Below are 138910 nucleotides of genomic sequence, written 5' to 3'. Positions count from 1 at the left end.
ACAAATTTTGTTGGCGAAAGATATTCATAGGTCTAACAAGGATAAGAAACACCCGCCTTTAGAAACAGAGGCTTATGTCTCTCCAAGGATAAACACACCCTGGATTGACTCATGCTGGCATAATCCCCTTGTGCAATTTGTATATTGGCATTAGATATGTGTGTGAGGCAAAAAGACAAATATTTGGTTAATGAAACAACACAGGGATAATAAAAAATAATTAGACAGCTTTACCTCTCAGAACAATGCAGCAGGTGAGCTGCTGCTCTTCCCCTCAGACAGGCATATCCCTGCAAGCAGAGCTTCCTGATGTTTGTTTTATTTGCAGCAAAATAACCTGTTTATTTTGTTAAATGCTCTCAGAGTAAAAATAATTAATAAATAATTAAATGAATCAAGTCCAGTAGTGCACAGTCTGGTGAGGGAGGGGGCATATACTGTGGTGGAAAAAGCAGGCTCATATTCCACAAGAGAGCTTTGTCAAGTGTATTGCATAAGGAGATTACAGGCCTGAGTCTGAAACAGGCTGAAGGTTTTAGTTGTGTTTGTCATTAGCACGCTGTGAACTGCAGCACAACAGCCCCTCTTTCATCTGGGTGAGAAAAGGCTCCAGGTCCATCATTATGATTCTGGAGCTGGGACTCCACATGGCTATTAGCTTCATTCCCCAGAGCCCTTTCTTGGTGTTTAAATAAAGGAGAGGAGCTGGGCGGGTTAATCATCTGCTGCCATTCTTCCCGTGCGGGATCCGTTTGATGTGATCCCTCTGGGAGGGCCCCGGGCCCAGGCTCTGCTCTGCAGCCCCGCTGAGCCTTGTCCTGTGCTCCTCGGCTTTGCCAACCGAGTTATGTTGATTAGCAAAATGAGAACAAACTCCTCCCACCCCCGTGCCCTGTGCCTGTTGGCAGCTCTGAATCAATGCCAGTTTTTCTGGTGAAAGGAAAAAAACCCCAACTTCTCCTGATGCAGCCACTTCTGTGGGGAGATTTTACCACCAGCTCTTGTCCTGCTCTGTGGGAGGCCTCCTTTCCAGTTCTGCAACCCTTCCTCCGCAGCTGTGTGTGCAGTGCCTCACAAGTGGGCTGACCACAGCCATTTCTCAAGCACCACATTATGTCTCTCATTACATACCTAGCAGGAATGCTGTCCTGGGTTCATCAGGGTCTGCTGGATAATCCACATCCCTGCCCATGGGAGGAGCAGCACCACAAAGACCACTAGATCAAATATCCACATTCTTCCCAAGATCCACCTGCACGTTTGATGTAGCTGTATCCCTCTGCTGTGCATGATGGCACCTGGGAGGATCTATTGCCATCTTCCACCTGTGAAACATCCAGGAAATATCTTTTTGTGAAGCATTCTGGTGCATGTCTTGTAGGTCTCAGTTATGTAGTGGTCCCTGGGGAGAGCTTGCATGCACTGACAGCTCTGTTTTGGAAGAGCTGCAAGAACTCTGCCATAGAGAAAATGGAAGGAGCTGAGTTCTATAGGTTTCTAAACATGGAGACACTGTAAAAGAGGCTGGGCCAAATGATATGAGTGGAGGGACTGCCCTGATGCATCTGATGCATTGCCTGTGGCATTCCTTCATTGGAGATGGAATTCTGTGTGCAACTGCCTGTGTGTTCTGCTGTTCCTCCTGGCCTCACAGCCTGATCCTGCTCTACTGAGTCAGGCTCTTGGAAACCAGGCCTGTGAAAAGCCTGCAGACAGTCTAAAGAGAGCTTACAACATTCCGAAGAATATTTAGAAACGTAAACCTGTCTGCTGCAAAAAAAAAAAAAAAAAAGGCTCAGCAGGAAGTCCTTAGAGTATGATAATAGAAAGGACATTTCATGCAACTATCAATCATTCTCACTCTTGATGAGTTGAGAATTAATCTGCAGAAGGAAAAACAAACACAGATCTTTTGTTCCTTCCAATTCAAAGTCCTTTGAAATCAGTGTCTTCCCAGCCAGTAAGTTTTGGATTAAGTTCTTGTTCCACCCTCCTTTCCCCTATCCCTACAGTACCATGAAAATTCAGGCTGTTTCTCTTTACTTCCTTCCTCTTCATAAAATGTCTAATAATCAGCCATCTGGTGTCCAAGATGCCTTGAGTATTAGGGCATTTCCTTTATCCAGGGGAGGCTTGTGAGAAGGAAGATAAATGTGTCCATGACCCATCCCTGCTGTGTGCTGATTAGAGTCTGGCAGTTTTTCTTTGTTCACAGTGATTACAGTAGTGCTAAGTTGTTTAGGGGAGAAACATATTTAAAGGGAAAATCTTGGTTCCTGATCTACTAGATTTCATGACATTACTTAATTATGCTTTATGAGAATTCTGTAGAACCGTATAATACTGGTAATATATGTTAAAGACAGAGCGGGATTTTGAAGGGAAGATGCAAAATGAGATTTATAGAAAACACTATGGATCCTAAAGAACTGCAGTTTGGATTCATTCTCATTTTAATTCTGTCTCACATTGGCACCCTATTTTTCAGAACTAGCTAAAAAACTTAACCCCTTCCTTTCATTTTGTATTGCAGAGACCACAGCTGCAAGACAAGCTGTGCTCAGAGCTCTGTTCAAGTCAGTGTCTGTCCCTGGGAACAAGAGTTCTGTGTGCCATGCTGTGTAGAACTGGGTCAGGTCTCAAAGTAGCCAATGGCTTGAAATTCAGGTTTAGGAGGAAAATACTGAAGGGCACAGAGAAGCTGTGACTGAGCTTCCACTGGACAATTGCAGTTTTTTAAAACAAAGCCTGGAGGGACAGGGCAAGTCAGACTACAATGAAAACAAAAGCAGCAGGAAGAATCTGCAGTCTTAGCTCTGAAGTTAAAGAGAAAAACCTACTCCCTATTATTCTGTGACAATTTGTAGGCCAAATTCATGACATAAAGGAGGTTTGTGTCTTGATTTGTGAGCCCTTGAGAGCTGCAAATTCTTGCTGCTTTGACTGTGGTGGTGTGAAGAGATGCCAGCAAGGTTCTGTTTGTATTCACAGAATGATGCTCCCATTCCATTAGGGTGTGGACAGTCACTAGACATTTGTACCAAGAGTCTTCACTTGATGGTATGTTTAAATAGAGAACGGTTTTGGTCCTGCTGGAGTTTGTCAGGTGAAAGAGACATAAAAAGAGATGTCCTTAAAATACCTTTAGGCTGTTTCTGTACACCTTGGTTCTCAGCAAATAAATATTTCTGACTTACTTTTTTCTGTTGAAAGTCACCTCACCTTTAAGGGCATTTACTGCCCTAATCCCTGCTTGAACTCTGTGTACAGTTCAGGCTGTGGATTATGGCACCCATACAATACATAAGCTATTTAGTGCACCCATTAATTAACCAGCTAATAGCACGCATAGCTTGAGTGTGAGGAGTATGGTAGCCCAAACTTGCTGTGCAGGACTGTGCAAATCTTCCTCTAAATGGGGGCTCAGAGCTTCATGCATATGCTTATCTTCTCACAGAGGAGATAGATGCTGCCCAAACTACCCACCAAGAACAAACATACAAGCAGATAAACCTTTTTCTGATGATGCCAGAGAAAACAGTGAGCCACATACTTGCAGTTTACTCAAACACAGTGAAAGTCTTTGTCAAATCAAATGGGCATAAGTTTTACGTTAACTGTTGACTTGGGTTTCTCATTTTGAAAGGAGAAACTGTCAGTAACTGCCAGCTTGCTGGGGCTCTGCTGCCCCAGTTCTGCACGAGTGCACACCCTGATCTTGTTGAGAGTGTCTGAGGAGAGAATGGTCTTGGCTGGTTCTTGTGAATTTGAATTCAGTCTCCTGATTTTCTGCTCACTCTTCTTCCTCAGTTTCCATCACAGTCATTGACTTTCTCAATAGCACCATCTCTGGAAATAGTTTGCACCGGAAGCAAGATAAGAGAACTTGAATGCTGGCAGGAGCTGAGCCAAAGTTTTGAAAATTCTGGCTCTTACCCCACAGCACCAAATAGGAAACCTTCTGCATTCATGGTGGACAAATGGGCAGGAAAGAACAAAGTAAACCCTTACCACTTTCCCTCATACTTGAGTTTAGTTTTCTCTGATCCAGGAGCTTGTATGTTTTACCCCTGCTCTGAGTGCAGAATGGGAGAATTCAGCAGCTAAGGGAAAGGCAGCTGTCCCTGGCTGCTGCTTCTGCCATGCAAAGGGTGCAGGTCCCAGTGGTTCTGAGGGGGAATATGGCCTGACAAGACCACAGTGTTTGATCATAGTGAGGACAGAAGGCTCAGTGCAGGAAAGTGGTTGTATTCAGAATGTTGCATAAGCACAGAGTTAGTTTGACGTCCATATCCATACTTCAGTGCGTGATTTCAGAAACCATTTCAAGGCAGGGAATGATGACCCTGTGGTTGAGACACTGAGACTGGACCAGTCTGGTTCAGTTCCTGGCTCTTTCAGAAAGTATAGCCATGGGCAAATCATCCCATCTGTCTGCCTCCCCCCTGAACCAGAGATGAGAATGTTTCCTCTGTCTGACATGTCTATTTAAACCTTGGAGAGCACTGAGGAATTAAACTCAGAAGATGAAAGGGGTCGATGTGATCCGCATCTGTGCTTCCCAGAACCCTTTTCAAAAGGTCAGATTTTGCCCATTACAGTGGGCAAAATAAAACATGAATCCATGGGTTTAGTGGGGTTACTCCACATATTCACTGAGCTTAGTGAAGTCAGAACTCAGAATACTGCACTTTAATGCTTCATTGTGGTGTTCCTTTGATGAGACTGTGGTCAGGGCATTTGATAGAATGCTTCTAGCTCCCATCCATCCATGAACCCCCATTGCAAACTCCTCCAAATTCAAGAGCCTTGTTCAATTGTATTGCCTGTCTTTTACCAAAACATGAAACAAAGCATCTCTCCTCAAACCATAAACACTGTAATTTACCCCCAGAAATTCACATTTAAGATAGAAAATCAGAAATATCAAACCCACAAGCATCCAAGTATTTTCATGAAGGATAATCAGGATTTTAAGAGTTGCTAATAATTGTATGTAGGTGTTCAAGCTATGAAAGAACCCATGTGGTCCTTTTCCATTCTGCATTTCTGTTAACAAGTGAGACATCTGTAGAATTTTAGCAGTTGTTGGTCCTAGATGTCATGCTGATCACCTGTGCTGTGAGGCTGGGCATTTTAGCTCAGCCAATGCTCCCTGTAGTCCCTCCACATCCTGACGCCTCTGGCACCCTTCAAACCGGGACAGTTCCGCCATCCCCAGTTGTCAGAGGGATTTGCCCAGCTGGGCTCGTCAGCCCCGGGGCTGCAGGTGCCCTTGTGCTCACATCTCCCCTCTGCCACAGGGCAGAGCTGTTGGGAGCCCCCGGTGGGGTTTGCCTCTGCCCTCTGCAAAGAATTCCAGCCCAAAGGTGGGTGCCAGCCCCGAGCCTCCCAGCCCAGCAGGACAGTGCATTTGGCAGCGCTAATGCTCAGTGTGCTCCCAGGATTGCATCATTCAGTGCTGCCAGCTCCCTCTCCTCACACAATGTGGTTCAGATATTGGCTGCACAGGAGGTCAGCTTGTGCTAGGAGAACAAACTGCTGCTTGGCTTGGTGCAGCAGTGGGGAGGGCTGGCAATAGCCTCTGACAGGAGACATTTTGCCTTGTTAAGTGTTGTTACTGTGATGTGGTCAAAGCATTTTGACCCAGCTTTAGTGGGCCAGGCTTAATGTACTTCTTTTTCCACACAGTGATGTGTAAAGGGACTAATCCAGATTGGCTTGTGATTGCTTTAGTCATTCCACAGACAGCTCCCAGTCCAAACCAGTGACTGTCCTGGGGCATGAGGTGTGCAGGTAGGGGTGGGCTGTGCTCTCAGCACGGAGCTGGGGCACACAGAGTTCTGCTCCACATGCTGTGCTGGCTGCCTGTAGGAAAGTACTGGGTACAGCAAGGCAGCTTGTGTGACTCCCTAATAAACTATTTATTTATTTCAAACAAATGTCATAGAAGGGTAAAGGTATTAGTGATAATTAAATCCCTGCCTGATTGGGGAAAATAATCTTACGATGGAGGTGCCAAGTGGTAGTGTGAACTCATTGCTGATTAGACACCACAGAAAGGTTCTCAGCAACGTCTTTCCCGTTAAAAATGCATTGTTTGGAGTTTGTTACCTCAGTCAGGTTATCCAGGCTCTTGCAGTCAGCACAATCTGACATTCCCAATCACAGTAGCTTTGCTCCCAGAGAATCAATTGGGAATTACAGAGGGGAAGGCAAAGTAAAGCTCTGCATTAGCAGCTGAGCTGAGAAAAGAACACAGAGGGTTGCATTTGGGCAAGTGAAAAATCCCCACATGGACTGCAGTGTGCTGGGTGTGCCAGGGTCTTTTGTGCCTTCCAGAATATTCCCAAGGGTCCCAAGTGTACATGGGGTTTTTTCCTAAATGGATGGAGTTAGAATGACACAGCCTTGCCTCCCTGGGGGCACTAGAAAAGCAACCAAGAAGTGCCTAATTAAGGCATAATTTATTTTTCTCTTCTGCAGCAGCTATTGCTATTCAGTTAGACAGATAAAGCAGCACATTAGGAAGGCACATAAACTGTGCTGCCAGGGAAACCTGACTTTGGTTCTTGTTTCCTTTCTTCCTTTAATCCCACATACGGTATCCCTGCTGAGAGCAGACTGGCAGGAGCTTGTGAATAATGGAGAGGGGTAATACTGAGCAAAGTCATCCCAATGCACATCTGCTGCACACACTGTTTCTGTTTAACCCTTTCTTTTTAACAGGTGCTTCTAAGGTATATGGATGTATAGAAATTGAAAATATACCACAAGAAGAAATGGTAAGACTACTAGGAGAGGTAGAAATAGTAAACACTTGCTAGGTTTGGATTTTTTCCCCCAGGGCATCATTTTCTAGAATGAAGTGGTCACCCTAGACAGCCCCAGCAAGATGCAAGGCAGGGTTAGTACGTGGTGCAGCAGACTGGAACAAGGGTGGGCCCCTCAGAGACCAGTGCAGCTCAGGTGCCTCTTCCTGCACGTTAAAGAAGAAAATCTGCCATGTAGAAAGCTGAAGAAAAGAGGGCTCTGAGGAGAGGCTGTGCTGCCAAAGGCTGGGTTTGGAGGCAGCATGCTGTGGAGAGGACAGCAGAGGAGAGGAAGGCAGAGCTGGCTGCCTCCTCCTTGTGTGCCACATGTAGCTCTGGGCACATCTCACAGGTGATCCTTTGATCTCCTTGTATCTGGGGCTGATAGAACTTACCTAACTGTCTCTTTCACAAGGTTTTGGAGAAGGTTGGTTATTTTATTAGAGGTAATTTATCATGATGACTGCTATGTAGAGTACTTTTTGGAGGCAAGCCCTTGTAGGCAAGCCCTAAACTTGCCTTTAGACACGAGTGCTGTTCAAAGTCCTGCAGGACCTGGGAAAGGCAGGGAGGAAAGTGTCTGCCTGAATCTGTGGCAGAACTGAAAAGTGGACTGCAGCTGTTTTATCTGGGAAATGCTCTGTAAGTGTGGAATGATATAAGAAATTGTTGACCCTGAAAATCAGGAAACAGGCTGGACTGGCTCATCCCTCACGTGACTGGACACTCCCTTCTGATTATTACCTGGGGCTGTGATAGCAAAGAACAGGAATGCAGTCAAGGTGTCACAGAAGGCTCTGACCTGGGCTCTCCAGATGTGTGCTGGATGGTCTCAACACCTCCCTGCTGCTCTTGAGAGCTGCAAAAACTGAGATGAAAGGCAGAGTATCGTGCTACAACTCCAGCAGAAGCTTATCTGCACACAGGAACAGTGCTTGTAGGTCAGCTCTTCATACCAGTTTTGTGATTGAAAGTATTTGGCAAAGAGGAAAAAACCAAGTGATTATACACGTTAAATCCTCCTGACCTGGGCTGTGGAAGATGTGTTTAGGTTGGTAACTTCTAATGCCCTCACCGTGGAAGTGAGACTTGCAAATTGGGGCTGAAAGTCCCAAGGGCAGTACAGATTCCCAACCACTTGTGGAAGCAGTTGTGATCACTGTACTTTCCCTCACACACAGAGCAACCTCAGAGAGCTTATACATAAAGATAGGAGAAACAAAAAGCCGCTGGCAGAAAGAGACAACAAAAGCCTTCAGGAGACACTCTCTTATCTGCAGTTTGCACTCAAATAACCCCAAATGGCTGCTTATCTGTAGCAACAATGGAGTTCTTACCGATTTAAAAGTGGGAAAAATAAACCCCAACAACCCAGCCCTGGAGGGCTTTTCGAGTTACTCAGAAAACTGTTCTGCAGTGATGTCAGGAAGAGAGCAATGATGAGGTCATAGAGAAAATGCAGTGCTTTTCTGTCACTGGGAATGAAGGATCGTCTTTGCTAAACTAAGGTGAAAATCTGAAATATTGACATGTTTGGGTTGTGCAGGGCTGAGATCTCAGCACTTGGAAATCACAGTAAAATGGTCACAAATATTGGCACAGAATGGGGCTGTTTGAAGGTGCTGGGATAAAGGAGTGTGAACACTGCTGTAACAGGAGTTTCAGAAGGCTTGCCAGCTCGCACTGAAGGCTGCAGACAAGGAGCACTGATGTTACAGTAGTGCTTATTTCCTGTTCCCTGAGGAACATCCAGTGCCTCAAAGTCTTGCAAAAGCTCCCAGCTGACTTTGTCTAAACCAATGCTGCTTCTGCCCAAACCAAGGCGTGGTTTTTATGCCATTCTTCCCCAGTTATGTGCAGAGCGTGCTCCCGTGAGCCAGGGAGGGACACAGACTCACTGAATTTATCAAAAGCCAAAGGATATGGTCTCAGCATTTTATGTCACTTTTAGTGACATCCCCTGTGCCTTGAAGTGACACAAGAGGGAGAAAACAGCTGCCCAGGAACATTGTGCAATTCTGCATTTTCTCCCAGTCCGGGAAATTACTTAAGTAAGAAACGGAGCCGGTTGGGCCAATGTGTTTATTGCTACTTGTTTTGGCGTGCAGCCAGTACCCAGATGAAGCCGCTCCCCCGGGGCTGTAAATCCCTGCTCTCCTCCTGGCCCGGGTTCCGCAGCGGCGGCAGCGATGCCAGATGGTGCTGAGGTAACCGAGGGGGGCTGCCCCGGCAGGCTCGGGGTGCCCGTCCCACCCTGGGGCTGCCCCGGCAGGCTCTGTGTCCCTGTCACACACTGGGGGCTGCCCGGCGCTCTCGGGGCGCTGCGGGGACCCTGGGCTGTCCCTTGTCTGTCCCTTGTCTGTCCCTTGTCTGTCCCTTGTCCCCTCGCAGCCCGGGCTGCAGCCGCACCTGCCCGGCGCTCTGGTGCCCTCTGCAGCCGCTGGGCCGGGGCTCCTGCGGGAGCTGCGGAGCAATGAAAATCGGTAATCCTGCCGGAGACAGCTGTTTTCGTTAGATTAATTTTCGGTAGATTAACTTCACACGCTGGTGCTCCCCCGGCCCGAGCCGCCTGTCAAAGCGAGGGAGGGAATCGTGCAGCCACGGACGTGATTCCTGTAAAGCAGCCTGGAGACACATCCTTCTGCCCAGATAAGGGACTTGCATGCTTTGATGGACATCAATCAAGAGCAGTCCTGCAGAATAACAGCAGCATGACCGCGCTGAGAGCCTGTGCTCCCTGTCCTCTTGCCCCATCTGTGCAGAGGCTGTTTCATGCACGAGGAACACTTACAGTGGGGACAAATGCAAGCTGCTCCCCTCACAGAGTCCTGCTTACACAAGCCTCTTGCATCTCCTGTGGGCCTATCATTTATGAGCCTAAATATTGTGCTCTTCATTGTGCTATGCATTTATTCATGGCTTTGCCGTGGGAGCCTCAGTTGTGGTCTGCCTCCCCACTGTTTGAATCACTAAGGAATATAGTTAGGGACAGATCCAGAATAAGAAAATTATTATTGCCCCAAAACATTTAAAACCCATCCTTGTGTGTGTTATAAAATAGCAGAGGTGTGTATAATTTCTTAACAGACTCACTGCATAAATCTTTGTCAAATCTACTTTCTCTCACAGCCTGTGAGAGTGTATGGTTTCTGGTTGTGGGCAAGATGAAATGAAATACATTCCTAGTGATTGAGAGCAACCTGAAGGGAACGGTGCCTATCCTTCCACCTACCCAGTCCACCCCTACGGAGAGCTGAACTGGGGAGGTGAATGTGGGGAGTGACCTCAGACCATCTCAACTACACAGTAACAATGCCATTGAGATACTGTTTCAGGTGGCTGTTTTGTGGAATTGGGTCTTACCGCTGGAGTCTTGTGCAGTAACATAGTCTCTGTTGGAGAACTTTCGTTTCAGGTCTTTCCCTTCCTTGTTTTCCTGTCGTTGAAGTTGTTATTTTTATTTTAAATGTAGTTCTTCTAAAATCATTGCTAATGTCCTGCATTGCAGTATCCTACTTTCCTCAAAGGTTCAGTTGCCAGTAGGAGTTGACTTTGATGTTGGTGGTGCAGCTTTGTCTGGAGCCCCTGTTGTGTAGGTCCCAGCATCTCTGTTCTGGAAAAGGAGCTCGTGGGGGTGGCTGCTGCTAAAGCCCAGGTGTTGTCGGAGGAAGAGGATGTTGGATCTCTTGGGCCCAGCTCTGCTCTTTGAAGTCACTTCAGGCTGGTGGCCAGCTGTCAGGGCTCTGCAGCAGTCTGTCTGTCTGTAGCAGGCAGATTCAGCAGCCACAATGCACACTTGTCCTGTGCCCCCAGGCACTCCTGGCATCCCCCCTTTCCTGTGGAGCCACAGCTTTGTGGGGACCCTGCAGCCAAACCCCCTCTGTGCCAGTGCTGGGGAATCCTGATGGGGAGATTCTTCCTGCAGTGCTCTGAGCACTGCTTGAACAGTGCCTCTGCTGAGCCTCAGGCTGAGCAGGACGCTCCTGCTTCTGCCAGAGCATGGAAACAGCTCCTCCGGGTGCCTGCTGGGTGTGGGGGATGTGGAGCCACCCCCTGGGCTGGACAAGGTCTGTGCTGAGTTCAGCCCCGACAGTGCTGGGGACAGCTCAGGGCTGGGAGGGGAGCACAGCAGCCAGCAAGGAGCCAGGCATTTTACTGCAAACTGAAACTTCAGGGCAGTTTTGCAATGCAAGAACACTGACCCTGCTTAGCCATGAGGAGATTTCGTGCCCTGTAATCCCACATTGATCTGGATTACTTTTTTATTTAAAGAAACTGACCTCCAGTAGACACAGCAAGTCTCTCTGGCCCAGCAAGCAAGTCCTGAGCACAGGAACAGAAACAAAAGTTCTAAGTAATAAAAAATATGGTGGAGACCACTCTTGTGCCTCAATAAAAAGGCCAAGGAGAGAAGTGTCTTCCATAGGTCTTGACATTTTATTATTTGACTAGTTTAGCTAGTCTTGTTAATTCTTTTTCTGAATTAATAAATTCATAGTTACCAAATACTCAGCACATTTGCTGAGAAAGAGGGCATCATTAAAATGCTGCCTTCTCTTTCTAGCAGGCATCCTCATTGCTTTTGGAGAACCTCCATAATGGAGTTTTAACCAAGCAAAGTTGTGCTTGCATCTCTGGTGTGACACTCCATGTGTGACTCTGGGTAAGGTACCTAGCTCCTCTGTGTTTCAAACATATTCCAGAACTTCTCCATCTCCCAAAGGTGTTCTGGTGTCCAAGCAGGTGATGCTCAGGTGTGTAATGAGTGAGGGTCATGACATGCAGGAGTAAATGGGAGGTGGGAATGTCCAAGGCACAGTTGTTCTGAAGCTGGAAGCCTCTGAAGTGGTGACGGGCAGCTTTATTGTGTTTGGGACAGTTTCAGAAAGCAATTCTTCATTACTTGCTTGAAAGCAGTTTTTGCACTCTTCCTTAAGCCAGGAATCAGTCTGGTCTTCCCAGAAGTGATGAGAATAAGCAGGTTTAGCTGGACCTGTGCTGACACTCCCCAGGGAAAGGACAGTGCAGTGCAGCCCCACAGAGAGCTGCAGGACTGTTCCCAGGCCCAGGGGAGCAGGGCTGCAGATGTCACGTCAGCAGCTCCAGCAGAGGAAGGCCAGTGCTGATGGATGCCAGGGTGCAGCCACTGCTGTCACGCTCTGCTGACTCACACCAGTGGATCAAGACAGGCCTGGAAAGCCGAGCTAATTTGTCACTTCCTTCCTCTTCCTCTCCCAGGGCAGCAGGTCACAGGGGCCCCTCTGACCTTTGGCCTCTGAAGGGATGAGAGACTGAAGAGCTGACAGAGGTGTGTGTTCAAGGGAAGAAAGCATCAAAGGCTTACATTTGTTTGCTTTTCTGGCACTCCTTGTGTTTCATGCATTGGCTCTTTTCTAATTAAAGCAGGAGGAACAAAAGAAGTCCGAGGTTTGTCTCCCAGCCTTGGCAGAACTCCTTCATGCTCGGTGCTGCTGTTTGCAGCGAACACTGATGAGAGCACAGCACCGTGATGAGACAAATTCCCACCCAGTTCATTTTCTGTCTCTAACGCTGACAAATTCGACCTGCAGCAGGAAGCAAGGCACCGATATGACTCAGAGTGGAGGTGCTGCAGGAATCTCCCCTCCGAACCCGGGCCAAGCTGCGAATCCCCCTGCAGACAGTCCCGTGGGGGTCATTGCAGGCTGGAGGAGCCGCTTTGCTCCTGCTCTTTGCAGGGCACGGGGAGCCAGCGGTGAGCACCGCGGCCGCCTGCCCGGAGCCGGGAGCCACCGGGACCGGGATCGGGATCGGGGCGCGTGCTCAGGTGCGCAGAGCCGCGCGTGCCCAGGTGCGCAGAGCCGCGCATGCCCAGGTGCGCAGAACTGCGCGTGCCCAGGTGCGCAGAACTGCGCGTGCCCAGGTGCGCAGAACGCGCATCAGGTGCGCAGACCGCGCGTGCCCAGGTGCGCAGAGCCGCGCATACCAGGTGCGCAGAACCGCGCGTGCCCAGGTGGCAGAGCCGCGCATCCAGGTGTGCAGAACTGCGCATACTCAGGTCGAGAGCGATACATGCGCCGCGCGTGCCCAGGTGCGCAGAGCCGCGCATACTCAGGTGTGCAGAACCGCGCGTGCCCAGGTGCGCAGAGCCGCGCGTGCCCAGGTGCGCAGAACTGCGCGTGCCCAGGTGCGCAGAGCCGCGCGTGCCCAGGTGCGCAGAACCGCGCATACTCAGGTGCGCAGAACCGCGCGTGCCCAGGTGCGCAGAACCGCGCATGCCCAGGTGCGCAGAGCCGCGCATGCTCAGGTGCGCAGAACCGCGCATGCCCAGGTGCGCAGAACTGCGCATACTCAGGTGCGCAGAACTGCGCGTGCCCAGGTGCGCAGAGCCGCGCATGCCCAGGTGCGCAGAACTGCGCATGCCCAGGTGCGCAGAACTGCGCATACTCAGGTGCGCAGAGCCGCGCGTGCCCAGGTGCGCAGAACCGCGCATGCCCAGGTGCGCAGAACCGCGCGTGCCCAGGTGCGCAGAACTGCGCCTGCCCAGGTGCGCAGAACCGCGCGTGGCCGGCAGAGGGCGCCGCACACCCGGCAGGTCCCGCACGGTCCCGGAGCCCTTGCCGGGATTTGGGGCCGGTGAAGGATTTGGGATTTGAGGAAGGGGTTTGGATTTCCTCCCCCTGCTGCCCTCCCAGGCCTTTCTCTCCAGGCACGAGGGTACAGCAACAAGCCAGACCAATTCCAGCTTTCCAGGAGGAAAGAACAGAACTAATTAGAGATCTTGTTCTCAAACATTTTTCTAGAAATACAACAGAATTTTCTTGCTCAAGGCTTCTCTTGCCTTGAGAAGGGATTCAGCTCAGATCACTTTGCTCTGGAAATTGAACATTTAAGAGCATTGGTACTTGGTGTGAGACCACAAGACCAGAGTTTGAAAGGGCAGAGAAAATGGAGGCAGCAGCAGAACAGCATCTGTGCTGAATGAGGGCAAGCCTCTGGAGCAGGCCCTGCACACTGACCGTCAGGAGCTGCGTTTACATTTGGCATTTGTTTGGAAAGCGTGATAGGCCTGTGCCAAAGGGACTTTCTGACCACATCAGGGAGGAAAACCAGATTCTGAGGTTGGCCACAGTTTTCTTTAGAATCCCTTTCTGTGCCTCATTTTACTTCTAAGTGAGTGATTATGTTTTCTGCTCCCACCTTTGTCTCTTTTCTGTTTAACTTAGGAGTTGTTTGGATTAGAGAGACTTCTTTATTAAAGGCTTGGATGCTACTGTAGTGCACGAATGAAGATAATTCAAACATTTCCATGTTCCCATAAATACTCCAAATGTTATTACCCTTACATTTCTCCATAAGTGCTACTGAGTTATGTTTTGTTTAAAGTGTGATTTAAGATAATTGGTGAGTCAGAATACTGGTTTGTTTCTGAATAATAAGTAGTTAATAATATCTGCTGTTGAAGCCAAGAACTATTATAGATTCCAGAAAAGAATATGCTAAAAAAAATCCTCAACATCATATTTCTTCTGAATTACTAGATGGAAGTGATACTGAAAAGAGGAAACCCTTCTCACCACAGCACAGTGCACAGAATAATGTCTTCCCAGGCAATGCATGAGGATCCCTGTTCAGGGGGGTTTCCTTGGGCAAAGAGCTCCACAGAAAAGTGTCATTTCAGAAGTTCTCCATGCACACAGATGGACATCTTGGGGTCCAGCAGAAGCTGCAACACTTGTGTTGGCCACATGCCACCCTGGCAGCTCTTCACCAAACACAAAGCTGTGAGCAGGTCAGTCCACTTCCAGCTGCTCTAGTGTCTCATGATGCAGGGGACGCAATCAATAAACCTGGGGATGCCAAGGGGCCTTTGCACCTTCCCCCAGGAGGTGAATGCCCTCCCAGTCACTGCCTGCCCAGTGCAGTGTTGTCACTGTGCAGGCACCGAGCTTTTCCCAGGCTCCAGAGTGACCCCTGGCAGGGAGTTACACCGTGTGTGAGTTACACACAGGCACACCTGGATGGAGGCACTCACCCCCACATCGACCCACAGAGATGTACATGTGTGTATCTCAAACTTCCCCGGCTTTATTGCAAGCCTCTGCTATGAATATGCTTTATTAGAGCCCGGTCAGTTGTTGCAGATGATTGCCATGGTGGAATCTGTTTAATTAGATTTTTATTTGTAATGCTGTGCTGGAGTAGAGTCAGGAGAGGATTCTCTAGGCAGCAGATCAAATTCATCTATGAGAGCACTGAGGTCAGAGAAATGGCAAAGTGCAGCCAGATTTGGTGCTGATTTATACAGTCCCAGAGGCAGCATGCCACCCCTAGTTCCTGTCTGTTCTCAGAGCCTGCCAGCTGGAGGTGCTTCACCTGAGGATCAGAGCTATCTGAACTTCTGGCATCAGCGTGAAGGAAAGCACGTGGCAGGTTCACACCTGCCTTGGAGGCCGGGCGGCCTTGGGGCTGTGGCACAGACCTGCTGGAAGGCAGGGAGGGGCTTGCTCAGCTGCTCCTTTTCCTCCCGTGCCAGTGAGCTCACAGAAACCAGCACAGCTCTCTGGACTGGGCAGCAGCAAAGCCCCGTCCCAGTCTTGTGACATGCCACATCAGGACCAAAGTTCTGCCCAAACTCTTCTCACTGCTCTTATCTGCAATGGACCTTGGAATTTTTTTTTGGTTTTTTCCTTTCCTCTGATGCAATTAAGATGAAGCAATATTTTAAGTCTTTCTTCTGGGCTTGTTCCTTCTGCAGTGACCACAAGGAGCTGGTCATAATAAATATCATCAAACACCCTAATAGCTTGTGGGCAGTTGCCCCAGGTTTGAATTACACTGTTAGTAATGCATACTGATAGATTTTTCCCCATCTAATTTCAGTTGAAGTTTTCCATCCTGGAATTTATTCTGGTACAAGAGTTTTACTACGATTGCTGTTATATCAGGAAGCAGATTGAGATAGTCTTCCCAAAGAAGTGCTTGCCTTTTGAAGCAGGAGGGGAGAGGAGCACCTGAAGAAGTGGGCAGAACTCTCCAATTAAATGGGAGAAGTTCCTCCCGTTAGTGTGCAGGGGGCAGCAGGAGTTTGTGTAGGCTGAGAAGTGAACTCAGAGGGGGAGAGGGATTATGATTTCTGTCAGGGAACCCCAGCATAGCAACTCTTATTAGAGCCCATAAATAAATATTTTTCTCCTCGATGCAACAAAGCACTCAGCCAGCTGTAATAGAAGTGAGCATTCAGGAGCTTCTAATCTCATGTTAGAAATAAATCATATCTGCCTCAGAACTTCTGTCTGGATTAGCTGGTTACACAAGGCATAACCTTGCTGATAACTACCAGTGTTATCATGACTTATCTGAAGTTTACTCTGGCTTTCTTTTGGTTCTAGTACATCAATAATTAGGGCTGTTCTGATCCAGCTCATTGCAGTGGGATTTGGGTGTGGAGCAATGTTTATAAAACAAACTCGTCCTTGTGCAGAAGCCAGCATCCCACAGAAACCCTCTGCCTGCCTTACTCAGGTGGTTCTGATCTGAAATAATTACTTGGATAAACAGTTTCTGCCTGACACCTCTACCAGATTTCCCATGGGATCTTACATAACCCCTGTCCTTTATGAGACTATTGTAATATATAAGGAAAAGGTCACAGGATTCATCCACCCTGTTTCTAAAGAGCTCCAATGGAAGTCCTCATCCAGCACTGAAACAACAAACCCCACACAATACTTAGCACTGTTATTCACTCATGATTCAACTAAAATGCCATATGTGAATGTGGAAAATAGAGCTTTCAGAGCACTCCAGAGCAAACTGGAGCTTCAGCCAGCTGGAAGTTTCTCCATGGTGTTGTCCTTTGCTTGTTCCCTTTCCCCCAACAGTGGTTACTGAACGCAGCTGGGAGGCGCCGTGTGCCTCACCCTGCTGAGGGCCCAGCTCTGTGCTGTGCTCACAGCTGGGGATGCTGGGGATCAGGCCTCACCTTGTGGTGTCCCACCATGGCAGGAGGAGGCTTGTAAACGTGGTACATGATTACAAATAGCCGCACTAATGAGGAAAGCTTGTGTACTTGGTCTAACGCTATCATTTGTGTCCTGGGAGAAAGGTTAGAGCAAACAGAGGAACTCCTGCAGGCAGAAGCAGCTTTCAGAGGTGGTGAAAGGCAGAGCTGGGATGTTGTTTTCTTCCTCCACTTGCATAAATCAGAGCTTTTGGTGAACACAACCTGAGGGGTCCTTTCAGTAAGGCTCTCCTGCAAGACCCCCCTATTGCTGTTCCAAGGCTGGAACTGTGATCTTGCAGAAACAGGCTCATGGCAAGGCTAGCTTTTAGCTCAGCTCATGAAGGAGGTTAAATAGGCAGATTTGCAGCTCACACATGCCTATAACACTGTCATGGCTTTAGAGAGCTCTGTAAGCACCTGTCTGGGAGCACAAACCAGGCCTCACCAGCTCAGCCTGGAACGCTGCAGCCAGACAGTGCTGATAAATCAGTCACCACATGAGACACCAAAAAACTTTTATACAAGTTTTTAATACAAAATTCAACAAAAATATATATAATCAGGCATTTTATGCAATGCATACATTCTTTATATCTGCAGGTACAGATAAATAACAGAAGGCAAAACCAAGTATTTTGCTTATCTTTGGCCATTAACCAATAATCACCCCCAAACAGATATTATAGGGTTAAAGGATAATAAACTGAGTCTGCAAATGTCTCTCATTACAGACACAGTATCAGGCAAAAATACAGTAGTCAGATTTTCAGAAATGTAAGGAAATAGTTCTCTAACACTGCCCAATACTGAAATTTCACCTGGTTTGCTGCTATGGAGCATAAGGCCTTCAGCTGACTCAGGCATGGTCCTGGGTTACATCAGATACACTGCACCCCTATTAACCTCCTGCCCTTCCCCACACACTGCTCTCTACAAAGCTGTATCTCTCACAAATAAACCAGCACAAAGCCTCACCTGGGGGCAGCTTTCTGCACCCCAACCAACGTACAGAAGGAAGCTTAACTGCTGTGTAAGTCAATAGTTTTCCTACCTCAGTGTGCCAGAACAGCTGTCCTTCCACTTACAGCTCAGATGCATCATGGCTCTACCAAAGCAATATATACATGAGACACACGAAAAATCATACAAGCAATTTTTAAAGGTACACTGATAACATGTAGCAGCTTATGTCTATATATGTACATGTTTTCACAGTTACATTTTAGAAAATTGAGAACATCAGAATACTTCTACTGTGTTGTCTATAAATAGTAAAAAAAATTACCTGTCAGGCATTTTGATAAAATAGTATTTAGGTTATCACTTTAAATAGCTCTTGAAAACCTGTAGAGTTTTAAGCTTAAAGGCTGTACAGTTTGAGGATTCTGTAAAGTGTTTGTAGCCAGTTTCAGCAGCTGGGCCACCTCCCAGTTGTTGGTTTCATTTGCTTGTTTTCTTCTCAAATAACTCAGATCTGGTAACAAAGGAACTCCACCACTTTGGCCGGGATAGGCAAGTTCTTGACCTGGCTGGTGGGCATCACCCTGCGGATGGCCATGCGACACAGGTGCTGCAGGCTGGACACCTGGCTCGGGGTCGCCCAGAAGAACAGGCTGCCATCCTGGGTCCTGCACAAAACCACAACAGCCTCCAGGTTATCCCACAGGAACCAGCTCAGCCTGCTACCAACACACACACACACATCACTAGGTAGGGGACTTGCTGGTGCTCAGTTCCAGCTGCTCCAGGATCCTGATTTACTCCAGTTCCTATTGTAAGCTGCAGCAGCACAATAAGCAACTTGTCTGTGCAAAGGGAACAGATCTCCCAGCAGCTACTGCTGTGCCACCTAACACACAACAACTGCCCTCAGCTATCTGATGGGCTTCTTCCAATCCTCATGTTCTGGGTCTCTCGTATATTTATTTTTAAAGATAAGAAATGAGTTTATCAGCTGATTGATTTTACTGCTATTCCAGGCATGTTTAAACAAACAGTACCAGTCAGAAGCACCAGGCTGCAAGTCACAACTGAAGATTTTCAGAACACTGAGCCACTGTTTTCAATCTCTTGTGTTACCTTCATATTTTAGAAAGGAAAAGAAGTCTGTACTTGCCCTGCAGCCAGAACACTGCCATCAGTAGAGAAAGTACAGCAGAGTCCATTGTTCAGAGGTGCAACTTGTACAGGGTACTCTTCATCAATTCTCCAGAACCTCACCATTCTGAGGGGGAAGGACAACACAGGGAGTTATCAGAGCGGGTTTTTAACTGTGCTAGGTGTTTTCTGTGCCAGTGCTGAGGGGCTCCCGTGGCAGGGCGGAAGGCAGGGGAGCAGCAGCCCCGTGCTACACTCACTTGTCATCGGCCAGGCTGGCCACGTGCAGCCCGTCGTGGCTGAAGCACACCGAGCGCACCCAGCGGTCGTTGGCGCCGCCCGCGAAGATGGGCGTGGGCGGGGGGAACAGGTGCCTGCGGACAGACGGACAGACACACGCTCAGGGACAGGACAGCAGAGCTCAGCACTCACAAACAAACAGCGCTGGATCGCTTCGCTGCGGATTCAGTGGGGACTGAACTGCCGCGTGCTCTTCAGTGTAATTCAAACTCTCAAATACCAGTGCTGTAAATTCACTCTCAGATGGAAGAGCAACCTCTAGCCTCTGCCACTTTACCACTTCCATCAGCCACTGCTCATTTCCAAGCCCACTCTGGGAGATAGTTCCCAGATCTGAGCGCTTTACTTACCCAAATTCCCTAAGGATCACTCCAATATGTGGATCCCAGAGATAGACTCGAGTATCGTAAGATGCAGTAGCCAGTAACGCTCCGTCAGGAGAGAACTCACAAGCTACAACATCATTGTGATGGCCTTCCAGTTTCCGTAGCATGGAGTATTTATCCATATCCCAGAGGAAAACCTGCAATTAAATCAGCTGATGTTATAGCTCTGCTCAGAGAGGCAGTGAAGCATTTAATTTGTTTTTTTAAGTAGAGCTAGTCTTATTTAGGATTACACTAAAATCAGGTATTATGAATTACTACAATTAAGAAATATGCTCAGTGTCATATTCAGATTAAAATCAAGGTTTTTTAAAAAATAATTAAAGCAGACATGCAAGTTCTAACTCAAATTTGTTAAATGTTATTAACAAAATAAGCCAAAATATAAGATAAAGGCAACACAGTTTAACCATGTAGCTTACTGAAATTCATATATTACAAAACTATTTTATTAAAATATTCAGAAATAAATAGGGTTAAACTCTACAGTCCCCTCTTTTCAGTAACTACCAAAATTTTAAGAAATATACAGACAGAAAATGTAAGGTTAACATATTGTTACTCCAGTGGCATCCCTTTGAGTTTAAGATCACTTGTTTACAATTGCTTGGATCACCAACGTCAGCCTAGGAAGAGAAACAGATACTGCAAGCAAAAAGAATTTTCACAGCCAAAAGTTATGTCTGTGGCAAAACAACAGGGAAGTCTAACCACATTATTAGAAAGAATTTAGTCATTTAAAATCAAGTCAACAGTAACAAACAACATTAATATTACAATTTACCCAACTAATTGCACAGTGTATTGTAAAAATTCATGAAATATTACAGTATTTTACATGCAGCTGTATATTAGATATTATCAAAACAAGGACTGTGCAGAATGACTTAATAGGAACTATCCATGCACTGCAGCATGGTTTTACAGGAATATAAGTCTTTAGCAAAGGCTATTATGTCCCTCAAAGAGCTCACTAGCGGCCTTGATTTTACCCTTGACAGTTTTACTGCACAGGTTAAATTCTGACTACTTGGACAAATTTATGTTTGACCAAAACAAACTCAGCCTTAGTGCCTCCCATACCGCCTAACTCTGAACCATTTTACAATCAGTTATAAACACTAATAGTTCACTAATTTTTCCAAGGAGACCCCAACGTTCTATGAAACTGGAAACTAAGTTTGAGGAGTCAGCGTGTTTCACTGCTGTGAAAATTATTAAAAAAAAAAAACAACAACAAAAAAAAAAGCAAGCAAGCAAGCAGACAGTGGACATGGAGCAGCACCTGCGTACGTACAGGACCCCTTGCAGCCGAGGGCAAGGTTACTTCGTCCTACGGTACAGACGGTACAGCTCGCCGGGCTGGCGGCCAGAGCTGCCACTCTCTGCCCGCCAACACCACTGTGCTCCTCAGAGTGGTGCCAGCTTAACTCAATCACACCAATATTGCTGCCACCACCTGTGACAGGGAAAGCAAGAAGCTTATGGAAAACACACAGCCTCCAGACAGCAATGTACACATCCCCCTCTGCTCCACTAGAGCCAAACCCCAGAGCTCGGCTGTGCTCACCGCTGTGGACAATGCCTCTGAGCACTCCCACAGGAGTGATGGCCAGTGCCCCAGCTGGGCCTCTGAGGCTGCACCACACTGCCTACAGAGCCCCTGGAACCAGGCTGAACTCCCTTTCTGGTCTGCCCTAACTCTTCAGTGCCAGGAGGAGCTTATGGCATACATGCACTACCTGCACTGCTTTCAGTTCTCTAGCAGGGCATTAGGATGGAAGCAAAACCAGTGTGCTCCTCTTCCCTCTAACTCTCAGGTACTACTGCCATTGGTAGGAGAGAAATGTTTTTGTTCAGCAGGAGATGCCCTGACTGGCTACAACTTTGGGAAGTCTTTCTCATTGAGCACGAAATAGAAGGACAAAATCAAAACCGAAATAGTTTTATGCATTAATCTAAGTATCTTTTAACACTGGCAGCTTTAGTGGTCTTTGTTTTATGCCATGACCCTGTGCAGACCTATTTCTCCACACTTACAGCCTCCTCAACTAAAAGCAGTGCAAGTTCCATTCACAAATCAGGGTCTCAATGCACCATTTGCCAGTTTAATTTCATGCACTTTCACATCATCATCAAACATTAGAAGTTCATGACACCGAGCACAAGCTTAATGTTACTTAGATTTAAAATGATTATGCACACAATTCAGGAGAATGAAGGAACAAGAAACTCTGACACATACTGCTTTACTAGCTCCAACAGAACAGAGGATGGAGGAGTCTGGAGAGAATGCACAGCCATACACCCAGTTCGGATGGCCTCTCAGCACCTTCATCATGTTTCCTAAACAGAAAGGCATTGCTGTAAGGATTGGTTTATTACAAAACTCAGATGGGAAATCTTTTACAAGTTAGTTATTTCTTTGCAAAATTTTGTATTATTTTCCCAAACTTCTTGCAGAGTCATTCTACACAGAAATAAAACCCCTGGGATGCAGCCTTTACTTCCATGTCCCTATTCAGAAAGGTCACGTCATGCACTCTTAGCCAAAACCCTCTTCTGCCTCCAGGCTTCAGACAGATAAGGAATTCCAAGGGGCTGCAGAGCGAGTGACTAAAGAATTCCAAGTGCACAGTGAGTGACTAACCGAACACGAAGTTTTTAAGCAATCCTGACTAAACTGAGTCTAGAGCAATAAAAGAGGTGAGTACATGGGTGCTTCTCTCAGGTACTGGAGCAGATAAAGTCCAGACATTACCATCATCTTTCAGGTCCCACACTCGCAGGGTTTTGTCTCTGGATGCAGACACAAGAATCAGGCTGCCATCAGGGGCAAAGGTTAAATCTCTGACAACTTCTGTGTGGTCCATCAGGTTAAGGAGGAGTTTTCCTGTTACATGAGAACACCACAATTTAACATGAAGGACTATTGCACTTAAATAAAATGCTTTATGGATACAAGTACTGAATATAAAATTACTGCATGTAAAGACAATTTTCTTTGTAGAAATGCTCCCTACAATGAGCAGCACATGGATCCTTTCACTCTCCTGTATCAAGAGGTAACTCCTGGAAAAGCTACAAAATGTATATACTAGAACCTCAGAAATAAGACTTGTCTTGTGATGGACATACCTGTTCCAAGCTTCAATTTACAAGGACAGATTACTCAACAGTCATTATTTTTCTTAACTGTGTTTTCTCCAACCGAACAGCTGTGCTACCAGCAAAACTGAAAGTCCCTAAGTTCAGATTCAGTCTTTTTAAGTCATTCATTTTCTTTTTTAAAAAAATAAAGGTCCTTATCAATATAAACCAGCAATTTCATGCTTTTAAAGTTTGGCAAAACTAGGAAGACTATTGAGTAAAGAACCAATGTATGTATGCACACATTTAATTATTTTGCATCTTCCATCTCTCACATCTCAAAGCATGACGTGCCTCTCTTGTTCCTTTGGCAGTTTCTTGTTACTTCTAGTTGCAGGAGCTCATGCTTTTAAAATATTTTTAATTTGTATTGCAGGTTCAGTTCCCAGTTACAATTCTATAACCGACTCCTGGTGTGTGCCAACAATATTATCACTGCAAGAAGCGTGAGCTGGCACCTGAGCGTGACACGGAGCGCCTGGACAAGGCTCTGAGGGACACGGCGGCAGGGCTGGGGTGTCCTGGGGCAGGCCAGGAGCCGCGCTGGGCGCTCCCCGCGTGTCCCTGAGCTCAGCATGCCCGCTGTGCCCTCAGCTCCTCCGCACTCACCCGTGTACACATCCCAGATCTTGATGCGGCCGTTGTTGAGGCCGGTGGCGAGGAGCAGCTGGTCCTGCCCGAACTTGAAGCGGTGCCACTCGATGTTGACGCAGCGGCTCTGCTTCTCGGGCACCGAGGAGCCGAAGGCCAGGCTCCACACGATGTCCCCGCAGTCGATGACGTGCTCGCAGGGCTTGTTCTTCTGGCTGCCCTCGCCGCTGTGCCGCGGCAGCCGCGTGCCGGCCGCGTTCGCGCCATTCTTGGTGCCGTGCAGCAGGCTGAAACACAGCACAAAGCACGCTGCAGCACGAGGTGCAGCCAAAAACTAACCTTGCTTCTAATGAAACCTGGGAGGCGTCATGATGTACATCTCAAAGCGCAGAACGGTGCATCTTTACTTTAAAATTATAAAAGTGGCTTTTTCTGGTAACTGAGAAAAACAACCAGCACCTGGAAACCTTCCAACACAAAATAATACTAATACTGTGTATACAGTTTTACCTCCATGGAGAGCAAGATACTAACTTAACCTACTGCAAAACCGAACAGTTCTGAACAATTTACAGAAAAACAAGCCACAAAATTTCTAGGATTTTCTGCTAAAGAGTTACTGAGTGTCCAGCACATGGAAAACAATTAACCACCCTCAAAAGGGGGAAAAAAATGGGTCAGAGAAATGTAACCAGCTACAAAACGGCAGTGGCCAGCTACCAACTTCACTAACATGCAACCTGCATGTGTCAATAAAATGTGTGTTTTGGAACTCCACTTGCATTCGAACAAGGATGATAAGGAAAGAGGTCTGCCTTTAAGTAAATTCCTAAAAGGTAAAGCCAAACAGCGTTGTGATAGGAAGTGTAAAGGGCCAGATCTCCCTATGTCTCTAAATTCCCTTTTCATTTGAACTTCCCCTTATTTTAGAGTGTGTGAATCGATTAACAAGTCACTCCTCCACAGGCTTTGTGAGGTTGCAATAGTTTTTCCTCTTGCTGGCCACATAGGAAGAGACAGAACAGCTGTTATTTTAAGGAATTCATTCCTCCCCAAGGTGTCAAAGCCTAGAAGACCAATACATGCGTTTTAATCGATCTGAAGCCATCTCCTGTTTTCCAGGTGCACCGAAAGCCATAGCGGTTTGTCTTACAAGTTGTTGAGGCACTGTGCCCAGGGGACCAGCTTCACTATGCGATGTCCCTGTGACCACGCCAGGTACGAGCCATCGGGAGCGAACGCGACCGTCCAGTTCTCCCTGCCGCACTTCTTGTCAAAGGGAGACGTGGGGGCCAGGAGCTCTCCTACCGTGCGCGACCGAGCTGGGGGGACAGAGGAGATCCGTGAGGGGAGAGCCGCGAGGGGAGAGCCGCGAGGGGAGAGCCGTGAGGGGAGAGCCGCGAGGGGAGAGCCGCGAGGGGAGAGCCGCGAGGGGAGAGCCGTGAGGGGAGAGCCGCGAGGGGAGAGCCGCGAGGGGAGAGCCGTGAGGGGAGAGCCGTGAGGGGAGAGCCGCGAGGGGAGAGCCGTGCCGCGCCTTGCACCGGCTGCACGGGCACCCGCGCGTCACCCCGCTTTGTTTCACGGCGATTACCGCCATCGGGAGGGGGCCGGTGTCACCGAATAACCCAGCAGGGCTGAGCCCCCGCAGGGAGACACGCGGCGCTGACCGAGCTGGGCGCGATGCCGCAGCCGGTACGGTACGGGCGATGCCGCCAGGCCCGCGCATCGGGCCCGCGAGGACGGGCCGGCGGCCGGGAACGGCTCCGTGTGCCGGGAACGGCTCCGTGTGCCGGCAAGGGCTCCGTTGCCGGGATCCCGCCCGTTCCCCGCGGGCAGCCCCGAGCGCGCTGCCGTGCTGCGGGATGGGCTGAGCGCCCGCCCGCCCCGCCCGAGCCTGGGCCCAGCCTGAGCCCGGCCGCGCTGCCCCTGCCCGTTCCCCCTCTCACCGATGAGCTTCTCGTTGACACTCGGAGGAAAGCTGGCCATGGACGGGCGGCCTGAGGAGCTGCGGGGCTGCCACGGAGCGGGACGGGCGGGCGCGGGCTGGGCAAGATGGCGGCGGCGGGCGGCGGGGCGGGGCGGGGAGCGGAGCGCTGGCGGGGCCGGGCCGGGCTGCGGGGGAGCGGCTCTGCCCGCCCTACCCTGCTCGGTCCTGCTCTGCTCGGTCCTGCTCTGCTCTGCCCGCCCTGCCCGGCTCGGTCCTGCTCTGCTCTGCCCTGCCCGGCCTCTCGGACCCTGCCCTGCCCACCCGCAGCCGTTCGCGCTCCTGCCCCGCTCCGCTGCCCGTCTCGGCCGTGCCGCTGTGCCCGGTTCGCAGCCCAGCCCCGTCCTCCCGCTGTGCGCCTCCCTGGTTCAGGGGCTGGAGGAGTCTCCTGCTCTGTAATGTTACTTTCTATATGAGTGTAGTTCAGCGTTCCAATCCAGCAGCGTCTGGTTTGTGATAAAATTTCGCTGTTAATGAAGTTGTTCACAAGGAACTTGGGGAAAGAAACCCCGAGAGCCTCTTGCTCTCTGTGATTTTGTATAACATCTCTATACATCCCTCTCTCCTTCCATTACCTCTTTTCTCCTTTTGCATATCTAAATTCTGCCCCTCTTCTCAACGAAATGACTCTTCCTTGCTCTGCCTATGGACTCCAGAGAAGCATGCAGCAGGACAATTAACTGCAGATAATAACTGTGATTTCATTCCAAAGCAGTGGCCTCACTGGCAGGCACGTTGCAATAGCCATGGGATCAGCTATTCAGCTGTAGCAAGAGCCAGGAATTACCCCAGCGTGAGCTGGGCCAGCAAAGCGTTTTTTTTTAAATTGTGCAGTGATACAATGTCAAAGAAAGGAGCAGGGAGAAGTTCGGCATGTTCTTGGTGATGTGAGCCCCAGCATGGATTAGTGCTGGTTTGTATAAATTCCCCTAGCACATCCTAGCACTTATTTGAAACAGCACAATCCTGTTCCTGCTCTGTCCGTTCCCCACTGCCAGCTGAGGGAAGAGCCCTGAGCAGCTCTGCAGCTGATCCCTGGACAACTCCTTGGAGCAAGGCAGACTTGAAGCCAGTGAATATTGTGAAATGCTGCTTGGAATTGCTCATGGGTTGTGGATGTTTGAGCCAGGCCAGCCCAGAGCTGAGCTGACTCACGTAAGGATTCTCTGGAGGGTTTGAGCTTCGCTCAGAGCCAGCACACGCTGCTGACCCTGGGGGCTCTTACAGCCAGCAAACTGCAGCTTTGGCTTACTCAGCTTCACTGGGGTGTTACCACCCTGCTGCCTTTCTCACTTCTTTTTCTCCAGTCCACATTTTGTGCATTATGGACACAAAGGCAGAAAGGGATATGTAAAACCCCAGGGGTTTGCAAGCGTGTTAGGAATTGTTTGTTGTCACAGGCTGTCCTGGGGACCTTGGTAGCACCTTCTCTGTTTGGGCAGGGCTGGAAGGGCTTGTCCTTGTGTCTGAAGCCAGAGAGGGAGGGGTGAAAAGCTGTGCTCTGTCTGCAAGCTGCCAACTCATCTGCTCTGCTCAGTAAAATGTATCTGTCCGAAATGCAGTCTAAACTTGAGGAGACAAAGAAACCACACTTTCCTTCCTGGGGACTTGCTGTGTTTATTTTCCTGGCAAGTGGCATATGCAGGGTGATTTTTCAGTTCTTCCTGGGTGAGGTGTGGCTGTGGGACCCAGGCTGTCACACACTGCCAGGGCCTGCAGCGGGTGGCTCAGGCTGATTTATGGCTTTTCCATTATCTTCCTTTAGGGATGCAGCTGCCAAGCCTCCACAGGGCTGCTCAGCTGGGAAGGTCACAAGCTTGGTGCCATCTTTCTCCATCAAGTCTTTGCTCACTGCAATAAGCTTTCACAAGTGAAGGGACTTTTGTCCTTTTTGCCTGTCCTGGAAATACCTTCAGGGTTCCAGGCTATGGAGCTTTCCCCAGGCTGCTGAGCACCAGGATCTGCTGGTTTCACACTCCTGTATTCTGACATGGTGAATTCAGTTCTACACGTTTTCTTTGCGCTGTCTTGTCTTTTTCAGGCCCACAAGTGATGTTCCTTCTCCTCACAGCTGTCATTCTATAAAGCACTCCTGGCAAATTAGTAACAGGTCCAGTCACACTTAAATCCAAGGTAGCTCATCTGTGCAATAGTGCTTGCCATTAAAAATTATGCTATTTTTAGTCTACACTGTTAATTATTCACAAGCTCCTGTTTGAGAACCTCTTGGGGATGGAGGAAGTTCAGCCTCAGGCCATGGAGGCAGAAGAGAAGGTGAAAGGAAAACACAGAATGGAAGAAAGAAGGAGATGGCAAAGAAGGTTGAGAAGGAAAAGGGCTCGCAATGAAGTGAATGGTGAGCAGCAGAGGACTGAGACAGGAAAGTGCTGCCAGGAGCTGGACTTCAATGATCCTTGTGGGTTCCTTCCAGTTCAGGACATTCTGGGGTTCTGTGATCCTAGTCCAAGTGACAGCTGCCCCCAAGCTGAAGGGTTAAAATCTCAACATGCAAGTAAAGCAGCAGCCCAGCCCTGCAAGGAGCTGTTAGAGTGCATGGGACCTTGCACACGAGGCTTTGCCAGCTCTTGGTCTGTAAATACATTTTCAAAACTCTCAGCAGGTTCTGCCCTGAGTGTCTCCTGCCCCCCTTGTGCAGCAGTGCCCTGAGGTGCTGGCACCAAGCTGTTGCTCCATTTCCCCTCCGTGCTGTTCTGTGCCTGCTGACTGTGAGCAGTGTTGGCACCACCGTGGCCCTGGAGAGTTTGCAGTCTAAACAGACAAGGCAAACATCAGCTGGGAGGAGGAACACGGGGATGAGGCCACTTTCTCAGGGTCATCATGGAGCAGTCAGGAGCATAACTGTGTGATTTTCCCACAGGCACCAGATAAGGCTGCCTCCCTTCCTGGAATTCTGGGCTGTCATTTCTCTCTCCCCTTTTGTCCATTGCTCTGTGATCTCTTTACCATTGCTTCTTGTGAAGAATTTTAGGTGATTCTAAATTGATGTACATCTGGTACTTAAGGGTTAATTTCAAAGGTCTGCTGGAAGAGTGTGCAGTGGAAAAGTTGCACAGATGGAATATCAGACCATGGGAATTTTTTCTCTGTTTTTTTTGGTCTCGTTGGGATTTTACAATTTTTGGAGCACATCTTTGGATATAATAAATAGAGCAGATGGCTCAGTGTATGTGGGGAATTCAGTGCTTCCACGACGAGTAGCTGCACTGAAATAACAGAGACAGAAGTTTGGGGTTATTCCTTTTAGATTCAAACCATCCCTTCTCTGTAAGCCAGCCACGGGTGCCTTGTAAGGGAGCTGCTTGCAGAAATATCTGTGCTAAATTTACCCTCTGAGGGTACAAGAGGTCTTATCCCAGATGGCTGAAGTGACACTGAGAGTTTTGAGCTGTCCTAAAGAAGGGCAGGGGCAAAGGAAGCTCTGCAAGTGCTGAGGAGCCGGGTGCTCAGTTCTCCTGGGCCCATCAGGCATTGGCCAGAACAGACTGGGACTGGGAAGCTGGTGTAAGACCAGAGGAATTCAAAGCAGTCACATAACAAGTTAGAAAAAGGGCTGTGTCCTGGCCAGCTCTGAGTGTACAGATCACAAGGCAGCAGAGAATGTTCTGAATTGTTCCAAACCCAAATGCTTTTGTGTTAATATGAAATATTTACCTTTTTTTAAAATATCTGACCCAAGGCAGAACTCTACAGTGGTTGCTGCTAACCGGGGGTGCAAGCAGTAATAAACTGCTGAACATGTTCACAATGGAAGGGAAAGATTATTTTTGGCTGTTGGTTTTTTTGGTTTTTTTTTTTAATGCTTTGGCATTGAACTATCAGGATTGCGCAAACAGAAGGAAAATCAATGGCATGGAGGGTGTAAATGTCAATAAATCATCTATAAAGTCAATTTATAGGAAAGCAGGTTGTGTTTAATAGGAAGAACAAGTGGGATAGACTCCCTACATTCTGTAGAGCAGCTCAATCAAATAGCCAGGACAGAAGTCAGCTTGTTGGGAATTGCAGGGCTGTGTGTGACAGCCTCTGCCTGGAAACAGCCGAGGCTGCATTCCTGCTGCGGGCAGTTGGGAAAGAGCAGGTTGCTTATAGATAAAGAGTGTTTGCTCACAGATCAAACAGCTCGAGGTGGGCCTGAGCTGGTGTTGAACTGAGCTTGAAAATATTTGGGTGGCTTGTGTCCAGCCCTGTTGCTACAGGGAACACAGGCAGAGGGCTACAGAAGAGGTACAGAATCTGAGAGAAATGGACATTCTTTGAAAGTGGAGGTTGGACAAGCGATTTTCTCCTAGTCCCCATTTGTGGGCTGTAAAAATGCTGTAAATAGGAGTAAGAGGAGAGAACACAGACCCTTCCCTTCTGTGGTACCCTGAGAAGGGTGGCTGTGCTTGCCCGTGTGTGCAGGTAAGGCTGGCTGGTGTCACCCTTGCACAGACACACAGGAGGGAGCTGCCAGCAGAGCTGCCCGTGCTGTACCTTTCAGTGATACCTTTCAGTGATGCCTCTCAGGTCTGGCTGAGCCCAGCTCGCTGTTCCTCACACTGCTGTGCAGTGCTGCTCTGCTCACAGCTCTCTGGGGCTGCCAGAACCTCTGGGAAGAGGCACAGTTAAACTCATACTGCAAATGGAGCCGTGACCATGTGCATGTGCCTTAAGAGAGCACAGCCCATTCCACAGGGTAAAGGAATAAGCCACAGCCCCACAGATCCCACTGTCTGGCTGCCCCACACCACAGCACAGGCTTTGTTTCTTTATGTGTGTTCCTGAGCAGCCCTGCCTGCAGAGGCTGTGCCTGTGGAATTCACCTCCTGCATTACCTTTCTCTGCTCTGCTCAGCCAGCCAGGGTCACTCCAGTCAGCCTGAGAGCTCTTAAGGGAAGGCCCTGCCCTCTGCATTAACGTAATTGCAGGTTATTTGTGAGATTCCTTCCATGGCTTACTTCCTGAAGGTCTGGCACAGAAATCCGGTTTTGTAATTTGAGCTCTAACGAGTGGCTGGATGTGATTATGGGCTCCATTATCCCAGCAGCCTCTGTAGCATGGAAAGTAAAAGCTCAGTGTTGCCACTAGCACTGAAAATGCAGCAGTTGGCAGCTAATAATTGCCTTGTGCAAGCAGTCTGTGGGCAGTGTGTACACAGGTAGGACCCAGGTTCTCTGGGGCTGTTTGTAAACGTTTCCCAAAAGAAGCTGACGAGGTTTCTGGTTACACTCTCATTGTATCTCTCCTGAAGGCACAGATTGCACACAAAATGTGTAACAAGTAAGATTAATAGGCTCCCCATTAAAGCAAAGCAGGATTTTGGGGGCACAATGAACCTTTCTGCCAGGTGTCATAAATGGGGGATGAGCTGGACCTATGGACACAGGGATCAGCTGCAGAATGAGGAGCTCATGGCTGGCTGAGCACTGGGAATGCTCTGGGAATGCTCTGGTCACTGGGAAAAGGCTACTGAGAGCTAAAGACATGGGCAGAGAGCACGTTCCTGCCAGGCCTGACGTGTAAGGCAATCTGCTCCCACATGGCTCAATCCAGGCCCTTTTTTGGGCTGCATTTGAAAGCTGTGCGGCCATGACTCTGTCAAAAAAATGGTGAAATTTTCTTTTTTTAATTTGAGATCCATATATGGAAGTAAAAGATGAATTGACCACTTGAATCTTGCCAGTCTAACACAAGAAAATATTTTAAATGCAATTCCATTGCACGATTTAGCTGGAGGAAGCTCGTGTGCTACACAGGTGTAACCTTTTCCTTTCCTTCCTTACTGAGCCTGGAAGTGTTGCCCTCTTGCCTTTCTTTCTGTTGGAGCTGGCTTTTCCTGTCATACTGCATACTCTGAGAGAGCTTGGCATTTTTCCCTGCCCTCTGCAGCTCTGGAATGCTTTCTTGCTGTTTCTTAATGCCTGTTATGACTGCAAGTAAGGCAGAGGTGGTGCCTTTGTTTCACTGCTGCTTTTGAGTCACACGCTGATATTTGGGGAATCCGTGGACCTGCAGCACTGCAAAATCACACCCACAATGAGCAACGAGTCCAAACATGCAGAGCAGGTTAATGAGCCCTTACAGGGTCAGGGTCAGGGGCAAGGACAGTTATTAAATGGCCAGCAGTGTGAGTCTTCAACATTGTCATTGCCCATGTGGCCAGAGAATTAAAAATATAAATACAAGGACTGGATCTGTGTGTGGATACCAGCTGGGAGCTCACCAGGACAGTGCAAATGTAACCATGGTGTTCACACGAGCTGCATGGCCCTGGGGTAGGATTTATCCCCAGTTTCCAGCTCCTTTTATCAGCAGCTCAAGGACACCATCACCAAGGCCTCTGTGCTGCTCAGCATTATGTGGAAGCCCAGCAAAGCTGCACATGTTTTATCCAAAGGATATTGCCATGTACCATCCATCCAAACCTCTGGATATCTACTGCAAGTAAGCTCTTTTAAGGTTTTATTTTAGAAAAGCTTGTGTGGGCTTAAGCAGTAGTTGCAATTAAACAGGGCAGCATCAGCTAATGGCATGAGTCATGGGGAGGAAACTGAGCAGCAGTTGGGGAAAACTCTTCAGTAACAAAGAGTCTTTATATTCATAAATTCATACAGGCTGACACAAGGCTTACACAGAGGTTGTTTAAGAAGCAGAAAATTCAATTCTGGTCTTGACATTTTCCCAATTCTTAAAGACTTACCTTTCCATCAGACAATTCCTTTCCCTCATCAGTCCCTCCCCTGAGTACTTCAGGAGACAGAGCAGGAGGGAAGGCAATCTCTGATGGCCAGGCTGCTCTGGTGGCTCTTCTCCCAGTGCACTGCACCCGTGTTTAAGGTAAGTTAAAATGAAGTCCAGGTGTCCCATGTGTGAACCTGCAGGTCTTTGCTAAGCACTGACTGCAGCTGTGCCAGCAAATCCCATTTCTGCCCCAGCCCCTCGGTCAGGGTGAACTGGCAGGAGCAGTGCTGTGGTGCCACCAACAAAGGCCATGCCTGATGGGTGTGCTGATGGTACTGAACCCAAATCCTGGCTCCCAGACTGTGATTATGGTCTAAAATCAGCTGATCTGACTGAGAAATCATGCCTCTGAACTGAATGGGACTTGCACAGGTTTTTACGCCGTGCCAGGGGGACAAGTGTCAGGCCCAGTCCCATATTGTACAAACTGAGACTGGTTTTAATTCCAGGGGTCCCCAGGTGATGGGCGTTCCCTGGGGCTCCTTGGGTGGGTCTGCTTGGGGCTGAGCAGCCTTGGGAGCTGATCTCCAGGCACTGGAAGGCTTTCTGGAGACACGTTTAATGTGATTTTAGGAGAGTTCTGCGTTGCTTGCAGTGATACCACTGTAGGATGCAGAGGGGACAGGGGCTAAGAACAAGCTGAAAGCTCCTCTTGCTGACCCTGTGGTGTGATAAACAAGAAAGGAAACGAAATGTCAGGCAGAGGAAGTGATAACCTCGAATTATCCTTTGGGGCAATGTTCTAATCTAGGCTGAACTGATTAGTCATCCAGAACAATTAAAACACTGCTTTACAATATTTAAGTAACTTAACCTCTGCAATGACTGTCGTATGTGGGGATGGCATTACTCACTAGGGAAGGGAAAAGTAGATACACAAAATGATCTCATTCTGCTGAAGTCTTTAGAACATGAACACATACACTGGGAGTGATTGTGATCAAACAAACTTCAACTGGGACTCGACAAAGAGCTTGTTTATAGCTCCCAGGCAAATGGGCAGACACTGACGGGGCTGTGTTCCTTTGCCGTGCAGGCATCAGCCTCCATTTCAGAAAAGATACTGTTCCATTAAGTGCAATTAGAATATCTGAGCTCTTAGATTGTGTCTTTTATCAGATCAAGTACCAGGGATTAAACTCCTGGTGTTTTGCATCCAAATGAGATTTCTACTGGAACAGAAATATTTGCTTTTAGAATTGATTGTGTGAAACATCGTGCTACAATTTGAATGATCCCTTGATGACTGGACTTTCTGGGACAGAAGTTTCAATGTGAGTGTTTTTTACAGAATCCCTAAATAGTCAGATCATTTGCTGACACTGCTCTTGTTTAACAGATCCTGTCGCGGTCAGGAAGGAACTGGGAAGCAGAGAGCACAAAGGAAAACCCGTGGTTTTCTCTTAAAAAAAGGTTTCTTCACCTTTTGCTGCGTATTCACGGGTGCGGGGTGAGTCCGTGCCACAGCTCACGGCAGAGCAGGAGCTCACAGTCGGCAGGCAGCCCGGACCCGAGGCATTTCAGCGGCCTCTAATGCCCTCTGATGGACGAACGGCGGGGAGCTCCCTCCGGGCTGTCCGGGGGCTGCAGCTCCGCTCGGGACCTGCTCGGGACCTGCCCGGGTTCCGCTCGGGACCTGCTCGGGACCTGCTCGGGTTCCGCTCGGGACCTGCCCCGGGCTCCGCTCGGGACCTGCCCGGGTTCCGCTCGGGACCTGCCCCGGGTTCCGCCTTAAACCCGCGGGGTTCGAGGGCTTTGGAGCTAGGAAGGTTAAATCACCTCTGACTAAAACCTGGCAGATCCTTTCCTTCCTCCCTTACTCAGGTTGGTTTGTTTGGCTTCTCTCAAGAACAGGAAATATTTTTGGATGGCAGATTTGGCCCGGTTCCCCCCCAGTAATACCCCGTCCATCAGGAATGGTATCAAACCTGTGCTTTACAGAGGGATGCTTCCAGAATGGAGCTTTCTGGACCAAAGCAGACAAATAGAAATTGAAAAGTATCATTCTTCATGTTTGAGCCACTGCTGCAGTGTTTGGAAAATGCCAGTGAAAATGAGAAACTGGGATGGGAGGAATGGAGAGAAAAAAATCAAAGGATGAAACAGCCTTCAGGAAGTCAGAAGGAAAAAAGGTTAATAAATAATTTGAGTTAAAACACAAAATAAGGAAAGCGGAAGACGTGAGAAAGGAAAAATTCTATATTCTCTGGCAAGAAGCCAAGTGTCACCTCCAAGAGGCAGTTCAGGTGTAATGCCAGAGAGGCTCAGATCTCCTGGGTACAGTGTGGGTGACGTTCAATAAATTAACTGAATCTGAAAGGGTAAATGCACCAGAAAGGAAGGAAATGCTGCAGAGCTTCTGCCTTTGAAGGGGACTTTATTGACTGACGGTATCTGTGACACAGGATCAGCACCTTCACTCCCAGCGAGGACAAAGGGTGACCTGAGAGCTCCCTGAGGTTTTCCTGCAGGCCTGGCCAGGTCATTTCCCATGTATGCCTCGATCTTCTCCTCTGCCTCCTCACCCTCTAGCTCAGGCAAAAAGCAGAAGTGCCAGAATACCTCCAAGGAAGTGATTCAAGGGGCGTTTTTGGCTGGATTGAAAACATCCGTGACTGGAAATTTCACAAGGGGGACTCTTCCCACGTGGATAAATTTCCAACTCACACTTTATGGCTTGGCTGCTCAGGCTCTAAACCTCTGCTGAGGGGGAATAGAGACATGGCAGGGACTTCCCTGTGCCAAGAGACTCCTACCACTAGTGCCACTCTGACAGCCACTCTGGGAGAGGCTTAGTGAGGAAAAGCCATTGGCATTCACAGCAGAACCTGACAACACTCTGTGGATGCCTTAGGCTGCAATTCCTTATTTTAGTTCACATGGAAGCTTAAGCAAGTGCATAAAAAAGCTCTTGCTAAAGTGTCCTTAAAAATCCACAAGCGGGAGTTTGTGAGGAGCTGCAGAAGAAACGGTGCCACCCCTCAGAGTTCTCAGGAGCTGGGGAACTTGGAAAGGCTCATTCTCCAACAATTCCCAGCTGGCAGTCACAGACTATCCTGTCTCTGCCTGGGGAGGGCACAATCAGGGGGGCTCTGGCACAAAAATCAATAGAAGAGCTGTTGTGGGGCTTTGGGGACAGCAGAACGGGTCTCCAGTACTGGCTGGAATTTTTCATGGAGTTTGGGGGAACACTATGAGAATTTCCGACATTGCCATTCTACCCCTGTGTCTAAAATCTGGAAATACTGCAGCAAATCTTGTTTGCTTTTAGATTTACTATGGGAAAAGCACTGCCAGAAGCAGGAAGAAGCACTGTTTGTTTTGTTTGGTACGTTTTGAAGGGAAGAAATAGCCTGCCCTTTTCTACCTCAGTCAGGAATTCCCAGGGTGCTTCTCTCTTATCTAATCATATCACCCTGATTTCTTTCTGGCATTTAGGGACGTGTTTTTCATAACCATATCAGTCAGCTGAAGCCCTTCCCTGCCCCTACACGAATTATTATTGTTTAGATTTTGGCAGAACGCAGAGATCCCTGTGAAGATTTGGCTGGATTGCCTTCAGTGGGGATAATCCCAGCCTGGCTGCTGTGGGACACTGAGGGCTCAAATCAGAGACAGCTGGAAAAGGAGACGTCACCAGGAGGGCCCAGTGGGGTCGGCTCTGCCCCAGCAGGGAGAGCCAGCCCTCGGCTTTAATGTGAATTAATAAACCTTGCTGGGCAAGGGCTCTGCTCCACTGAACCCTTGGGGTTTTGTGTTCATCTCTGCACCTTCAGTGTTGCTGTTTTGTGTTCTCTGCCTTTGCACTACTCCCTGGGACAAAGCCTTATTCTTCAACCAATTAATTGGGCTTTTTTTTTCCCCTTAAATATTTGCAATTGATTTTTGTCTTTTTATAAAACATCTGCCCTTCAAAAATTTGCTGTCACCCAGATTCCTGGATTTGATGCTGGAATGCAATGGAACTGCTTGTCCTGTAAATCCGAATTACAGGATTTTTATTGCTCATTATTTACAGGGAAAGTTAACTCAGGATACATTTGATATTGCTGTTGCTGGTAATAATTCCTGTGTGCTCTGATAACAGCAAGAGTCTCTGAGTCACATCAAGGCCCTGACTGAGTGGGGGGGACAGAAATTTCGTTTGATTCTCCAGTCCTTCTGCCAATTTTAAATCCACTGTTCCAGAGCCCTCACCTCAAGCTGTGTCTTTATTTATATCATCAGAATTTCAACGTGACTCTGGTATGAAAATACATTATTTTGTGTTTCTGTCTACACAGAAGGAAAACAAATTAACATTCCCAAGAAGGAAAGTGGAAGTGGATGTTTATTTGTGTGCATCCTCCTTTTCTGAGTCACCGAGTAAAGAGTTGGCTGGGGCTGGTGTGACCAGGCTCGGATCTGAAGTTAGTGCCAGAGTGAAGACTCGGAATGTAACAGAATAAGTGAATTTATGGAAATACCCGTGTTTATGTTGGAGGGTAAGATACAGCTGTGCATCCCAGAGCCAGCGAACCTGCGGGGGATGTGTCACGCACAGCGCTCGGAGATGGCCCCGCAGGGGGAACACGGCCCCAGCCGAGGCGCGGTGTGCAGGGAGCGGCCACGGTCCGGCAGGGGCGCGCACACGCGGAGGGCCGCGGGGAGGGATGGCTACCCTGTGTCCCGAGGGCGGGGTGTGTCCGTCCCGAAGGGCGGTGTGTCCGTTGTGCCCGTTCCCCAGGGCTGTGTGTCCGTCCCGGTCCCCCGTGCCCCGCCATGGCTCCTCCGGTCCCGCCCACGGCGGCCCCGCCCCTCCAGGCCCCGCCCCGACCGACCCCGCCCTCATCGGGCCCCGCCCCGCTCCCGCCCAGCCCCTCCCCTGCGCAGGCGCAGCGCAGGCGCAGGAGCGCGCGAGCGCGGGCGGGGGCGGCGCGCAGGCGCAGTGAGGGGCTCGGTGTGCCCCTGGCGCGGCGGGCGCGGCGGCGGGGGCGGCGCGCGCTCCCGCTTCCGGTGAGGTGTCATGGCGGGCCCCGCGCGCTGAGGGCCCGCGACACCGGCACCGCCCGCGCGCACCCGCCGCTCCCCGGGCGGGCGGCGGCGGCGGGACATGGCGGCGCACAAGCCCGTGGAGTGGGTGCAGGCCGTGGTGAACCGCTTCGACGAGCAGGTAGCGGGGGCGGCGGCGCGTCCCCCTCCCCGGGCCGCGGGGAGGGCCGGGGGCGCGCGGCGGGGGAGCGGCCCCGCTCCCCGGGATGGGGCGGCCGTGGCAGCGCCGCTCCTGCCGCCCCCCGCCCGTGCCGGGGCCGAGGCCCGGGGCCCCGGCGCCCTTTGTGCCGGGCGGGCCCGGGGCGGGGCCGCGCTGCCCTCGCAGCCCCTCAGAGCCCGGCGCTCCCGCCGCTCGGGGTCCCGCCGCTGCCGGGCCGGCCGCTCCAGGTGCGGCGCATCCGTCCTTGTGCCGGCAGCGGCCGTGAGGAGGGGCCTGGCTCCCCTCGCCGCTGCTCCCCCGCCTCTCCCGGAGTGTCCCTGCTCTCCGTGGACAGTGCTGTGAAATTCGCGTCCTGGCTTTGCATCATCTGCCTCTCCCGAGGGGAGCCGGCCTCAGAGCGGGGTTAGGAGCGCTGGAGGCGCTGCCCGTGCCCCCGGTGCAGGGCGATGTCGGTGTGCAGCCCCAGCCCCTGAGGCGTCACGAGGGGGTTCCGGCCCCTGGTTTCCATGCAGGGATGGGTATTTGCATCTGCTTACAAAAGTCAGCGCTAGTAGTTCCGAGAAGGATTTTCTGAATGGAAGGAAGAGGGATTTGTTGGCCTTAGACTTTATATTTCTCTGATCCACCAGCAGGAACTGCTTACCGGGATTAGGTGGGTGACTCCCCGTGGGGCTAAGCTCGGAGCTTACACTCCTTCCCTGCTCCCAAGGTGCTTTCCTGACTGAGATAGCTCCCCTGAGGCTCAGTGATCAGTTCCTGTGGTGTTTGTCTCATTTTGCCACACTGCGAGTGCAGCCCTTGTGTCACAGTAGTCCCAGCTCTGTGAGACCCTGCTTGCTGTAAATCCATCAAAAACGTGGAGCTGTTCCTCCAGACTGAGCCTTGTTCTGTGCTGCATCTGTCCCTCAGTGCTGCTGGGCTTCAGCACCCTGCAGAAAGATGCAAGAAAAACAAGCTGTTTCTTTTCACATTTATATGAACTTTATTTTGAAGAGGAAAATATCAAACTTTATCTTTTGACATTATAATGAGGCAAATTTTTGCAATATATTATAGACACATTTGCATAGTTACCTTATTCTCCTCCTTGAGTCATAGATCATTTTTTCCATAAGCTTAGAAAACATAGGATTGATTATGTTCTCAATAATGCAAGAAAATATTTCTTGATGTACTGGTGTTTAAAGGAGCTGGGCTTTCTCCTCTTCTTTGTTGTGTATATTGTGGAATTGGGCTTGCCAGCATCTATTAGGAGTTACAAACTTAGAACAGAATTTTTCTGTACTTTTTGTGGCATGGTTATGGATAATGTAGGGGAGGAGTCCTCTCTGGGTAGTAAGAAAGCTGAGATGCTGCAATAGTGGAGTTACAGTGATAATATGCATCAAGTGCATCGTTGTCAGTCACAGTTGTGGTGTCTTATCAAAATACACTGAATATATGCAGATTATTTCAGTGGTTCATGCAGCTGTGAGGGTTTGCATCCTGTGTGTGCCTGAATGCAGGACCTGTGGGTTCAGCACCAGGAGCAGCTTGGCATGCCAGAGTGGGTTTGAGTGAGGAGGGGGAGAGGGGCAGCTCAGCTCCGTTGTGTTTTGGTTTTCCTGCCCAGGAGAAGACAAACTTTTCCAGGGTTTCTTCCTTCCTTTGCAAAGAAGGAAAGTGTAACCATCTTTCCTCCCAATTTACAGATGTAGACAGGCTTTTCATTCATTTGCTGAGTGCTTGAATTCATTTTAGGAAAGATGAAGCAGCAAGCTGAGAGGATGCTAATCGGTATTGAAAACAAGGGAAATCAGGGCAAACCAGTCTGCTCTGGTCTGCTCTTGTTTATTGTTAAAAATGCTGCTTTAACCAAAATGTGCTTTTGTGTGTACAATTCTGTGGGCCTGCAGTGACTGGCAGGCAGAGTTTTGTGAATTAACCAGTGCCTGGCTCACAGAAAAAATCCTGGAGCTCCTGCCAGTCCTGCCCTGTGCTCCCCTGAGCCCTCACCTGCTGCAGGTCAGACCTGTGGGACCAGACCACGCTGCCAGAGAGCGTGGGGAGACTCTCAGCAGGGCCTGCCCTTAGTACTAGTTACTGCATTTTTCAAAACTTGGGGTGAACAGGATAAAATTAGACTGCAGTAGCACAAAGAGCCTGGAAATTCATGGAATTCCCTGTGATTTCAGACATAGTCAGAGCTTTGGGAAATAAAATTGTCTCTGTTTTTCCTATGGAAATACTCACTTCCAGTTGTATGTTTTGTGTTTTCCTAGTGCTTGAAGTGTGTTACAATGTGAAATCACAGGAAGGCTGGCACTGCACTGGAGTAGTTGTGGGCATAGTTGGAGGAGTCTGACTGCCCAAACCATTTATATCTAGATTGGTTTAAAACTATCAGATGTAATAAAAACTATTAATCCTTTATAAACTTGTGGCCATGTAAGTGGTTGTTGTGGTGGGGTGCCCATCCCTGGAAGTGTTCAAGGAATGACTGGATGTGGCACTCAGTGCTCTGGGCTGTGCCAAGGTGGGGATCAGTCACAGGTTGGACTCAGCCATCTCAGAGGTCTCTTCCACCATTAATGATCTGTGCTTCTGTGATTCTGATATGCTTTAAAGAAAGAAGACTTCTGTTATGTGGGTTTTGGTTTAGGCTTCCCATTTGCAGTTCATGAGGTGTGATGGCTGTCAGTTAAGTGCATAAAAACTGGAAGTCAGTAGTAATGTTCCATTCTCCCTTTAATTAAAAGGTATTGAATTAAAGCAAATATTCCCTCCTCCTGTTGATTTTTCTGCACAGTGTTTGAAATCTGTGCAGAATCAGAGACCTGCAAAGCAGTGGTTGCAGGTACCAGCTGTGGTTTTCCTCGTGGCTTGTTAGGGCATCCCTGGTAGTAATGGGGTGTGCTGTGAGGTGTTTGCTGTGCCCCCAGGGCTGTCCTGTGCTGGGAGGTGAGGCTGGGCTGGGCTCAGCTGCTGGCTGTGGGGCAGAACGGCCCAGGGGCTGGGGCTGAGCCAGGCTGGAGCCCTGCCTGCAGCACAAGGTGTGCTGGTCCATCTTCCTGGAGCAGAACCTGCTGTGGCTCTGGTGTGATGGCTCTCAGGGTGTGTGCAGGGATCTGCACTGAGGTGCTGCTCTGCCCAGGGGCAGCAGGGAGATGCCCAGTGCCACAGGTGTGCCCTGGCTGCACTGAGGTGCTGCTCTGCCCAGGGGCAGCAGGGAGATGCCCAGTGCCACAGGTGTGCCCTGGCTGCATGGGGAGCTGCTCTGCCCAGGGGCAGCAGGGAGATGCCCAGTGCCACAGGTGTGCCCTGGCTGCATGGGGAGCTGCTCAAAGTGTCCAGGTGAGCCACGGCCCTTCCTCACCTGGCACAGTGTTTGTGTTGGCAGGATGGGGAAATACAGGATTGGTCACAGCACCGACTTCCAGTTCACTTTCTGACAATGCTTTATCTTTAGAGCATCGTATTTAGAAACTTGTGAAAGTTTTGAAGCTTGAGAAGGCTGGGCTGTGAGGCTCTTTTCAGGGATAGTGCCCCTTTAGCAGGTGTGTGTTCATAGAGGGAGGAAGGTGCCTGTTGATTTAGAGAGATTTGTGTCTGGTTGTGACAGTGCTGGTACTGAGGAGGGCTGCTGCTGTGGGGATTTTCTGTCACCAGTACGTGTGTGTGTTATGTTCTGCTGAAAAGTTCCAAGAGATTGTTTGGAAGGGTGAACTGAGGTGGATTTTGGGTCTGTTAAGGATAGCAGTAGGGATTTTTTCCTAGATATTGTGTGTTTCTCCAGACTATTAAGTACCAACTAACTAGAGTTGATTTAACTTTGTGTTCATTAATTACAAGTGATAAAGCAAAATCCATGGCTCAGTGTCGTTTTTCTCAACAGCCTGAGTGCACAACTTAGAGACACTCAGGCCTGTCAGTGATCGTGGTTCCAAACCAACGTCCATCTTCATATAACAAAAGATTGGACCTTCTTGCATCAGACTAGAGAATCAAAAGTCAATGAAAGTAAAATTTCAGCTTTCTCCCACCCCCAATGTTTAGATTAATGGATATTTGTAGAGAAACAAAATAGATTCTCTCTAGTTGCTCAGCGCTGTTGCTGCATTCTGTGAGGGGAAATAAAATGTTCCAGCATGTCAGAGTGCACAAAGAAAAGAGCTGAGAAATAAAAAACCCCAAAATAACAGTGCTAATATTTCCTTTTTGTATAGTTTCCTTTTTTAAATGATAGTATAAAAAGCAGTTTTACTTCTAGGTGACCTTGTTGTAGTGGCTGTTGTGGCAGGAAGCTCCAGAAGCGTGTAATGTGATGTTTCTCTGGCATGGGAGCACACAGAACTAGATCTATGACACAGTTTCTTTGAGAAGCTCTTCTCAAGTGTTTTAGCACTCAGTGGTATTGAGCTTTGCTGCTGCTGTCAGCACAGAGACTTGAAAATTCAAATAAAAAGTACTAGCAAACTAGTGAAATTTTAAATTAAATGTATCTATCATCCTCCAATGACTTCCAGAAATGTATTGTAGAAATAACATCTGACAGTGAAAACAAAGCTTGAGTCATAAATGCTGTTTATTCTGCTTTTGCAGGGGTAAGGGAGCACACTGGAGCGCCTCACGCTGCTGTGAAGGCTGCAGCCCAAGCTGCCCGTGGGCATCAGCTGGGCTGCCCATGGGTGTTTGCTGTGGGTGCCTGCAGGCAGAGTCTCAGCCCTCACCTTGGAGGTGCCCATTTGGGGCTGCTGCTCCAGGCTCTTTGGTCTGATCTGGAGTGCCAGGAGCATCTTTCTCCTTCATTGACAGTCAGCCATTCTCTTAGGAAAGACCCAGCCCATGTCCATAGGGCTCCTAGTCCATGGTACAGAAGAACTGAGCTTGAAGCCACACCGAAGCTCAGCACATACAGAGAGGGAGTCACCCATGGCATCAGAGCAGGACGGTGTGCCAGGGCCCGGTTCCCTCCCAGGGGAGGCTGGCTCAGGCACGCTGCATTCACAGCTGCTGGACAAAGGTGCTCCAGGCTGGGGCTCTGCAGTGCCATTCATCTTGCACTTTCATTCTGGGCACCTGGACCTTCCCCAGCAGAAGGTGGTGCCAGGGGGCAGTGGGGAGGGTGCCCTTCCAGAGCCCCTGGCCTGGCAGGGGCCTCCCTAGGCACTTTGCAGCTGTAAAGCTGATTGTAATTCCTTGGAATCCTTCTTTTACCTACTCTTAAATTCTCTCTCTCTCCGATAATCTTTTCTAATGCACAAATATTACACATGGCCTTTCCATTGAGCTATTGCTGTCTTTCAGAATATACCTTTGTTCACAATTCTGGTCCAAATTGGTTAAAACTTTTAGTGGCAATTCAAGCTCCTATGGATAGGGAATTCCAAGGTCACACTTTCAAATACAAATGGCATAAATGTTCCTATATTAGTTTGCTTTTAAAAAAATATAAATCCTGAGTATAGGGATTGTTTTTGAAGAGTGGCGGCTGGGAGCAGGCAGGGGGAGTGGGTGTGTGCCTGGGAAGTGACTTGTGTGTGACCCCTGAAGAATTTGGGTAGAGAGGAAACAAAGTACCCAGTGTTCACACAGCAGCAGGAACATCTCAGGCCGTGCGGTGGCTCTGAATCTTCTCTTTCTGGGCAAAGATGGATTTCAGGTCTAGCTGTTAGCACTGGCTGTTGGGCAGGGACAGGTAACGTGTGGCTCACAGGTGCTGCCATTCAGCACCGGGCTGTTTGTGGGGGACCCCAGAGGTCCCACGGCCATGGGGGCTGCGGGGCCAGCGCTGGCTCCTCCTTGGCCAGTCCTGCCCTGGGACAGAGCAGGGCACCCGCATGGAGCAGCTGCTGCCTTCCAGCTCACCTGCTCTGGGACCTGCTGGGGTTTCCCTCCCCTCAGGCCCCAAGATGCATTTTCTTCTCGGAAGGTTTTTGGTCTTTATTAAGCCCATTTTTAAAATAAAGACTCTTTTCTTATAATTCTGTCTTATATTTTTCTGCTCCTTTTGATTGCTTTGACATCCAGGTTGTAGAAAATTTATCACAAAATATTCTCAGTTTCAGTTGAGAAAAAGGAACAGGTGAGCTTAAGTGTTTTGTTTTATAGATAACAAATGGAAAGATGAATGTAGAGAAGATGAAATAATGTGTTTGCTGTTATCTCTTGTTGAATGTTTTTCAAGGTGGCTTCTGGTGTGTCACAAGTTTTTAACCCATCTTTAAAGCTGTCAATTTCAGTGTGAAAAAGCTCATAGCAGTTCTCTCTTGTAGCTTCCAATCAAGGCTTGCCAGCAGAATACCCACACCAAAGTCAGCACGGAGCACAACAAGGAATGTCTCATCAACATTTCCAAGTACAAGTTTTCCCTGGTCATCAGTGGTCTCACCAATATATTAAAAAATGTTAATAACATGGTAAGTTTTCTAATTTTGCATTGTTTGGTGATTTTTTTAAAAATAGTTCTTTATTTCTGTTGTAAAATCTGCAGAGAATTACTTGAAATTTAGTCAGATTGTAGCTTGCCTTTTACACATACTTATTTTCTGTTCTGGAGTTCACCAGCAGCATCCATCAGAGCCATGTGCCACAGAAAGGGCATTGGGATTGTGGGGCAGGGAAGGGATTTAAAACTTGAGCTATTTGAATTTTCCAGGCTGCTTAGGTCTTTCACTGTGTGTCTGTGTATATATAAAATAGCTGTATTTTTTAACAACCAGATGAGTTTCAGTCAGAACCTTTGCCATGAGAAAAGTTTAGTTCATTGAGTTCTGGATCAGTGTAATTTGGGATCATTTGGAATCTCCCCAGACAGGCAACAGAACTGGCCAGGCTCTGGCAGTACTTTCGTTATGATTTTAGAGACATTATTTGGAGTGAGCCCTTGGCTGTCAGTTGTACAGGGATGTGCATCTGCTGGAACTGCAGAGGACTGATAAAATGAGAAAATAGGTTGCCCTGCTGCTAGGGATTTTAGGCTGCTTAAAGCTACCTGTAATCCCTTTGGAGAGAGAATTTATTTTAATTAAACTCTACAGGCATGAGGGAGCATGTTGATGTGCAAGGGGATTGGCTGATAAATGAGAAAACTGTACAGTTTAAAGAAGTTTCTCTATGTGATACACAGAGTTTGAGAGGAAAGACCTAGCTGAAAGTGTCAATTAAAAGGTTTGCCCTGAGGAGCAAGTCTGAGTGTTTGTCACATGTGGTGGTGTGAGCTTCTGTGGGAATCAGCAATAACTGGGGAGGGTTTCTGTGGCTGGAACAGACCAGGCCAAGAGACACTCAGTCATAGCACTCAGAAAGAGTGTCAGCTGAAACCTGGGCTGAGGTGAGCCATCCCTGCCCTGGGGTAAGGTAAACTTCTCTGGGTGCTCTGACAGGTGCTCTGTCTGTGGTTTTGGTTGAGTCTTTCCTGCTTTATTTTGCTGTTTGAATGTTGCTGGAGGCAGTGGCTGTTGTTGGCACAGGGCTGGTGCAGGCTGGAGCACCCCAGGGAGCCCTGCCTGTGTCTGCAGTGGGGCATCCTGTGCAGAGCTGCCAAGGAGCCAGCACTGATGGATACCTGAACAGCTTCTGGAAGGTGCCCCCACACTTGTGAGCAGCCAGTGGGCCTGGGGGCGGTGAGGGGCTGCAGGGCACCTCCACTCTTCCTTTGCAGGGGCTGTTGGTTCCTTATTGCTTTTGGCATTGCAGACTGGACAAAGATATTTCTTTAGTGATAAGGTTTTACTTCCTATTTTAATTTGACTTTTGCTGGCTTTATGTCTAAACTCCAAACCAGAGCAATAATGGAGCCATAATTTACTGTGCCACTTTGCTGCTTGCTTTTTATTACATCACAAGTCAAAGATCTGTGTCTCAGATGAATCCATTCTTCTTCTAGAGAATATTTGGAGAAACTGCTGAAAAGAATTTATATCTATCTCAGCTGATTATCTTGGATACACTGGAAAAATGTCTGGCAGGGGTGAGTAGGCTTGCTTAAGTAATTCTAACTTGGAATCCAATGGGTTGGAGAATACAGGTCAAATGCTTGTGTATCTGTTATTACTGGTACTAAAAACTCATCAGATTTAGAGCAAAATAGGATTAATGCAATTTAAAAACACTAAAACTTCCTATAAATGCAAGTAGTTGATGTAACTGATGCATTAACGATTTGGAGGGTGCTTTACATTGCCTAAAATTAATGGTCTTTTTTCCTGTTAAAAGTAACAGAGGATTCAGCGCAAGTTTTTCATTTTGTGCTACTTAGTTCTCTGCATACAGGGCTGAGATTTTTTTTAATGTCTTAAAACTTTCATTTGTTGAAGTAATTTTCCATGTGCTTTTATACAGAGCAGAACCTTTGCTGCCACGACTCTAGAGATGATTTCTGCAGGTGTTTCCTAGATTACATTAGTTAACCATGTCCAAATCTCCGCTGGGAGTGCAGGCCTGAGCTTTCCAGTCAGAGCTGCTGCGAGGCAGTTTGCTGGTCCCTTTGGGAGGAGAGTGCTGCTGCTTGTACAGCTTACTGTGCCGAGCCAAACTTCCCTGAGAGTGAAAATTGCAGTGGTTTATTCTTTTAACAAGAACAGATTTTATTTTTAAGCTGTATTTGGTTTCCAGCTTTTACAGCTGAGGAAAGCACCCCTTTTTGGCACTTTTTGTCTTTGATGTGTTGAGTCAAAAGAACACTTTGAGTCAAAGAACCAGAATTTTATCTTCAGAATTTGGTTATTTTTAAATATTTCTACTATGCATAATATTTGAAACAGTGGTTTTCCTTATAGATCATCATATTTAAATAGCCTAAAATTGTGCTGAATCTTTCTTGCTCTGTCACTTGAAATGAGAGCAGTTTGAGGCAGAATATGTTAAATCAGAGTGAGCCAAAGCTCTGTACAAAGCATGTTGTGTTCTGTGGTATCTTCAGATGGATTTCTTGCTCAATGTTTCATCAAGTTCTCATGGCAACAGGACGCAGGTCAACTAAGTGGGAGTCTCTGAAACTTCCCAATTCCCTATGGAAAACTCATTGGTAGAATTTTAGAAAGCTTTAGTGCTGACCCTTCTGTTAAAACTTGCTCTTAGTAGAGCAAAGTTTCACTTTGAATTCTTCTGTAAATAGTTTCCTTATGTCTCACACTGTGCAAACTGGCAAAAATTAGATTTTTCTTTTGCAGGGAAATTAAGCCATTTTTGACTCATATAGAGCAATTCCCAGAAGGAACGAGGGAGAAGCACCTCTTTTTGGTTCATTTTTAATATAAAATACTCACTGTTAAAATATGGCCAGCAAGCACTTACCCCAAGGGAAGTGAGGGTGGGCTTTGCTCTTTAGCCCTCAGGGGGAGCCGAGGCAGGCAGTGCTGTCCTGATCCTCACCCAGAGCAGCAGGGCACGTCAGTCAGGGCAAAGCATGGATTGCTGCAGAACCTGGTTTGATGTTTGCCTGGGGCCCGGTGGGATCCATCAGCCTGGTGCTCAGTGGGATCCATCAGCCTGGGGCCCAGTGGGATCCATCAGCCTGGTGTTCAATGGGATCCATCAGCCTGGGGCTGCTCAGTGGGATCCATCAGCCTGGGGCCCAGTGGGATCCATCAGCCTGGGGCCCAGTGGGATCCATCAGCCTGGTGTTCAATGGGATCCATCAGCCTGGGGCCCAGTGGGATCCATCAGCCTGGTGTTCAATGGGATCCATCAGCCTGGTGTTCAATGGGATCCATCAGCCTGGGGCCCAGTGGGATCCATCAGCCTGGGGCTCAGTGGGATCCATCAGCCTGGGGCTCAGTGGGATCCATCAGCCTGGTGTTCAATGGGATCCATCAGCCTGGGGCCCAGTGGGATCCATCAGCCTGGGGCTGCTCAGTGGGATCCATCAGCCTGGGGCTCAGTGGGATCCATCAGCCTGGTGTTCAATGGGATCCATCAGCCTGGTGTTCAATGGGATCCATCAGCCTGGGGCCCAGTGGGATCCATCAGCCTGGTGTTCAATGGGATCCATCAGCCTGGGGCCCAGTGGGATCCATCAGCCTGGGGCCCAGTGGGATCCATCAGCCTGGTGTTCAATGGGATCCATCAGCCTGGTGCTGCTCAATGGGATCCATCAGCCTGGTGTTCAATGGGATCCATCAGCCTGGGGCTGCTCAGTGGGATCCATCAGCCTGGGGCCCAGTGGGATCCATCAGCCTGGGGCCCAGTGGGATCCATCAGCCTGGTGCTCAGTGGGATCCATCAGCCTGGTGTTCAATGGGATCCATCAGCCTGGTGTCCTAGGCTGGAGCTGTGGGGGGGTCTGGCTGTGCTGGGGCAGGAGCCTCTCTGTGCAGGTTGGAGGTGGATCCAGGCTTTGCCTCCCGAGCAGAGCTCAGGGGCCGCTGTCTGTCCGCAGCAACCGAAGGACACCATGCGCCTGGACGAGACCATGCTGGTGAAGCAGCTGCTGCCCGAGATCTGCCACTTCATCCACACCTACCGCGAGGGCAACCAGCACGCGGCCGAGCTGCGCAGCTCCGCCTCGGGCGTGCTCTTCTCGCTCAGCTGCAACAACTTCAACGCCGTCTTCAGCCGCATCTCCACCAGGTACGGACTGCTGGCATCTGCACTGCTGTGTGCAGCCAGCCCCCTAGGGAGGGACAGCATCACAGCATCTGCACTGCTGTGTGCAGCCCTAGGGAGGGACAGCATCTGCACTGTGCCTGCAGCCCCCTGGGGCGGGACAGCATCTGCACTGTGCCTGCAGCCCTGGGGAGGGACAGCATCTGCACTGCTGTGTGCAGCCCTGGGGTGGGACAGCATCTGCACTGTGCCTGCAGCCTCTGTCTGCCACCAGCTGTTCAGAGGATCCAACGCTTTAAATACTCTTTAATGGGGTAGTTCTCAAGTGGAATGCCCTCAACCTTTCACTGGGCAGAGTAAAAGGTTTACTTGGGTTTCAGGTTATGAAATGAACCCATTTCAACCCCATCCTGGGTTACTGCTGGCTGCATTTATTGCTTTTTTTAATCTGCTTTCAAAAGTACCACTGAAAATAGCGAGTGAAGATAATGCAGCAGAAGTTAAGTTATTGTGGGTGCAAGGTGTCTTGGAAAAAAAAAGAATGCCGAAGCTAATGGTTGTATCCATTTACTTACGAATTTGGAATGAAAACTGGTGATTGTCCACAACTCTGCTGGAGCCCCATGATTGTTTTCCTGCTAGGAAGCTTTTGTGTTAAATCTGTCTTATGCCTGAAGGGGACAAACAGCTGGGCTGTTTGTTACTTGTTGGAAAAGACCCATTTGTCTTCTGATTTGAGTTTCACAGCACATCTACTGTAAAAATAACTGGATTTTCTGCTTTTCTAAGTAAGAAGAGAGACAGGCCCAAAATTTCCATCTATTGTCTCTTTTTGCTCTGTTCCAGATCCTTCTGATGCTTCAGCATTTGTCAGTCCACTAGAGTGGTGTGCTAAGCTTTTTATTACTGAAGTACTTTGATATTTTTGAAAGGTGCTTGAAGTGGCTGAGCTCTTGTCACACAGTGTTACAGTTGACATCATTCTTGAATTATTAGAAATGGAGCTTGGGCAGCCTTACATGGTCACATAGCAATGAGCGAGCCAATTTAATTGAAACAAAGATTTATATTTTCCTCATATGTTTATATATTTCTTTGGAAAATGTTTGTGTTTTAGAATTCAGTCTAAAATGATTGAGTAATTTGAAATTTAAAGTATTTTCTAAGTTGTTACAGAACCTTTAATAACTTTATTTCAAGAACATAGACTTGGCAGCTAGCATGGGGAATGTTGTTTTATTCTGTAGGTTGATAGTGTTTTGTTGCTTATGGAAATGGAAACAATTTCTTTTGCTCCTTCTATTGGAAGCATTTTTCGGTTGAAACTTTTTGATAATCCTTGAATCTAGTGGCTGGATCTGTGTGTATTTGTATGGCTGTAGCATGGTTTGTTCCCCTGCTCCAGAGCCCCCCTCAGCATCCCTTTGAGCTGGAGCAGAGTGCTTCTCCCCTAACCTGTTTGCCCTTGCACATGGCTTGTACAGCAACAGTTAAATGTTTGACCAATTGTTGCTGGTCTCCACAGGGGTCAGCCTGCTGCCAGTCAGCACTGCTGATCCCTGACCTGGGTTTCCTGTTTAGGCATATTTCTGGGCCTTGCACAGCAGCTGGGGGATTTTTGGCATGAAAAGCACAGCAGTGGGGACCTTCCCATTCCCAGCGAGGGCTGTTAAGTTTCCTTGGCGCTGAAGACATGAAGAACTGCTTTTGTGTCTAGTACTAGAAATCACATTCCGTGTCTGAAACACATCTGTAGCCTTGGAAGGAGCCGTGGCACTCCGAGTTTGTGGGAACAGATGCTGCAGTGATCAGTGCCTTGGTGTCTGGGAGATGCTGAGCAAATTCCCTGGGACAGCAGTGTGAAAAGATGCTGTTGTGTTTAAACTGGTGTGATTAAACTTCATCCTGTGTGCTCAGGCCAGAGAAGTGTGGAGCAAGAATGGTTGTAGCTCACTGCGGTGATACCCAGTGGTACCCTCAGGCCCTGCTGTGCTCTGAGGTCTCACCTGGGCCAGGACCTGCTGGGAAGGAGCAGCAGCCTCAAGGTGCCAGGAGCCCATGACCTCAGGGTGTAGTTGAAAGGATGACAAGGTTACTGCCACAGGAGGGTGGATAACAGGAGCATTTAGGCAAATCTTGGGCACAGTCAATCCACAGAAGGTACTGGCATCTTGTAAGATCATCACTGGTTTTCTAGCTCCATTTTCAGTATGAGGATGGCACAAGACTGTAATATTAAGTCTTAATCGTGCAAGATCTTTTATTTCTAAATCTGGAAATGTTCATCTGAGATGATGGAACATTCTCCTGCTATTGAAATGTATAATCTCACAGGTGTGTTCGTACCTGTCTGGCAGGATCTGATGGAAAAGTTTGCTTACTTTGTGTATTTTTAGATTGCAGGAACTGACTGTTTGTTCAGAGGATAATGCTGATGTTCATGATATTGAACTTTTACAGTACATCAGTGTGGATTGTTCAAAACTCAAGCGACTCTTGCAAGGTATGGTCTGAGCCTGTGTTTTGAAATATTTCTATTTTAATCTGATTAGTCAGAGATGACACAGTGCAATTGGTATATCTGGGTTTATTGCTCTGTTTTACTCCAAGCAGTCATGTATTTACTGAAGTATTTAAGAGTAGTTAAGTACTGTTAAAATATTGATTTGAAAATTGCTTTGTGCTTCAAATATCTTGTATAACCTGTGTTGTTTTTAGAACAAGTTTCTGTTCTAAATGCAGAAATATTTTATCTTTACAGAGACTGTATTCAAGTTTAAAGCTCTAAAGAAAGTAGCTCAGTTAGCTGTTATCAACAGTCTTGAGAAGGTAAGTGTTCAGTACTTCTGTTTCATTGCTTATTTGTAGACTTTCTTCTAGTTTAGCAGTAGTTGCAATTCAGTAATTTACTATAAAATAAAAATTGCTGCCTCCCTTTGATGCAAATATGTTTTGCAAGAAATTTTGAGTGTTTAGAATTAAGAATAAAACCTCTCTTTGTTTAAATGTGTAATTTAGTAAAATTCTTGAAGCTCTGGAATGTGAAGGTGTTTCCCATTATCTGCAGGCATTTTGGAACTGGGTGGAAAACTATCCTGATGAATTCACAAAGCTGTACCAAACCCCGCAGACTGACATGGCTGGTAAGGCATAACACATGGCAGTGTTCGAGGCTGGTTTCTCAGATATCACCAAATGCATTCACTTGCATTCTGTGCCCTCTTTGCTCCTTGTGCAGCCTGCAAATAAACAAATTTCTGTCAGCCTTTGTCAGGGCAGGCAAGAGTATGTTCCTGTCTGTTTTCTTTCCTGACTCCCCTCTTAAACGAGATTCATTTTGTGCTTCACAACACAAAGAAATAAACCCCAAAAGATGGAGACTCTTTAAATTTATATTTTTCATCTTGATACAGGGTAAAACTTAGAGAACATCACCTTTACTTGTCTCTAGTGAAAAAGAGAGGAGAATTTATATTTTCAGGTAAACTATGTCTTTAACTGGGTTGAGACCATTTGATCCCCAGTAGCATGTCAGTATTGTGCAGACCAGAACTTTCCTTCTGTGTAGGTGGAACCATCCCTCTGCTCTTTTATACCTGTTCTTTACCTCTTCATAGTTAAAACTGGTATTGGACTTGGGCTTATGTTTTATGCAGATTGTGCTGAGAAGTTGTTTGATTTAGTGGATGGCTTTGCTGAAAGCACAAAACGTAAAGCAGCAGTGTGGCCACTGCAGATCATCCTCCTGGTCCTGTGTCCAGAGATAATCCAAGATATAGCAAAGGATGTGGTAGAGGAAACTAAAATGAACAAGGTAAGAGAATGAATTCTGGCTCTGGTTTTTAGAGTTGGCTTGGTTTTGCTGATTCTGTATTTCAAGGATGTTTAATTTTGTCTTTCCTCCTTCAAGAGCACATTACAATTCCATATGTAAATTTATGCACTCTTTTTAAGTTCTCACCTTACATACGTTCTTTTACTGTCAGTAATTCATACAGATAGTATGTCCCAAACAAAGTTATTTCAGAACTTTCCATTTCCTTGGAGATTTGAATCTCTGTGCTGTGATTTCCTCTGCCTCCACCCGCAGCAAATGGCTGTGCTGTGAGCCCCACAGGTGCTGGGTTTGATGTGGCTGCAGCATGAGGGCTGAGAGTGAACAACCACCTCTTGTGCCATTCTGATTGCCCCAGCTCTGTCAAAGGGAATGTCTTTAATAATGACAGGATTTCTCCAGGGTGCTGCATCCAGTGGGTTTTTGCCATCACAGTGTCTGGTTATAACTGTCCCTGCTTGGAATTCTGCAGAAGCTGTTCCTGGACAATCTCAGGAAGGCCCTGGCAGGACACAGTGGGAGCAGGCAGCTGACTGAAAGTGCTGCTATTGCTTGTGTTAAACTGTGCAAAGCATCTACGTACATCAACTGGGAAGATAATTCTGTCATTTTCCTGCTAGTGCAGTCCATGGTAGTAGATCTTAAGGTAAGAATGTCTATTTCCTAATTGCAGTGAAGAAATTTGAAATAATGAAGTTAATTTTGAATTTCTTAATTGAATACCAGTGGTTTTCAGTTGAAAGTTTTGTATTAAAAGTAGCCAAGAATAATAATGGTATCTGATTTATATATTTATATCTTTCTGAATTATATAGAATTTGCTGTTTAACCCAAGCAAACCTTTTTCAAGAGGCAATCAGAATGCAGATGTAGACCTGATGATTGACTGCTTGGTTTCCTGCTTCCGCATAAATCCTCACAATAACCAACACTTCAAGGTAAGAACACTGCTTATGGTAAGTCATTCTCTACATACTATTGACAATCTGTCAGTTATAAAAGCTGTGCTAACAGCAGCTTGAAGCTCATAAATGAGTTCAACTGTATAAATATCCCTTAGTAATAAATCCCTGCATGTTTTGATAAATCTTTTCACAGCTGATTAGGCTTCTCTTGTTCAGATTTGACAGCTTTGTCAATTTAATAAAAAGGCTCCAGAATGTTTTTCAGGATGATAAGAAAGATGGCAAAGACAAAGATATTCCTAAGTGGCTTTTATGTATTTTGATTGTAGATCTGCTTGGCACAGAATTCCCCATCAACATTTCATTATGTGCTGGTAAATTCACTCCACCGAATCATCACAAACGTAAGTTCTGGCAGTATTTCATCAGTGTCTGGGGCTTCTGTTCAGATCAATATCTGCTTAGTAAATACCATTTGGATAGCAGGCTAGATCTTGTGAGTGCAGAACATCTCAGGGTTGGTGCCTGTTCAGGAGGCAGAGTGTTGTAGTGAGCAGCTAGGTCGGAATCGTTGCTTCAGTTGCAGCCTGTTTAAAGTTACAGGTTTGATAATGGGCAAGCAGGATGACTGGGCATACTGGTACAATGTACAGGGAATTTGGGGCGAGGGCTGGGGTGAGGGGTTGAGAGCCATGGCTCAGGGTCAGCGCTGCCCTTGCCTTGCAGTCGGCGCTGGACTGGTGGCCGCGGATCGACGCCGTGTACTGCCACGCCGTGGAGCTGCGCAGCATGTTCAGCGACACGCTGCACCGCGCCATGCAGGGCTGCGGGGCGCACCCTGCCATCCGCATGACCCCGGTAAGCCTGGGGCAGCGGGCCCTGCGTGGGGCAGCGGGCCCTGCGTGGGGCAGCGGGCCCTGCGTGGGGCAGCGGGCCCTGCGTGGGGCAGCGGGCCCAGCCTGGGGCAGCGGGCCCTGCCTGGGGCAGCGGGCCCTGCCTGGGGCAGCGGGCCCTGCCTGGGGCAGCCGGCCCTGCCTGTGGCAGCCAGCCCTGCCTGTGGCACCCAGCCCTGCCTGGGGCAGCCGGCCCTGCGTGGGGCAGCCGGCCCTGCCTGTGGCAGCCGGCCCTGCCTGGGGCAGCCAGCCCTGCCTGGGGCAGCCGGCCCTGCGTGGGGCAGCCAGCCCTGCCTGGGGCAGCCGGCCCTGCGTGGGGCAGCCGTCCCTGCGTGGGGCAGCCGGCCCTGCGTGGGGCAGCCGGCCCTGCCTGGGGCAGCCGGCCCTGCGTGGGGCAGCCGGCCCTGCCTGTGGCACCCAGCCCTGCGTGGGGCACCCAGCCCTGCCTGTGGCACCCAGCCCTGCCTGGGGCACCCAGCCCTGCCTGGGGCAGCCGGCCCTGCCTGGGGCACCCAGCCCTGCCTGTGGCAGCCGGCCCTGCCTGGGGCAGCCGGCCCTGCCTGTGGCACCCAGCCCTGCGTGGGGCAGCCAGCCCTGCCTGTGGCACCCAGCCCTGCCTGTGGCAGCCGGCCCTGCCTGTGGCACCCGGCCCTGCCTGGGGCAGCCGGCCCTGCCTGTGGCACCCAGCCCTGCCTGGGGCACCCAGCCCTGCCTGGGGCACCCGGCCCTGCCTGGGGCAGCCAGCCCTGCCTGGGGCACCCAGCCCTGCCTGGGGCACCCAGCCCTGCCCTCCTCTTCAGCGCTTTGCGCTGGACACCAGAGGGGGGAAGAACAGAGCAGCAGGGAGCCACACGTGCTCTGTAGCCCTGCAGTGATGGGGGATTGGCTGTTCCTAGTTCAATGTCTCTCTGTTTTCCTGGTGCTTTTAAACTGGCTACATACAAGTATTTGTCCTCTAACTGTCCTCTGTGGCTAACTGTCCATTTTAAGCTTTCTGGCTCTGTGAATAGCCAGCTAACATGTCCATCCTTGCTTAATGTGGAAAAACCAAAGCATTCTGTATGTGAAGGCAATCACTGAAAACTGTGATACTTTTACCATGATTGGCATCTTCATTTGTCTTGCTTTATGTTGAGCAAGTTGACTGTTTGGTCTTTGTGACAGCAACAAAGTAAAAGATTTTTCAGCCATTATGAAATAAAGTTAATATTCTTGGCTGTCTTGGAGAAAGTCTTGAGTAAATTCAGATTTGTAGTTCGTCCAAATTCTTCCAGTAAGTCCACACACAGCTGTGTTGCTGCATTCTCCTCTGAACATTCCTTGAGGACTTCTGCTGTGGCAAGTGGTCTTGGTAGGTTGGTTTAGAGAGCCTAAAATGAGACATAAAAATATTCCTGTTGGGCTTCTCAAAGGAGAGCAAATGAGCACAATGCTTTTGGTTGAAAGCTACTCCATGTTTAACTTGCTTTTCACCTGTGTGTATTCATCTGTTGGAGAATAGTTGCCCTGACAATACCCCTGCTCTGACTGGTGGTGCTTTGTCTTCTGCTTCTCACTTTCCCTCTGCCTGGCTGCTGTTGCCCACGTGCTCAGACGCCCGCCAGCCCCTGCTTTGCATGGCCCTGGGCCTCTGCTGCTGTAAGTATGACCCGTAACTACCGCAGAAAAGCCCTTCCTTGCGCTGACTTTTCTGTGCATAGTTACCGCAGAGCCCGCCAGCCCCGGGCAGCGCCAGCCGAGCTCCTGCCCCACGAGGGCACCGTTGCTTCTGTGCCCAGCACGATGCTCTTGCCCCGTGCCCCTGCTCTGCTTTAGAGCTGGTTCCTCATTTCCAGCCTGAACTCACTGATGCTGAGCTCCTCCACGTCTGTCCTTGTCCCGTGCTGTCTGTCAGTGTCCTGCTGCTGTTGGTCCCTTGTGCACTGCACAGAGCCTGGCCTGGCTTTCTCACTGACACCCTTCACTTTGGATTGTGGAGACATTAATGCTTTCACAGAAACACGTTTCCTTTTGTCACGTGCTTCTCCTAGAAATCCCTGAGCTGTGGCAAACCAAGCCTTAGCGCAGAGTTAGCTGCCTCTACCACTGGGCTATCAATTTCTTGATCAGATGCTTTATGTGGTAGCTTTTATTCCATATATTTGCACAATAACTAATTATTGAAATAACATGAAGACCTAATTTCTTGTAGAAGTTAATCATACCATGTCATAGCTCATCATTTACCTTGAATGGTAAAGGCTTTCTCCTTTTGTTCAAAACTTACAAGTAGTTCACTGGTTTTTCAGCTGAGGGCAGATTATTTTTATATTTAAGTGATGCCCTGTGTGCCTTTTAGAATTGAAAGGTTCATTTTCCAGAGGCTGTTGAGGTGAACATGCAAGCATCTGGCCTGGGGCTGTAGCAGAAAATAAAGACATTACTTTGCCTTTAGAAAGAATTCCCTCTCATGTACTCAGAACAAGTTGGAAACATTTATTTTTATTTCTGTCTCAGACCAGAGACATAACCAGTAATTCCTTTTGGTACTTTTTCCACTTTTCTTTCGCCACAGTTTATCTCTTTTGCAAAAAATTTTCTTATGTCTTCGTGCAGCTTACTGAAACAATTGTTAAGGGAACTTTAAAGATACAGTAGTGATTGCCTGTGGGAGGGGATTTTGAACTAGAAGGCTATGTGACTATACTTGAGTTTTGTGTACTTTTAAACTTCTTCTTGAATTACAGATGATAAAGGCAATACATTTCATAATATGTTTAATTGTAAGTGTTAGGTTTGACTACTTTCCTGATGAAGACTGTGATTTCTTTTTCCTTCTATCAGAGCCTTACATTTAAGGAGAAAATGACAAGCCTTAAATTTAAAGAAAAACCTACTGATTTGGAAACCAGAAGCTACAAGTTCTTGCTGTTGTCCTTGGTGAAACTGATCCATGCAGATCCAAAACTTTTGCTGTGTGTAAGTAAATCCTACTGTCATGCTGTTCAGTCATAGTGGAATTTACTTTTGAAGCTACTAAATGAGTAAAAATTAATGGTCACCTGACCATGTAGGACACTTCCTACTCATCTTTTTCTCTGGTTATGATGCTCCTGTGGTTTTAAAGGAAAAAGAAACTGTAAGAGACTTTACAGAATCAGAGCAACACAATGAGGGGGAGCATGAAGTTCTGTGACTCTGAAGGGGAAGGTGGGGGAAGGAGAGGGGAATAGAAGAAAATTAAAATAAGGGGGTTGGAAATTAGTCATCATTTCAATGAGTACTGTCTTAGATCTTCCATTTTCTCAGGCCTGTGATGGTTTAATATAAAAATATTCCAGTTCTGTCAGAGACATGATATGCAAGGCGTGTTATGGATTAAGAATAAAATAACAGATTCTCTGAAGGATCCCCAAATGCCCCTAGTTCAGCAGCAGGAGTGCTGCAGGAGCTGTCAGCAGTGTGGTCAAGCAGGGAAGCTTTGCAGCTGAGCCTGTGTTGTGTTTCCATGCAGAACCCCAGGAAGCAGGGCCCCGACTCGCAGGGCAGCACGGCCGAGCTGATCACGGGGCTGGTGCAGCTGGTGCCGCAGTCCAGCATGCCCGACATCGCCCAGGAGGCCATGGAGGTGAGGGCACAGCCCTGCTGGGCTCCCTGCATGGGCACTGCTGCTGCCAGGGCCTCTCCTGCAGAAACTGAGTCTGTGTGTGTGTGTGTACAGCATGGCTTGGGACAGAGATAGCCGGGAAAACCTCTGCGTCTGCAGTGTGAGCATGGAGTAATGACTGAAGTGAAATGCTGTGGGCACTGACTAACAACGAACTCCTGCTGTTCTATGGAAAATGCTTTTTATATCTTTTGTTGTTCTTAAAGCAGTTATGAATATGACTGTTTGTCTGCCTGTGCTCAGGTACTCTGTAAAGTTCTGTATTTAAGTGAAACTCTCTTTGGCTTTAGGCCTTGCTGGTTCTGCACCAGTTGGATAGCATTGACTTGTGGAATCCTGATGCTCCTATAGAAACATTCTGGGAGATCAGGTATGTAAATTACTTATATAAATGAGAGAAATAGCTGTTTTGATTTGTCTTCTCTTTTGAAATAGCTGTGAGTATTTTGGGAAAGCTTTGCAACAGCAGGGAGTTCACGGTCTCTTTGGGCGGGGGGAAAACCCGTCACACTTGACACTAATTTGGACCCTTTGGCAGTTTTAACAGAGAGTGTGAGGCCTGACGGGATGTGAAGAAGGAACATCCCTAGATGTGTTCCTTCCAGAGCAGAGTTGACACGTTGTCAGAGCAGTGTAGGTAACTCGTGCTGCCCTGTCTGTGCTGTCTCTGTCCCGGGCAGAGCTGGAGCTCCAGGCCGGGCTGCCCGCGGGGCTTCAGCCGCTCCAGGCCGCGGGCGCTGGGAAGGGTCCCAGGGGAGCTTGGCCTGTCCATGCACACTCTCACCTCTCTGTTGTACTGCTGGAAGCCCAGGGTAGCGTTTGCACAGGGTGTTCATGCTAAGTGCCTATTTCTATGTGAAACGTAGTGTAATACCTTCAGAAGTGTTGGTGTTCCATCAGAAGGCTGATGCTGAATTTCATTTTGCTGCAGTTCACAAATGCTTTTTTATATCTGCAAGAAGCTCACAAGTCATCAGATGCTCAGCAGTACAGAAATCCTCAAGTGGCTGCGAGAGATTCTCATCTGTAGGAATAAATTTCTGCTAAAAAACAAAGTAAGTGAATATTACCATCTCCCTGTTAGGATCATTAACATGAATTGTTCCCTGTTGGTGTCCCTTTATTTACCAGGTTATTTTTGATTGGAAAAGATTTAGTAGCTACTCCTACATGTTCTGTTCTCTGATTTCCTCTCTGCTTTGTGAGGCACCTTGATTAGAATGGGTAACTAAAGTGGGGTTTGGGATGTTTTTTTTCCTCTTTGGCTGCACAGGTTGCTGTACTTGGCTAGAAAAGGAATGTTTCACAGAAATATGTGCCTTGTGCCTCTTTGCCTAATACAGGGAAATAGTCCCCAAGGTGAGAGAAAGGGAAGGTAGTTAATGGTAAAATACACATGCTTATGGATGGAGGAAGTTTCCTTTTGCATCTCAGATTCTTCTGAGTCCCAGAATTCTGACTTGCTTCTTTCTGATATTCTTAAAGTATCAAATAATGTATTTCTTTTGGGGAAATATCAGTCTAGGATACCATTAACACAAGTAACTTGATAACACCCTGAGAGCAGCAGTGGAAAAAGTACTGTGTAAATGTCCAAGAGCTTTTTACCTTCCTCAGATCTATGCTTTTTACTCTTTTATAGTATCAATTGATATATTCTTTTCCTCCCCTCTCTTTATAGCAATCAGATAGGAGTTCCTGCCACTTCCTTTTCCTTTATGATGTCTCTGGAAGTGGAACTAGTCAAATTTCTCTTGACCATGAGGAAATGATGCGCTGTGCACCAGGGGCTACCCTGAGGAAAGCGAAGGGGAATTCTTCCATAGTAAGTAATACATGTTTATAGTTAATTTTAACATTTGAGAAAAACCCTGTGGGCAAGTAGAAATTAAATTACCTTTAGAGTTAATGTGCTGGTTAACAATGATGTTTCAGACTTTACAAAGTAACATTTTTTCAGTTTAACTGTTGGTGGATATTTTTTGATTACAATTGCAAACAGCATTGTGACAGCATATATGAGCTCTGATCCTTTTTAGGGTGGCTTATTCCTACTAGAACAACAGCAGTTTCAAACGCAGTGTGGCCAGGGCTGAATGTTCACAAGCAGTGTTCCCCACTGGGAATTGTGTGTTTGCCAGGAGAGCACTGCAGGCTGCAGCGGAACCCCGATCTGCCGCCAAGCCCAGACCAAGCTGGAAGTGGCCTTATACATGTTCCTGTGGAGCCCCGATATCGAGGCAGTCCTGGTGGCCATGTCCTGCTTCCGTCACCTCTGTGAGGAGGCCGACATCAGATGTGGAGTAGATGAGGTCTCAGTGCATAATTTTTTGCCAAACTACAACACTTTCATGGAGTTTGCATCTGTGAGCAACATGATGTCAACAGGTGAGAGTCATGAGTCAGTTAAAGTAATTTTGTACCTGAACAAAAGGCTGTTACTTGTGCTTGAGTTCTTTAAACAGGTTGAAGTTCTTGATTTCATGCTGCTCTGGCTTTTCCTGGAATGTCTTAGTTATTAGAATTGCTAGAAAGTGTAAGGAATTTGGGTGACTGAGCTCAGGAGGATTTTACAATTGTGTAACAAGAAGCTACCTTTCTAAAGACTTTAAGGGGGATATGTTCCTCTTAATTCAATAATTATTTTCAAAGATCACAAATGTGATGTAGGTAGATTTTCAGAAACTTAGTTCAGCGTTCTGTGCCCTTTGCAGGGAGAGCAGCTCTTCAGAAGAGAGTGATGGCGTTATTGAGGCGCATTGAACACCCCACTGCAGGCAACACAGAGGTGAACTCATGTGCTCTGTGTGCACATTAGAAAAACAAATACAGAAATATTGTTGTTACAAGTAGTTTTGAAGTTAAGTCTTGATATATCTTATTTTCTTTCAGGCCTGGGAGGATACACATGCAAAATGGGAACAAGCTACAAAACTAATCCTTAACTATCCAAAGACCAAAATGGAAGACGGGCAGGTGACTATGAATTTTTCCATTGGTTCAACATTTAGAAATTCAAACCAAGTCTTTAGGCTTATATGTTTTAAGGCATTTGAGTTTTAACTCAGCAAACGACCTCTGTGTGCAGGTGACCGAGAGCCTGCACAAGACGATCGTGAAGCGGCGCATGTCGCACGTCAGCGGCGGCGGCTCCATCGACCTGTCGGACACGGAGTCGCTGCAGGAGTGGATCAACATGACGGGGTTCCTGTGTGCCCTGGGCGGGGTGTGCCTGCAGCACCGCAGCAGCGCGGGGCTGGCCACCTACAGCCCCCCCATGGGCCCCCTCAACGAGCGCAAGGGCTCCATGATCTCCATGGTCTCCACCGAGGGCAGCGTGGAGACCCCGGTCAGCAAATTCATCGACCGCCTGCTCACCCTCATGGTCTGCAACCACGAGAAGGTGGGGCTGCAGATCCGCACCAACATCAAAGACCTGGTGGGGCTGGAGCTCAGTCCTGCGCTCTACCCGATGCTCTTCAACAAACTGAAGAATACCATCAGCAAGTTCTTTGATTCCCAAGGACAGGTGATTCACAGTTGTGTGATATTATTCACGTTTGTGTCAGTCCCGTCTTTCCCCCGGGTGACTGAAATGGATCCCTGTTTGTGTTCTGTGCACACCCCCTGTGAGCAGAGTGATCATCACAGCACATGTTAATGATTATTGTGGTTGTGATTCCAGGCTGTATTTAACATTCTTGAATAGTGAACTTTTGAGTGCAGAATCTGTGAGATTGTTTGTGGAATCCTTATGGCTGGCAGTGTTCACATATTGAATTGTGACATGTATTGGAATTCAGTTGGCTTGGTGGTAACTAGAAAAATGCTTGTCCATGGGATTTTTGAAATGTTGCAGTATATTTGGCAAATACTCTTTCTTTGGTTTTATGTGTCAAAAATTAACCAGAAATTGTCATCCTGCAGGTCTTGTTAACTGACACCAACACACAATTTGTAGAGCAAACCATTGCTATAATGAAGAATTTGCTTGACAATCACACAGAAGGGAGCTCAGAACACCTTGGCCAAGCAAGCATTGAGACAATGATGCTGAATCTGGTTAGGTAAGGAGCCCTCTTGACCTTCTTATACACAGGCATTATGTTTAAGAAGTGAGTTGGAGCCTTCTAGTTTATATCTTTTTGCTTGTGTCCATGGAGAAGCAGCAGCTGATTTTCTGATCCTCCTTATGGTTCTGACAGCTGCAGTAATTGTGGAAGGTGTGTAGCATAAAGTGCATTGCTGAAGAGTGGCTGTTTTGTTTTTTAGAGCTGACCATTCCATAGCTTGGCCCTACTGCCATAGGCATTCCTGGTTACTTTTCTGTACATTGATGTTAGTGGTTAAAAACCAGCTGAAGGTCAGATTTTGGTTCACTATTACACTGATAGAAAGTTTTGGCCAGAAGAAATTTTCTACTGATGCAGGGGATTACTTGGAGCAGAGGAAGTGAAGTAGCATGAAGTATTTAATGAATCTTTTTTGCTTTTTTCTTCAGGTATGTGCGTGTGCTTGGAAATCTGGTACATGCCATTCAAATAAAAACAAAGCTCTGTCAGTTGGTAGAAGTAATGATGGAGAGGAGAGATGACCTTTCATTTTGTCAAGAAATGAAATTTAGGTAAGGATGGCATTACCTAACTGATAGGGTAGAGTACTGTGGGCAAGTGTAGTTTTCTCTGGTTGGGTGGTTAAAAAAGAACCCGAAGCCCTGGCACAGCAGTGTTCCTGGTACAGGGAGAGTTCCCTTGTCTCTCTTCAGAATGATTATGAGCCTGGTGCTGCATCTAAGTATTACTTAGTTTGTGGTGATACTGAACACTTGTAACAATTTACTGTGTGATGCAGACTGGTAGAAAGACCGCAACAAAGCTTAAACAATCTGTTTATGTGTAACAGGAACAAAATGGTGGAATATTTGACAGACTGGGTAATGGGAACTTCTAATCAAGCAACAGATGAGGATGTGAAATGCTTGACAAGGTAAGGGGCACTCTTCACTGTAACAGCATTTGATTGCAGGTAGAGCTATAAGTAAAAGTGACTTATATTTATTAAATTTTCTTTTTCAGAGATTTGGACCAGGCGAGTATGGAAGCAGTGGTCTCTCTTCTTGCTGGGCTTCCACTCCAGCCTGAAGAAGGAGATGGTGTTGAGTTGATGGAAGCAAAATCTCAATTATTTCTCAAGTAAGTAGTGACTTTTAAATGTTTCTCTATATAATTATTTTGAAGAGAAGCCCTATATGACCTTTATTACAAACTGTGCTTTTCTTCCAGCAGAAATAATTTTATTATCCCAATAGGAATTACCTCTTTGGCGCATTTCAAAATCTCTGCTTTGTAGGTTTATGGAAACATTTTCATTTAAAAATAATTAGAAAATTTGACTTTGTTTTTGCTTAATGCAGATGTGTGTGTTTCAGTCATGGCAAGGATTAGCTCAATTTGATACTGTATTTTATTTGTTTTTATGCACAAAACCTAAACTCTCTTTGAAGATATTTATTGATAGAGGCACACCAGTGTTGGGGAGAATGGGCACACCAGATTTGGGACAAAGGGAGGTGGCTGGAGCACAGTTAAAGTTTGGGCTGTGCCTTGAGGCTGCCTGGGGAGGGGATGAGGTTTGGGGGGGTTTGTTGTGTGATTGCTGCTGTGGGTGAGGTTTGGGGGGGTTTGTTGTGCATTGGATGCCATGGGTGAGGATTTGGGAGTTGTTGTGTGTGTGCTGCCATGGATGAAGTTTGGGAGGTTTGTTGTGCATTGGCTCCCATGGGTGTGGATTTGGGAGTTGTTGTGTGTGTGCTGCCATGGAGGAGGATCTGGGGGGTTGGTTAGCTCCCATAGGTGAGGATTTGGGAGGTTTGTTAGCACCCAGGGGTGAGGTTTGGAGGTTATTGAGCGTTGGCTCCCATGGGTGAGGATTTGGGAGGTTTGTTGTGCATTGGCTCCCATGGGTGAGGATTAGGGGGTTGTTGTGCATTGGCTCCCATGGGTGAGGATTTGGGAGGTTTGCTGTGCATTGGTTCCCATGGGTGAGGATTAGTGGGGGGTTGTGTGCTTGGCTCCCATGGGTGAGGATTTGGGAGGTTGTCGTACATTGGCTCCATGGGTGAGGATTTGGGGTTGTTGTGCATTGGTTCCCATGGGTGAGGATTAGGGGGCTGTTGTACATTGGCTCCCATGGGTGAGGATTTGGGAGGTTTGTCGTACATTGGCTCCTATGGGTGAGGATTTGGGGTTGCTGTGCATTGGCTCCCATGGGTGAGGATTTGGGGTTGCTGTGCGTTGGCTCCCATGGGTGAGGATTTGGGGTTGCTGTGCATTGGCTCCCATGGGTGAGGATTTGGGGCTGCTGTGCGTTGGCTCCCATGGGTGAGGATTTGGGGTTGCTGTGCTTGGTTCCCATGGGTGAGGATTGGGTTGACTGTGCTGGCTCCCATGGGTGAGGATTTGGGAGGTTTGTTGTACATTGGCTGCCATGGGTGAGGATTTGGGGGGGCTGTGTGCGTTGGCTCCCATGGGTGAGGATTTGGGGTTGCTGTGCGTTGGCTCCCATGGGTGAGGATTTGGGAGGTTTGTCGTACATTGGCTCCCATGGGTGAGGATTTGGGGTTGCTGTGCGTTGGCTCCCATGGGTGAGGATTTGGGGTTGCTGTGCGTTGGCTCCCATGGGCGGCAGGGCACCTGTGACCCTGAGGGCTGTCCCCAGGTACTTCACGCTGTTCATGAACCTGCTGAACGACTGCAGCGAGGCGGAGGAGGAGGGCGCGGCGGCGGGCGGGCGCAAGCGCGGCATGTCGCGCCGGCTGGCGTCGCTGCGGCACTGCACCGTGCTGGCCATGTCCAACCTGCTCAACGCCAACGTGGACAGCGGCCTCATGCACTCCATAGGTAACGCCCCGCCTGCCCGGTGCCCGCCCCCTGCCCCTGCGCCCCCTCACTGCTGCTGCCTCTCTCCGCAGGCTTGGGCTATCATAAAGACCTCCAGACCAGAGCCACCTTCATGGAAGTCCTCACCAAGATCCTGCAGCAGGGGACGGAGTTTGATACCTTGGCAGAAACAGTGCTAGCGGATCGCTTTGAGAGATTGGTGGAGCTGGTTACGATGATGGGTGATCAGGGGGAGCTTCCCATTGCTATGGCTTTAGCCAATGTGGTGCCTTGTTCTCAGTGGGTAAGTTAGTTTTATTTCCTACGTTTTGTTAAAATAATAAGGCGTGAAATAAAAAGTGCCGCAACAGTCTGGTACAGAGTGAATAGAGCTGCCACTGACAATAGCTAGCCTTTCTTAGTGTGTTCTTAATAATGTACTGAATCTGAGTTCAGATCTTGGTGATAAACTGCATTTTAGTTAACGTCTAGGAACAATTTATATACAGTTATTATAATAAATGCATCTGGGCTGGTTATTTATTACGGGTGGTGTGTGCTGTGATGCAGACACACAGAATTGTGTTTGCTCTTCTAGGTTTTAGCAAGATGAGTTGGGCTTTGTTACACAGCGGAGTAACAGCTTGTCTGTCTGGATAACCATTATGAACTTGTAAGGCTGGATATCCTGAGGCAGATTTTGAGACAAGCAGTAGCATAGGAAACGTTTGCAGAGAGATTGTTTTTGTGTAATTTGATATTTACCTGCCAGAGCCCATAGCAGACATAAAGCTTTATTGCAAACTGCTCGGTGGTTTTGTCTTAGTGCTGGCGTTTCATACTTGGCTCCCTGCGAGTCAGATTAACTCTTCCTCCTCCCTTTAAGGATGAGCTGGCTCGTGTCCTGGTCACACTCTTTGATTCCCGGCACCTGCTCTACCAGCTCCTCTGGAATATGTTCTCAAAGGAGGTCGAGTTGGCAGACTCCATGCAAACACTCTTCCGAGGAAACAGCTTAGCCAGTAAAATAATGACTTTCTGTTTTAAGGTACATAATCTCTTTTTTTTTCCCTCTGGTACAGATCTCTTCAAGAGCAGGAAAACTTTTTGTGTTTTAACACTTCATGAAGTGAATCTTGTAGAACACTTATGCTCAGGCCCTTGAAAAGTAGGTATCCCTCTGGCACTAAACTTTTGCCTTTCTGACTGGTTCAATTGTATGAGTGATTCTGGGCCAGTGCCAGCTGGAGGACTCTTCCTGCTGAATTCTGAGGTCTTGTTTGTGCTCCCATTTCAGTTCAAAAAGTTGCGTACAAACAGAGGTGAAGTGTGGAGTCAGTGCTCTAAGAAAGAGTGTCTGCTGGTTAATGCAGTTGTTATTTTTTTCTAATTGGAAATGAATTAAAATAGCTGTAGAAATTGATCTTGGTTGTGTTCCAGAGGTGAGACTATAATATACAAACCTGAGTTTTACAGAATTTGGCTTATGTCAAAGCAGCCCAAGTGTTTTCAGGCTGTTGAAAGCTTCCAGAACTTGCAGGTTCGTGTGTCAATCTGGGCTCTGTCCTTGTTTCCCCTGCACACAGGTCTATGGTGCTACATATTTGCAGAAGCTGTTGGAACCCTTGCTGCGGACTGTGATCACATCCCCTGAGTGGCAGCACGTCAGCTTTGAGGTGGATCCAACAAGGTTTGAGATTCAGGGCAGCAGAGCAGCAATTGTATTTATTTGTAAACATGATTCCCACTCATTCTCTGTAATAGCATTTCTTTTTCCTTGTTGCAGGTATTTCTCTTACGCTTTCATACTGTTGTACCTCTCACTTTTCCAGACACATTGTCTCTGCAGCCCTCTTGCTCTGTTGCTTTAAATTATTTCTAACTCTTAGAAAAATCAAAATTATTTCTAACTCTTAAACCATCATGAACTGATAATGCATTTATCAGTTGGAATTGTGCATGCACATGTTTGTATAAAATGGTCTGAGAGAATGTCACCTATATCTGTCTGTTCATTGCTGAGTTTTACATGGCCTTTTATTTGTTCCTTATGTGGTTTAAAATAATGATGGAAACTTTTGTGTAAAAGATCACAGGTATTTCCATAAGAAAAAGGGGAAATGAGGTTCTTACCAAGGATGTAAGTGCAGCTTGTGTTGTGTTTGATTGCTGGTCATACATGTGTGGGTCTGTTTCAGGCTGGAGCCCACAGAGAGCCTTGAAGAGAACCAGAGGAGTCTCTTGCAAATGACAGACAAGTTTTTTCAGGCAATCATTAATTCCTCCTCGGAGTTCCCACCCCAGCTGCGCAGTGTGTGCCATTGTTTATACCAGGTATGCCTGCAGTGCTTGCCTGCCCCTAAGCTTTGGGGTTGGTGTGTGAAATTCCAGCAGTTTGGAGCTTGGTGCTAGACACAGGGGCATCTCTAAAGGCTCTTCTCAGATGTTTGATACGTAACACCAGTCTGATCACTGGGGCTAGGGGTGTTTTAAGGCTTGTGTTTGCAGCCAGCAGGTGACTGAAGGTACCCAGGTTCCCTGACCTCCATCCCCAGCTCCTCTGCTCTGTCCTGTGGCTGCTGAGCCCAGTGTCCTGTTGGATCTCCTTGTGTGTTTCTGATGGATTCAGCTGCTGCTAAAAATCTGAGTAGCAGTTCCCTTGAGGCTCACTGGGAATACAGTTTCCAGTCCAGTTGGAGCATGTCACAGAAATGCTGTGCCTGGTGGAATGTTGGAGCTGTGGTCTCAGTGAGGTGCTCTGGAAGAGCTATTTCTGCCTTTTCAGCCAAAGTCTGTATTCAGGTCTAAAGCAAAGCCAAGCAAATGGATTTTCTGACCTGTGTGAAATAATGATGAGTAACAAAAATCCTGTCACATTTGCACAGGACTGCTGGGGTGATAGGACAGCTGCTGCAATGCCCAGAGCTTGGGAGTGAGAGCAGGGAATGTGTGTTGGGACTGTTGTGGTCTGGGGCTGTTCCTGTGAGCCCTTGCACTGGAGCAGGTGTGCAGATGCTGAGCCTTGTTCCTGACTGAGAGCTCTGTAAAAGCCTCTGAAGGCTTTTGGTTTCTCTTCCTGACAGTGGCTGTGTTTGGGTTGGTGGCAAAGTGACTTTGGGGTTTTTTGATTTGTTTGGGTTTTGTAATCAGGAAATGAAGTGGGCAGATTGGTCTCCTTCATGGCCACAGTGTCACAGACATCAACTAGAAGAATATTTGAGTGTTCCTGAAAGTATCACGCACAGCCTTGGTTGTTCCTTCTGTTATTGGATGTTACATTCTCCCACACCTCATCCCAGAACTCGGTTTATAGGCTGTTTCCAGGATATGTCAGATTATTGCCATTTCAGTGCTCCATTGGTAGCAATTATTTCTGTGCAAACCATTGATAATTCCTTCATGAAATGGAATTTTAAAAATGTGCTCACCAGCAGGCATTCCCACAGATTCTTCTATGGAAGCCTTTCCAAGTGTGTTGGCTTTATTCTTGCCTTTACTGTCTGTGGTAATAAGGGTAATTTGTTCCCAAAAGAGAATATTTACTGGCAGATATACAAGTGGTATTAACTGATATTTAGCTTCAATATTTACTACTTTAACTGTTTCTAGTAACAACTAGATTTCTGTACAAGTGTTTGACTAACACTATTTGTGATGAACATTCTGTACTTAAAATTTCAGGGAGTTTTGAGGTCTAGCCTTTATCTGAAAGAAAGTACAACCAGGATCTGATTTGGGGGCATTAATCCATTTTTATTGTATGAACCAAATAGGTGATTTTTATAAGATAACTTCCCTTTTAAAAAGGTGAACATGTTCCATCCCAAGCTCTAGTGTGAGAATACATTATTCCGAATTTTGTGGTGGTTTTTTCATGCTTAGAGTGTTAAAGTAACTGTGCAAAGAATGCTCACCAGATGTGTTCTGTAAATGATTAGTAGCTAGTTTTAATCACTGTAGCTACCTCACAGAAACGGTGTCTTTGGTTGGATATTGGTGGCTTTGCTGGCTGGTGTTTCTGTTTGGGAACAGAGCCCAGTGAGTGTTTTCCTTTGGAAACATCAATAGCTGGCTGCTGGGACAGATTCACCTGGCTCCTTGCAGGTAATGTATGTTCAGGAGTGTGATGTGGGAGCAAGCATGCTCACAGAACCTCCTCAGAGCAGCTGTGCTGCCTCTTCCATCAAGTCCCCACCCATGCATGGGTGTTCTTGTGAAAGGAGGGTGGAAACTGCTCTCGCTGCAGCATCCCAGTGAGCAGAGTGTGTGTACAGCTGCTCCAGGAGCCACTCATGGCAGTTTCACAGGGCAGGTTGGCAGAGGTGCCACTGGTTAAATGCTCGTAGGTCCTGCGCAGGTTTCAGTTCAGCTTGCTTAGCAGAGGGTTTTCCTGGCTGCTTTGGGTTGGGTGTTTGCTTTTCATCCTGTTCCATCCTGGACGTGTGGGAGCTCTCAGTGCCAGGGTGACCCTCTGGGGGTGCTGGGTGCTGCTGCAGGGTGCCAGGGGTGCCCAGCCCTGCCCCAGCTCCCAGCAGTGCTGATGCCTCTGCCTGGGGAGCAGGGCACGAGGGCTGGGGCTTTGCTCAGGTGCTGCTGGAAGTAAAACAGAGCTGGGGCCTTTGTGGTGGGTCCCTTTGCATCTCACTGAAATGCAGAAATAAGCACAATAAGTCAGATCTCTTGACTTGGAAATCTCTAATAAATTAACTGTAGGCTGTAGCTTCTTTCTTCCTTTGTCCAGAGAGTGTTTTATGGCAGTTGCCTCTCACAGTGTAATAACCCTGATGGTTCACAGGTCTAACCAAATTGAAGGACACACAGAGAAACATTGGGAAGATTTAAAACTCTAAATTTAATTTTAAAAGCAATATGTGTTTCAAAGGTATAACACTACTATTTGTACTGTTAAAATTATTTGGGGATGGTAAAATACATTTGAAAGCTGAATACACCATTTAAGGCCCAAGATTGTGTATCATGAGCACATTGATGTGGTTTGACTTTTAATCTAGCCAGAAATAGTAGAAATGATTGAAATTCAACATTTGCTTGTTTTGTATTTAGTGCTTTGTAAATAAGATGTAATAAAACCGTGGAATAAAAACTCCATCATCAGTCTTTAGTTTATATATTTCATTTTCTGTTGGTTATGTTTGTTACATTTTACTGTGTAATTTATGTACAAGTCAACATTGGTTTTTTGTTGCTGTATGTAGTTGGTGCTGTGACTTGTTTGTGCTCATCTCTGTTCTGTAGGCAACTTGCCACTCTCTACTGAATAAAGCTACCGTAAAAGAAAAAAAGGAAAACAAAAAATCAGTAAGTTTGGAGACCTTTTTATTAGCCATTTCTTTCAAAGCACAACAGAAATCTTTTGCTGTTTGTTCAAAATATCTTCACTTCAGTCTATTTGACCTCACTGTAAAATCATTCTACTAATTCTGGCACAAAATAGCTTTCATTTCAATTAACACTGGAATTAAGTTAGATTTAAAATATTCTCTGTGTGCCTATTTGAGTAAATGAGACATTTTTAACATTACTGCTTAGTATTTAATATTCTGACTCTTCTAGTCTTGCCACCATCTTCAAATTAAAAAATTGTGGAAGAAAAATGTTTCCTTTGGTTTTGAGAAAAATCTGGGTCTGTTGAGCTGCTTTAACACTCTGGCAGATAACCTGAGCTTGCATCCTGGGCAAAGAACACTTCATATTTGTGGGGTACTCGGAAGAGGCTCGTGGGACTTGTTTCTGACACGTTGTCTTCTGTTTCCTTTGTGATGAAATGAGAAAACCCCAGTTTTAGCACTTGTATTATTTCCCGAGAAAAACAAATTTTCCATTTTAAGTAACTTGCTGTGTTAGGGTTTAGATCTGTGGGTTGCTTTAGAGCATTGTCTTTAAAAGTTCAGACTTACTCTTTTCTTTGGCAGTGACCTCAAAATATAAAGTATGAAGCAACCAGAATGGAAATCTAGACTTTTATTAAATACTGTTATTTTTGCTGTAACTGAGCAGAATAGTAATCATGTTTAAAATGCAAAAGTTGTGGGCAAACCAGTATTTTACAAGAAAATATCAGTAATTGCATCACAAGGTAACTGACTGGAGTTGCTAATGAACCAAAGTGATTTTTGGTGTATTTTGTACTAATGGCTTTGTCTGGTTTGAGCAGCATGATTTGAGATTGCATTAGTAATGTTTTGAAGTATTTTACTAAACTGGGATTTGTTTGGAGTTTTTTTATTTTAAACTATACAGGATAATATCAAGTTTGCTAGTTTATTCTGTGGAAAGGAAGAATCTGACTCCTTTTGATTAACCATTGTTACTTGTCACAGTATACACATAAGGACAGTGATGTTTTATAGAACCACATGTTGAATATCTAAGAACTTCATTTTTGTCAGGAAGCTTTGTCTTTAACTTTTCAAAGTTAAATCAGAGACCACCAAAGAACAACTCTCCTCTTAGTAATGCATAGTTGATTTCCTAAAAGAAAAGAGATTTCTTGGGAATTATTTTTTTCCTGGATGGCAAAGGACAATATTTTAAATCTGCTCAGTGGTTTTATGCAGTGTATTGTGTAGGCAGAGGAGTGCAGTGGCCACTCAGCTCTGGCTCCTTCTGTCCCGCTGTGGACAGATGATGGTTCTGAAGGGCATTTCTGCAAACAGCTCCTCCTCACAAATGGAAAATGACTCCTGGAGCTGTAGAGCACAGTGCTGTTGTTGGAGAGGCTCGTGGCTCAGTGTGCAGTTACAAACACACAGATCAAAGACCCAGTAGGTGGAAGGTGTTCCTGCGCACCTGAGGCACCTGCGGGGTCCCTCCAGGGGCAGGGCCCTGCGTGGGGCCGGCTCTGAGACATGGCCAGGAGCCCTGGCAGCCGTGTCCCTGCCACGGGAGCTGTGCAGCAGCTGAGGGAGAGCCAGCTGCTGTGTGAGAGCCCCGCTCCTTTCCCTCCTGTTCTGCTTCTCTGGGATGCAAGAGAGTGCCGCTCCAAGGTGCTGCGCATGGTCGGTGTGGAAGGAATGCTTGGCTTGGCTTCACGCAGGGCTTGTGGCAGCCCCTGGCCGCTGCTAAGTGCAGGCCTGTTGTGTGTGCTTGTCCGTGCACAGGTGGTGAGCCAGCGCTTCCCCCAGAACAGCATCGGCGCCGTGGGCAGCGCCATGTTCCTGCGCTTCATCAACCCCGCCATCGTGTCCCCGTACGAGGCGGGCATCCTGGACAAGAAACCGCCGCCCCGCATCGAGCGCGGCCTCAAGCTCATGTCCAAGGTGAACCCACCCCCTGCCTGCTGCAGTGCTGCTCTTTCACCAGTGGGAGAAAAGGGGGGAATGTGGGTTTTGTAGCAGCCAGCACGTTTATTGAAGGTGCGGTGTCTCTGCTGTGTTGATGCATCGTGGCGTTGCTCGAGTTCTCAGCAGTGTAAGGTTGGGGATGAGCACTTGGCCAAAAGGATGGATAAGAGAGTGGAATTCCAGCCCTTCACTTCTCATTTGGGTAACAAAGAGACCGATGTTCCTGTGAGCACAGTGAGGGTAGCAGTGCCAGCATTTATCGAGTTCATCCCATTGCTATAGAAGGGATTTTTCCTGTCTTTTATCTTATTTGGTCATATTTCTTGTAAAAAAAATTTAAAAATATTTAATGAGGGCACACAAATTCTGTGGTCTGTCTATATTATCCATTGTAAGTGTTGGGAAATCGTATTTTTCTTAAGATGTGCTACTGCTTTTGCTTACCTGCCTTAAGTTCCAGGAGAAATACTTAATAACTTACTGGTGGTTTGAAAGATGATTTATTTTCCTAGTTTAAAGTTCATAAAAAAGTGAATTGGTTTTTAGTGTTTAAAAGTATGAGAAAGAAAAAACTTTGAAAGTGAGTGTATTTTAAGTTACTTGACTTACTGGCTTTTTGTTGTAACACCTCAAGACAGCAAGTGAAAATAAACTGTTTGTGCCAGTTTAACTTCACTGGCAGAAATGTTTGTGTCATTGCTGTAACAGTAATGCATTAAACCTCTGTGTGTCCCTGCCATGATGTTCCCTTTAGATCCTTCAGAGCATTGCCAACCACGTGCTGTTCACGAAGGAGGAGCACATGCGGCCTTTCAATGACTTTGTGAAGAGCAATTTTGAGGCGGCGCGCAGGTACGGCAGCAGCTGGGGGCAGCAGCCGGGCCGTGCTGTGTGCAGGGAGGGCTGGGCTGGCCCTGCAGGACAGCCCTGACGCGTGCTCCTGGCTGCCCATTGCAGGTTCTTCCTGGACATCGCGTCCGACTGCCCGGCCAGCGACACCGTCAACCACAGCCTGTCGTTCATCAGCGACGGCAACGTGCTGGCCCTGCACCGCCTGCTCTGGAACAACCAGGAGAAAATCGGCCAGTACCTGTCCAGCAACAGGTGAGCCTGCGGCCCTGCGTGGGTGTGTGCTCAGGGAGAGCCGGCACAGCCCTGGAGTGCCTTGTGTGGGAAGGAACCGTAAGGCTGGTCCCAGCCATGGGCAGGGACACCTTCCACCATCCCAGCGTGCTCCAAGCCCTGTCCAGCCTGCCCTGGGACACTTCCAGGGATGGGGCAGCCACAGCTTCTCTGGCAGCCTGTGCCGGGGCCTCCCCACCCTCACAGGGAAGGATTTCTTCCTAATATCCAATCTAAATCTCCCCACCTTCAGCTGAAAGCTGTTAAAAGTTGGAAATACTCCCTTCTGTTGCTTCTGTTATTACTGAGAAGAATATCAGTAATCATTGAAGATTTCTCATAATTACTTTAAAAAAGAAAATCCAGCTTGTTCCAGTTGAGGAAGGATAGTGGGAGTTGCTGAGTAAAGGAGGAGTTTCCTGACAGAGAACATGTTGTTTGTAGGGACCACAAGGCTGTTGGACGACGACCTTTTGACAAGATGGCAACGCTTCTTGCCTACCTGGGGCCTCCTGAGCACAAACCTGTGGCAGATACACATTGGTCCAGCTTAAATCTCACTAGTTCCAAGTTTGAAGAGTTTATGACAAGGTAATGAGATTATTGTGGTGGGGCCACACAATGTAGGTTTCTAGACTCTTTATCATGTGAGGATATATCAGTAGTTCTTAAGACTCTCTGCAATCAAGACTGTTTTAAAGGAGAATTTAAAAAGCTGAGTCTACACAAACCTTTTAGGTTTCTGAGTAGATTTTAATTTAAAAAACTAAACCGAGTATGAGAAATGGTGGTAATATATGTGATTTAAGGAAGACTCAAGATTGTGTAAACTTAATACTTTTGTTCAGAGATGGAAGTAAAGAGGGTTTGGGATTTTTAAAATTTGTTTGAAAGGCAGTTGTGAAAGTTGATGTCAATGTATTGCTTTTTAGGCATCAGGTACATGAGAAAGAGGAGTTCAAAGCACTGAAAACATTAAATATTTTCTACCAAGCTGGGACATCCAAAGTTGGCAATCCTGTTTTCTACTACATCGCTCGGCGGTAAGAAACCTTTCACCTTCCCAGTTTGAAATGAACGTGTCACTCAGAGGTGTCAAGTGTATGTAAGAGACACCAGCTTGGTAACAAACAAGAGTCTGAAAATAGCTTATTTGTTAATATTTGCTGACGGTATTTTTGAGTTGTTTCCTAAAGCAAGATTGTCATTTCAAAGTAATTACACTCATGAGAGGAGTCGTTCCTGGAGGTGTTGAGGGAAGGGAGATCCCTGTGCTCACCCCAGGTGTGGTCAGAGGCAGCTGAGGGTTGGCTGAGCTGCTGAAGCTGCTCCCTGTGCTGAGGTGCTGCTGCTGGGGCTGTGCTCCAGCCCTGGGGAGGCTGCTTTGGCCTGGGGGGCCGTGGCAGCGCTGCCAGGGCTGGGGTTTCTCCACTTTGGGCACTTTGGGGTGCTGGCACAGCCCCTGGGCTGTTCGTGGTCTGGTCATTGCAGTCATTTTGTGCCTCTGGGAGCAGAGCCCTGCCTGGGGCTGCTGGGGTTGCTCTGTGGTTTGTGCAGTGGCTCTGGGGGGCACTTGCAGTGTTGGCATGAGAGGATCTCATCAGTGGTGGTTCTTTGGATGGAGTGAAAGAACACAAGATGAGGAGCATCATTTTTTTAAGCAAGATCCCTAATGTTTAATCCCCTTACATGCACAGAGTTAGAATCAAAGGCAGTCTTTTGAATCCTCTTTAAAAAACTCTGTTCGCTTGCCACATTTTCCTTCTCCATTTTGTTCCATTAGACACAGTCTTATTTCATGTCAAGTAAAACAAAATGCCTGCATTGTTATCCTGCCTTGTTCAGACAAGAAATTAGGCATACAAATGCAGAGAGTAGTGATAACCCATCTTAAAAAGTGACTGTGCCTGGCAGTGATCCGAGGCATCCTTATGTATTCTGTGCAGACCTGACATGCAGTGTTTCCTTGTTTGCAGAGCAAGAAATGGTTATTTCATCTGCAGAGAAAGAGTTTCTGGAAGTAAATCAAAACAAAAGTTTGCACCACATGTTTGCTAGGCCTAGCTCATCTCCCTGTTCTTTAAAAGCAGAAAGATTAATTTGTCCAAAGATGCCTCACTGGGCAAAACTGTCATGGTCCAGTCAGCCAAGCATTCCTGCCTTCAGAGAGGGTGGGCAGGAGCAGATTTCTGAACATTTTATCCAGGTATGGGATATTCCTGAAAATATGGTTGGGCTGCAACATGGGCCTTGCTGCTAGGTGAGTTATTACCTGTGTCTTCAGCAGCTGCACAGTTCAGGAATCCTGGCAGGGCTGCCTGTCAAAGCAGCAGGAAGGGCTTTGCTCTGGGACGATGCTCTGGCATCATCTCTTCTCACTGGGATGTGGCTAAGTGGAGCTTATTTGGGGTGTTTGTCTTCTGGTTCTGAGACAGGTGGTGTGTTTGTTTTCAAGGTGTGAAATGTGGAAGAATTGTTTAGATGGAGCTGCCAGGCTATTTGAGGGCTTGTAGCAGGCTGGGGTTTTTTGGGGTTGTTTTTTTTCCCCTTTTTTTTCTTTTTTTTTTTTTTTTTGTAGTTGAAGATCTTGTTGCTAAGGCATTGTTGAGTCATTTTACTGATATATCTGGATCAGTTTATGTCCTCCTTGTGCTGTGAAATTTAATTCCTTCTGTCATCTATCTTCACATTTTGTTTCCTGGGCAACAACCCAGCTTGTGGAGCCAGTGCTCTTCTGTTTTTAATCCCTATCCAGTTACAAAAATGATCCATAAATCAATGAATATTGATCCTGAACTACTGCCATTAGGTTTTAAGGCTGGTCCCAAACTAATTAATAGGAATAAAAGCTCTGAGTTATTGCTGCAGACCGCAGCATTCCCCACAGCAATTTTACCCTTTCCGGACCGAGTACCCAGCTATTAGGGGTGTGCCAGGGCTTTTCTGGGTATTTTGAATATTGCCCTGAAACACTGAATGGTTGTTTTGGATAGCAATTTCAGCGGGAATAGGTTATTCTGTGTTTCTGGAGGTCTGAGTGCACAGGGTGTTTACAAACCAGGCCCCCAGCTCAGCTCAGAGTGGCTGCGCAGTTGCCCAGCAACAAGTGCTCGACTCCCACACTGCTGCCTCCTCCCTGTGCCTTATCGACTCATTCGTATTCCAGAAAAATACCAGGCAGCCTCCATTCCAGTCTGCCTTGCTGAAAGCAGTCTGAGCAGGGTTTGGGAGGGAGCAGAGCCCTGGAGCGCCGTGCTCCAGCTCACTCCGCACCCAGCTGTGGGTCTGCATCCAGCTCCCCAGTCCTGCCTGTGCTTTTGGGAAACCCCAGAGCCCCATTTCCCCTTCCAGGCTTTTCTTAGCCTGCTGAGCAGTCTGAAGGCTGAATAGCATGTCCTTCAGGGTGGGGGCTTGCAGTTTGCCCCAGATAACCTCTGGAAAGCAGTGTTTCCTGTTGCTGGTCATCACGTTGTCTCATTATGGGTGAAACATTCTCAGAGCCTTAAAGTCAATTCCCTGTAGGTTTTTTAATGCAATAGAATTTAGCATCCTGTACTGATTCTGCAGCAAAGACACGTGCAGTATTTCCTGTAATTTCCTCAAATCAAGCAGTTTAGCCACAGCACCTCATTTTGTAATGAGTCCTGCCTTGCAAGCCCAGCTGCTCCCACTGTGTGGGATGAGGCCAGAGAACGATGCAGTTCTGGGAATTGCTGAGTTCTGAGCTTGGGATATAGGTTGGTGCTGTGCTACAGTCAGTCAACACTTAGCAAACCCAGGGACTGTCCAGGGACTGTGGCAGCAGGGACTTCTTCAGTGTTTCTAAGTTCTAAAGAGTAGGAAGGGGAAGGATAGTCACAGTGTTGTGTCATCAGCTTATTGCTAAACAATATTAGAGATACATCAGTATCTAAATAGTGCAATTTAATATAACCATAATTTCCCCCCATAAGACTGCTTCAAACAGGTTTGTATAATACAATGCTATCTATTTATTCGTTTTACTCTGCTTATTAGAAAAGAAGCACAGTCACTAGTTCAGTTCAATACAAACATAACTTTATTTTTACTTAAATGCCAATGAAATAACTGTACAAATCCATTGTGTAACATTTACTGTTAGAAATTAAAACACGTATCCGGTTATAGAAATACTGTTCACAATTGGAAAGTTGTCATTTCTCTGATACCAGTAGTTGTAAATGATCTACAGCCCCCATTGACACCTTAGGAGAAACAGGTAGAGGACTCCAGTCTTGGTTGTGAGGTTTTCTGGGTTTTGCAGCACCTTCATGCTACAATAACTGGAAAATAAATGGCCTGGAATGAATGGAAAACATTGTATAACATCTGTAATATTAAGTGGATAATACTTTTTCAATTAACTTGTTCTTCAGTTTTCATTTCATGCTGTTTGCAAAACTTCATCTGTAGTATATCAGGTACCTTTGCCATAATTTAAATAGTTTTCCTAGAGTGGACAGAACCATGCGTGCAGCTATTTCTACTGGCTGGCGGAGCAGATGTCGAGGAGAAGAGCATCCATGCTCGCCCTTAGAAAGCAGGGATTTGGGCATGTTCAGTGCCATGGCCTGCATTCCTTCTCTTTGGAGTCACAAGAGTCAGGAGTGTTTCAGTGATAGCTCACCAGCTAACTGCTTCATTGATTTGTTACATGACTTGTGTTAGAAATCAGCTGATGTTTCATTTTACTGATAGTAGTTTGCTACGTTTTGTCTGATTTGTGGTATTCTTTTAAGCAGAACATATTAACATTTCAGGATGTCACTTGACATAAAGTCAAGGAGTTCCAGGTCATTAATTTGGGTAGATAACTCCTTGGTGTTTGACAGTGTCATGGCATTGAACATCTGGCATTTTTCGCTACTTTTATCTCTTTTTTTTCTTCTTTTTTTTCTTTTTTAATATGGAGAGAGCAATAACTTGCCTGAGGTCTCTAAGTCAAGCCAGAGCAGAAGGATACTGGCCCCTACCACTGTCCCATGCTGAAGTTGGACCATGTTGCCATCTCGGTTTACACCCTCTTAGCAGACATCATGGCATTGTCATATTTAATTCCTAAATTCAAAACTGTTGTTCTTCATATTTAAAATGCTCTAATACATATGAAGCAAACGTAGATATACATGCTAGCGATTTTGCTCAGGAATAACTTCTGATTAGTGAAACAGTTCGGTTTAGTTCCTTTATTTTTTCCCTTTCTTTTGCATGTCATCATAACTTACAAAGAATCTGTGCTGCTATATTACAGGAATTGCTCACTGGCAAGTCAAGCAAGACAATGCAGATATGATACAGGCCTTCTGTTTTTTTCCAGTTGTTCAATGACAAAATCATACGTAAAATCAGTACCTAAAATTCTGATGTGTTTATTCTGTGCAAGTAAAATGAAAAATTTAAATACAAAATAAGCACATTTTTAAAAACAAAATAATAGATTAGTTGTACTCAATTAAGACATATGAAAATAAGTAGCAGCTTAGTATCAAGACATTAGTGTGCGCGTCTTTAAGAACTGTTACTTTCTTTAGATCAGAGTCGGGACTTTGAATTTCTTTCATTCATTGTTTCAGCTGGATGTGTTAACTCCAGCTGTCATCACAGGAATAACCCCAGTAATTCCCACGGGGTGCAAGCCCTTAGTCCATAGCCAGGGCCAGGGCGTGCAGCAGTGCCAGGCAGAGCAGCCCCGTCGGCCAGCGGCTGGCGCGGGAGGGCACGGCTGGCGTGGCCTCCTCCTTCCTTAAGGTAGCGGTTGTGCTTTGAGGCATCTTGGAGTAGTTTGTTGGCATTCCACTGGTGATGCTTAAAGTCATGGGAGTGGTGGAGGATCCCGTGGCCGGGGCCAGGCTGGCGTTGCCCTCGGTGGAGTCCTGCACGAGGATTGTGCGGGTGGCCGCGGCCTCCTGCGGGCCGTCGGGGGAGTCCGTGCCGGGGAACAGGGCCGGGGGGCTTTGGCTCCCCAAGGGAGGGCCTTCCTTGGCTTTCAGTTGTTTGTGTGTTTTGGTCACTTTGGTGGGCTCGGGCGCCGCGGCAGAGGCCTCCCTGTCAGCTGCCTTGGTGCCTTTGATCATGGGGCTGGAGTCCAGGGCCGTGGGCCGGCCCGGGGCTGGCCCGGTGCTCGCCCAGGGCTGCTCAGCACAGGGGGCCCCCAGCACACGGGCGGCTGTGCCCTGCACCCACTGCAGCACGTAAGGGATGGTTTGGTTATCGCTGCACGACCAGGGGTTGTTGTACAGAGTTATTACCTGCAGCTGGGAGAGCTGGTCAAAGGCTTTGTCAGGAATGTATGAGAACTTGTTGTTGTGCAGGTAGAGGCTTGTGAGGTGTTGCAGTCTCACCAGTGTTCCTGGGAGTATCTGGGACAAGAAGTTATTGGATAGATCCACTGTCTCTATGTTGTAGGGCATATTGGTTGGAACTGTCCAAAGTTTGTTGCTGCTGAGATTGAGAAACTTGAGACTGCTCAGTGTGTTGTTGATCAGGACAGCTCTTTCCACCATATTCCTGGAAATATCGAGCACTCTAAGATTCCACTGGTAAGCTGTATCAAGTTTCTGAAGAACTTTAATGTTGTTGTTTGTGGCATATAATTCCCATAAGGACTTGGGCAGATGAGCAGGAACATTCTTGAGCCAATTATTTGAAATATCAAGGGTCCTCAGATTGGTGAACCTCGTTAGCTGATGATCGAGATCTACAAACTGGTTAAAGGACAGGTTTAAATATGTAAGGTTGTCTTGAAGTCCCTGGGGCAGTACAGTTAAGTTTCTGCCTGAACAGTCCACATTCCTGTCGTTTCCTGAGCACTTACAGCTAGAAGGACAGATACCCAAACCAGCGGGTATGAAAATCAGAAGGACCAGCAGACAGGTAGATGTTTTCAATATCTGGTATTCCATTGTTGCCTGGAAATAAATATACCAAAATGACACCCTTTAAATCCATGTAATACATTTTATCTCCGTATAAGGGTTGTCTTGGCAATGGCCACTTGCAGGAGAAATTAAGTAAAAATATCAATAACCCCCTTTGTGGCACGGTCCTTTTTAGAATTGTTCAAGAGAGACTTCACAAAGCATCCCTTCAGCCTGTCATGTTGTCTGGCAGAATGAGACTTGTTTTTTTCATCTCCCTTTCCCCCTCCAGCTCAAATGAGGGCTTTCTTCCGAAAACGCAAGTCTCTTCCAAACGTTATACAATGTCTGCTTCTTGTTTTTAGTGATTTCAAGCCTATATTATGTTTGGAATAATGTGTTCATTTATAGAGGATGAAAAAATGGCTGTCAACTGGATCTTCACAAATCTCTGCAGTAATGTAGCAGTCCCCCCCATCCAGGCATGCTGTTTGCTTAAGTAAATTGCTTAAAATACATCGTAGGAATTTAGCTTGAACCCCAAATTCCAGTGTTCATGCTAACATGCACTGTAGCATTTTTTCCTCCTTACAACGTTAATTACGATCTCAAAGCTGGAAACACATGTTTAGAACCCGAGTTACCGTTAGTAAGAAATCTCAGACACTGCAGCAAATTTCTGGTGCAAGCATCTGTCATCAGCTCCTAATTCCATTCCCGTTTCCTTCTCTGATTTGGTAGTAGGATTTTGTGAGTAAAATCAAAAAGCACAAACTTACCGTGGTGTCCTGCAGTATCAGCACATCGTTTCTGTGATGGATTGGAGCTTAGAGGTCGCCTTGTTCTGGAGAGCAGCTCCAGAGGCTGCCGGGGGCTGTGCTTGTCTCAGCTGCATCGTACGGCTGCGCCCGGCTCCGCAACCACCTGATCCTGTGGGCACTGCAGAGCCGGCCCCGAGCCCTGCCAGGGACCTGCTGGGGCAGGGAGTGCCCGGCTGCCCCCAGCCCTGGCAGGGAGTGCCCGGCTGCCCCCAGCCCTGCAGGGAGTGCCCGGCTCCCCCGAGCCCTGGCAGGGAGTGCCCGGCTCCCCCCAGCCCTGGCAGGGACCTGCTGGGGCAGGGAGTGCCCGGCTCCCCCAGCCCTGGCAGGGAGGGACCTGCTGGGGCAGGGAGTGCCCGGCTGCCCCAGCCTGCGCAGGGAGGCCTGCTGGGCGCAGGGAGTGCCCAGCTCCCCCAGCCCTGCAGGAGGGCCCGCTGGGGCAGGGAGTGCCCGGCTGCCCCCAGCCCTGGCAGGGAGTGCCCGGCTCCCCCCAGCCCTGGCAGGAGTGCCCAGCTGCCCCCAGCCCTGGCAGGGAGTGCCCGGCTGCCCCCAGCCCTGGCAGGAGTGCCCGGCTCCCCCGAGCCCTGCAGGGAGTGCCCGGCTGCCCCCAGCCCTGGCAGGAGTGCCCGGCTCCCCCCAGCCCTGCAGGGACCTGCCGGGGCAGGCAGTGCCAGCAGGAGCTCCCCAGCCCTGCTGTGCTGCTGCTGCTCCCTCCCAGCCAGGGCTGCCCGCACACTGGGCTCCCCCCGCAGGCTCAGGCTGCCACCCCGCTGCACGTTTCTGTTTGAAATCGCAGGTTAGCTTGGCTTCTTTTTGCCCTCTGTTAACCTCTCCTCCTGTAATAGAGGTTAATGTGAATTTAGGCTTTCTAGCTTAAGCTTTTCTAAGCTATGCTGCCAGAATGTATTGTCATAATTTTAAAATACTGTTTTCTGCTCCTCAGATCAGGCAATTGCTGCGTTGTCAGGTATATTATAGCTCAGCTCGTAGGATTTTACAGATTTCCACAGGAAATCTTGATCTGATTTTCTCAAAGCAATATGAGAGTGAGAGTGTTTATAATGTTTTGTTTATAGTGCTGTTAATTTTAACAGGATGTCATGTGAACGAGCCTTGCAAAAGTCTTTGTATAATTGTAATGCTATTCTTTAGGCATACCCAATCATACAGCTTATGTAAACAGTAAAGAAAATCGAAAATATATTTTCCTATGGCCATTGTATACACAGCAGCCTGGAATTGCATTTGGATAATGTACTACTCTTTAGTAGTGATAGTTTGAAAATTCTGAAGTTTATTGTGTGCAAGTCTTAGTTCTGTGCTCCATCCATAAACCTATTCCCTCCTCAAGCAAGCTGCAAACTCTACCATTTTGCAGAGCTCTCATGGGAAGCTAGCTTCAGCATCTAGCAGCTTCTTTATATGTATTCAATACTGGTAAAAAACAAATCTGCTTCTGATACCAGGCTGCTGCTGCCCAGCCAAGGCTGCTGTGGGGGAGATGAGCTGTGCTGGTACTCAGGGCCCAGAGAGGGAACACCAGGAGCTCCAAGGAGTGTAGCATCCATGAACCACTGAATGAGTTTGTATTAGTGACTGAGTGCATGCTGTATCTAAGCAAATATTTAGGTGAGCTTTAAGTGACCAAAACGTCTTTGACTGAGAAAGCTTTATTGAAGTGTCCTGGAAGTGATTGCATTCACTTGCACAGGCCAGGGGAGCAAACCCAGGTGGAAAGCCGAGTCCCTGTGATGCTGGGCTGTCTGTGACATCTCCACGTGTGTGTTACCTGTGTCTGGCTGTGCTGGCACACACAGCTGTGTACTCTGCTTTCTGGAATCTCTGGTTGCCGGTGATGACTGGGCACAATTTGTTTTGTAGTCAGAAATTTGCTTCAGGCAGAAGCAGGTTGTTCTCTCTTGTGAAAGCCGAAGTTGGGAAACACCAGGGAAATGTGAAGGAAATGCTGGGGCCTCACCATTCTTGCCTGTGTCAACTTCTCCTTTTTTACTTTATTGAAGATTACTCGGTTTAAGATAGATATAAAGTATTGTGGAAATGAATTTGGCAGTCTACAAAGGGTGTTCAGGCTGGGGCAGTGTTTCGTGGATCTCCTGCATCAGTGGCTCAGGTGGTGAGGGCTGTGGTTCCTCTGCTTCCGAGTGCAGTGCCGAGTGCGTGCTGGGCTCTGAGCTGGGCTCCTCAGCGGGGTCCCTGAGCCAGTCGGGGGGGGGTGGCAGGTCGGAGCCCTCGGGGGGAGGGTCTGGGGGAGGGCAGCACTCAGCGGCACTGTTGGCTGGCTCCTGCTCTGGGGCAGGGGCAGGGGCAGGGCTGGCTCCGGAGCAGCCCGCGGCCGGCGGAGGCGGCTGCCCGTTCCCAGCACTGCTGCTGTGCTGGGGTGGGTTCTCTGAGACACTCGGGTCCTCCTGCAAGTTTGTGCCTTGTTTCGGTCTCCAAGGCAGCATAAATAGGACAGAAGAGCGCTTGGTGCCGGGCTCAGAGTCCATGCAGAGGTCCGAGGTGTCCCCATCGGCGAAGGGGGAGCGGCCTGCCCAGTGGGACTGGGCCTGAGGAGGCCTCAGGCAGAATTTCCATAGGAGAATCACCGTAATTGCCAGCGCCATCCCAATCAGAATGCTGCCGAGGATCAGCGCTGCCACCCAGCTGCCGTCCCCAGCCTCCTCCTGCCCTGGGAAGGCCTGGGGCTCCGTGGCAGCCTGCTGGAGGCTGGGCACAGTGGCTTGCAGGTGGTGCAGGAGGAGGCTGTGGGCCCTGCGGCTCGTGTGGCTCTCAGTCCTGGCAGCGTGCTGAGGTGCTGCTGCAGGCAGGGAGCTCCAGATCTCCCCACAGAGCACAGCCAGCATCACCTGCTGTCTGGCCATTTCCCTCCAGCCTCTTTACAAGGGTCCTCTGCTGTTGCAGGGAAGAAGTAGAACATGGTAACTTATACACTGAATATCTGCACTTTACTGCCACCAGACATTCTGTGTTAATACCATCAGGCTGAAAATAACAGTCTCCCCAATATTTCACATTTCAAGCCTGTTCCCATCTGCATGATCAGTGGGTTTGGCACTGACTTTACAAATAACAGCAGATTTTCAGCATTATGGATCATATTAATAAAGTGGCTTGTTTGAAGGTAATGGCTTATTATCATCTTGTTTCACCTTATCAGAAAAAGGCATTGACAGAGCAGTCCTCACAAGGTTTCAAAATAACATTTAACTATCATGTAATTGTTTATGGACCTGGAACAAACTCTGCAGCACTGACAGACAGGACTGTCAGAAGTGAAGCAGTGACTTGTTGTGATATAAGCTGAGACAGAAGTAAAAGGCTTTTTACAGTTCTCTTAAACTTTTATTTCCTGTTCTCATATTTGTTCAGCATAGCAAAATATTTAAAAGTTTTCCAAGTACTTATGCTGTAATGACACAGCATTCTAATGGTAAAGTATTTTATAAATAAATTCCTGCGTGCAGATTGTGCAAATGTTGAGTTGTTGGCATGAAACAGACTTTTTTTTCCCTGTACTGATTAGAGTTCAGCTCTCTAAATGTCTTCATATGAAATAAATTATATAAAAATTCATCCCCTACACAGCTCTTTTCCTTCTAAAGTCACTTTCATGCAATTTGAGCTAATTCATTAGTTACTATAGTGCTAGTCCTGTGAAGCTATTTCTGGGAAATTAATATGCATGAGTCTTTATGGGTTTACAAATACACAAAATTAAATTTTAAATGCAGCAGTGTAAACACACATGAGCAGTAAGTTAATGACTAGAGAACGTCCTGATGTAAACTCTGACAGATTTGTAATGGGTTAAAATGATTCTGTTCAGTTTTTATCCTGCTCCCCTCTTCTCAGAATAGGCTCAGTACTTGAATGTGATCCTTACCTGCACATTTATCTTCTCTGAAGCAGGCAGCGTCTGCCTGTGTTGTTTGGAGGCTCGGGAGGGCTGTGTGTGCTCGGAGTCAGGCAGGGGAAAATGGCTCTTTTCATGCAGAACCTTGTGCAAGAGGGAGGAAGTTGCCAACCCGGCAGGAAGCGTCTGCGCCAGCAGCTCGGGGCTCCTATCTCACATCAGATCCTGTGTCCCCTGTCCCACGGGCAAACTTCTGATCTGCCCGCCCTGGCTTCTGCAGAAAGGTGTTTGTGGCTCCTGCCACATCAGGCACCTCTGTCTATTGATGTGGAAATTCTCAAATACCTGTTTGCTTGTCTTTGTAGAAAATAGTTACGGTTTCTTCTGTGGGAATCAAAAACTCTGCGAGTTTGGGCTGGATTGGAGTGGCTGATGTAATTCAGTGGTGGGTTTGCTGTGCTCTCAGGGTTATTAGTGGGAAACCACCGCTGGGTTCCTTGGTGAGTCATGGAAAGCTCTGTGGTCATGGGATGCTGGCTGCTTGCACATCCTCCCTTGTGTGGCTGCAATGAGAGGCAGAGGGCAAAATCTGATTTCACCCTCAGCCTGTCCCTACTTGCTTGGTTGTTTTTCTGTGTGGACAGGGTTGTGACCAGCTGCCCTCGCTGGTGGAGGGCTGTGCTCGGAGCAGCTGCTTCCCCTGTCTGTCCCTGTCCATACCCTGGAGTGTAACCCAAGCTGCTCTCTTGGGTCTCTGTGAGCATTTTTGCCTGGAAAGGCTGCGTGGCGGAAAGAAACCCACTCCAAATATGTCTCATGGCACTTTGCAATTGTGTTCTGCCATAGCTACTGACAGATTCCTCTGCAGCCCTTCCTGTTGTGCCTCTCTGACTGCACTGCCCCTCTCTCTGACACTCTGCCTGCTCCTGCAGCACACACACATCCTGATCCCATCCTCACACTAACCCGGTGTTTCTCGTCTGGTTTCTTTGTCTCCTCCCCATTCTCTCCAGCCCCCACAGCTGATTCCCAGTTCTAGGCTAAGCATGCAGACTCCTTCCAGCTTTGTTTTCCTCACCACACAGCCCACCTTTGAGCCTGGCAGTTGAATTTTTTGAGCTCTGTCTCTGTCCTGGCTGCCACAGTGCCGTGGTCCTGCTGCTGCTCTATCTGCCCTGCCAGCCAAGCTAATGGGTGATCCAGTGGAACTGGGGTGGGGGATTCAGTCATCCTGGTCCTCTCAAACTCGTCCAGCCATCTTATGTGTCACAGCTGTTGGTTGCAGCTGCACAGGATGTTTGGAGCTTTGGCCCTGTGCAGCCTCAGCACTTGTAACCGCAGTGCAACAGAGCTTCTTCAGCCCGAGGGGCAGCCTGTGGAAAGCTTCTCACGTTTCCTTAAAAGAGCAAAGCTCTGCTGCAGGACAGCAGCCACAGGCACCTCCCTGGCACTGTGGCAAGGTCAGCTCTCTGAGAATAAAGAAACTAAAAGTTGTTGTGGTTGAAAGGAATTCCTGACATGTTCTGTTTGGTGTCAGGAGAAAGTAGAGTGTGTTTCCATGATGCAGGAAATCACAGCGAGTCATCAGAGACCTTTCCTGAGCCAGCCAATGTTACAGCAATAAAACACTCCAAGATGCCTGGTCATAGTTTTTTCTAACATCTGACTTAGAGAAATAGTATCATGCAAGCAATTAAAAAACTCATACTACAAGTTTATTGAAGATAACAAATTGAACAAGTTCTCATATTCTAGCAAATACTACAAACTTTATTTATTCATAGTCAGTGTGGAAACACAATAATTATGGTTCCAATCAGTCTGCTTCAAAAGTAACTAAGCTGGTTTAAGAAGTTCTTGATGGAAAATCCAAAAGGGCATTTTGAGAGGGACTAGATCCTGGGTTAGTGGTTGAATCAGAGTTGTGACTAATGTATGGTTTCCTTTGAAAAGCAACTCGGTTATGCCTGTGCAGCATCTTAGTGTTCAGAGTGTTGATCAGACTGACAGTCTGTTCCTTGTTCCCCTCTGTGCTCTTGGAGCATGGGCAGATTCTGTCCTTTAGGTTTATCCTGTTCAGCTCCTGTCACCCTGACTTCTGGTCAAAGGAGTAAAACCAGTCCTGACACTACTTACAGAAAGCTATTTAACACAGTGTTGCTGCCTTCTGGATCCACACATGGCTGCAGCATTCCCACTGGCATAAATGGAAAACCTCTAAAATCTGGATTTAGCTTTCCAGATTTTTTGCTGTTACTTGAAATACAAGATTTTGCCTTACATTAATGGTGTAACAAAGGCAAAAGATGGATTTTTACCTGAGTGTGAATTAAATCTCAACTACAAAATTGGTTAAGATGGGTTTGTGTGACTGGGATGGTTCTTTGCTTTCTTGTTCATTATCTGCTGCTTTGGTGAGTTTCTCAGTAGTTTCATCTTCAGTTTTCCTTTGGTTCACAGCATCCCTCCCTGATACCAGCTCCTGCATTATCAGCTCAGTTCCACTTGTCTCCTTGGGCATCCTCTGCCACGTTCCTGCTGCTGTGGGCCACAGGCTGTTGGTGGCCAGGAGGTCCCCATTGCTCCTGGGCCTGCGTTTGCCCTGCTGGGCTCTTTTGAGATAGGAGATTTTGTTGGCTGCTATGACTGTGGACAGAAACAGGGAGATGCAGATGAGCACAAGAACTGCAATGATAATGAAGCAAATCAGTATGAGAGACTTGTTGTCTTCACAGGTTTCTTTGGTCATTGGGCTCTTGGGTTTGCTGCTTTTCTCTGATCCTCCTGTGGTGGAAACTGCACTTGGGGCAGGGGAAGTCAAATTTTGAGTCATTGTGGAGGAGAAGGAGGGCAGGGTACTTCGTGTTTTGGCTCGGGAAGGTGTTGGATTTTGGGCCATTGTGGAGGACGAGGATGGCAGGGTACTTTGCATTTCAGAAGGAGTTGTTTGGCTGCTGAAATTGAGGCTCAGAGGAGAATTTGTGCTTGCTTCTGTCCTGTTCTGACTCTCACTGAGGTTTTGGCTGATGGGACTCCAGGTTTCTTCTCGGAGGTGAGGGTAGCCTGTGTGGTTTGCACTCGTTTGCAGCCACAGGGAGAAGATGATCATGACAGGAAAGGCCAGGCCTGGGTTACTGCCTCTCGTTGTCTGCATCTTCCTGTTGAGTCCCCTGCAAAAATACAATTTGGGGTGCTAGTTTAGCAGGTGCTGCTTCTTAGAGATTTGGATTGGACTTCTCAGGGAATAGCAGGATTCTTGGTGAAAAATACATGGCCTCATTTTGGGGGATGTAGGAGGGCAAGTTCAGGTGCCCAGATTGTGAAAGAATAGATTGTCTCAAACTTCTGACAGTTTGAGGTTACAGAAAACTTACAAAGATCAAAAAAGAACATGGAGAGAAAAAGAGAAGTGTTTCCTGCTGGGGGCTCCGTGATGTCAGGGCAGACTCGGGGAGTTCCTTCTCTCTGAAGCTGCCCACGTTACCCCGGTCATCACTTCTGCTTTACACAAAGGCCCTGTGGAGGTTACACATCCCTGGCTGCTTCTCACTCCCTGAGCTCCCCTGGGCCAGGCAGGGGAACCCTGCAGGGAACAGATGGGCAGGGAAAAACCTGAACCCAAAATGTTCCTGTAAGTGACAGCAATAACTTAATGTGAACTGTGTGTAGTTCCTAGCACAGCTGTTTAAAATGCCCGGGAAAATCTTTGTTCTCTTGTTTTTCTGCTTTTTTGTACAAAAAGCTCTTCATCACAAATGTACTTCTTGTATTTTTCTCCCAAACATTCTGCAGATTGTGACATTTTCTGTAAAACGCCACCGATAAGCATGCAAATGAGAGTAACCATTCATATGTTCTGTTTCACATTTGTGTGGCATTCAAATCTGTACCTGAACTTTTCTGGCGGGTAGGAATGTGAGAGTGGGGTTGGTCTGATACGAAGATAATATTAATTATCTCAGATTAGCAGTGACAAATCAGCCAAGCAGTGACCCAGGCAGTGGGCAAGGCTGTGTCCCACCAGAGGCTTTCTTCTGGCTCTGGTACCAGACCAAAGCGTTTCCCGTGAGTGTTACACACTCTGTGTAGTGCAAATTGAAATGCTACAGGGAGTGACCAAAAGTAACATTGTTAATTTTATGGTTGTTCTTGAAAAAATGTGGTTGTTGCCTGTAAAGGTAACAAAGTGTATTTGTGTGTGGGTAAATATGAAACATCAGAGAAGTGATGTTCCTGTGTGTGAGCAGGTGAAGGGAAGGCAGGGATACACCTGGTGTGTAAGGGGATCTCTCCTTGCACAACAAGCAAGCAACAAAAGATCTGTCTGTAACTTTGCAGTTCACCCATAACATAAAATTGTTCTCCATCCTGAGATTAATCCTGTTTGTTCCGTTTGAACTGGAAACCATCTTGGTCATAAGCGACCGCTCAGGTAGGATTTTGTGCGTGTGTGGTGGTGACCTGGGTGATTCCTTGTAGCATACTTTGGCAAGGAGAAGGAAAGCAAACCCAGCAAAGCTTGGGGTTTGTAACTTTCCAGCTGTTTGGAGCAGGACAGGCAGGGCCAGCCCAGTGTTCCTGTCCCTGCCCAGGGTGCAGCTCCAGCTCTGCCCCAGCACACTGAGCCCAGTGTTCATTGTGGGCTCCCACTCCAGATGTGCTTTTCTTACAAATCAGCGGGCTCGGCTGTGAGGGGCTGCTCTTGAAACCACAAGAGCAAAGGAACTGATCTTTAAAGAGCTGGTTTTCTTTTTAGTTCAACCCTTTGTGTCTGGGTATTGACAGGGTCTCAGTACCCAGCGAGATCTGCACTGCAAGGACAACAGAGCCAAGTAGTGACTGTCACTGTCAATTCCTCAGTCTGACTGTGAATAACCTTTAACGTGATGAAAAATTCAGTATATCAGCTTCCCTGATTCAGTTGGAGATACTGTGTCTACAGTTTGTTGCTATTTTTTAATTACTCAAATTTCTGTAAAAATACCTTTTCATGTATTTTTCTACAAAATGTAAGAAACTCTGAAGTACAACTTAAAATAGGAGAAGGAAAATGTGTACTTACCTTGCCAAGATGCAGTCGACAGAACATGGATGTTTCAGATATTTAGTCCTTTGGCAATAAGATTTCTTTGTGCATAGATTTGCTCCTGGGATGCAGGCAGCCATCAGTGTACAGCAGGGAGATTTGGGCAGTGCTGATGTTTTTAGGCAAACCTGTAACTGCAATGACATGTGGCTCTAAGTGGGGAACTAAAACCCACAGCTATGACACACTTCCTTTGGTAACAGCTCTACCATGACATGTTGGGGAAAAACACCACTTGCCCAACTTAGCTCTCAGAGCCACCGGAGGTAACATGGGGGTGGAAATCTCTTGTGCAGATGAGTTTTCTGTGTTCTGTCTCCTGACTTGTCCTGCACTCAGGTGCTATCAAGAGAAGTGTCCCAAAAGCCTTAAAGCTACACCTGTGCTCAGAGCATTTATCAGCTCTTCTGTAGCCTGTCGTTTGCCTTGGAAGAGTTGAGTTAATGACAGCTCAGAACAGTGACAGGTATTTAAAAAACTTTAAAATTTCACAAGCTGCTGATGAAGTCATTTTTAATTAATTCTTACTAGAATTCAGTCTGCTGTGTGAACCCTGGAGATGTCGTTTAGGCAAATGCATTGCCCAGGCTCAAAATTCAGAGAACTTTTAAGTGAGAAAAAATATTCTCAATTATGTGAATGTTGTTGAAAAGAGGTATTGTTTTAGGCAAGTCCTCTGTCCTCCTCAGAGGACTGACCATTCTTAGAAACACCCCCAAGCATTGGAGTGCTGCAGGATAGAGTAACTGGAGTGGCTCCGGACCCTCTGAAAAAGTTGGGGTGTGGATGTTGGATGATTAAGACTCCTGAGACAAATATATTTTTCCACATACAAGTATAGATATGATTTGAATGTCTAAGGCTGTTACAAAGTTAGAGGTTGTGGGGCACTTGAGGATGAAGCTGGGTTGGATCCAGGCCCCCTCATCGCGGGCACTAAAGGTGCCCAGAGCTGAGGCCGCTGTGCTGTCCCTGCTGTGGCCCAGGGCTGTTGGCAGGACTGGCACCGGGGTCACTCTGCCTCAGGGCAGGACTGGGGCGCTCCTGGTGTGCCTGGGCACCCAGGGTTTGTGCTCTGGGCCTCAGGCATGACCCAGCCGTGTCTGTCCTGTCTTGCAGGTTCAAGACTGGTCAGATCAACGGGGATTTGCTGATCTACCACGTGCTGCTGACCCTGAAGCCATACTATGCAAAGCCATATGAAATTGTGGTGGACCTCACACATGCTGGCCCCAGTAATCGCTTTAAAACAGACTTTCTTTCTAAATGGTTTGTAGTTTTTCCAGGCTTTGCTTATGAAAATGTTGCAGCAGTTTTTATTTATAACTGTAACTCTTGGGTCAGAGAATACACCAAATACCATGAAAGGCTCTTGACAGGTTTGAAAGGGAGCAAAAGGCTTGTTTTCATAGACTCTCCAGGGAAGCTGGCAGAGCACATCGAACACGACCAGCAGAAACTCCCAGCAGCTACCTTGGCTTTGGAGGAGGACTTGAAAGTGTTTCACAATGCTCTCAAACTGGCTCATAAAGACACCAAAGTTTCTATTAAAGTAAGTGCTTTTAATGCTTTTCCTAGTGATCAGTTATATTTGTTTAGGGATTGGAATATGATTTTACTATCTCTTAATTCTCCTCCCTTGTCTTGAGGAGAAATCACAGCTTTCTAGTACACCCCATTAGGAAGCACAAAATTTCATACATTCATCTTTGCTAAAAGTAGGAGTGTGAGTGTTTTGTCTGTGTGATTACCCAGAGGTGCTGCAGCAGTTTTCTGTTGTGTCCCCAAGGTTGGCTCGACCGCGGTGCAGGTGACGTCGGCGGAGCGCACGCGGGTGCTGGGCCAGACCGTGTTCCTCAACGACATCTACTACGCCTCTGAGATCGAGGAGATCTGCCTGGTGGATGAGAACCAGTTCACCCTGACCATTGCCAACCAGGGCACCCCGCTGACCTTCATGCACCAGGAGTGCGAGGCCATCGTCAGGTCCATCATCCACATCCGCACGCGCTGGGAGCTGTCGCAGCCCGACTCCATCCCCCAGCACACCAAGATCCGCCCCAAGGACGTGCCCGGGACGCTGCTCAACATCGCCCTGCTCAACCTGGGCAGCTCCGACCCCAGCCTGCGGTAACAGCTCTGCTCTGCTGCTCCTCTGCTCCTCAGGGGCTCCTCGGGCTGCTCCACTGCTGGAGAGCCCCTTGAGCAAAGCCACAGCTCCGTACAATGCAGGTCTCAGTAAATAAAGATTGAGTTCCTGTGAGTGAAGAAGGGCACACACTGTCAGAGGAAGTGAAGGCGTGAAGGAAACTTAATTTCTCTTTATGAGAAGCAGTAGTTCTGCTTTGCACTCTGTGTTTATTGGTACATACCATTTCCATGGTGTTGAGCTTCGTATTTAAGAGCATGGGAGCTGTACCCCTTAGAGCAGCTTGTGATTTGTGTCAGAACAGGCTCCCCCAGGCTTGGTGCTGAGCAGGGGCACCCCTGGGCTTTGGGCAGGCTCTCTCCCAGCAGCTTAGGTACACCTGGAGAGATTTAGAATTTCCTGGAACTCCATGGTGTTCTGGGAAACCCAATACAAAGCCCTTCAAACATACTCTGTAACCTTATCAGCAATTGTTCAGAGCAAGTGGAGGAGTCATTTCTTCTATTTCTCCAAGGAAGTTCTTTTTTGCTCCAAATTGTAGCCTGTCCAGGGGAAAACGTTTGGGAATTTAAATGTAATTTCTACTATAGCAGCATTGAATTGATTTTTGAAATGTCAGTACTGTGATGTATAATATGTATATGTTCAGAAGTACAGGAAAGCTCTTACAAATCACATTGTTTGCTTTGTTACAGGTCTGCTGCCTATAATCTTCTATGTGCCTTAACCTGTACCTTTAATTTAAAGATTGAGGGCCAGTTACTGGAAACTTCAGGTCTGTGTATTCCTGCCAACAACACACTATTTATTGTATCTATCAGTAAGACTCTTGCAGCAAATGAGCCACACCTCACCTTGGAGTTCTTGGAGGAGTGTATTTCAGGATTCAGCAAATCCAGTAAGTAACTCCAGTGTGGTTAGTGCCAACCATGAATTTGAAAAGATACTAATCTCTAAAAGGATTTTAGATCTTGTTTAGTCAACTGAGCTTCCTCCCTGGCTCTGTTGCTCTCTCCTTTCGCCATGCCTCTTTGAAGGCTCTCTGTTGGCCCAGTGTTCTTTGCTCAGCTGGGACAGTAATTGTTTCAGGCACTAAAACTGAAGGAGGAGTTATTTATGAGGGGGGCAGTGCTGGCCATGTGTGATGAGCATTTTATTGCAGGCATTGAGCTGAAGCACCTGTGCCTGGAGTACATGACCCCCTGGCTGTCCAACCTGGTGCGCTTCTGCAAGCACAACGACGACGCCAAGCGCCAGCGCGTCACCGCCATCCTGGACAAGCTCATCACCATGACCATCAACGAGAAGCAGATGTACCCTTCCATTCAGGCCAAGATATGGGGCAGCCTGGGACAGGTACTGCTTCTGCATCCTCTGTAAACAAACACTGCACATCAGGTTTCTTCTTCCTGGTCAGCATTTTATAAAGAGTTAAAGTGGAAAATGAAACAAAATAGTGCTAAATTTAGTTTCTAGTTCTGAATCACTAGTAGTGAAACCTAGTGGAATTCAGCTTTATGCTTCTAAAATTTACATGGGGCTTTTTGCCAGAAGGGTAACGAGTCCCTAACATGGATGGTTCAGTTTGTGACAGTTGTGCATCTTCAGCTGAAGAAATGAATTACTGCTGTTCAAAGGGTCGTTCACGGTGCAAAAGTCAAGTTAATCTGACTCTTTTTCTCTGTCAGATAACAGATCTCCTGGATGTAGTATTGGACAGTTTCATCAAAACCAGTGCCACGGGGGGCTTGGGCTCCATCAAAGCTGAGGTGATGGCAGACACAGCTGTAGCACTGGCTTCTGGCAATGTCAAACTGGTGTCAAGCAAAGTGAGTTCTGTCTTTGCCTTCATTTCCTTTTAGAGAATTTCTAGTTATTTACTAATGTGACACTGAGATGCTTTCTGATAACTCAGGACAGGCAACAATGCAGAAGCCATGATAAAATAGATTCCAAGCAGTAGAGCATTGATGGTTTTTATTGAAATTCTGAGCTGTGCTCCCTGTTTGGGTAGAACAGAATGGTTGCTCTCTTTTCAGGTGATTGGGAGGATGTGTAAAATCATTGACAAGACCTGTCTGTCCCCCACGCCCACGCTGGAGCAGCACCTGATGTGGGATGACATTGCCATTCTGGCTCGGTACATGCTCATGCTCTCCTTCAACAACTCCCTGGACGTGGCTGCACATCTGCCCTACCTCTTCCACGTGGTGACTCTGCTGGTGGCCACGGGGCCCCTTTCCCTCAGAGCTTCCACTCACGGGCTCGTCATCAACATCATTCACTCCCTTTGCACTTGTTCACAGCTCCACTTCAGTGGTGAGCTTTTTTGGATTTTCAATGAAGCTGATTGCTCCTTAATTTGTTTAACAAATATTTGAGTTGTCTTTCTCTGCAAACTATTCTGAGAGTTTGAAAAAAGTGGGTTGTAGTTCAGCATGAATACAAATCAGAATGAGGATATGATCAACAAGAAATGAGTATGGAATTAAAAGATATCCTACTCAGAGCAGGTGCATAATGTAAATTGTTTGTATAATGGGTTTTAGAAAAAGAGAAGAAAGTACCAGTGATTTTCTGGTAAGGCAAAGGAGAAAATGCATCTGTGCTAAAACTGGCTCATGTACATCTTGTGAAGGGTTGCATAACATGGTAACAAAAATACCAATTACATAAGGGAATTGTGAATTTACAGTATTAAAACAAGTATTTTATCTACTGCTGTATTTTAGCAGTCCTAAAATAATTGATATTGGCAATTTGGCACTTCTTAGCCCAGAAGCACAATGTGAAACCAGGCTGAATTTTGTGCAGAAGAAAAATTCAAAGTTTATGTGATCTTGTCTGTTTTTTTATAGTCTCTCATTCTGTCTGTAGGTATCAGCAGGGAGCGTGGGTGTGCACACACACACACAGAGGTGTCTGTGTGTCTGTGCTCTCATGCACGGGGTGCTGAGCCTCCTGCTCACACAGTGGGTTTGAAGTACACTGAAATCAACTGAAAGGTCAGAACTGTACAGATAGTCAGTGCCAGAGCAGGGCCATCATTTTCTTCTGCTTTAAGTGTATTTCTTCATGTGAGTGCCAGAGCCAAAAGCAGAGTCTGCTGCAGTTTGAACTTCCAGTTCTGTCAGTATTTCAGAGCAGGAACACTCTGGGTTTCCATTTTCTGAATCGCTGTGAGGAGAACAGATAGAGCCACATCTTTACACAAGTTGCTCTGTAGAGTCTCTAGAATCCAGTCCTCGTGGCTGGTCTCAGCAGTCAGGGCAGGAGAACAGAGCTGCTGTGCCTGACCCGGGGCAGTGGCCAAGGGAGTGCTGCTGGAATGGGCACAGGGACCTTGGCTGTGTCCCTGTCGGGAAATGTGCATTTGAATGTCCCTGGAGTCAATATAAAATGTGCAACTTTGTTCTACAGAGGAGACCAAGCAAGTTTTAAGGCTGAGCTTGACTGAGTTCTCCCTGCCCAAGTTTTATTTGCTGTTTGGGATCAGCAAAGTGAAGTCGGCGGCGGTGATCGCGTTCCGCTCCAGCTACCGCGACCGCTCCTTCTCGCCCGGCTCCTACGAGCGAGAGACCTTCGCCCTCACCTCGCTGGAGACGGTCACCGAGGCCCTGCTGGAGATCATGGAGGTGTGTGGGGACAGGGGGTGAGCCCTGAGGGACAGGGCCTGACCCCTGAGGGACAGGGACAGGGCCTGGGCCTGCTGGAGATGATGGAGGTGTGTGGGGACAGGGGGAGCCCTGAGGGACAGGGCCTGCAGGAGATCATGGAGGTGTGTGGGGACAGGGGGAGCCCTGAGGGACAGGGCCTGATCCCTGAGGGACAGGGACAGGGCCTGGGCCTGCTGGAGATGATGGAGGTGTGTGGGGACAGGGGGAGCCCTGAGGGACAGGGCCTGCAGGAGATCATGGAGGTGTGTGGGGACGGAGGGAGCCCTGAGGGACAGGGCCTGACCCCTGAGGGACACGGCCTGCTGGAGATCATGGAGGTGTGTGGGGACAGGGGGAGCCCTGAGGGACAGGGCCTGACCCCTGAGGGACAGGGCCTGCTGGAGATCATGGAGGTGTGTGGGGACAGGGGGAGCCCTGAGGGACAGGGGGAGCCCTGAGGGACAGGGGGGAGCCCTGAGGGACAGGGCCTGACCCCTGAGGGACAGGGCCTGCTGGAGATCATGGAGGTGTGTGGGGACAGGGGGAGCCCTGAGGGACAGGCAGCAGGGGCAGGGGATGTGCCTCCTCCCTGCTGAAGGTTAACAGCTGATTTCTGAGAGCCAAACCTCTGCACATTCCCAGTTGTACAAATACATTTTCTCCACGTTACATCTATTCAAACAATCTAATTCTCTTTAGGCTTGTATGAGGGATATTCCAACATGCAAGTGGCTGGACCAGTGGACTGAACTAGCTCAAAAGTAAGTCAGATTGCAAACCCTGAGCCCTCCGTGCCTGTGCAGTACACCCAGAGTTCTCATCTTTTTGTTATGTATATTTTGTTGTATGTGTGTTGTTTAATGCAATGTGCTCTGTTTCTTCACAGGTTTGCATTCCAGTACAACCCCTCCCTGCAGCCAAGAGCACTGGTTGTCTTTGGCTGTATAAGTAAACGAGTGTCTCATGGACAAATAAAACAAATAATCCGAATTCTCAGCAAGGTATATGGGTCTGTCTCTTTTCCTTTGTGACTCATAAAGTAGCTATTTTTAGCTTTATTTTCCCATCAAATATAGAATCTGGCATAATTTTAAGATAAATGTTTTTTCTAGCATATTCTTGTGTAGAACTGATTGGAAATACACTTTCTGTAGGTCAAGCTTCTGAATTTAAATGGATTTGGTGGCTTCTGAATTTAAATTGAATGAGTTCCATCACTGCTGTGATTTCTAGAGTATCGATAGGTCTCAGTATTGAGTTTAAAACTCCCGACACAGGTAGATCCAGCAGTCGGTATTTGAATAAATGAGAAATTTTCTGTTGAGGCATTTATCAGCATGCACATGATGCATAGCTTCCTTTTGCTTAAAGGAAGTGAATGACCTCATGTGTGGTAGGTAAATATAGTAAAGAGCTGATTTATATCAGAAAACTTTGAAGCAGGTGCCTGGCCTGACAATGATGTTCCATCATTCTAAAGCAGGTTGTGTTCCACAGCAGGTTAAAAATGTACTAAATATGTGTCCTTTAAGCATTTCATTAGAGTTTTATAGACACAAACTTTAATTGAATCGTGTCTAAATGATAAAAGAGCTTTTCTACAGCTCTTACAACCCCCTGCAGCCCGACTGTTAGGGTACATTGTGCAGTCATACATTTATTTCTGCTGTCTAAATCTCCATTTGGAAAACTTCTTGAGAGTTGGTTTAAAATGAACTCAGGCTTTGTAAGTAATTGAGAAAAACAGTTATTGTGGAGATCTTTGATCTTCTTTTTACAAAGCAAAATGTAATTATGGTTGTATTTTTAATTACTCTCTTTTTTCAAACAGGGACTTGAGAGCTGTTTAAAAGGCCCTGATAATTATAATAGCCAAGTTCTAATAGAAGCCACAGTTATAGCCCTCACCAAGCTGCAGCCTCTTCTTAACAAGGTAAATCACCGCCCTTTTGAATAAACAGAGAATGTATTTTGTTAATTGTGATTATGGGTGTGATCTCAGAAATACAAGTTAAATGGTGGGGTTTCTGAAGTTCCCACTTCACTGTGATTCATGCGTGGAAGGAGCACATATGGGAAGTGTGGCAGATTGTGGGACCAGTGCAAAGGCTTGAGAAATGCTGGGAATGTTCTGTTCTGTTCTGTTCTGTTCCCGGAGCGGGGCCCTGGCAGTTGGGCAGAGGCTGTGCCCAGGCTGTGCCCGTTCCTCCCACAGGCTCCCGTGCAGCTTGAGCTGGGAGTGCTGCTGCCCTGCCCGCCACGTGTGGGGGCTGCTCCTGCAGCCAGCCTGGGTCACTGCCAGGCTCTGCCTCAGGGCACTGGGGGCACTGCAGGGACAAGCAGCTCCTGGTGTGAGTGGAACTTGCTCTGCAAACAGCTCTGCTCAGGGCACCCGGCGTGTGCTCAGTAACTCCTGTGTGTGGCTCTGGTGTGAGGAGGAGGTGCCTGGCCAGTGCTGTGTGCAGAGCTGCCGTCCATGTTCAGATGCAGAACCAGACCCATTTCTGCTCAGGCTGGTGCACGGCAGGGTGGGTCTGACACTGAGCAAGGAAGGGATGGGGGTGAGCAGGAATGGCTTGGGAGTTGCAAACAAGGCTTGAAATTCATTTCCTTTCTACTGTTCACCTGTGAAGTGCATTAACAGGTCCATGAGAGCATCTGTTCCCTTGGAATGGGTGTGGCTGAGGACAAAACCTGCTACAAGGGGGACAAACCCTGCCCTCCATCCTGGCTGTTCCTTCACCTGCAGGAACTGGCTCTAAGGGGCAGGGGTGGCTCTTTCTCTCCCTGCAGGACTCCCCTATGCACAAGGCTCTGTTCTGGGTGGCCATGGCCGTGCTGCAGCTGGATGAGGTGAACCTGTACTCGGCAGGGACAGCCCTGCTGGAGCAGAACCTGCACACCCTGGACAGCCTGCGCGTGTTCAACGACAAGGTGAGCCCACAGCCTGCGCTCCTGCAGCCCTCAGAGCTGCAGAAAAGGGGAAAACCAGCTTTGTCCTTGTGAACTAAACCTGAATTTGCATTAGAAATTGTTACACTCGGGTCATATCCACAGATAAAGGTGTGCAGAGAAGTTGTCATTACTTGGTTGGAAACTGGAACAGAAATGTCCAGATGTGATCTGTGAGGAAGTGTTTGATATTTTCCTGTAGCCTCTGAAAGAACTGTTCTGCCACTTAAACAAAAAACACAACAAACTTGACATGTCCTGAGTAACTTCAACTAAGGTGCTTTTGTATTTTGTTTTTGTGGGTCAGAGCCCAGAAGAAGTGTTCATGGAGATCAGGAGACCGCTCGAATGGCACTGCAAACAGATGGATCATTTTGTTGGGCTAAATTTCAACTCCAACTTTAACTTTGCACTAGTGGGACATCTCCTGAAAGGTAAGAGTGCATAATGCTCTTTGTTTGAGATGGCTCTTACTTCAGGAATAAAAACAAGTCAAGAGATAAAGGGGCCACATTGGGTGATGGATTTTGAGTAACTTGGATTACAGAGTAGGTACAGAATTAAACACTCTTGGATTAAAAGACTTCACCAGTTTTACTTTATATGTCTCCTGTGAAGGTCTTTAGTGCTGCTGCTAAAAGTTCTGAACTGTCACAGAGTGCAGAGCTTCATTTGCTGCAGTCTTTTACTTCTTCCTCCAAGAATATCTCTCCCTGTTTGTCTGTGCTCAGGCTCACTGGGATTTTTAGAAGACTGATTTGTGAGATAACAGATATAATGTATGCACAGACATTTGAAATTATGCAGTTTTGAGGGAGGGGTAAAAAGAATTAGTCTTAAATGTGCCATTTCTGGTAGCACTGTGCTCTCTTACCCTTGAGATGGAATGTCTGAGAACGTGCTGGAAAATATTTATAAATGCTTTCAAAATATTAGTGCTTCATAAATATGGATTCAGAAGTTAAATACAATCTTTTGTTTCTTAGGGTACAGGCATCCTTCCCCTACCACTGTAGCAAGAACAGTGAGGATTTTGCACACACTCCTTGCTCTGGTTAACAAACACAGGAACTGTGACAAGTTCGAGGTGAACACCCAGAGCGTGGCTTACCTGGCAGGTAATGAGCCAAACCTCCTTTCCAGGCTGAGCTGACTGAAAAGGACTGGTTATTGTGGGATTCCTTCAGCTTGCTAAAATTGTACAGCACAAAGAAAACTTGTAATTGGTGGACAGGAGTGTGGTCAGGGTGGGCACACTGGGAAGGCTTTTTGGGGGCTGAGGGCTTTGCCAGCACAGCACATCCTCTACAGCTTTGGCACTTCTTCAGGGAGGCTGGAGGTTTCTTGGTGTAAATAATCCAGTGTATGCCTGACAGCCTTCAAGTTTCCAGTGGTCTGGACATAGAAATTATGAGCATGTGAGGGCAAATTTGTAAATCTTGTCATTGTAACTGGCTGGGAAACAGAATTCTTTTTAAATTATCTGGTTTTAATCTGTACATTCCCTAAGGTGTAGCTGCAGCTCAGTGGTGTTGGTGTAAAGGTACGCTGATGCCTGTAAGAAATGCAGAGGGCTGGAATATTGTTTCCCTGCTGACTGTTCTGCTGTGAAAGCTTGCCTTGCCTTGCCTTGCCTTGCCTTGTGTGTGTTCGCAGCCCTGCTGACGGTGTCGGAGGAGGTGCGGAGCCGCTGCAGCCTCAAGCACAGGAAGTCTCTCTTGCTGACAGACGTGTCAATGGAAAATGTTCCCATGGACACATTCCCCATCCATCACAGTGACACTAGCTATAGGTTGGTTGTCTCACTTTTAGATCAGTTACCTGCATTGCAAAGCCTGGTTCCTGTAGGGAGTGAGCTGAGCCCCACTGATAGCGCTGAGTCCTTGGGCTGTGGGGGCTCCTGGGCAATTTCCTCCTTACACTGGGGTCAGGAGTCACAGAAATTTGGATGTGCAATTCATGCAGATTTAGTTTTCAGAGCTTAACTGCTCTGGAGGCTGTTACGCCTTTTGCTAAAATCTTTCTACGAGACCTGATTTAATCTCATTTATATTTTAGAGGAACATTTTGTTTGTCCTTTTAAGAGCTCCAGGGCATGGAGCTGTCTGTCCCACTGGGAAACCTTGACACCTTGTTACAGCCTGTGTGCAGCCAGAGAGATCAGCCAGGAAATCAACTGGAAGTGCCAAGGAGAGCCTGTGTCCTCAACAGGGAGCACTTCACTCATGATCTCTCTTTTTAGCACTGAGATTGGAGTGGCTGATGACAAAATATATTTCATCTTACCCCATAGGCTGATTTGCTTGTGTTCTTTTCATGGCTTTATTTTTTATCCCTTCAGCATCACATTCACATCAGATTATTTGTTTTCAGTAGCCCAGACATCTTTGCAAGCAAAGTAATTGCTATTTGTTATGTGTTTTGGGGGAATTAACCAGGTAGGAAAGATGGGTTTAAGAAAGGATAGTTTGGCTGCTTGAAAAAGCTCTGCCTAAATAGCATAGTTTTAAGATTTTCTTAATTGAATTTCTCTGCACTTTCAGGACACTAAAGGAACACCAGCCCTGGTCATCCCCCAAGGGGTCAGACAGACACCTGGCTGCCAGTTACCCAACAGTGGGACAGATCAGCCCTCGCACCCGGAAATCCATGAGCTTGGACATGGGGCAGCCTTCACAAGCCAACACTAAAAAGCTTCTAGGTTATTAACATAACTAATTTATTGATCTGTCTACAGAATACCCTGGGAAGCGTTACTGGAGAAAAAATGTTCTTGTATTAGTTCTGGCTTTAAGGGCGTATTCCTGATTGAGAGGAATAAATGCAGTTTCTGCAAAATGCAAATTTCAGGGCACTGGACAGTTAAAGAGGACTCAGTTCTTTTGGCCATGATGGGGGAAGCAAGAGCGATGCTCAAGATGTGCATGTTGGAGTGGAGAAAACAAGATATTCCATTTCCCGAAGGTGCCTAGTGCCAGTTTTGTGCTCCCAGCCCTTTCCAGCAAACCCAGGAGGTGGATTTTTAGCTGCTCCATTGAGTGCTCTGGTTGGGGCTGGAGGAGTTGGTCCCAGAACATGGTAGATGTGTGTAAACAATGTGATTTGTACTCATGGCTTCTCAGTGCATCATGTTTACAACAAACTCATGTATCAGAGGAACAAGCTGAGTTGCTTTGCAGAACTTGTGGAAGCCCTTTGGCGTTACACAGGTGGAAGAACAGGGGCATTTCCTTCATTCCAGCCCTTTCCTGCTTCCTTTTCAGTAACCACGTCCTGGCATGTGTATTCCGTGTGGGGGCCAGGAGTCCATGGCATGCCCCCCTGACTAATTGCATGCTCCCTCCTGTGTATTGTGAAGCACTCTGGAAGCTGTGATGGAGAGCGGCATGGTGTGATCGTATTTTCTGTCCCATCCCTGAAAATGGTGAAAAGGTCCACAGATTCCTGTCAACACATGGTAGATAGGGGAGTAGCTTGGTCAGAAAATCAGAAAAAGTTAGAGTATGGATTTAGGTTTAATGTTTTTAATTGCTTGATAAATTGTTTTTAGGTACAAGGAAAAGTTTTGACCATTTGATATCGGACACAAAGGCTCCTAAAAGGCAAGACATGGAATCTGGAATCACAACGCCTCCCAAAATGAGGAGAGTAGCCGAAAATGATTATGAAATGGGTGAGACACAGGACTAACATTTTAAGAACAATACTAATTGCAAACGCTTTGTATATCTATACAAAGGGCTATTTCTAAATTCAGTGTTTACTTACCAAGGTTACTCCAAGGTAAGGGAGAAGCACTTTTCTTAGCAATGGCTTCTGCAGGGTGCAGCCTTCATATCTTTGGCAGCTGCACTGGAGCTGCTCAGTTTACAGGTGCAGAATCAGGGGCAGCTCTAAAGGACTGCATATAAGCGTGCAATGAAATAAATAGCATTTGGCCTTCTATAAGTTAATAAGCCCCAGCTGCAAATTCCTGCAGGAGATGGAACGTGAGCTGATGCCTGGAATGCCTCTCTTCATCTTCTCCCCCATCTGCTTCCTGTGCCCTCACCCCCAATTGCAATGCAAGACCAGGGTTCTTCTCTTGTATCTGCCTGACCCTAAATTTGGTACTTACACCCCTGGGCCTGTATTTCACTGAAGAGGAAATTGGGGTTTTTGTTTGCCATCTGATAACACATCCCATGTAGTGGTGCAGTGCTGCTGCCCTCCAGCGCAGTCGTTGCTTTGACCTTTGTGACGGGGCCGGCGAGCTCTGAGGTTTGCACATGACTGACTCCGGTGTGCAGAACCTGATTCTGTCTTGCTTTGGGTTTCTTTTGCTCTGGATGAGTTGCTCTTTTTTATCTGGCAGAAACCCAGAGAATATCACCACAGCAGCACCCACACCTCCGGAAAGTTTCTGTTTCCGAGTCAAACGTCCTCCTGGATGAAGAAGTTCTGACTGACCCAAAAACTCAAGCTCTGCTGCTTACAGTTCTTGTAAGCTTTCTTCTGTGTGTTGTCTGCTATTTTCTGATGTCCTTTTAACTCCCAGCAAAACAAACATGTTCCTTGGAGTTTTTCCTGGCTAGTTTATGACAAACTATTTTGTATAACAAAAGGTTATTAATACATTATAGTTTAAAAGAAATGAGCATTATTGGAATCCCAGGATGATCTAGTTTAAAAGTCATTAACTAGTCAGAGGTGCAGTCTGGTAGCACTTTCTTCAGCTGTACCACTGCAGTTCCCACTCCAGCTACGCTCAGTTGTGTAAAACACTGATGAGATATATTTATTGGCAAAAGACGAATTGTTGCCAACTGGTCCTGTTGTTTCTCAACAGAGACATAAATCAATCTTTTCTAGCACTGCTTTCTGGTAGTCAGAAATGTTGAGCCCTTTCAGCAAAGGCTGTAACACCCAGGGCACTAACAGCTCCTTCCCTGGCAGGCCACGCTGGTGAAATACACCACGGACGAGTTCGACCAGCGCATCCTCTACGAGTATCTAGCAGAGGCCAGCGTTGTCTTCCCAAAGGTCTTTCCTGTTGTGTGAGTACCTGAAGTTGTGGTTACAATAACTCTTCTTTTACAATGGCTCTTCTTTAGAGCTCTCTGGTCCAGGAGCACTAGCTCTACGAGGCACTAGCTCACATGGAGGTTACAGGCTGCAGTCTCTCCATGCTGGTTGATTTTAATTTGTGCCCCGGGTGTTTCAAATCTGATTTAAAGCCTAGTGCAGGTGCTCTTTGGGTGTTTCTTTAGACACCTGTTGTAGTTTTGCTGGAGTGAATATGTGTAAAGGAAACCCAGCTGTCAGAGCAGGTGTTCACAAACCGACCTGAGCACATCATTAGAGTCCTCATGGAACAGAGTTGGGAATTGTGTTCTGAAATCACTGCTGGGGCAAAAATCCCACCTGAAGTGCTGGTTGCTAAAGTCAGTTGGGAACTGCAGGTTTATTTTATTTAATGACCAAAAACTAAGCCACTTTTCCTTTCCTCAGGCATAATTTATTGGATTCCAAGATCAATACCCTTTTATCGCTGTGCCAGGACCCAAACTTGTTGAATCCAATTCATGGGATTGTGCAGAGTGTTGTGTACCATGAGGAGTCTCCACCCCAATACCAAACATCCTATCTACAGAGTAAATATTTTTCCTGTTTTTTAAAAAAGTGCTGTACTGGGAGCACTCTCTGTTCTCTGCCAGGTGGGAGCTGGGCTTTCATGGTGGTGTTCCATTTGTTGTTGCAGGTTTTGGATTTAATGGGCTGTGGAGGTTTGCTGGCCCCTTCTCCAAGGTAAGAGCTCTGTGGGGTCTGGGCTGTTTGACCTTTCTGGGCACGTTGGCTGCAGCAAAGATGCTCATAAGGAGCATCATCCTCATATGAGTGAGGAGAGAGCATCAGGGCACCTCCAGGGCTACAACCAGCGCTGGGCCTGCAGCAGGTGCTGTGATAGATAAGTTACCAAAGTGGGGTAAAAGCAGCCAGGTGTGTGAGTGCAGCTTTTCCTGCTCCCAGGGTCAGTTCATTACATTTATCTGGCAGGGTAGGGGTTAATTTAGTAAGAGTGATGATTCCAGGAGGCTAAATTTTGTGTTGGAGCAGAACCAGTGGAGCACTGCCCGTGTGTCCAGCCATCCCAAGGGAGGTGGCCCAGGTGTGGGGCTGGGGCAGGGGCTCTGCAGCCCCTTTTCCTGCCCTGGGCTCCCACACACTGAGGTCACACTGACACCTGGTCTGCAGTGTGGACAGTTAGATTGGTCTGGACAAGGCCACAAATTGAGTTTTTACTGGTACATCAAATGCTCTTGAAAATCTGCAGGCAAAACAGAGGGACTTGAGAGTGAGCTCTGGAGCAAAGCTCAAACTGACAGTGGAAGGAACAACTTTTTTTCCCCCTATCTCCCACAGCAAACCCAAATCCCAGACTATGCAGAACTCATCGTAAAGTTCCTGGATGCGTTGATTGACATCTATTTGCCTGGAATTGATGAGGAAACCAGTGAAGAATCTCTCCTGACCCCCACCTCTCCATATCCTCCAGCGGTGCAGAGCCAGCTCAGCATCACTGCAAACCTCAATCTCTCCAACTCCATGACCTCACTTGCCACTTCCCAGCACTCCCCAGGTCAGTGCCTCTTCTGGTTCCATCTGGGTGGGGGAAATGGGGAATTTCCTGCTTTAGGAGCTTCCTTGGCTCTTTGGATGTGTTAATGTGTCAAACATTGGTGCATTGTGGAGTCAAACGAATATTAAATAGTTCCTGAGCTGTTACCCTGTTGATTCAGATCCTGGATTGTCTGCCAGGTCGCTCCATGTGAAGGGAAGAGAATTAAGGGCATCAGAACAGCAGCACCTGTATTGGAACATGTGTCCTGCAGGGGATCCCTGGCTCACAGGCACTGAGATGGTTTGTTCAGGGTTCAGAGGAGCAGCAGGAGTAAGGCAAGGCTGTTGGGATTATTTGGGAACGGGGGTTTCTTTGGGAACATACCTTGCAGTCAGTGTGGAAGGACATTCTGGGCAGCATCTTTCCCTTTGGAACAGCATCGGTGGCAGCTCCAGCAGTTCCTTTCCAAGGATGAGGTGGTGGTGCAGGATTGGGCTCTCTGCAAGGGAAAGAAGCATTTTGCTCTGCAAATGTCCTCCTTCCTTCTGCCCCACTTTCCATTCCCTCTTCCTTTACAAGCTGAGAGGAAGGAATTAATCCAACTCGTCAGACATTCCTTCCAAGTGCTGTGCAAACAGATGGCTTTTGTCAAAGGCTGGTTAAGAGTCTCCACAAACAGAGTTGGGAACTAGGGAACTTGTTCAGGTTAATAGTGAGTCTGAAACAGCACACTGCTGGCACTCTGAGCACTGTTTGCTTGGAAATTAAATTTAAAACACCAGTGTGAAGGCCACGTGTTCAGCAGCACTTCGTTAAAAGAAACATTTTCAGCCAAGTGAGTTTTTTTATTATGGCTACAAATACTAAGTTGCAGATACATGAAAAATTCATTTCTTGCATCTGGAAACAACTATGCAAGATCATTGTTTAGAAATGTTTTGTCTGTCACCATCTCTGTTCCTCTCCCTCCACTTCCCAGTCTCATGGACATTATTCACTTATGTTTATTTCTTTCATTCTGTGTCTGTGAAGCTTCTCTGCCTTGCTCTAAGTCTGCAGTTTTCATGCAGCTGCCTCATCCAGGTACTCTCTTCTTTCATCATATTTGCACGAAATGCTGCTTGAGCTGCGTCAGGGCCGGGCTGTGGCATGAGCAGCAGTTTCTGACACGGGAATGGCTTCAGCAAGTGCTAAGCTGGTGCATTTCTTGGGGGATGACAAAGTCACCCACAGCCTTGAGAATAAATCTGGCAACAAGAGGGATGCTTAATATGGAAATCACTCTGCTGCACGTGTGAAGCTGAAATGAACGGTTTGGTGTGAGCTCCTTAGGTTGGCCAGGACTCAGCTCTGACTGCAGGGACCCACGGGCAAACAGACACGAGTTTGGACTAAACTGCAGCAGACAGTGGGGCAGGAAATCAGGAGCTGCATGCTTCTGCATTTCTGCTTTGTGTGGAGAAGTAAGAAAAAGCTGCAGAAGAGGGGTTTTTGCTCGTGCCCATGGATTGTCCCTGTCCTCAGCATAGTTTGGGAGTTTTGTGCTGCCACCCACACCAGGAGAGGAAGGTGCAGGCTCTGGCCTGAGCCCTCACATTGTCCCCGTGCTGAGTGTGGAAGGTGTTCTTTGTTCTCACTAATGCCAACACCAGTTAATTTCTTGCACATAATTGTGAATATGTCACTTACAATAACAGAACTTTGTTCTAACCTTTCTATTTGCTGTCAGACATCCTAATTTTTGCTGCTGATTGTAGTTGTATCCTCTTGCATAAAACCACCCATCGTGCTCTTCATTGCTGAGGTGTTGGTGAGCACTCCCCTGACAGACTCAGCGTGGCAGCTGCACGCAGAGGCTGCTGCAGGGTTAACTCCCAGCACAGTCTCACGAGCAGCAATTGCTCAGGAGCAGGGCTGCGCTGAGCCAGCCCCGGGCTGTTGGGTGTGCAGTGACAGTGCCCAAAGCCACTGCTGAGGGCTCTAACGCTGGCGTTGGGTGGTGCTGTTGTGTCAGTGTGGGGTCTTCACTAAAGCACTTCAGTTTTGAGGTTTGTTTGATGGGAGACTTTTAGCAAAGCATAACAGAGTTTTGCTCTGAAGGACAAGGTCCTGCAGAGGACATGCAAAACTTCTCAGAAGGGTCTAAGTTTATGGGCACAAACCTGTCTGGTGCCATTCTCATCCTGAGCCCCACAAGTCTTCCTGCCACTGGTGGGGCTGAACTCAGCGCAGTTTTCATGAGGAGACCCAGCCTCAGTTTCTCTGTGCCTGTGTCCTTTCAAGACCCTCCTTAGGCAACTGTTTCTTTACTCATTAAGAGTCAGTTTGGTGGTTTGTGTTTTCCTCCTTCCTTCACTTAAGCAGACTTGTTTCCAGCCAGACCGCCAAGTTTTCTTGGTTTTACTCTCCCTTTGTCCCCTGCCGGCCGCACAGGCTGGAGGGCAGGAGCGGGCGGCTCTGCAGCCCTTCCCTGTCACCGATCTGTTTGGTTCTTTTGAAACTCGTCCCGGGGGAGGCGGGCGGAGCTCGGCGGGGTCGGGCGTCGGGGAGCGGCCCCTCCGGGATCCGCGGGGCTGCCGGCGGCGGGCTCAGCGCGGCGCTCGTGTCTCCGCAGGGATCGACAAGGAGAACGTGGAGCTCTCGCCCACCGCCGGCCACGCCAACAGCGGGAGGATGCGCCACGGCTCCGCCAGCCAAGTGCAGAAGCAGCGAAGCGCCGGCAGCTTCAAGCGTCACAGCATCAAAAAGATCGTGTGATTGTCGCTTTTTAATTTTATTTTTTTATTTTCGGACCTGACTGACACGCGCGGCCCCTCGCGAAGGGCCCTCCACCGGGTGTGATGCTGCACTTGACCTGTACAGTTCCCATCCAGCCGCGTTGCCAGATGATCAACTCCTGACCCACTGCCTGAGTTAACGCCTTCCTTCATCCCCTGCCGGGCTCCAGCCGTGTTCAGAGCCACGCCTGTGCCCCGGGCCAGGCTGCAGTTCGGTAGCGCTGCAGAGCCGCGTCCTGTTCCAGTCCAAAGCCATTCCCCAGCCCTGCCATGTCTGCTCTGGCCTCAGGTGTTCCTGCTAAGGGAAGTGTTGATCCTTAACCCCGTTTGCACGCCTCAAGGTAATAGTGGCTTCCTGAGCCAGGGAAGTTTCTCTAACCCTGGTTTTAATCCAAACTATAAGATTTTAGCTGTGTACTTTTTTTTTTACCACACTGAGAAGTTCATGATAGCTGCAGTACAAGGAGCTTAACAGAAGTGGTGGATTAGGTTAAATTTCAGGTAATTAGCAATAAAGGGGAGAGGAAAAGGAGGCTGCAGGAGTCCCTCATTCCCCAGACCAAGCTTCACACACTTGGACTGTACATGGACCAGACTGGACAAACTGGCTTTTTTCCCAAAGCTTTTTTTTTTTTTTTTTTTTCTTTTTTGGCTGTACTTTATCTTCCCTGAGGAAGTTGTACAGGGGAAAATCCCTGGGAACTGAGCCTCGAGCTGTCATTGTAGCACCTGCTTTAGTTCTGCCCTTCCCAACAATGTGCACCTTCAAGAGCTCCTGGCAGAATATCCAGTGGGGAATGGAGGGAAAATGGGATGGATTCATACCCGGCTCTGGGGGATAGTGTGTGGCAAAGCTGCCCCTGTGCTGCCCGAGCAGGGACAGAAACAGCCACGTCCGCTCAAGGTACATGAATTTAAATTAACTGACACTGTGTCCAGTCCCAGGGAGGTGTGGCGGAGGCGCAGGCCCCTCCCGGGCGGCTTCAGGGCTCCCGCGGGGCCCACACAAACCTGAGGCTGCGGTGCGGTCGACGCGGCGGTGGCAGGAGCGGTGCGCATGCGCGTGCGCGGTGCCGTGGGGCCGTGCGGCAGGCCCGTGCAGTGGTGCTGTGCCGCATTGCCGTGCGGCAGGCCCGTGCCATGGTGCCCGGTGCCGCAGTGTCCTGTGCCAGTGGTGCCCGTGCCGTGGTGCCCGTACCGGTGGTGCCATGCCGCAGTGCCGTGCCGGTGGTGCCCTGTGCCGGTGGTGCCGGTGCCGCGTGCCCGTGCCGTGCCGGTGTGCTGTGCGTGGTGCCGTGCCGGCAGTGCCTGCCGTGTGCGTGCCGAGTGCCCGTGGGGTCCCGCTGCGGGTGCCAGTGCCCCGCGGGCTGGAGTCCAGGCAGGGGCTGTGTCCCTGGGGCTCACACGGCTCCTGCTCAGAAACAGATCCGCTTCCCGGTTTCACATCCCTCTGCTGGGGTAGGAGTTAACAATCCTTCAATGGCTTTAAAGGAAAAAAAAGTATATCCATTAGATAAAAGCCAGTCCTCCAGTGCAATCGTTAGTGGCTTTCAGTAAATCAAACTCCACAGCTAAATTATTAGAGAATGGTACAATTAAGGGTTCCAATTTATTGCTATAGCACATAATTCCCATGTATCCACACAGTAACAATGTAACATTTATGTAAATAAAAATACCTTTATTGTATTGATTCATAAAATAACAATTTCTTTAATTTGTTTACAGTCCTGGAAAAACTATGAACACAAACTTCATATGCAAGTAGTTTGCCAAAACAAGAGGAAAACATAGAATTACAAGTCATGGAATAAACAGGCTAGAAAGGTGAACTGGTGCAATTACCCAGATGCCTCACTCGGGTGGTGCAGGCGCCAGGGCAGGAACGTGGTCACTGGTGACACAGAGTGGGGTCTAAGCAGGGCCACGAGGCTGAGCTGGGCCCAGGGACAGAGCAGGGCCTCAAGCCTTGGCTTTGGGGTCCCCAGGTTAGAAACCATTGTCACCTCACAGCTCAGATTGTGAGGAGCCACCCCTGGTGTCACTGGGGTTTGCACTGGGTTGTGCCCAGTCGAGCTGGTTTCAGCCCTTCCCGTTTTGCTGAGGACAAGGAATTGTAGAAGCCTGAGGATTTGTATGTAGGAGGAAAACAACCTCTTGTAAAGGTGGTGTGCTGTTTTCAGTTGTTTCTCATATGAGCAGGTCTCCTGCAAACAGGAACAGTAATTCCAGAGGAACTGCCTGACTGACTTTGTGTGGGCAGAGAGCAAGGCCTTCACTGTTGTGCATCGCCCATGTCAGAAGTGTCCCTCCATCAGAACTGCTGTGTTCTCTGCAGCACAGAGATGTGGCAGCAGAGGGGACAGGGATCAAAGTCACCTTCCCTGTGAGAACTACTCCAGCCTGTCAGTCCCAGCTGGAGAAAATGGTCTCTTCCTAAAGTCAGTGAACAAAATGAATTTCCTCTTTCCTGGAAGGAGTTGGTTGGAGTTTTCCCTGTGTGAGAGGTTCAGTGAGAGGGCCTGGACTCTGGCAGAGGTATCAGACACCTGTGCCAGGTAATGGGTGAATTGGGGTGTAAGGACTGCTGCTGGCCAAGGTTGGCTTTGGGATCGTGGGCCCTGATAGACAGGAACGTTGTCTCCTAGTACTGGTGCTTGGGAAGCTTGTGCTTGGCTCCCAGGGAACCATGGCCTTTGTGTAATGATTAAACTCCCATCAGTAATTAGTTGTTGAGTGCCTTACTGTCAGTACATCGCTCTCCTGCTCCCTCCAGCAGCCACTGCTGGGATTTGCCTCTTTTTCTTTCTCACGTCCTCCTTCCTTTGTTCTTTCCCTGTTTGAGCACTCTCCATCCCATCCCATCCCATCCCTGGGAGCTCTGCTCCCATCCCGGGCTGCTCCATCCTTTCTCCACCTGCTGCTCTGTTCTCTGGTGAGCAGCAGGTTGTTGCTGGTGACAGTGTGGGTGTGAGCCCTGACCTGACAGGGAGCCCCATCCCAGGGTCCCCAGTGCCCCTCGCTCCGGGCAGCCCGCGGGCCACTGGCAGTGCCTGCTGCTCCAGGCTCTGCTGCTCCAGGCTCTGCTGAGGGCTGGAGCTGCAGCCCCAGAGTCCCTGTGCTCTGACATGAAAACTTACAATTCAGAAAAATCCCATTGGAACACGTGGACCATGGAACGCCCTCCCGGGAAGCGTGTGTGGCCCCCTGGCTCAGAGCCCTTCCCTGCCCCACACTGACCACAGCTCAGTACTGTAAGGACAATTAACATTCTGTTTGTGTTTGTATTTTCCCTGACTTAAAGATAACTCAGTAGTATTTGAATAGTGCATAACCTACCTGTAATGATGCCGACGTTTCTGCTTTCCCATGCATGAGGTTTCCCAGGACAGGGAACGTTTCACTGAGTCTGAGGGCTGAGCCCCTGGCTCGTGCCAGGGCTGGCTCTGACCTGACCCGGGTTGTAGGTTTTAGGGCTTTTTCTGTTTCATTCTAAGGTTAATTTTTTCCGAAGTCACAAAGCACGTCCTATTGTTATGCAACAAACCACAGACAGTCACTCAGAGTGTTGGTCCCACCTTTTTTTTTATGCAGTATATTCACCTGTAAATAGGTTTTGTGTAAAATTTGACAGAAAAGTATATTTACTACACTGTAAATACATGTGACAATATATTGTATTATTTTGCTTTTTTTGTAAAGCAGTTAGTTGCTGTATATGTATAACATACAAATTTGATTATTCTAGTGTTAGTAACTGTTAACTACTCCTCTCCCTCCTGCTGGTGCATTCCATCATTTAAAGCAGAAGCTGTGTCCGACACACTCACCCTGTGTATGATCTCACTGCTTCCATCGGCCTCAGCTTCCCAGGGGTTTCCATGATGCCAGTCCTGGCCGTGCTCACAAAGCCAGCCTGGAGAGCCTGCTGGCCCCAGGCTGCTGGGAGCTGTGGGTCACAGTGGTGGAAACCTGCTTTCAGATAATTATTGTTCACCCCATTCTCCCCTCATGTATGTATTCCCCCTTTTTTTTTGAAGTAAAATGTAAATTCAACCTGCTCCCAGTTGTTTGGAGGTCATTCCGGGGCTGCAGGGTGAAGGTGGTGGACGCTGATGTCCTCTCTCTGTTGGAACAAGTTTGGGTGGGTTCTTTGGGGCTGAACCAAGGCACCCAGCCCAGTTACAGAGCCCAACACCCCACATTTCTGGGGAAATTCAGATTCCAGTTAAAATTGAGTGTCTGGGGTTTGTCTTCCCAGACTGGTGCTGCTCTGGGTGTGGGATCCTGCACAGATCTGAGATTGCCTGTGGTGACTGAGGAAGAAAAAAGCCCATTGTCATGAATTTCATGTCACTTTAATAAGATTATCATAACTGAATAATAAATCAGAATATTTCTTTTTAAAATGTAAATTTAATATTGTAATAAAACAGCTGCTTGGTCTTTAAAGAACAATTCAGTATAATTTGTCTATTTGAGCTTTTTTTGCCTAGAAGCTTGAGGTTTCAGCTGTCAGGCAACTTCTCTGACAAATGATTAATCACATCTATTTTTCTTTTAGGGGGATACATTACTTCCCCATTACAAGTGTATAAGTACTTATATTCTGACTTTGTGAATCGTAAAAGGATGTAAAGACACATTAAAGTGTGACTGCATTGACTTCTTCTGAGACATCTTATTGTTCCTGCACGGTGAACAGACAGACCTGCAGACACCTGGACAGGTGATTCCTGTTGTGCTGCTGCTGCCGGCCGGGGCTGCACCAGTGGAACAGCAGCAGTGTGTGAACTGTTAAATTTCATTTTCTTTATTCAGAGGAAATGTTCCTCAGTTCTGAGTTGGACCTGGAGTGGGATCCAGGCAGGAGCCAGCTCCTGGGCAGCACGTGCTCAATCACTGCTGTCAAAAACGTTCCTAAAGTTCCTCTTTTGAACAGTGGAACCTCCCAGCTACTCGAGATCACAATTACACTGTAGCCACAGGGAAGGAATGAAAGGAGAGTCTTATTTTAGTTATGTATGCAGTTGGAAAAACTGTATTTAGGGGAAAATTGCACTGTTGGAGCAGGCAATTCTGTCTAAGGAAATAGCTTCAAAATCCCTACCCAGCTGATGCTGCTGAAATATTTTACAAAGGAAAATAATAAAGTAACAATGCAGAACTTACTTGAACTTGGGGAATGGATTCTGTTCTGGAGCTGAACACTGCACAAGGAGGAAAAGCAAGCTGTTGATGGCTGAGCCCAGGATGGCTCAGAGCTGCTGGTGAAGGTGCCCCAGCAGTGTCCCAGGTGAGATTCCCGTTCCCTTAGGCCCTTGTGTAGGACTGGATTCTGCTTGGTCACTTACACCATGACCAAATGTGAGTCTGTCCTCCCCTTGGGCCCCTCTAAGGCCAGGGACAGAACACCCGCACTCAGCTCTGAGTGAAGGATGAGCCACCTGTGTGACAGAACGAAGGGCCAGAGCCAAGCTCTGCAGCTGGGCCCCTCTCGGAGCAGGGACCTGCCTGTCCCCCTAGCCGAGCTGCAGCTCTCAGGTGTGAGTCCTTCGTGCCTTGCAACAGGGGCTCCTCAGCTGCCTGCTCCTCTGCTCAACCAGCTCTCAAACGAAAATCACTCCTAGGCTTGTGTGGGTGGAAAGGGTACAAAAACAACTCTCATGATGTGACTTGTTCAAATAAGTATGGGTTTGTTCTTCAAAGGAATCATGAAAAAACCTCTGATGACAGGATCTTTCGGGATATTTAAATAACAGTGCTATAAATAGCCAGGAGTAACTATATGCTCAAGAAAATCCCCCTGAACTATTAAATAGTATTTTAGGGTTTTTTTTCTCAGAGCATACTGTCCTTCAGACAAACTGGAAATATCTGTTCTGCTGCTTCCACCCCCAGTTAGGTACTGGCAGAGCAAGGTCTGCCCAGGAGAGCTGGCTGTGCAGCAAGGCATGGTGCAAATGCTGAGGAGCTGCTCATCCAGCCCTCCTCCTCCTCCTCCTCGGGCTGTGAGGAATGAAGCCACAGGAGGTTCCAGCAGTTCTGGTCCCCGTGTGTGTGACACAGGCTGCGGCTGTGACCCGGACAGAGCCCTGTGTCTGACCACCAGGCACTGCACACGCTGGGATTGCCCAACGCTAACAGCCAAGGGTGCCTGTCCGTTGGGAACTCCTAACGGAAAAACTTCTGAGAGCCTCAGATTAGGGACATCAAAAGGGCAAAGTCCCAACACCGATGGATTTTTCCACTTCATGTGTGACACAATTTGGAGTTTTTAAGTGGGTATTTAGTATTAATTCCCAACTGCTATGAACAAAAAGATAAGAGGCAAATCAGGAACTTTTCACAGAAAAATACTTGGACAAATCAGTGATTTAGGAAGGACAATCCTGCCCATGACTGTGGTTCCTCCAAGTTACTCATTTACACTCTCACATACCCACCGCCTGCTGCAGGCACGTGTCAATAAGAAACGGGCAGGTTTGAAGAGCATTGAATATTTCCCAGTCTCCTCCAAGTGCCCTGTCCAGAGCTGTCCTGGAATCAGCTGTCACACAGCCCACTGAGCGTGGCAGTGCCAGCACTGATCAGCCATGCTGCTCTACTGTGCATCCCCCCAAAACCTCAGAGCTTCCTTGGGACAGAGAAATCAGTCACACACACACACTGAATCTTCTGCAAGGGTGCCAAAAGCCCTGGGGGGAATGTCACAAGTCCCACACAATAACATGGAAAGTCTCTATTAATTCCAACTTGGTGCTGCTGCAGCTGAGCAATAACTTTGCCTGAACACAGATTTGCGTTTCTCATTCTAGTTCAGCCTTGCAGTTCCGATCTATTGCTGTAGCTTCTGGCTAATATTTGCTCACTAATGTGTCACCACCGGCCAAACGTTTGTGTAAAACTCTGTCTAAAGCTCACATTCACCTGTTTGCGTGTGTGGCTGTGTTAGCAGGCGATGAGGTGCTCTGGCTCCGGGGCCGAGCCCGAAGGTGCCCGCACAACGCAGCAGAGGCGGGAGGCGCAGGGTGCTGTAGCGGCCTTGAGCAGCAGTGTCAGCAGCCACTCCCAGCGACTTGTGGAGGTGCCCAAGGCCCGACCGGGGCACCCGGCACAAACCCCGGGGCCAGGAGGGGAGCGGGGCTGCGGGGACCCGCAGGGCTGTGGGAATCAAACTCCTATGAGGGCAGGGGCCGGGAGAGGCCCGGGATGAGGGACATGGCGGGAGTGAGCCGGGCTGGGCCTCGGCGGCCCCACAGGGCCTGTCTGCGCCCGTCCCGCGACTACCACGGGAGAGAGAGGAGGGGAGGAAGGGGGCGCGTCCGGACTCTCCCCGAGCCTCGGCCCCAGGAGCGATCCCGGCCCCGGGAACAATCCCGGCCCGGTCCGACCCCGGCGCCGCCGCGACTCCGCTCCCTCAGGCCACGGGGCGGGGCTGCGCGCGTGCGCGGGGCAGTCTCGCGGGGCGCCGCGCTCTCGCGAGAGGGGCGTGGCGGGGCGGGGCGGTGTCGCTGCATGTCCGAGCCGGGCGGCCCGGCCGGGGCACGTGGGGCGGCACCGGCACCGCTCCGGACCGGGCCCGGCACCGCTCCGGGCTCCGCCGCCGCGCCGGAGCATCCGTAAGTACCGCCCTGGGCCGCCGCCCGCCCGCTGGCGGAGTGGCGGGGCCCGCGGCCGCGGCTGTCAGCGGCGGCGCTGCGGGGCGCGCTGAGGGTGCTCCCGCTCCGCGCTCCCGGCCGTGCCTGCCCCGGTGCCGGCGCACGGGCCGGGGCGGGAGCGCTCCCGCGCCGCCCAAGGTCAGCGCTCCGGCCCCGCCGTGACCGCGGCCGTGGGCTGGGGGCGGCCGTGCCGCAGCGGGCGGGGGCCGTGTGTGTCGGGGTGCGGGGCAGCGAGCGGCCGGTGTGGGCCCCGCGGGGCAGCTCCGTGTCCTGCTCCCGGCATGGGGCGGTGAGGGGCCGGTCCGGGCCCTGCAGGGCAGCTCCGTGTCCTGCTCCCGGCATGGGGCGGTGAGGGGCCGGTCCGGGCCCTGCAGGGCCGCTCCGTGTTCCGCTCCCGGGATGCGGGCCGTTCGGAGCAGCTCCGTGTCCTGCTCCCGGGATGGGGCGGCAGCGGCCTCTCCGGGCCCTGCAGGGCCGCTCCGTGTTCTGCTCGCGGTCCCGGGCGGCAGCGGCCGGGGCGGTTCGCCCGTTCTGAGGGCAGCGCTGCGGCCGGGGCTGCCCGCCCGCCGTGAGGGCCGGCGGTGGCGCGGGCGGTGCGGAGTCGCGGTGAAGATTAAGGCACCTTGTGCTGTCTGGTCTGGCGAGCCTTGCCTGTGTTATGGTAATGGCCGTAAAAAGTGTTATTTGCAAAACTTCTGATGTGCTGTAGTGACTCCTTTTGTTCCGTAAGCCAGCATGGAATACAGGTGGGAGCAGAGGAATTAAATTATATTGCTACTGAGGAAGTGATGTTTGTAGTCTTGCTTTCCTGGGAGAATCCTTGTTTGCTCTCTCTTTTTCTTCTTCCCCCTAATTGAAGCAAGGGAGATCTAAGTAACTCCTGCTCCAGAAATGGTCAACTTGATCTGTGCCTGGCTGAGTTCTTTACTGCAGTCCAGTAATTCCGTGAGGCAATGACCGCAGAATGGACAGGGATCTCAGCAAGGGCATCCTCTTCGTGGATGTTATCCATAGCAGCAGGAAATGGCACCAAAAGCTGCGTTTGGCTGCAGCCCACCTGTTGGGCAAGGCCAGGGGCTGTGGGATGGCAGAAGTCGGGCCTTCCCGTGTTGCCGGGGTTGTGCTGCACCTGCCGAGCGTTATCGGGCCCTGTGGACTTTGTCTCAGTGAAAGGAATTGGCTGGTGCTGCGGAAGGTGTAGCGCTGGTGTAACGTTGAGGCTGTGAATGATCTACCGAGCACGTGGAGCGGGGAGTGCAGCACGGCTCCCCGGGAACCCAGGAACGGGGCTCTCCCTCCTCGGGAGCGCTGGGCCAGAGCTGCCAGAGCAGCTCAACAGAGCTGGCTCCTCTGCTGGGATCGCTGTGTGACCCACTTCGGGTCAATTAACCTCCTCATTCTTTAATGAGCTGCTTGTGTAAGGGCGAAGGGCTGTGCAGGCACCTGCTGACCTGCTGTACCTGTCACCTGGTGAAGGGCCTGTGATTCTGGAAAAGGGCAGCACAGCCTCACTGTGTCTCGTTCTGGTGTGCTTGCATGTGCTGCACAGTGCAAATGACCCGGAGGAAATGACAGCTCTCAAGTAAGTGAGGAGAGAGAAGTCTGTAGGGCTTGAGCAGTGCTTGAAGTAGGATGGAATCCACTGGAATCCATTCATGCCTTGATTTCACCTGACAGTCCTTCAGCTTCTGCTTAAGTTTCATTGAGCTCTTGAAGGACTTTTAAAAGCTCTCAGGGGGTTTATGCAGGTCAGTCTCTCACTGCAGTTGTAGCAGTATCTTCTGCAACAGGCTGTTTGCTCTCAGACGTGAAGCTAATGATGTGTTGGGGCTGCAGGGTCTGTGTGGATGGCGCTGCGGGAGCTCAGTTGTTGTGTGTTAGCAGCTGTTTTGTACTCGGGAGTGCGCTCCTTATTCAGCCTTGGCTTAGAAACCCATCCAAGGAACCAGATTCCTTCTTAAAGAATGCTGGAGATGCTTTGAGATCCTAATACTGGAAATTATGGACTGCCTAGGAAGCCTTGGCTTTAACCTAGACACTCCACAACGCCTGAAATGGGGGAGGAGGAATTCCCTCGCTGCCCAGGGTGTGAGGCGACAGGACCTGCGGCTGGGATCCACCACGATTTGTCTGTTCCCAAAGGCGCAGATTCTGTGGAGTTAACTGTGACAGGAGTTTGCTGCAGGAGTGCAGCCAGAGCTCTCCGAGCCAGCAGCAGTTGGATTTGTGATGGCTGAGACTCTCTCTTCACTTTGAAAACATTGCAGGCTGGCTGCAGGGGGATTGGAGAGCAAGTGCACTTCTGCAGGAGCAGTTATCTGAAGAGCATAATGCTTTTAAAGCAACATAGCCCACTTATCTGTGCCTCTCCTTGTTCATGTGCACTTAACTCATGTGAAAAAACGATTTAAGGTATTTCTAGCGTCCAGGGAGCCTGTAATAGGATTGGGGCTGATATCCCAGTTGCCCCTAGCAACATCTAGAGCTAATAAAAAGCATTAATTGCAGCATTAATTACTTATAATTGTTTCATGTTTCAGATCTAATGATTAGCCTTTTTTAAATCCTGATTTCTAACTGCAGTGCTTCTGTGGAGCTCTTAATGCAAATGGCTGGTTAGACTTCATGAAATGATGATTAAGTTCAGGCAGCCACACTCAGATATTCAGAAAAAGCTATTTTATTCTTCAGGTGTTTAATATTTCCTGGAAATTGAAGCTGTTGCAGTTGTTTCTCATGGGGATTGCTAGAAGGGGAGATATTTGCATGTCCCAAACTTCTTTTTCAGGTGTTCTGTCTTCAGCTGCTTCACTGTACATTTTTTTTATTGTCCACTCTGTGGATTCTGGTCCTGCATTTTGTCAGCTGGAAGCTAACTGGATTTTTGGGTCCTGTACATTACTACTAGCAGAGATGAATATTCCATAAAAGACCATTTAAAATAATTCTTGAGCAAACAAATCACTGCTGCAGACCTGTCCTGGTCGGGGTTGCTTTTGACCTCTGCTGCCACCTGGCACTGAGGATGAGAAACTTGCCATGTGCTGTGCCTGATTTTTGACTCTGGGTATAAATAGCAGCAGTTCCTGGCAAAAGTTCATGATTTTCATGTGCCTCTGGTATCAGAGGCCTTAGGTTTGCTTGAGGATGAACCTGGGAATGGAGAGCTTTGAGATCTGTGTGGTGAGGCTGGCGTGTGCTGTGCCGCTCCTCATGGCCTTTGTTCATACAGGTGTCTTCCTGCTCCTTCCCGTGAGTGGCTCTCAGTGGAGCCTTTGCTGTTCCCTCCCAGCACGGGTGAATACAGGCCATCTCCTCACTGATTGCTGCCCTTCCTCTCTGAGTGCTTCTGCAGTTTCTCCTCCAGCCCAGCCTTGGCCACAAGGCTGCCAACCAGCCTGCAGTGCTTTTTGCTCTCTGCCTAGGCCCAGTGCAGCTCTTGTTTTGGGAAGCTGTTTGTCAAGGTCTCGTGGTGTGCCCAGCAAACATCCCGTGAGCAGAGCTGCTGCTGCTCCCCAGATACCTGGGGACCTGTTTGGTCTCTGCTGCTCCTGGCTCTTGCAGCCCTATCAGTGTGTTTGCTGGAAACCTCCCCGTCCTGTCTCCTTGAAAATTCCAGCTTGTTTTTGTCTCCTGTGCAGAGTGTATTGGAAGCCCTTGGTTAGTTTAGTCTGTGTTCTGTGGAAATTGATAGAGATGCCAGCCATCTGACTCAGGTGGCTGCTTTTAAATCTTCATTTATAAGCTGTGCATGTAGTGGCCACTACACTGTGTTACCCATAGCAAGGGCTGCGTTGGCTTCCTTACGTAGAAGCAAACACGAAAGGCTGATTATTGGATGTGTTTATTCTGAAACTCTGGAAAATAATTTGTTCTGTTCTCCAGCCTGAGTGAAAATGCAGAGAGAATGAAAGATAAAACTTTTCCCAGATGCAGACCTTTGTAATGTGTTGATAGGTTATAAAGAGAATAACAGCTGCTTTACCTGTGCTGTGGGGGTACAGGTAGAGTTATGCAGAAGTAGTTTTTGGTGCTTGCTGAAGTATCTGAAAGACTTTTCTGGGAAAGTGGAGAAAAAGCTCTCTGCAGTAGAGGATTCACAGGGAGACACTAACTTGGGTGAGGAAACTATAAATAATGAAACAACTGGAGCAGGGAGGTAATAAGATATCAAGAGCAGTATGGAGCTCAATAACCTAATAGGATTAATGTTAATTACAAACTGTTCATTCCTGCAGAGCAGGAGCACTCAAGGCCATGCCTGAGTCCATGAGAGCAATGCTGAGGGTTGGTGTTTGTGTCCTTGTGAGCTGCTTAATTCCCAAAACATGTATTAAAAAACCCTACAGGTTGGCCCAGCTGATTCTTTTATTGTAAAGCTCTGAGTGTGGAAATAAATAGGAGTGTTCTGAGTCCTGCATTGGTGCAAAGGCTGCTGCAGGAGCTGTGCTGGGCCAGGGCTGGGCTGCTGAGTGGGGGAGAGCACAGAACCAACAATCAGTGTGGCAGCTCCAGCTGAGGGGGACTGAGCTCTTGTAGGAACAGCATTGATGCTGATTACACTGAGAGCAGTTTTTATCTCAGAGATAAAAGACAGCCTGGTGTTAATGGTGTTTCTTGTTCCAGAGCACTAGTTTAATTCTACATCAACCAGCTTTTTCGGCCTTTTACTTAAGTTGCAATTTATCCTTCTGCAAATAGGAGACTGCTGGTTCTTAAATATTCCAAGGTTGTGGAGCGGCTTCAGTGGTGGTTTCATTCAGAGAGGAGCCTGTTCCTTGGGCTCATAGCCCATGTTTACTGGGCTGTGAAAAGGTGGTGCTGCTTAAGGGCTATCTCTTGCTGTTCTAGTCTTTCAGTGCTACTGTTTGAAGCAGAAATTGCTGCACAGCACTTGCCTTTAATTAGTTAAGTACAGAGAGACTTCCCTGTTGGCTTCTTTTAAACCAAGTGCCACCCAGTTTGAGATCTTGCTGGCCTGGCTCCTGCCTGTCTCTGGGTGTTGGTAGCTCCTGAGTCACGCAGTCTGAGCTCCTGGCTCTGGGTGCTCTTGGGTTTGGTGGGGGCACTCCAGGCTGGCTGCCCAGAGGGCTGGGGAGGCTGTGGAATCTGGTGGCCCAGGGACACCCTGGTGATGCAAGGGCTGGCAGGCTGCTGTGGCTTCACAGCTCCCTCCTGTAAGCTCAGGCCAGGGCTGCTGCTGACCTGCATGGGAGGAAACCCCCTGTGCCCTGCAGCTGGAACAGCTGGGAGCAGTGCTGCAGCAGGGCTGGCAGGAGGGCCCTCTGGTGTGGATGTTCTGCCTCCTGCATCTTGTGTGAAGCACAAAGAAGCTGCAGTTAGATAATGCAGTGCCACGTGCCAGTTCAGCTTTCGATGAAAATATGCCTCATGCCAAGGGTGGGTTATGTAAGTCCTTACGTCTGTCTCAGTGCAGCAATTTTTCTTATTTTAATCTTAACAGTAGGGCCCCCAGTTCCTTAGGTTTTTGTTAACTCCTGTTCTTATGCCTCCTATAAGGCAGAGCATGTGCTACCAGTTATTTTTAGCATGGAAAAATTTAAGAGCCCACGTGGTCCCATTTAGTTTGAACCATGCCAGCCTGTCCAGTTCTCTTTCACCCAGATAGTATTTATTTCCCAAGTGCTGCTTCACTAACTGCAGGGTTTGTCAGGAGGCATCCTGGCCTTGCTGTTGAAGCTGCATTTCCAATTTGCTCTGTGATCCTTTAGGACGGGCTTTAATTCCAGCCTTGATTTCCACAGCTTTCAGGGTTTGGAAGCCTCTCAAGTGCAGGGCAGAGGGAATCGGAGGAGCCAGGACCGGCTGAGGGCACGTCCCTGCAGAGCATGGGGGCTCAGGCACTTGGGAGTCATCCTGGCCTCTCTCCTGGTGGAGACTCGAACCAGCTCGCCTTCAGAACGGACCTCCTTGTGTGTAGGAAGCCCTGAGATTCTGAGCAAGTGCTTGCTGAACTCCTCTCGGACCTGGAGAATGAATTATCTGGCGTCCCCGGGAGCCTCGTGCTGCGAACGTTTCTGACCTTATAAGGCTGTGAGTGCTGAGGGCTCTGTGTCCTGGCCAGGAGACAAGGTGGCTTAGAACTGCTCTGGGACCCTAATGTAAACGAGTAGAGTAAATTGGCTGTCCTTGACTTTTTTCTCAGGTAGGTAATATGTGCATTCTTTCTTGTCCTCATCTCCTTGCTCTTTACCAGCAGTTTTCCATAAATCAAGTCGGGACACAGACTTGGAGAGCTGATGGAGCCCTCCTCTCCCCTTGGTGCCTTGATCCCATCCTGACATGTAGAGGGAATTATTTAGCAGTTTGGAGAAGTCTCATGGCCCAGCTGCAGCTCTCCAGCCCATGATAGGTGTGACATTTAGGCCGGATTCCCGGCGTGCCAGAGGGAAGGGGAAGTGGCTGGTGCTGGGCTGAGCGCATACAGTGCATGAGCTCTGCACTATTTATGGTGCAGGGCTGTTGGGGCCCTGCCTCTTGGGAATGGTGCTGGAGATGCAGTGTTTTCTGGGGGCTCTGGCTCCTGCAGGCTGCTCCTCTCCTGTCCGGAGCTGCTGCATTTCCCAGCTGGCTCCTCCTGCCCGGAGAGGGAGGGTGCAGGCCCTGCTGGGCCAGGCTCCCTCCCTCTTGGCACTGCTTGAGGGCATGTGATTTGACAAGTTGCCATTTGCTGTCCTGCTGCTGGCAGGAAAATCCCAGGCTTTCTTCCCCCAGTGTGTTAAAATGATCCCATTGCCACTGCAGTCCTGAGCTGGCTGTCAGATTGGCAGCGGGGGGATGGCTTGGTTGCTGTGGGACAGGTTGGGCAGTGGCTTTGGGGCAGAAGTGGACAAGGAGCAGTGTCCCAGCCCTTGGGATGAGCAGTTTGATCCGCTGTGACCAGCACGGCAAGATCTGCCCGAGCCTCCTGCCAGGTCTGTGTGAGGGGATGTTTGTTGGTGTTGAGCTGTTTCCCGGCCGACCCAGCACTCCGGGATGGCTGCTGGCATCTCGTGCACAGCCACTGCCTTTCAGCCTGCTCTAACTGATGGCAGGATGTGGCATTCCCATTTCACATGATCCTGGTAGTGATGCAGCTCTGGCTTTAATAAGAAATCAAAAACATGAAATCAAATGAGCATTGCAAGGAGCCATCAGCTAATCCAGCAGTCCCCACTCATCCAGGTATCATAGAGGAGTGAAGATCTGTGTCCTAAATGATGATAATGTTCAGAATGACTCACAGAACTGTTTTGTCTGCCAGACTTCAGGACAGGCTTGTCCCTCTGGGGCATCCTGCAACCGTCTCCCTGTGCTGCAGAGCTGCGTGGGGCTATGGTTTGGACAGTTGGTGCAACTTAGTAGGGAATCAGATAATAATAGGGCTGTCTGTTTAATTGGGAATGCTTGCTGGGAATGGACTTATGTGAACTACTTTAATTTTGGTTTGTAGTGTGCCTGAGAGACAGCTTGTAGGGTAGTTCTGCATTAATTACAACAACTTGGGCACGCAGCAGATGAGCGCTCACAGCTCACAATGTGCCATTGTTCTGGGCAGCATAAAGGGGAACCTTTTGTCTTGGGGATGTAGAGGCTTCACCCTTTCCATTTGCCAGCTTCCAAACACAGAACAGCCACAGTATTGCATAGGTTTGTTGGGTTTTTAATTCTAAGATCCCAGACGTTGCCATTAACAGAGGGCTCACCCTCAGCAGTGCTCCCTGACTGCCTACAACCGGCTGGGAGTAACTGGGATTGAGTTACTTCGTAGTTACTTAGTTTATTTAATCAGATACAAATGTCTGGTGGACTTGCAAGTCTCTGTGCAGAACAACATAAATGCCTTATTTGTGATGTACTGGGAATATTACTGAACTTAAATCATCTCTGCTGCTGACCTTTAATTTGGGATTGAACAAGCAATTTTCTAGTCCCTGCCTTTGCCACGCTTTCATTCATTTGTGTGCCTCAGTGTCTGGGCCCTGCAGGAAGCAAGGCAGAGTCTGAGCTAGTGTGGGTGAAGTTGTGTGGATCCTCCTGTGGAATGGAGAGTGTGGCTGGAGGAGGTGAGAAATCTGGGGTGAATATGAGATTATCTGAGACTCTGACACTGGGTTTGAGCCCGAGGGAGGCATGGTTTTGTCGCTCAGCTAGAATGTCATCAGCTCCTTGTGGAGATTGTGGCCTGAAGGAGTGTTGCACTGGGAGCTGTGGCTGGGGTGTTAGTCCTGATAACAGAAGGGGTTTTTTGGTTGAGACTCACTGGGGCCGACTGCCTTGGTTGTCCTCTCTTGTCGTAGAAATATTATGCTTCTAAAGAGGAGCCAGATAATGCTCTTTTCCAGTGGGTGGCTCCCATTTCTAAGATTTTGCTATCTCCTGAAAACAATCTTTATTTTTGTTCCTTGCTGGCAAGAGTCTTGAGGGCTGTTTGGATTAAAGCCTGTCTGTGTAAGCACCCTCAGACACGTGGTGTTTTGCTTTAATTCCTGTGCAGTGAAAATATAAACTGCAAGTGCTTTGCAGCAAGGCTGTTTGGGATGTGGTAACAGTTTAGCTGTGCATTCCTGTTGCAGACATTCCTTAAGGAAAAGGGAAGGCATGGCAGCCCTGCCCCATGTGACTCAGGTGAGGCTTGCCAGTGAAGGAGCATGACTGGCTGTCCGGGTGGGAAGGAGGTCACAGGCCCTGCAGAGGAAAAGGGAGAGCTGTCAGCTTTCAAGTCAGGGGAGTGGCAGCTGTCAGTGTAGTGAGTTTGGATGTAGAATAAACTTTGGAGCTGCATTCCTAATGCTTGGTAGGAGTGTGTGTTGTCAGAGTCCAGAGCCCTCGGGAATGGGGTGCTGCCTTTCAAGGGAGAGCTGGGAAGCCCTGCTGTGTGCCAAGCCCCCGCCATGGAATGCTGTGGTCCCCTGGGCTGGGAGCCCAGCCTGGTGCTGGAGGAACCTGCTGTGCTGGAGGCTGTCCTGGGGGCAGGACTGAGCTGTGGAGGTGTGAGGCAGAGGAGGCAAGGGGAAATTAAGTGCAGAGGTGAGGAGGGGTGAAATCATTGAATATAATGATGAGACATGTCCAGATATCCCTAATCTTGGGTAAAGATCTTGTTCTGCGGAGTGCTGGTAGAGCAGAGATGTGAATTTCTGGAGCAGCTGGAAAACAAGCCTGACCATGCTAATAGCAGCACCTCAGGGCACTTATGGGACCTCCTGCCACCTTCCCTGGGACTATTTTAATGCTATTTCTGTTTCTCCTAGGTGTAACTGCTGAAGCCCTGTAAGATGGCTTTACGCTTCCGCAATTTCGTCCCGTATGCCATTCCCGGAGTGCTGGCGCTTCTTGGCTGCTGGTGGATCTATTCCTGGAGAAAAAAGCACTCAGGCTATTGCAACAAACAAGCAATAGCCATTGCAAGGGAGAAGCAGGAGGAAGTATCAGAGAGTGATGCACGTCCCAAGGCAGAAGCATGTGTCCCTCGGAGAGTGCCTCTGTTGTCAGAAGAGGAGTGCCTGGAGCAGCCAGCCCCCAGCTCCCTGCTGCCTGTGGGGCTGACGATGCCCTCTCCCCTGCACCCAGCTCATGAGGGGCCAGAGCTCTCACGGGACCCCCCAGACCTGCCAGCCACAGCAGCTGGGCCCAGCCCCAAGGACGACAGCGAGCAGCTGGAATCGGTAGGATCTGGAGAGGGAAGCGGTGTCCCTGCTCGTGCCTCACTCCCTGTGCTGGCTGGGAGCTCAGAGTGTGACCAGAGTGTGGCACTGGGGCAAGGCTCGGGGACAAACCAAGGGCAGCAGCCACCCCTGACACAGGAGTCTTTGGGAGTCACGGAGGACACCAGCAACACGGAGCAGTCGGATGAGTCTTCGTTTAAGCCCCCTAAGGAAAAGCAGATGCCAGGAATTGTGCAGTCAGCTCCTGGCTCTGTGACAGCCTGTTGCTTGGGATTGGAGAAAGAAGCCGGTGCCCCACAAGCCTTTCTGAATGAAGCTGAAGTATCAGGTCACGAGGATTCTGCAGTGAGCATGTTACCAGGGAGTTTGGAGTCTACCTGTCCAAAGCAGTCCAGGGAAGAAGAGATGTCCGAGTCAATCACTGGTACTGTACCAGTGTGTCAGAAGGACACACAGCCAAAAGGAGATGAGTTGGAAAGAGAGAAGATTGGAGGAGTGAGTTTGGACAAGGAAGTTGAGAAAATTGAGCAGGTAGCAATACAGATAATTTCCAAGGTCATTTTGGCAGCAACTGAGGAAGTGCTGTCAGGGTCTGCAGGCGATGCATCCCCTTGGCTCTGCCAGGCCCGCCGGGCTGAGGCTCCTCTGGGGATGGAGAGTGTTGCTGCCTCTGCTCAGGTGCCTGTGGAGGGAGCCACAGCAGCTGATGAGGGTGTGGCTGCAGGGGAGCACGGTCAGGGTGTGACAGATTGTTCATCACACGGCTGTTGGGCCAGCCCTGTTCAGGGGAGCACAGAGGACTGTCAGGTGAAGAGCTGCGTGTGCAGGGAGTCCCAAGGAGTTGGTCGGACTCATGTGGAGAACTCTCTGGAAAAGTCACCTTTGTCCATGGAGGACTCTGGGTATGGCACACACACACCTGGAGGTGGGATGAGTGTGGAGGAGCTCCTGCAGAGCACAGTGCTGTCTGTCACATCAGAGCAGCACTCGGACTCACTGAGCACAGCGTCAGCCCCAGACACGTCTGCTGAGCAGAGCTTGGTACCAAGGGAGACCCCCTCTGCTGCGGGGCTGCCCGAGGGCAGCACGGTGCCCTACAGCAATGGGATCCCGAAAGAGGATGGGCCAGACCTGAGTCAGGAGTGTGGCAGTGCTCCAGGCACAGATGGAGATCACTCAGAAGGTAAGGGACTGCAAAATCCTCCTGCAGAAAATGTAGTGAACAAGCGTTGCTGGGGAGCACCTTGCAGGTGTGAGACCTCATTCCAGTGGTTTCTGGTGACCTCCGGGGCCCCCTGGGTGCTTACCCCTGTTTGTGGGCTGCTGCTGACAGGAAGGTGAGGCAGGTTCTGAGGTGCTGCTGGAGGAGCCAGAGCAGAGCTCTGATGAATTCTGATAGAATCAGCTGGTTGCAGAGCAATTACCCTGAAGCCTTTTTGTTTGCAGGGGCAGGTGCATGCCAAGAAATCCCAACAGGGATTCAATATTCATGGAGTTCCCCCATCTGTCTGTGCTGCTTTTCCCTTGTAGATGCTGGATGATGTGTGCCTGGCACAGTACATGCAAAGCTGTCTGAGCAAACATTAGCCTGTGTGACCTTGGGGAGGGATGTTAAAATCCTTTGTAGGACCCTGTGGTGCCAACAGCCCTTAATGACAGGGGATGTCTCTAGTAATTGCTACAAAGCAGTTGGAACGCTGCTTGTTGCAAGACATGGGGGTTGAGTTTGCCAGCAATGAAGGATTGAACCCACGGAATGTTTTCACTAGTGAGAGTAAGCCAGGAGGAGAAGGTATTGCCTTGTTGTGAGTGCTGGTGTGACAAGAAGCTCCAGGAGTGAGTTGTGGAGCCTGGTGGCACTGAGACACTGAGGTGGGGAGAGGGGAATGCAGCAGGTAAAGCTGATAAGGTGGCAGTGTTGGACAACAGGTCACCCAGCTGACCTTCACGTCCAGGCTGAGAGACTTAAATCTTCCCTTTGCCTACAAAGCCGATGCCAACAGCTGCACCCTTGGCCTTTCTCAGCCTCTGTGCTGTGTTACCCATTAAGATGTGGCAAATGTGAAGCAGCTCTTGGGTTCATTTTTCTCTTTGGTCTCACTGCATGGTCTGAATACTTGCAAGCAAGTGAAGATCTTCATGTTTCTGCTTGTTAATGGGAGGAAGGACCAAGCTCGTGTTACACTGGCTGTATCAGAGATCTGGGCAGGAGGAGGCTCTTGGAGTTTGTCCCTTTCCCAGGCAGAAGTGTTCCTGGTATCAGCTGATGGTTTAGGAGCAAAATGCACTTCAGCTCTTGCACCTTGTTTCTTCAAATATAGGGCAAATTTGGGCAAAAGGCAGCCCCCTACCATGTCTCACAGTGGGCACGCCTGGCACTGGGATCACTCTGCAGCCCTTCCCTTTGGGGTGGCAATGTAACTGTGGGTCTTGGGGGCTGTCTGAATGCTTGTGTCTGTCTCATAGGTTCAGATGTAAATAGTGTGGATTTTGTGGACAGTGGCAGTGCCATGAGGAAGACGGTGGCTCGCCAGAACGCGAAGCTGGAAGGAGGATCCAGCAAGCCAGACTTCGTTATCTGGGAAATCGAGGTCCCAAAGGTAACCAGCTGCTGGCCTGCTCAGCATCCTGTCCTCCACAGCCACCTCCTGGTCCTCCTGGTCTGCTGCTGGCTCTGTGCCATCCCAGGGAGATCAGCAGCCAGTCCAGGACAGCTGGAGCATTCTGCTCCCGTTAGGACTCGCAGGGGTGAGGAGCCAGTGCACAGCTGTAAACATGCAGCACTCCAGGGCTACGCCCAGGGGAATGGTGCTGGTTAAACTTGTTATTGCCCATTATCTTCCATCCAGCCTGGAAGTCCAGTGCTTTGAAAGCATCCGGGAGGCTTTGAGGGTGCACAGGTATTCAGAACAGGGGATTATCAAAATGAACTGTGCTTACTGGTCTGAGCTCATCCCAGACCCCCGAGCTCTGCACTGGTCCAGCACTGCCTTGTGTTTATTCTGCCTGTCATGGGGGAACTGAGGATGTGGGTGATGTAAGCCAGAGAGAGCAGAGATGTTTGATCTGTGTTTCCCTTCCTGACTGTTGCTTTCTTTTCCCTTTCCTGAAGGAATTGGTTGGCCGCTTGATTGGCAAACAGGGGAGGTTTATGAGCTACCTGAGACAAGCGTCTGGTGCCAAGATTTATGTCTCAACACTACCTTATTTCCGTGACTCCCAAGTCTGTCACATCGAAGGTGAGTGGAATATGTCTCTATTCATGGTCTATTGGGGGACTTAATTAGATGAGCAAGGAATTTAAATGGATTTAGTGGCTTCTGAGTCCAGTGCTTTTCAAAACTCCTCTGGGCTACCTGTTAAAATTTACACTGTTGAGGTAGTGCAGGAGGATCCTGGCAGTTGTATTTCTTCAAGTGACAGGACTGGAGGTGTCCTCAGCATGCCCATGCTAGAGATTTCCCACGGGATTCTTGTCTTCCAGGGACCTCTCAGCAAGTGGAGAAAGTCCTGAGCCTAATTGGCAAGAAGTTCAAAGAGCTGTGTCTCACCAACATCTACACCCTCCCTCCGCCGATGCCGATGCCACTTCACTCCCTGCTCGTGTCCGCCTGGGTGAGTCCCTGCTCTGGCAGTGCTGGGGCTGGAGCTTGCATTGCCAGCAGCACTCACGACAGTTTTTCCTCCCCGTGGCAGCTGTTCCTCCCCGATGGAGTCACTGTGGAGGTGGTGGTGGCACACCAGGTGGACGCAGGGCACATGTTCCTGCAGCAGCACACGCACCCCACGTTCCACGTGCTGCGCAGCCTCGACCAGCAGATGTTCGCCTGCTACTCCCAGCCCGAAATCCCAACCCTGCCCACTCCAGTAGAAGGCAAGTCATGGATGCTCACACGTTGTTCTGTTGAGAAAGTTCTGGGCTCCTGTGCAAACCTGTTGTCCCCGAGTCAGGCATGGGAAGGTCTCAGTGGATGAGGATGTGATAGCTCACGTGTCATCTCATCTTTAAGCTGCTGCCAGAGTACAGATGTTGCTCTGCTCTCCCTTACCCTGCTCATCCCTGGAGTACCTCCCTAGCCACGTAGCTGCATGTTGAAATTCAAAGTGAGATCAAGCCTGTCTCAGCTTATTTCCAGTCAACCTGGCATCTGGGGTATTTCTGCTGGCAGAGTGTGGATCTGCTCCCTCACCTTCATAGTGTCACTGTGTCCATGTCTGCACCTGCTGTGAAGGGTGCATCACATGGAAAGGGGTTGTGTATTCCTGTGTGGAGACAGGAAGGGAACTGGGTACCTGGGCAGAGCAGCTTGGTTGTGGCAGACAGAGCTGAGAGTAAAACCCACCAGTCCTTTGTCTCAGCTGCAGGCCTGGTGTGCTGGGGCTGTGGGGGATGTTGGAGGAAGATGGAAGCAGCCTAAGAAATGCTGTTGGTTCTCCATAGATAAATGAGCAGCACTGCTCATGGCTGAAGTACTGATTTTTGGAAATCCACTTATCCTGAGCCTTTCTTCTCTGCACTCTGGTGTTTTGCAGTTGGCATTATCTGTGCAGCTCCAGGCCTGGATGGGGCATGGCTCCGGGCTCAAGTCATCAGCTACTTCGAGGAGACCGATGAGGTGGAGCTCAAATACGTGGACTATGGAGGATATGATAAAGTGAAGGTTGACACACTCAGGCAAATCAGGTCTGTAGATCCTCTCCCATGGCCTGAGGCCATGTCTGCCTCAAATCCTAATCACAGGACTCTGTACAGTTTGAATTCTTAAAGGTTTTTCACAGCTGAGGTGGGAAATGGTGGAAAGGTTCAGCTCAGCAATGAGTGTGGGCTCTTGGGAGCGCAGCAAGAGCCTGCAAGGCTTTTTTGAAGGGAGGGGAGAGGAAATGGCAGCTTCTGCCACTTCAGTGTGGAAGCTGAGGAAAAGGATGCCTTCAGGAGACCTTGAAGTGTAATTGATTGAGCCAGGAATGAGCTCCTGATTCTCTGTGCTCCAGCCCCTCTGTCTGGGACAGCTGTGTTGGATCAGGGGTTTCTTACACAGGCCCATTAAATACTTGATTGTGCCCCAGAGCTGGCAGACAGGCAGCACAGCCTCCCTGGTGGAAGTGGGTTTTGCTTAGAGCCTGATCCAGCTTGGCATGTTAATCAGACAATTTATTGCTGCTCTTAGATTGCTGGGAGAATTGACTGATTTGTATTTTTTTGGTTTGACTGTCATTAATTTAAAACTGAATTCCTGTAAGACCAATTTGATTAATCAATGTCACATTGAAGAATGTAGGAGTGATTTAAAGCCCTGTTCTTACTCTGATCCTCTTTTCTTTAAGGTCTGATTTTTTAACACTACCTTTCCAAGGAGCAGAAGTTTTACTTGACAATGTGGTGCCGCTTCCAGGTAAATGGAGCTCTTGATGTACTGTTGGCCCTTCTCCTGCAGGTTTCCATGGATGCCAGATGTGTCCAAGCCATGATTCTGTCTAAACCTTCCACCTCCTATTGCCAGTGCAGCCTCTGATGTGACAAGAGGAAGGACTGGAAAAATTGTATTGTATTCTTCTAAATGTGCTAGCATGGCATAACCTGTCAGAATCCAGGGGAAAGATGATAAATGTTCACGCTTTTTCCTGCTTGGAGGAGACATTGAATTACTGTCCTAAGCAGCAAGTTGGCAGGACTGGCAGGGTGTAGGTGCAGTAGCTGTAACTGCTCTAATTCTTCTGTCATAGAGCTGCTGTAAATGCAAACTTAGTTTTTAATCTGCACACAGATACCTGACATTTTCCTCCTGAAATGACTGATTTGTAGAGTTCTGTGTTCAAACTCCAAGCCTGCAAGCACTGGGAGAATGTCAGTCACTGCCTGGAAACACTTTGGTTTGCTTTTTTTGTCCTTGGCTCTGCTCAGGTGCTGGGCACCTGTGGTACTGACACTTTGGGTTCCCAGTGCCAGGGGTCAGCAAAGCCCTGAGGGACCTGAGCTTGGTTTATCGAGGATCAAAATGACAATGGCAGCTCCAAGGTGCTGCAGAAATGTACTTTGCTGTCTTTAAAGCCTCCTGATTCATCAGCTACTTGTTTACATGATTGTGGCTGGTGGCTGCAGGAAGCTCTTCATCCTTTCCTTTCCCTGCAGAACCAACAGCCCCAGGGATGGGATCAGCAGGCTGTGAGGGATCTCTGTCTCTAGGAGGACAGAGAACATTAGCTCAGTAGTCCTTTCTGGCCTGGAAAGTCTGTGCAGGACCTCATGGGTTTGCTCTGCTCTGCTTTCCCCACAGATGAGGATCACTTTTCCCCGGAAGCCGACGCTGCTGTCAGTGAGATGACCAGAGGTGCTGTCCTCGTGGCACAGGTACAGCCCCTGTCTGGAGAAGCCTTGCTGCTGGTGCCACTGCTGGTGTCCTCTGCCCTGCACTGTGTGTTACATAAACCCACAGCCAGAGCCTGGCTCCTGGCAAGTGCTGGGGCTGGGAACTCCCATCAGCACTGCCTGGAACTGGAGGGGATGAGTGTTCCCTCTTGTTTGTGGTGCAGGCAGGGGGAAGGGAACCTGGATATGGTTACAGAGCACAGCAGGGCCTGGTGTCCAGCAGGTCTGGGGTCCCCTGGGTGTGCACTGCTTTGCCAGTCCTCCCTGGTTTTGCACCATGGACATGTGGCATCTGGCTGCAGCTGGCCAGAGGCAGCACAGTCTGGTGACGTCCCAGAGACTTGCAGGCAGCACCTGCTTGCAGTCCAGAAGTGCTCACCTCTTCTGAAGTGCTTCTGGTAGTGGCTGTGGCTGTCCATGTGAGGGACTTTGTACCAGAATTGCTGCACACTCATGTTTTTCTGTGTTTCCAGGTCACAAATTATGACAGTGTCACAGGGCTGCCACTGATACAGCTGTGGAACTTGATGGGAGATGAGGTGGGTATATGCTGAAAACTCTTTAATCATAAACCTTTTATTGTTGATTAGGAATTTTCAGAACCACTGTTTGTTGCTGTGGCTTGTTCACTTATCTACTCTTTGGGTTTTTTCCCCCTCCCTTTAGGTGGTGTCAATAAACAGGACTCTGGTGGAAAGAGGGTTTGCTCGGTGGCTCGACTACTAGCAATGTCCTAGATGCCTTGACTACTCTTTCTGCAGAGAAAAAACAAAAGACAAAATCTTGTTTTGCACTGTTACAATTCGGTTTGGCAACTTCCCCCGAGGAGACCCGCTCACACCTGCCTGCGGAGTTTTGTGGTCCATTGAAACACGTTTTGCTCAACTGTTACCATTTCACTAGAACAGATACCTCATCTCCTGGAAGGGGGTGTTCAAAGCCATAATGACAGATACTGTAGCTTTAAAGCAAAAAGTCCTCCCTGGCCTCTGCTCAAATTTTAAATGGAAAAGATGTCAAAGCCTTGGGGGTGGCAGGAGGCAAAGCCCCCAGAACGATAACCGCGCTTTGGTTCCGGCTGTGTCGCGCCCCGCGAACTCGGTGTCCGCTTTCCCCAAAAGTTACATCGGTTGTCCTCTTTTTAACAGGCCCTGCCTATGAAATTAATGAATGTTATTAAGGAATTTAATGTTCAGTTATGGATTTTTCTGTATTGTGCCAGTAACCTGCACAAACAGCATCCATCTTGTGTCTTCCTTGCGCCAGGAGGTGGAGGAGTTGTGTTCCTGTGTCTCACTGCAATCATGGATTTTAGGCTTGATCTGCTCTCCCTGCAGGGGCTTGGAGTGCAGGATGTTACCACTACAATTTTTGCTCTGAAATGTCATGTATTTAAAGAAAAGAAACTGCTTGCCAAGCCCAATTGTAGTTTATATTTTTCTAGCCGTGCAAGTCTGTAAATATATATTAAAAAAAATCATTGTAATATTTTGTACAAGAAAAACACTGGAAACAAAGGGAACTTTACAGAAACTTTTTCACACCAAAATGTCCTATATAGGTAGAACTGGTATGGAGTTCATTAGGGTAGCCAAATTATTTGGAGCATCTGAATGTTGGGAGTGTTTCAGCTCTGCTGTATGAGGATTAGTGTCCCCTTAGGTTGCTGTCTGGTTGAAATTGTGATCGCTGCATCCTTTGCTATGTTGCTGTACAGATCTGTTTAAAAAAAAAAAAAGTAACAACTTGGCATTACTCTTGCAGTGGTGTTCTCTCTCAATTTTTTTTGTTGCTCCTTTTTAGATTTCTATTACGTATTTAAAATTTTGCTCAAGTAATTTAAGCTGACTTAATGCTCTTAAAGACATGCCCTCTAATGTGTATCATTTTAGATATGGATTGAGCTGGGATTTATTGCTGGCAGAGAAGACACTTGCCAGAAATTGTTGATGTAGTCAGTCCTCAGAAGCTGCTTCAGGTGATTCAAGGATGTGCTCACATCCTGTGAGCTGACATGCCAGGGCATGGCACATTTGAACAGTGGCCTACAGCAGCCTTTAGCCCAATCCCCTGTGCTAGGGAATGGTTATATCCTTTCTTGGAGTTCTCTCCTAGTCGATGCTTTGATTTGATGTTCATGTTTGCAGTAACATCCAAGGAAAACTAAATTGGGTAACTCAGATCTATAAAAAATATATCCTTTTGGAATGTTTCTTTCCATTTCAATTAAAGCTCGAATTTTAAGCCGTCTTAGTGAAACTGTGATGACTTAAGAGCCTTCCTTTCCTGCCTCCATTAGAGCAGCCCTGGGCTCCTTGCTCTGCACCCATGGGGTGACTGTGTCACTGCTTATTGTTCATGGCAAAGTTTGACTTGTCTGAATGTTGGTGTTTTCTCTTCTTTGAGAGGTGTCAGAGTCAGGACTCTGCAGCAGGGATGGGGAGCTCTGCCAGCACCAGCTCCGTGTTTTCCTCTGGCTCTGCACTGTGGAAGAACATCCTGTTCCTATTTGTGTTGAGAGCTGCCTGGTTTTTAAACTGCAGTAAAATAGAACATTGCAGGGGGAGAGGAACTGAAATAAGGAGGTGTTGGCAGGTAACAGATACACAGCTCTTTCTTCTTTAAAATCACAACTCTCCGCCTATACAGGAGCATAAATACGGGGGCCATTTTAGGTTTGGGTTTTGTTTTGTATTATGGATAAAAGTGAGTGGATGTGCTGAGCTGGGGAAGGTTGTAGTTGAATATGGACTGCTTGGAAAAGGCACAAGTCCAGAAAGGCCTAGGGAGGTTGTGGCAGTGGTGCTTGGTGCCCTGTCAGACCTGGGGATGAGCTGTGCTGGGTTTGGAGCAGGTCCTGCTGCTCATAAATCCAGCAGTGGCCCCCAAGCAGCTCTGTAATCCTTGGCTCAGGCCTGAAGCTGAGCACAGGCCCACGGAGCTGAGCTGTCCCATGGGTGCTCTGACTGAAGCCCTTCAAAGGGGCTTTTCCCTTTGGAAAGTGGTAATTTTATTAGGGTGAAATGAATGAGGTCTCAGGAGCTGCCTCATTCATACGCTCCTGGAGAGCTTCCACGGGCTGCACAGCACATCCAGCACTCCCTGCCAAGCAGCCCCTGCGTGCCCAGATCCCCTCTCCAGGCTCATCCATGGAGCAGAGGAGCTTCCTAGGAGGCCTCCTTGTGGCTGCTGGCCCTCGTCCTCCTGCCTGGGCTGGAGGATCAGGAGCCCATCCCTTCCTGCCAGAGCCTCTGCTGTGCCAGGGCTGGTTTCCCTCTGGCACACGGGTTTGAGGGCTCCTCAGGGAGGAGGAGGGCAGAGTTTCTGGAGCAGCTGGAGGGTAAGGAAACCCCAGTCTGACACAAGGAGCAGCTCAGCTCCTCCCCTCCCAGAGCCACAGGTGCAGCCCAGAGCCAGGCTCAGCACATCCCTGGTGCTTCACTGGCAGAGGTTTTATTCCCTGAAAAGAAAGGAAATTGAGGTGCAAGCTGTATTATCTCTTCCATTCTACTGCATCACACAGATCCATGGGGTCCCAGCTCGGGGCTGTCCCTGGGAAGCCAACATGTAGGAGACTGCTGAGCAAGAATTAGAAAACGTGTCTTGCCTTTAGTTCGTTGCCTCAGGGGCTGTGTTTTGGCTTCAGTCACCTCTGCTTCCTTCCCCACCCCGTTAAAAAAACAAAAAAAGGAAAGCCAGCAATGCTAGAGGAAAAAATCTGTCTGCATTGGGCAACAGGGGTGAGGATGGCAGCTGGAGGAGGACTTGGGGCTCTTTGCCAGAGGAAGTGTCAGAGCAGGAGTGGGTCCCAGCTCCTCAGCACTGCTGAGCCTGGTGTCTCACACAGCCCGTGCTTCATAGAGGAGCTCCCCTCTGAGGTGCTGCAAGGGCATTTGAGGCCATTTGTCCTCCTGACCTTCACAGCTCCCCGTGGCAGTGTGTCCCACAACTTAATTACCTGTGAGTGGGAAAAGTGCTTCCTGTTTCTTTTCTAAATTGCCTCAAAGCCTCCCCGGCTCATCCGTCATGCCAGTGCCCAGGAAGGTGAGTAATGGCCCTGCCCCCAGCTCACAGCCTCCTCTCCTGCCCTGCCTCAGGCTGAAGCTGCTGAGCTTTGCTCCACAGCCTGGAGCAGGGGTTGCTGAGCTCCCCGCAGACCCTGAGCCCTGCAGAGCCTTTGCTGAGTGAACACCTGCTGCAAGCTTTCCTCCTTTTGCTGAATCAAGTCTGTAAAGCTGCTGCACACGCCCAGCCGTGAGTATTGGTGTCTGAAAGCAGGTTTGGATGTTTCTTACAACGCTCTCAGTCCTTGTGGAAAGCAGGGGAAGGCAATGGGAGTTGTGCTGCAGCTGTCACTACACCAAGGTTTTAACCTCCCCCTGGGAAGAGGGATCAGAGGGACTCTGGGTTGTGCACTTCATGTCCCAGCTTCAAAACCCTGCGTGTTGCCTGGGGGATGTTACTCTTTTTTTGTGCCCTGACTCTGCAGTTTGGATTCAAGTACACTGAAGAGACATTTCATACTGTTTCAAGTGAGGTGCCCTCATTTCTGGATAGCAGCACTCTCACAGTAATCCCTGGCTCTGGGCTTCTCTGATGTCTGTTGTTCTCCAAGTGCACCTGAAGCACTTCTCTGGCCCTCAAGTACTGTTCTTGTTGGCAGCCATGAGTGGCAGCATGAGCATCTCCTGCTTCTGTCACATCCCCTGAGCTCTGCCTGGTGCAGGGACATTCCCTGGCTGCTCCACCATCTCCCAGTGTGGCTGCTGGGGCATCCAGCCTCCTGTTCTCCCCAGCTTTCCTGTCCCCAGGGTGGGGAGATGCTCAGGAGGGATTCCTGGGAACCCAGCCCTAAGGGAGATGCTTGTTCTTCACTGGACAAGTTGTTTTGTCAGAGCAGGAAGAAATGTTTGGCTGCCCTGTCAAGCCTGTAGCTCTAATTCTGACATGGACAGCTGCTTTTTTGTGGCACAAACCAGTGTTACACACTGTGAGGGGTGGCAGGGTGAACTGCTGCGGGTGCCCAGCCCTGTCTGGGGACAGAAAGGCACCGCGCATGATGAGGAAAGAGTGGTAGTGGAGAAAAGTTGGTTTGCTGTTTTTGTATCTGCCCTGTCCCCCTCACACCCGCACCCCCGCCATGCATCCATCCATGTATCCATGCATCCATCCCTCCCTGCCCCGCTCAGAGCGCGGCCGGCTCGCTGCCGTGCACAGGCAGCAGCAGATGGCACTCGAGCACCGGCCCAGCCCCGCCGAGCGGCGCTCGCAGTCCTTGAGGGGAGATGGATCATGCCAGCTGTGCACTGCGTCTATAGGACCGCGATTTACATGCCTGGGGTGTTCCTCTGTGCTCGCAGGTCCAGATTGTATCTCTGCTTGTGCAGGTTTGTCCTTACACTGTGTCTGGATGTGAGATGATAAAGGGAGAGTGTTACTTTTCACTCACAGAGACAGACCCCTAATTTGCTTGGATGTGTTTTGTGGTCGTGGCGTGCCTTTCCCTCAGAGCTGCCTCAGTACACAGAAACAAGGTTATTTTTTCCTCAAATAAGATCATTTTGTCCCTCCAGCCAAAATTAAGTGAGCTTGTTGTCCTCCCACTGAAAATGGACTTGCAAGTGCAGGAAGTGAGAAGCAAAGTTCAGCATGATTGTTACAGAGGCAGCAGTCAGAGAGGTGTGAATGAGTCAGGGAAAGTGTTCCAGTTGAGATGGTCACAGTGTGCGGGGATGCAGAGGGCTCCCCTGGGAGTCCCAGCACTGCTGCTGCTCCTGGCAGAGCTGTCACATCCCAGGGCTGGCTGTCTGCAGGGACAGCTGAGCTTCCAAGCACACAAGCCCTGACCCCAGATTCAGACCATGCTCGTTCTCCTCTGGACCCCGGGGCACTTGCCAGTGGCAGCTGAGATGGCACAAGCCCCCAGAGGTGCCCGTGTCAGGCTCTGTTTGCCCAGGTTTTGCCCTTGAACAGGGCAGGATGCTCAGGGTGGGTTTGCACAGGAATGGGGAGGAAGCGCTTCCCCCTGCATCTGCTGAGCACCCCAGCCCCAGGCCGAGTGTGCTGGACCCCACTATTGAAAATGGGGGGGAAAGCACTTGTGAGCCCCCAGCTCTCCCATGTGTGAGAGCCATACAAATCCAGGGCTTTGTCAGCAGCTTGACCTCTCGGGCAGCGTTCTGGCTCTGCAGTGAAGAGGTGCCCTCGTTCTTCCCCTTGCCTGACTCCTCTGTAATGGAAGGGCTAAATGCTCATTACTTTTTCTGTAGCCTTTTCCACTTGCCAATCAAACGTGTCTGCTTGGGGTTTGTTTTGTTTCCGTGTTGCTGGGGCTGTGCAGGACGCTCCATCTCGCTGTAATTATGGTTCCATCATTGTCTTGGCACAGAAACATCTGCTGTCTCCCTGCGATCTCCACTTCCCTGTTTCTTTGGAGAATTTCGCGGGTCCCGATGACCTTCTATTTTCCACGGCATCTCAGTGTACGCAGCTGTTCCTCTTGCGTTCCTCTGTCTCCCCATCTACCTCTTTTTTTCCTATCAGCATCTCCAATGCATTTGGAATTTCAGCTCATCTGCTTATCAAATCAATATCTCGCTGTCGCCTCTGCGCCGCGGCCGCTGGGAATGCAGCGCTGGCCCCCCACTGCTGGGCTCCTTCCCTCTGAGCACAGACATCCCAGCTCAATTCCCCTCATTTCCCCATTCCCCAGCTTAAAGTCCATTTTCTCAGGCTTTTTATTTTGATTGTGTTGTGCCCTTTGGCTGTCTGGGTCTGAGGCCCATCAGTGCTGCAGCGACGTGCTGTGGGATGGATGGATGGATGGATGGATGGATGGATGGATGGATGGATGGTGTTGCCACTCAAGGTGATGCCACTGCTGGTTTCTAATGACAAACTGAGCAAAGCTGGAGTGTGTGAGGAGAGGAGCTGTGCTGGGGCAGTGAAGAGACTGGAAAATACAGGCTCAGCTGCTGATTTTGTGTGACCTTGTTGAAAGAGCGTGGGGTTCATGAGAGTGATGAACAGAGATACTTCAGGTTTTATTCTGTTCTGGCACCTTTTATTATTAGGACTTTTATTCATATACCTATTCTCTTAAAAATATTAATTAAAAAATCAGTCCTATAGCTGCTGCAAAATGACTAATAAAACACTGGGATATGACAGGACCTTAAATCTCTGCTTTGTTCTCTGTCTGAAAAGTACGTATCCTAATTCTCCACCTTCTCTTCTGTCTCACCTGCCTGCATGGCAGGACCCCAGCCTGGCACAGGGCACTCCATGAGACTGCAGCAAAATTAATCCTGAAAATATTAAAGGCACATGGATTTTTTGTTATTTTAGTCCCCTTCAACCTATGGTCTGTGTACATCTGAACTAAGAATATCCCATTCCTGAAAGGTTTTCCAGAAGTTTGGCACCTGGGAGGTGTGACAGAGGAGTGGGGAGCAGGTAGGGAACCGGTGGAGGTAAGGAATAACCTCATAGATGGATGGAAATAACACCATGTTTGCATCACAGCTTTTCCTCTTTCAGGGCTGTGTTTATGCAGAGCTGGGTTTTATACAGATCTGCATTTCATGTGGGTGCTTGTACCTAAGTAGGGCTGTGAAATCATGGATTAAGGGTTCTAGTCATCCAAAAGGAGGGATGTGGCAGTTGGAGTGGATAATGACTCCCTGATTGGGGAGGAGAAATGCTCCCATGGAGATGGGAAGCAGCAGGTTTGGTGAGGACTCAGCTCTGGATCCTCACCCAGGCAGAGCTGTCAGAGCATCACCAACAGCAATTCCTGTTCCCTGGGGGCAAGGCCAGGGCACCTTTCCCTGGGCTTTTGCCCCTGTACAGGGACAGGTGCCCAGGAAGGCACAGCAGCAGCCTGGCTCCAGCACGGGGCTCAGGTGTTGGGCCAAATGGGGATCTGGAATGGGCCAAATCAGAGCAAACTGAGTGGGAATTGCATAGGGAATAAGTGTTAGGGGGAATAATCTGCATCACTTAATGCTCCAACAACTCTGAAATAATTGGCTGTTTCCTGGGCATATCCAGAAGAGCTAAAGTGTTCTCCCTGTT

At 48.5% G+C, this 138910-nt stretch overlaps 5 protein-coding genes across 8 annotated transcripts; 2 read left to right on the top strand and 3 right to left on the bottom strand.

Moving 5' to 3' along the window:
* Positions 1-17308: 17308 nt before the first annotated feature.
* On the bottom strand, positions 17309-25410 carry WSB1 (WD repeat and SOCS box containing 1). The gene is made up of 9 exons (XM_064729278.1): positions 25268-25410; positions 24475-24643; positions 23340-23608; positions 22342-22473; positions 21826-21926; positions 19545-19717; positions 19155-19268; positions 18914-19021; positions 17309-18425 (listed from the first exon to the last, which is right to left on the bottom strand). Exons 1-9 carry the CDS (start codon positions 25305-25307, stop codon positions 18266-18268), a joined length of 1266 nt encoding a protein of 421 aa, XP_064585348.1. The 5' UTR covers positions 25308-25410; the 3' UTR covers positions 17309-18265.
* An 11607-nt stretch (positions 25411-37017) lies between these two features.
* Positions 37018-108157, top strand: NF1 (neurofibromin 1). 3 transcript variants are annotated; one of them, XM_064728952.1, is made up of 58 exons: positions 37018-37198; positions 43492-43635; positions 45105-45188; positions 47598-47788; positions 50161-50267; positions 50526-50593; positions 50832-50907; positions 51421-51578; positions 52072-52245; positions 52415-52537; positions 52834-52908; positions 53231-53362; positions 56221-56355; positions 56891-57004; positions 57334-57413; positions 57975-58098; positions 58725-58868; positions 59185-59431; positions 59758-59831; positions 59936-60019; positions 60132-60572; positions 60971-61110; positions 61545-61667; positions 61946-62029; positions 62119-62235; positions 63761-63942; positions 64014-64225; positions 64808-64969; positions 65508-65611; positions 66120-66255; positions 69178-69240; positions 71043-71201; positions 71980-72077; positions 72183-72329; positions 72792-72938; positions 73280-73390; positions 90123-90555; positions 90793-91133; positions 91848-92050; positions 92315-92508; positions 92841-92981; positions 93192-93471; positions 94573-94787; positions 95508-95569; positions 95695-95809; positions 96640-96741; positions 97602-97742; positions 98068-98194; positions 98747-98878; positions 99417-99552; positions 100304-100461; positions 101311-101433; positions 102115-102242; positions 102696-102796; positions 103251-103393; positions 103501-103547; positions 104163-104379; positions 106976-108157. In XM_064728952.1, exons 1-58 carry the CDS (start codon positions 37139-37141, stop codon positions 107116-107118), a joined length of 8502 nt encoding a protein of 2833 aa, XP_064585022.1. In that variant the 5' UTR covers positions 37018-37138; the 3' UTR covers positions 107119-108157. The 3 variants fall into 3 exon arrangements, with proteins under 3 accessions (XP_064585022.1, XP_064585023.1, XP_064585024.1); XM_064728953.1 differs by lacking the exon at positions 69178-69240; XM_064728954.1 differs by lacking the exon at positions 101311-101433.
* On the bottom strand, positions 76390-80155 carry OMG (oligodendrocyte myelin glycoprotein). Its single transcript, XM_064729420.1, has 2 exons — positions 80005-80155; positions 76390-79276 (listed from the first exon to the last, which is right to left on the bottom strand). Exon 2 carries the CDS (start codon positions 79268-79270, stop codon positions 78008-78010), a length of 1263 nt encoding a protein of 420 aa, XP_064585490.1. The 5' UTR covers positions 79271-79276; positions 80005-80155; the 3' UTR covers positions 76390-78007.
* On the bottom strand, positions 85774-89109 carry EVI2A (ecotropic viral integration site 2A). Its single transcript, XM_064729411.1, has 2 exons — positions 88980-89109; positions 85774-87087 (listed from the first exon to the last, which is right to left on the bottom strand). The coding sequence occupies exons 1-2, from the start codon at positions 89081-89083 to the stop codon at positions 86247-86249; spliced, it is 945 nt and encodes a 314-aa protein (XP_064585481.1). The 5' UTR covers positions 89084-89109; the 3' UTR covers positions 85774-86246.
* Positions 108158-114640: 6483 nt separating the features above from the next.
* On the top strand, positions 114641-132598 carry AKAP1 (A-kinase anchoring protein 1). Of its 2 annotated transcripts, XM_064729271.1 has the most exons (12): positions 114641-114760; positions 120565-120965; positions 124054-125650; positions 126934-127067; positions 127580-127706; positions 127952-128082; positions 128164-128341; positions 129001-129151; positions 129793-129860; positions 130743-130816; positions 131308-131373; positions 131501-132598. In XM_064729271.1, the coding sequence occupies exons 3-12, from the start codon at positions 124078-124080 to the stop codon at positions 131558-131560; spliced, it is 2562 nt and encodes an 853-aa protein (XP_064585341.1). In that variant the 5' UTR covers positions 114641-114760; positions 120565-120965; positions 124054-124077; the 3' UTR covers positions 131561-132598. The 2 variants fall into 2 exon arrangements, with proteins under 2 accessions (XP_064585341.1, XP_064585340.1); XM_064729270.1 differs by lacking the exon at positions 120565-120965.
* The last annotated feature ends 6312 nt before the right edge of the window (positions 132599-138910 follow it).

This window comes from Zonotrichia leucophrys, chromosome 19 (assembly GCF_028769735.1).
Source record: "Zonotrichia leucophrys gambelii isolate GWCS_2022_RI chromosome 19, RI_Zleu_2.0, whole genome shotgun sequence".
NCBI lineage: Eukaryota > Metazoa > Chordata > Aves > Passeriformes > Passerellidae > Zonotrichia > Zonotrichia leucophrys.
The sequence above is the reverse complement of the archived record's forward strand: the minus strand, read 5'-3'. Positions and strand labels throughout refer to the sequence as shown.

Excerpts from the sequence above, each read along its gene's own strand:
- WSB1 (XM_064729278.1), bottom strand. The coding sequence starts at position 25,307 with ATGGCCAGCTTTCCTCCGAGTGTCAACGAGAAGCTCATCG. Across the intron at positions 22,474-23,339 it reads GATCTGGGATGTGTACACGG|GAAAACTCCTCCTTAACCTG; the intron begins GTGAGTGCGGAG and ends CTCATGTAACAG. Across the intron at positions 19,022-19,154 it reads GCCAGCCTGGCCGATGACAA|AATGGTGAGGTTCTGGAGAA; the intron begins GTGAGTGTAGCA and ends CTTCCCCCTCAG.
- NF1 (XM_064728952.1), top strand. The coding sequence starts at position 37,139 with ATGGCGGCGCACAAGCCCGTGGAGTGGGTGCAGGCCGTGGTGAACCGC. Across the intron at positions 62,236-63,760 it reads AAATCTCAATTATTTCTCAA|GTACTTCACGCTGTTCATGA; the intron begins GTAAGTAGTGAC and ends GGCTGTCCCCAG. Across the intron at positions 64,226-64,807 it reads TGGTGCCTTGTTCTCAGTGG|GATGAGCTGGCTCGTGTCCT; the intron begins GTAAGTTAGTTT and ends CCTCCCTTTAAG.
- OMG (XM_064729420.1), bottom strand. The coding sequence starts at position 79,270 with ATGGAATACCAGATATTGAAAACATCTACCTGTCTGCTGGTCCTTCTG.
- EVI2A (XM_064729411.1), bottom strand. The coding sequence starts at position 89,083 with ATGGCTGCCTGCATCCCAGGAGCAAATCTATGCACAAAGAAATCTTAT. Across the intron at positions 87,088-88,979 it reads GTCGACTGCATCTTGGCAAG|GGGACTCAACAGGAAGATGC; the intron begins GTAAGTACACAT and ends GTATTTTTGCAG.
- AKAP1 (XM_064729270.1), top strand. The coding sequence starts at position 124,078 with ATGGCTTTACGCTTCCGCAATTTCGTCCCGTATGCCATTCCCGGAGTG. Across the intron at positions 125,651-126,933 it reads AGATGGAGATCACTCAGAAG|GTTCAGATGTAAATAGTGTG; the intron begins GTAAGGGACTGC and ends TCTGTCTCATAG. Across the intron at positions 130,817-131,307 it reads GTGCTGTCCTCGTGGCACAG|GTCACAAATTATGACAGTGT; the intron begins GTACAGCCCCTG and ends CTGTGTTTCCAG.